Genomic DNA, 102,979 nt, shown 5'->3' with positions numbered 1-102,979 from the left:
ATAAATCACCGACCCTCCAAAGAGTCACCCACCTGGACCCATTTTCTTCAGTAAAAAAGTCCTGCAACTCCCTTTCTAAAGACATTCTACCTGTACCAAATGGTCCGCAGTAGTTCTAGAAGGCAGCTCACCACCACTTTATTCAGGGAAATTAGGGATAGGCAATAAATGCTGACCAAGCCAGTGACATCCACATCTCATGAATGAATAGAAAAAATCTGGTTCCACCACCTCTTAAGGAAGTGTATCTATATATCAAAACAATCTATTGCCTAAAAATGTCACATTATCTTACCGCTGGGCATTTTTTTTGCTGCATCCTTTAAACGTATTTCCTCTGGATACTGATTTCCCAACAATGAAAAACAGTTTCTTCTTATTTATTTTACCTAAGTACTTTATTATTTTGAATTCTTCTACTTATTGACTTTACTCTACCTTTAACACCATAATTCCAACAAAACCAATCTCCAGACTACGAGACCTAGGATTCTGCTCTTCCCTCTGCAACTGGATCCTTGATTTCCTGACCCGCAGACCGCAATCAGTATAAGGATAGGTGACAACACCTCCCCCACAACAATCCTCAATACTGGTGACCCACAAGTCTGCATACTCAGCCGCTTACTGCACTCCTTATACACTCATGACCATGTGGCCAAATTTAGCTCTAAGTCCACTTACAAATTTACTGATGACACCACCAACATGGGTTGGATCTCAAACAATGAGGAGACATGGTATAGGAAAGAGACATACATCTTAGTGGCTTGGTGTAAAGCCAACAACCTGTCCTTTGATATAAGCAAAATGAAGGAGCTGGTCATTGATTTCAGGAAGCAGAATTGAGGACATGTCCTTGGCTGCATCAACGGTACTGAGGTGGAGGTGAATGAGAGCTTTAAGTTCCTAGAGCACCTATCACCGACAATCTGTCCTAGTCTATCAACATTTATGCTACAGTCAATAAAGCACACCAATGCCTCTTTTCCTCAGAAGGCTAAGGAAATTCAGCATGTCCCTATAACTTGTACCAATTTTTATAGATGCACCATGAAAAGCTTCCTATCCAGATGCATCACAGCTAGGTATGGCAAATGCAGTGCCAAGACTGCAAGAAATTGTGGAGACTTGTGAATGTAGCCCAGTCCATCACGAAAATCAGCCTTCCTTCTATTGCCTCTATTTATACTTGCCGCTGCCTCAGGAAAGCAGATAAGCAAAGACCCTTCCCACTCTGGGTATACTTTCTTACACCCTCTTCCATCAGGCAGAAGATACAGAAGTTTGAACAACAGATTTAAGGACATCTTCTTCCATGCTGTTTTCACACTTATGACTGGACCTCTCGTATATGAAAGTTTATCTTTTTCTTCACCTTCTCTGTAGCTGCAGCACCAAATTCTGCATTCTGATCTGTTACCCTGATGTAGTAATGGAAGGTGTGATTTATAATCATACAGTCATAGAGATGTACAGCATGGAAACAGACCCTGTGGCCTAACTCATCCATGCCGACCAGATATCCCAAACTAATCTAGTCCCATTTGCCAGCACTTGGCCCATATCCCTGCAAACCCTTTCTATTATATACCATCCAGATGCCTTTTAAATGTACCAGCCTCCACCATTTTCTCTGGCAGCTCATTCCATACATGCACCACCCTCTACGTAAAAAAGTTGTGCTTAGGTCCCTTTTATATCTTGCCCCTCTCACCCTAAATCTATGCCCTCTAGTTCTGGACTCCCCCACCCCAGGGAAAAGACCTTGTCTATTTACTCTACCAATGTCCCTCATGATTTTATAAACCTCTATAAGTTATCCCTCAGCCTCCAACACTCCAGGGAAAACAACCCCAGCCTATTCAGCCTGTCCTGAAAGCTTAAACACTCCAGCCCTGGCAACATCCTTGTAAATCTTTTCTGAACCGTTTCAAGTTTCACAAAGTCTTTCCTATAGGAGGGACACCAGAATTGCACACAATATTCCAAAAGTGGCCAAAGCAATGTCCTGTACAGCAGCAACATACTTCCCAACTCCTTCACTCAATGCTCTGATCAATAAGGGAAAGCACATAAAATCCTTCTTCACTATCCTTTGTCTGGTGAGCATACAAAACAACACTTTTCACTGTATCTCAGTATGTGACAATTATAAATTTAATCCAACAATTCCATTTTCTTCAGTCTCTCAAAGTATCTGTAGTCCGTGATACCATTTGAGTAAATCTCTTCTTTACCCTTAATTAAGGCCTGAAAATCCTTCCTGTAATAACTAGAAGTGGACACAATACTCCAACTGAGCCTGAACTTCTTTTGGTATTTCTTTGCATGTGTGCACCCAGCTTGATCTCCCACCATCTCCATTGTCTTCCTGAGCCCGCACTTCTGCCCTGACCTCACTGAACCCAAACCTCACACCTGGCCTGAACCATTAAACTGCCTGAAACACTTATCCACTTGACTGACATCCTGCCCCTTCACTACCTATCACATTAACCCCTCATCAACTCTGACACCCGACTCTGCACCAACTTGCTATGATACACTCTTAGCAACTTTAACCCCTCACCAGCTTGGAATGCTACACCATTTGCTCAGCTGCCAGCCTACACCATCACCTATGTTCCACCCAACTCCTCACCAATCTGGCACACGTATCTTTCAACCTAACCCCTCATTTACCTGGCACTCGCCCACCATCTCTCAACTGGCACACTCTTCCATACCCACCTGGCACCCTGTCCCTTACCCAACTATCACACTGCCTCCTATCTGTCATGCTGCATAACAGATAGGAGGCAGTGTGACAGTTGGGTAAGGGACAGGGTGCCAGGTGGGTATGGAAGAGTGTGCCAGTTGAGAGATGGTGGGAGAGTGCCAAGTAAAAGCTCAATAGAGTCAATGTTGATCCACTCCATTGCTTGCTGCTAGCATTCCTGCATTTATAAGCACTGTTTTGTAGCAGGAGGCTCCTGACCAGGAAATGTAAGGGCGGAAACTGAACAAAGTTCGGCTTTTTTGTTGTCTGATCAGGATTGGAATCAGGCTGGAAACTCAGGGGCAGCACAGTGGCTCAGTGGTTAGCACTGCTGCCTCTCAGTGCCAGGGACCCAGGCTCAATTCCATCCTCGGGTGACTGTCTGTTTGGAGTTTTCAGATTCTCCCCATGTCTGCATGGGTTTCCTCCCACAATCCAAGGATGTGCAGGATAGGTGAATTGTTCATGCTAAATAATAATCAGGGATGTGTCAGTTAGGTGCATTATCTGGGGGAAATGTAGAGTGATAGGATAGGGGAATGGGTCCAGGTGGGATACTGTTTGGAGGGTTGATGTGGACCCATTGGCCCAAATGGGCTGCTTCCACACTGTGGCGATTCAATGAAAAGTCCTGAATAAAAAAAATTCTTGACAAAGGCTGATGATTGCTGAAAACTCAAAGCACAGCTTTAAAGTTGTTGTGGTTCTGTTCACCGAGCTGGGAATTTGTGTTGCAAACGTTTCGTCCCCTATCTAGGTGACATCCTCAGTGCTTAGGAGCCTCCTGTGACACGCTTCTGTGATGTTTCCTCCAGCATTTATAGTGGTTTGTCTCTGCCACATCCGGTTGTCAGTTCCAGCTGTCCGCTGCAGTGGTCGGTATATTGGGTCCAGGTCAATGTGTTTGTTGATAGAATCTGCGGATGAGTGCCATGCCTCTAGGAATTCCCTGGCTGTTCTTTGTTTGGCTTGCCCTATAATAGTAGTGTTTTCCCAGTCGAATTCATGTTGCTTGTCATCTGTGTGCGTGTCATCTGCATGACAAGCAACATGAATTTGACTGGGACAACACTACTATTATAGGGCAAGCCAAACAGAGAACAGCCAGGGAATTCCTAGAGGCATGGCATTCATCCACAGATTCTATCAACAAACACATTGACCTGGACCCAATATACTGGCCACTGCAGCAGACAGCTGGAACTGACAACCGGAAGCGGCAGAGACAAACCACTATAAATGCCGGAGGAAACATCACAGAAGCGCTTCATAGGAGGCTCCCAAGCACTGAGGATGTCACCTAGACAGGGGATGAAACGTTTGCAACACAAATTCCCAGCTCGGCGAACAGAACCACAACAACGAGCACCCGAGGGACAAATCTTCACCCAAACTTTGAACAGCTTTAAAGTGGTAGCCAAACAGCTGAGAGCTTGCCTTCAAAATGAAGCCAAAGCTGGGAGTTGGCTAACTGTTGGTCCAGCCTCTAGGCATGAACCTCTGTCCCATCCCTAGCTCACCAATTTCTACTCCAAATAATGCCAAGTAATCCCAGAAAAAGAATAAAGTCTATGCCCACCAAGACCGCTAATCAGCAGGGCTGCACCGGATACCAGCCTACCATGGCGATGCCAAGGCTTAAAACAAAGGCTAATCTCTACACACCTATCATGCTGAATGCCCCACAGAATTGATCTGAAGTCAGGGTGAGAAGCAGCCTGCTAATGAATTGCTTTCCCAACAACATGCATTGGCTGCTGTCACAGAGCAATTGTGTAACTAACAGTTTGGTTTGAGCTATTATAACTAAACATGCCAATCAACATTGGTGACAGCATTTCCTTCATTAATTTGAGATCTTGTCAAATGGCAGGGATTATGTTTGGGTCCAGCCCTGGCTCAGGGGAACTTTGTAGTTCATCATTTGTGCAGGTACTTTCAACACATTTCATGGGAGAATCCATGATGTTAGAAACACCATTAGCATCTTGTTTCTCAGAAGGATAGATGGTTAATTAACCACATCAGCATATGCATCATTCATATGTTCAGGAACCTAATGAGCAGGAACACTTATTTCTTCAGCTACAGTCTCATGATACAATATTTGTGCATATTCTTTAGAGACTGGAGTTGGCCAAATGTATCCATACAAACATATAAATTAGGACCAAGAGTAGGCCAATCAAGCCTGTTCTGCCATTTGAAAAGATCATGGCTGATCTGATTGTGGCCTCAGTTTATCTATCATAGCTCCTAATGTACAACAGACATGCGCGCATCCCTGGGGATGTATGTGGATGCAATGCACTGAGCTGGTCAGGTGAAGCTCAAGGGTTCTCAATCTCATTTTATGTACTCAAGAGAATACATTTTTGTGGAGTCTTCACCCCTTTCTTGGTTCTTTAACGTCAACCAGCATTCATGACTGGAATTGGCAGGAATACAGAGCTTTTCGGTGTGGAATCGCTTAGCTTTAAGTACCACTTGTTCCTAATTTTATTTGGCATACAAGTGGTCTTGTTAGTAATTGACACCTCATTTTTAGGTGCTGCTCCTGACATGCCCTCCTGGACTCTCCATTGGACCATAGTTGTTCCCCTGCTTTATGATAAGAGATATGCCTAGCTACAAATTTACAGATTGCTTTGGTGCTATTGAGCTACTGCTGATTTCTCAATGGCTTCAAAGTCTATCCCATTTAGCACAATGGTGGTGTCACACAATAAGTTAGAAGACATCTTCGATGTGAAGATGGAATTTTATTTCCACAATGACTGTGTGCTGGTCACTTTTATTTATATAGTTTTAGCAATGCATCTGTGCAGGTGAGGATGAGGCCAAGTGTACTTGTTCCCCTCACCTTGTTGGTTCTCCCACCATCTGCCACAGACCAACTTTATCTGCTACAACCTTCAGGACTCAGTCAGTAGTGATGGTGCCATACCACTCTTGTTGATGGTATTTGAACTCTCCCAAACATGGTGTATTCTGTATCGTTACCACTTCAAATGTTCCTCCAAGTTGCATTCAATATGGAGAAGCAGTGATTCATCAGCTGAAAGGGTGGTACATGGTAATCAGCAAGACATTTCTGTGTTCATGTCTGATCTGATGCCATGTATCATACATTCTTTCCATTCTTTCCATCACCTGGGCTACCTAGTCCCTGTGCCTGCCTGGTCTAGATCTTTGGAATTACGTTACCTGCCAGGTATTCCCAAGGAAGCTATCCACTCCTGCTACTATAACTGGTCCCCCGGCAATGGTCTCCTATTCTTCCACCCCAGATAAATTGGTCCAAATATTCGTGATCCTCAATAAAGAGAGGTGAATTTTCTCCCTTTAACCCACCTCCCATTTGTTTAGAACAGGATTTATAAAGGATTTCTTCCCTTGTGGATATCTTTGCTGAATCCAAACGTATTTATATTTCAAAAGTTTCAAATTTTTCAAATATTTCAAATTAACCAGGTTTTCTTGAATAAGAGGAAAGTTTATTAGTTTATTAGCTACTAAATATGAGAAAAGGTAATAAAACATGACAATATGCACACAGAAATATGAATTACATTAAAAACACAGTTAAAAAGATAAACAAATCAATCCCTGGGTTCTGTGAGAAGATGGTAGAACATAATGGCCAGGGGTGTTATGGTGAGACAGGTTTGATTCCACCTTTGTGCAATTGTCTGTGTGGAGTTTGTACATTCTCCCCATGTCTGCACTGGTTTCCTCCAGGTGCTCTGGCTTCCTCCTACAGTCCAAAGATGTGCAAGTTAGGTGGATTGGCCATGGGAAACACAGGGTTACAGGGATAGGGTAGAGGGTAAATCTGTGTGAGATGCTCTTCAGAGGGTTGGTGTGTACTCTATGGGCCAAATGGCTTGCTTCCATTTGGCCCATAGCTTCCTTGGGAATACCTGGCAGGCATCGTAGCTCCAAAGATCTAGAACAGACAGGCACAGGGACTAGGTAGGACAGGCGATGGAAAGAATGGGAAAGATCATTTGGCAGGGTGAGTTTTCCCGCATTAAAAGGGACTTACCTCGGGAGTTGGACCTCCATTTTGCCAGAGCGGCAAGGACAGAAGGAGTGGTGAAGCGAGGGCTGCCGGGAAGGGTGAGTTTCCCTGCATTAAAAGGGACTTACCTTGGGAGGTGGGCCTCCATTTTGCCAGACTGGCGAGGAAAGAAGGAGTGGCGAAGCAAGGGCTGCTGGGAAGGGTGAGTTTTCCCACATTAAAAGGGACTTACCTCAGGAGTTGGGCCTCTATTTGCCAAGAGGTGCGAAGGAAGAGCCAAGGACTTCTGGGAAGTCATATATTTGTGTGGTTGCGAGAGCGATGGGGATTTAAGGCAGAAATTCAGGTAGCAAGGATGGAATCTTAAAGCTAGGATGAACAGAGTTGTTGACTATGGTTTGTTGCCCATGCCACGTGCTCGTGAGGCAAGGAATAGAGAGAGAGAAGAGTTGAACACGTGGCTACAGGGACAGTGCAGGAGGTGGATTTTTGGATTCTTGGATAATTGGGGCTCTTTCTGGGGTAGGTGGGACCTCTACAAGCAGGATGGTCTTCATCTAAACCAGAGTGTACCAATATCCTGGGAGGGGAAATTCGCTAAGGCTATGGGGGTGGGTTTAAACTAATCCAGCAGGGGGATGGGAACTAAAATTGTAGTTCGAGTTTAGAAAGGTTGAGAGTAGGGAGGTCTGAAATCAAGTTTCAGGGATGCAAGTTGGCACTGGCAAGCAAGAAGTTGGTTTGGAGTGTGTCTACTTTAACGCCAGGAGCATCTGGAATAAGGTGGGTGAACTTGCAGCTTGGGTTGGTACCTGGGACATTGATGTTGTGGCCATTTCGGAGACATGGATAGAGCAGGGACAGGAATGGTTGTTGCAGGTTCCAGGATTTAGATGTTTCAGTAAGAACAGAGAATATGGTAAAAGAGGGGGAGGTGTGGCATTGTTGGTCAAGGACAGTTTTAGTTGCAAAAACGATGTTTGGAGACTCGTCAACTGAGGTAGTATGAGATGAAGTTAGAAACAGGAAAGGAGAGGTCACCCTGTTGAGAGTTTTCTATAGGCCTCTGAATAGTTCCAGAGATGTAGAGGAAAGGATAGCAAAGATGATTCTTGATAGGAGTGAGAGAGACAGGGTCATTGTCATGGAGGACTTCAACTTTCCAAATATTGTCTGGGAACACTATAGTATGAGTACTATAGATGGGTCAGTTTTTGTCCAGTGTGTGCAGGAGGGCTTCCTGACACAGTATGTAGACAGGCCAACAAGGGGCGAAGCCACATTAGATTTGGGACTGGGTAATGAGCCCGGCCAAGTGTTAGACTTGGAAGTAGGTGAGCACTTTGGTGATAGCGGTCACAATTCGGTTATGTTTACTTTAGTGATAGAGAGGGATAGATGTATACCACTGGGCAAGAGTTACAGCTGGAGGAAAGGCAATTATGATATGATTAGGCAAGATTTAGCAAGCGTAGGACGGGGAAGGAAACTGCAGGTGATCGGCACATTAGAAATGTGGAGCTTATTCAAGAAAGAGCTCCTGTGTGTCCTAGATAAGTATATACCTGCCAGGGAGGGAGGAAGCTGTAGAGCGAGGGAGCCGTGGTTTACGAAGGAAGTGGAATCTCTGGTCAAGAGGAAGAAGAAGGCATACGTTAGGATGAGCTGTGAAGGCTCAGTTAGGGGGCTTGAGGATTACAAGGTAGCCAGGAAAGACCTAAAGAGAATGCTCAGAAGAGCCAGGAGGAGACATGAGAAGTTGTTGGCAGATAGGATGAGGGTAAACCCTAAGGCTTTCTATAGGTATTTAAGAAATAAAAGAATGACGAGAGTAAGATTAGGGCCAATCAAGAATAATCGTGGGAAGTTGTGTGTGGAGTCAGAGGAGATAAGGAAAGCACTAAATGAATATTTTTCAACAGTATTCACTCTAGAAAATGACAATGTTGTCGAGGAAAATACTGAGATACAGACTACTAGACTAGGTGGGATTGAGGTTCACAAGGAAGAGGTATTAGAAATCCTGCAGAATGTGAAAATAGATAAGTCCCGTGGGCCAGATGGGATTTATCCTAGGATCCTTTGGGAAGCCAGGGAGGAGATTGCCAAACCTTTGGCATTGATGTTTAAATCGGCATTGTCTACAGGAATAGTGCAAGAAGACTGCAGGATAGCAAATGTGGTTCCCCTGTTCAAGAAGGGGAGTAGAGACAACCCTGGTAATTATAGACCAGTGAGCCTTACTTCAGTTGTTGGTAAAGTGTTGGAAAAGGTTATAAGAGACAGGATTTATAATCATCTAGAAAGGAATAATTTGATTAGGGATAGTCAACACTGTTTTGTGAAGGGTAGGTCGTGCCTCACAAACCTTATTAAGTCCTTTGAGAAGGTGACCAAACAGGTAGATGAGAGTAAACCAGTTGATATGGTGTATTTGGATTTCAGCAAGGCATTCGATAAGGTTCCCTCTGGTAGGCTATTATACAAAATGTGGAGGAATGAGACTGTGGGAGATATAGCAGTTTGGATCAGTAATTTGCTTGCTGAAAGAAGACAGACAATGGTGGTTGATGGGAATGTTCATCCTGGAGTCCAGTTACCAGTGGTGTATCGCAAGGGTCGGTGTTGGGTCCACCGCTGTTCATCATTTTTATAAACAATCTGGATGAGGACGTAGAAGGGTGGGTTAATAAATTTGCAGACGACACTAAGATCGGTGGAATTGTGGATAGTAACAAAGGATGTTGTAGGTGACAGAGAGACATAGATAAGCTACAGAGCTGGGCTAAGAGGTGGCAAATGGAGTTTAATGCAGATAAGTGTGAGGTGATTCACTTTGATCAGGGTAAACAGAATGCAAAGTACTGGGCTAATACTAAGATTCTTGGTAGTGTAGATGAGCAGAGAGATCTCAGTGTCCAGGTACACAGATCCTTGAAAGTTGCCACCCATGTTGACAGGGTTGTTAAGAAGGCATACAGCTTTTATTAATAGATGGATCGAGTTCTGGAACCATGAGGTTATGCTGCAGCTGTACAAAACTCTGGTGCAGCCGCACTTGGAGTATTGAGTACAGTTCTGGTCACTGCATTATAAGAAGGATGTGGAAGCTTTGGAAAGGGTGCAGAGGAGATTTACTAGGATGTTGCCTGGTATGGAGGGAAGGTCTTACGGGGAAAGGCTGAGGGACTTGAGGCTGTTTTCTCTGGAGAGAAGAAGGTTGAGAGGTGACTTAATAGAGACATATAAGATAATCAGAGGGTTAGGTAAGGTGGACAGGGAGAGCCTTTTTCCAAATATGGTGACAGCGAGCACAAGGGGGCATAGCTTTAAATTGAGAGGTGATAGATATAGAACAGATGTCAGAGGTAGTTTCTTTACTCAGAGAGTAGTAAGGGTATGGAATGCTTTGCCTGCAACGGTAGTGGATTTGCCAATTTTAAGTATATTTAAGTCGTCATTGGATAATCATATGGACGTACATGGAATAGTGTAGGTTAGATGGACTTCAGGTTGGTATGACAGGTTGGTGCAATATCGAGGGGCGAAGGGCTTGTACTGCGCTGTAAAGGTCTATGTTCTATGTTGTATCATGCTGGCAACATTAACATTGATCATGAAAAGTTGTTTTCAAGATTCTTGGCTCTGCAAGTCAGCTGACAGACATTTGTTCTTTGTTGTTCATAACAGTGACATCACTGCCTTCTAGCACTCTGGGCAAGCATAAGTCTGTCTTTACTTTCAGCGCAGGAGTGTCTAAAACTAACCTCAAGCTGTGACCTTCACAGGACACTAGTACACCTAGCACATTAGCTCAATGACGTACAGTTGAGGGTTTACACCTGGTTTTAATCTTTGTTTTGTATATTCCCAGATGGGTAACATGTCTGAAGTTTGGGGCACAATCTACAGGAGATAGCTTTCTACTGAGAAGTTATTCCCCCTCCATTATCTCCTTTTGATGAGTTGCTGTTTGAAGTTCTTTTGGCACCTTTTCAGGTATAACATTTCATTGTCCCTCTCAGGGCTTTGCCAGGCAGACACTGAATTTACAGTCCCAGTCATTTTTGGCTATATATTCTTTCTAGTACACATGTTGTAATTAAAAGTTGAATATGCTAATGTGTAATTCAGGGTTACAATGTATTGTAATGACAACTGAAGCTCAGGGACAATTCCAACTGCTACAGGGACCAAGTGGTTGGGTAGTTCCAATTGAGGGAAGCGATGGACCCGCTCACTTTTAAAGAGGCATGCTGGGACATTGTCCCTAGAAGGAAGAAAACTTTATCTTTCAAACCAAACTTCTAACAGGATGCCATCACCAAATCGTCCCAATCCATCCACTGCCAGTATTCTGCACGGGCCCATTCAATCTGTGACACCCTTCTCCACTCTTCACTCTCCAATGACACCTTTCAATGCCATTGCAGAAAGTGTAACACTTGACGGTCACCTCCTCCCTCCAAGGCCCAAAACATACCTTTCAGGTGAACCAACCACTTACATTTCTTTTAACCTTGTCGACTGCATTGTAATGACAACTGAAAATGACTACTCACAATGCAGTCTCCTTTATGATGACACCAAAAGCAGACTCAATGACTGCTTTAGAGAACACCTCTACTCTTGTCCATAAGAATGACTCCAACTTTCCACTTGTTTTTCATTTCAATAAACCACCTTGTTCCCATGCCGATGCTTCTGTGCTGGGTCTATTGCAATGTTTCAGTTACTGGCTCTGACCCCACTCCCAGCTCCACACCCACACCAGATCCTAGCTTCCAGCCCTGCCAAGTTTTCACCATCCCTCCAGATCTCCCCCTCACTGAGGACGAATGATCAGTCCTCAGCAAAGGACTCATCTTCATCTCCCTCCATCCACGCATCAATGAATTTAATACACGCCGTGACGTCGAACAATTCTTCCGTCGCCTCCGCCTCCGAGCTTACTTTCACAATCAGGATTCCCGCCCACCTTCCAAGGACCCCTACGCCCACCTCCAACACACTGCATCCACCTGGACACCCCGCGCTGGCCTATTACCTGCCCTCAACCTCTTCTTTTCCAACTGCCGCCAGGACATTAACCGCCTCAACCTGTCTATCCCCCCCCCCACTACAACCTCTCACCCTCACAACGCGCAGCCCTCCAATCCCAACCTCACCATCAAGCCAGCGGATAAAGTGGGCTCAGTGGTAATCTGGCACACTGACCTCTACATCGCTGAAGCCAAACGCCAACTCAAGGACACGTCTTCCTACTGCCCCCTCAACCATGATCCCACAACCCATCACCAAACCATCATCTCCCAGACCATATAGAACCTCATCACCTCAGGAGATCTCCCAACCACAGCTTCCAACCTCATAGTCCGGGAACACCGTACTGCCTGGTTCTACCTCCTTCCACACCAGCAACAGTTTTGCCTATGTTCTAGTGAAGCACAATGCAAGCTCAAGAAACAATGCCTCAGTTCCGCTTAGGCACTTTATAACCTCTTGGAGTAAATTTTGAACTCTGCAAGTACAGAGCCTTACTGCTTGGCATCTGTGCTCCTTTTTATAATGTGGTTGAGAGCAATATTCGAATCCAGATTTGGGTTCCCAATTTTTGTCATGGGCAAGAAGATGAGGTAAACTTAATTATTTTTACTGTCTTCTTCACTTGAAAGCGATGGGTTTGTTTCTTTATTTTGATTTTCTTCCTCTTTTTCCATTTTAAGAATAGGCAGTGGCATGTTTGCCCAAACCCTGCTTATGAAGTCAAATTTAAAATGGCCCATGGCAAAATAAAACAAAGGCGTGGGATTCATTACTGCATTGAAAACCTTGGGGGTGAATGGTTTGTGACATACATCCACATACAAATGCATTCAAGAAAGAAAGAGCAGTGAATGGAATGGGTAGAAGTTATAAATGACAAATGACTTCATGTCAAATATGTTAGGATTTCAACTAATGAATTATAGAGTCTAATACGTCATTGACCTATAGAGCTTTTGTCAGCTCACTGAGTTCTTTCATAGGAGCTCATATGCAGATGGATTACTGGTGATAGTACAATGGTTATAAGCTACGAATTTGGTTCACTCCACTGGCAAGCTTTTAGTCAACCTTGGAGCTGCTTACTCTTTCGGTGTTATAAGCACATTGGCGAATAAAAGTCAAAGCTATACAGTTAAAGATTACACAACTAACAATTTCAGTCATGTGACTAGGACTTCATGTTGAAATACTCAGTTAATGAGGTGAATTATGTCCTCTTGAACAAAACCATTGTGTTTTGAAGTAGAAAACTGTGGAGTCATTCACACCAAGTCAAATCACATGGGTTCCACAATGTGGGGAATTCTATTATTTTAATAGTTTCCTTTGTTCAGCACCAGCGAAGGTCAACATCTTGGCTACAAGTCCTTTGTATTGACTTGACTGGAATCTTTTTACAATGTCAGAAGTGTCATATTTCAAGAGATGGTGAATTTGCTTTTTTTCCTGGTAATTGCTGGTAGGTTTTGGAAGCAGTCTGCTTCTGTGCTGTATGACTCTATGACAGTCAATCTGTATTTGATAGCAGCCATTTTAAAATCTATCAAGGGTACAATTTTTTTAAATAAAAGAATTCAAATAGGTAATATGTTTCATCAAAATATCATTTATAATTTCTTCCTTCATACTATTAGGGTATTACACTCCCTGTAATATTTTTCTAGGGCTTTTCAAAACAGATGTTCCAGCCTCAAAAGGCTAACTAAACAATTGAGAATTCAGCTTCAAAATGAACACAGCAGTTGGAAATTGGCTAACTCTTTGTTACCCTACATTTGAGGCATGAAACTTAACCCCCTCTCTGAAGCTGTCATAAGCACCCAAAAATTTCCAAGAACCTAGATTGCACAACATGTTCGCGCCCTCCATCATCACTGCCACCTGCTGGCTGGGCTGTGCTGGAGCCAGCCATCAGCCACCACAATCATTGTAGGGCTTAGTGCTGGGCTGACCGCCAATATCGCATATATACAAAATTCACTCCAGGCCCAGAAGCCAAGGACAGCTGACTGCCCCAATGCAAGCACGAAGATCCATGGCAGGTATCCATTGATCCCGAACAGATGCTATCTTTTAATTGATGGTTAGCTGCAATGACAGGATTATGAACAGTAATTCAAAAAGATCAGTAGTAAAAAGGCAAAGCATTTAATGCAAATGTAAACATTCTTTGGATTTCTTACTACTTACATGTATTTTTTTTTATTTGGAATAGCTATAATCACAGTTGGAGGCAGTGACATTGAATATTGTGTAATCATCAACAAACATTCCCACTTCCCACTCTGACTTTATGACAGATCAAAGATCATTGACGAAGCAACATGAAGATGGTTGGGGCAATCCCTGAGACTCTTGTCAAAAGCTGTCCTGGGATTGAAATGATTGACTTCCATAACTGTAATCATTTTCCTTTGGACTAGGTATGACTCATACCACGAGAGAGCTTTCCCAGACTCTTTGTCTCATACTGAGTTTAAAATGTTAACTGTGTTTCTGTCCATCGTAATCCATAGTCCAAAATGAATTCTTTGAGGATAATGGTTCAACTCCCATCACTGCATCTGGTGGAATTCAAATTTAATTAATAAATCTGGAATTAAGGGAGGGGAATTCAGGGGAGGGGATGGTCTAGTGGCAATATTATTGGACTGTTAATCCAGACATCCAGGTAATGTTCTGGGAACCCAGGTTCAAATTCTGCCATGGTAGAATTTGAATCCATTAAAAATCAGGAATTAATAATTTAATAATTACTATTTAACAGGCATTTAATTAATTATTTAATAATAATAAATTATCACAAAAACACATCTGGATCCCCTTTAGTGAAGGAAACTGCCGTCCTAACTTGGTCTGCCCTTCATGTGACTCCAGACCAACGGCAATGTAGCTGTCTCCTAACTGGCCTTTTGGCAAGTAGAGATGGGCAATAAATGCTGGCCCAACCAGAGATGTCCATATCCTGAAAGTGTATAGAAAAATATTGAAAACTTGTCTCAGTAATGGTGACCATGAAATTATTATTTACTGTACTGAAACGTATTAGGTTCACTTGTGTCATTTAGGGAATTGAATCTGCTGTCCTTATTTGGTCTGCAGATTCACAGCAACATAGCTGACTTAATTGACCTCTGAAATGACCTAGCAAGCCACTCAGTTCAAGGGTAATTACATTGCAAGAAAGAATGAGGGAAAAAAACACACATTGACTGGACTACAAAGAGATGTTTCAAAGCTACGTGGTGACTTTGTGGACAGCCATTCAAGAAACTAGCATCAAAGTATAAAGAAACTGAAAGTATAGAGATGTACAAGTATAAAACATACTCAGTAAGTAAACTATCCATTATCAGGATCAATCAAAAGACAATTTAAGTCACACTGCAAATTATTGTACACAGTATATTTATTACACAAACTGTAAATTATTGTCAAGTGTACATTCCAGTGTACAATTCAGATTCACATGCATGATATATTGTAAATTTATGTAGATGATATAAATTTTCATGCACAGTTTATTTTCCAATTCACAATTTAAAGTGATACTTGCAATGTACAGTTAATCCTATGCACAACATAAACTTACATTCAATTATTGAATATACATGCAAAAACAAGATATGAATAACATACATTGTTAAAGACAATATGCATTCACAGCACCATACACCTATTGCTATGTTCTTCTGTTCTTTTTGGTCATGGAGTTGATGGACAGAAAATAGATCATGAGTGCAAAACTAAGAAATAAAGAGCTCACAGTTACATTACCACATTTCATGTATTCAGGTGATACCAAAATAACTTACAGCCAATTAAGTACTTTTGGAAATGCGGTTACTGTTGTAATTTTGGGCACCATAATCACATCTGAAATCCACCTTGAGGAATCACTTTAGGCCATTGTTGTCCCATTTAACTCTGCATTTCCAGCTGCAGCCAGCCAGGTATGTGAACTTGTTCTTGTAGGTGCATCAGAATGTTCCAGCGTTGCTCAGTCCTATTCCAGGGAGAGGATGGAAGGCATCTGCAGACATCGTTAACTGGGCATCAGAAAATAAGTGAAACAGGACACTCAGCAGCTCTCTATTATATTGTCCCTGCCTTATTGCATGGTTTCAAAGGTAAACTGTGGCACAAGACACTACCTCTGACCATTATTCTCTGAATATTATTCCTCTTACTTCACATCACTCCTACTCAAAGATGATGATCAATATAAAGTACATTATATGAGAATGTGAGTGAGCAGCAAGTGTTCCCAGATCCTAGTATCTACAACAGATATGAAGTGTTCAGTGTCGTAGACCATACTGTTCAGACCAGGACATTTTTCAAAGTCAAAAAAAAACAGAAAATGAAATTAAATAAAAAGAGAAACAAATACCTGTTTTGTGCTCTATAGATGGAGTTTGCATTTCGATTGTTGTGAGAGGCGCTTCAATTTGTTTTTCGTTCCCCCCAGCTTGTTTGCAGTCAGGTTCAGTCCTCTGAGTATATGTGTTTCTCTCAGGACAGACAGAATATCCCCATCACAGGCAGCAGTCAAATCACAGTTTTTTAAGCTGAGGGAAGCCAAACAGAAACACACAGTGACTGACCATCCAGTAAGTATTTGCTCTGGATTGCAATCTGCACTACCTTAGTTAATCTAAAGAAGGTCTAAATATTACCATATCCAGATATTGGATTATAGTCAAAACCTTAACCATGACAGAGCAGACTACAGGAATCGTCTGAATGTAGTGCAATTGATGTAGCTTATATTAATTTCAGCAAAGCCTTTGACAATGCTCCAATGGGAGACTGATAAAGAAGGAAAAAGCACACGGAATCCAAGGTAATTTGGATCCAAAACTGGATAAGTGGGAGGTGACAGGGGGTCATGATAGAAGGTTATTCGTGTGATAGAGGCCAATGTCCATGGCGTACCACAGGGTTCAGGCTGGGTTGCTTATTGTTTGTGATATATATAGACGATATAGGTAAGTAAGTTTGCACATTACACAAATATTGGCCAGGTTATTGACAGTGAGGAGAAAGGTCTTGGGTTACAGAAGGATATAAACAGATTGCTCAGATTAATGCAGATGGAATTTAACTCTGATAAATGTGAAGTGATGCAGTTTGGAAGAAGTAACAAGACAAGCGAATACTCAATGAATGTCAGAACATTCTTTGGAGCTGAGGAGGCTGAGAAGGGCATGGACAGCATGGATAGAGAGCACCTGTTTCCTTAGTTGAAAGGTCCATAACAGGAGCTATAATTTTAAGGTGAAAGGCAGGGGATTTGAGGAAATGTTTTTTTCACTCATGCTGTGGTAGAGGTTCTGGAATGCATTGACTGACTAGTTGAGACAACCTTTAAAAAGTATTTAGAGGTTTGTAGGTAGGTAATGAGCCATAGTTCTTGAAGTACCATTGGCATCTCTCTCCATTAGAGAGAGACAACAGGCTATGTACAGCTTGAGGGTAACCATTGCACAAACGTTAGGTAAGGGCAGGAACAGGCTTCATGAATGACCATAGCCAGTATGAGATTCGAACCCAAAGTGTCACCTAACCAACAGAGCTACCTAAACCTAGTACGCAGGTACACCATGTAATTAGGATAAGTAGCAGTAGATAGTTGTTGTTTATTGCACAGGAAGTTTTATACAAAATCATGGAGGCTGTGCTTCAGTTATACTGGGCATTGCTGAGACCATATCTGGAATGCAACAGTATTTAGTCACAGGCCTCTATTTAAGGAAGGACATATGTATTTTGGAAGCAGTTCAGAAAATGTTGTCTCGATTAATACCTAAAATGGGCAATTTGTCTTATGAGGAAAGGTTGAATAGGATTGTACCTGCTTGATTTTAGAATAGTGAGAGGCGACTTGATTGAAACATATAAGATTCTGGGTGGTCTTAATAGAATGGATTTGGAAAGTGTGTTTCCTCTTGTGGGCAATCTAGAACTAGGGTCACCGTTGCAAAGTAACAGGCTACTCATTTAAGACAATGGTGAGAATTATTTCTCACAGACGGTCATGAATCGTTGGCACTTTGTTCCTCAAAAGGAAGTGAAAGCAGAGTCTAAATATTTTCAAGACAGAGATAAATAAATGAGAAGGGAAAGGTTATCAAGGGTAGAATCATAGATTAATACAGTGCAGAAGCAGGCCATTCACCCATCAGATCCATATTGACCACTGAAAGAGCATTCCACCCAGGCCCACCTCCCAAAATCCTGAATTTCTCATGGCTAATCCACACATTCCTGGACACTATGGATAATTTAGTATGGCCAACCCACCAAATTTGCATATCTTTGGACTGTGGGAGGAAATGGGAACACCTGGAAGAAACCCACACAGACACAGAGACAACTGTTACCCAAGAGTGGAAATGAACCCTGTTCCCTGCTGCTGTGAGGCAGCATTGCTCATCACTGAACCGCTGTGCCACCCATGGGCGAGAATGTGGAGTATACTTACTGAGTGGGGGAGTGAGCCAAATGGTCTGCTTCTGCTCCTAATTCAAATATTCATATGTTCAAACACATTTGTTCATAATTTTAATTCTCCACCTTGTTCTCATGCTGACCTTTCTTCCATGGTCTGCTATATGTTCCAATGAGGCTTAATGCAAACTCGAGGTACGGTATTTTATCTTACACTCTACAGCCTTCCTGTCTCAACATCAAGTTCAACAACTTCTAATCATAGCCTCTAACTTCATCATATTGTGTGATTTTCCCCCCCCCCCCACCTTTTTTGTTTTGTTGGCTTGTATCCTGTCTTGTTCCTTTTCTTACTCCTTCATGTTTCATTCAGGTTTTTTTAATGCAACAAATCATGATGCATTTGAACACAACCATTGTTTCTTTATTATGGCCATTTCTATTTCTATTGCCTGTTACATTATGATATTCTTTGTCACTTAATTTTTCCTAGTCACCACTCAATCACAGAATTTTCCTTTTGTTTCTCCCTCCTTCCATTAAAAATTCAGATGTTTCCATTTTTCTTAAGATCTGATGAATGGCCATCTCAACCAAAAGTGTTAGCCCTGTTTCAGTATACAGATATTACATGTCCTGTTGAGTTTTTCTGACCTCTTTGATCTTACTTCTGTTCTCCAGCATCTTCAGTGTTTTTAAATTAATCTTAGTTTATTTTTGAAATCAGCCTTACTTTATTTCCTGTATCGTGCACTGTGGATTCCTCAGGGCTGCAAAGAGAGATTTGACTCCCGAATCTTGCAGACTGTTGCTGCTTAGGTTGAGTTCCATTAATGTGGAACTGGCAGTGAGGGCATCTGCAAGATCTGGACAGCAGGCACTTGTCAAGTTGTTGCGATACAGCCTGCAGGAAACAGAGCAATAACATCCTAATTTTTTTATTAACCCTATACATCCTAGCAAATCCATGAGACTGTAGTTCAATTGGAGTGAACCATTTAGGGAATATTAAATCAGTATGAAAGCATCTATATTTATACTGCAACTTAACATTTTTATATGGTGCTTTGAAGCCCCTTATACCCAATGTGGTATTTGCTGAAATGCTGCAACACTCGTCCAATATGCTAGGAATTGGAGCTAAGCCCTCACCACTTCTGAAATTTTGCTGAATGCACAGAAGAATTTCTGTTTACATGTGTATTTGGGGTTTCTGCTCCAATTTCATTGGAAAGTGTGAACAGCACCATGGAATTTCTCAGCCATTGGCCAAAATAAAGCAGGTAATTTCCATGTGGTGTAACCCACATATATGAATAATGTGTGAGTTAGTCTTCTGTGGTACAAAAATAGAAAATACTGGGAAAGCTCAGTAGGTCTAGCAGCATCTGTGGAGAGAAATCAGAATAAATGTTTTGTGTCCAGTGACCTGAGGACCCTTCTAAGGAAGGGTCACTGGACCCGAAGCATTAACCATGATTTCTCTCCACAGATGCTGCTAGAGCTGCTGAGCTTTTTCTGCAATTTCTGTTTTTGTTTCTGATTTCCAGCATTCGCAGTTCTTTTGTTTTTTATTTAGTTTTCAGTTGGTTTAGGGAGAAATGTTAGCCAGGGCACTGATAGAGCTTCCTGTCACTCTTCACATAGAAAAAAGAGATCAGGCCCTCTATCTTAGTGCATCCTTTGAAAGACAGCTGTCCCCAGCAATGCGGTGCTCTCTTCATACAGCATTGAAGTATCAGCCTAGGTGATCTGCTTAATCCACAAACTCCTGACTTGAAAGGACCCAACAAGCTGACCCTATTCTTAACAATTTACTGAATTACTGTACTTTCTGACAGTATGTATGGTTGTGGTTCAGCCTTACTAAGTATTTGGGAACAGCATTCACAAGTGGGAAGGAGTGAGACTGCATTATATTAGAAATGCACCAATGATATTCGCAAGAAGACATGTTCTCCTAGTCCAACAAGTATTTTGAAAAGAAAGATCACGCAAATCTTATCATTGTTGGAATGGCCTCTCAGCACTGACAGAAGCAGGATCACTATACATCATGTAAGTTATATCTATTTTTCTTTGAAGTTTGAAAACAGTCCAATGGCAGGCCAATGGTCCCCAAGTTGCACAACTAAATAGAGTGAGTTAGGTGTGGGTAATGGGTACCAATTTGTGAATTTGTTGAACATTGATTCAGGCAGTAAATTAGCACCAAAGATTCCCAACATACCTCGAACAACTAATCACAATTTTTAGATGAGAAGTGGAAAACCAACAATTGAAACTCTTCCTTAGTTTTTTTCTGTATTGTATTCGAGGTAAAGTCGCCATACTCTTAATGACTGGGGTTGGGGTTGTTCTCTCATTGGAGAAAGGTGATTGATGATAGTTTAACCCAAGGGTCACCACACCTCAGGTGAGGGAAAGGTTGAGAAGGATAGCCCTTCATGATTGTCTGGGCCCATGCAGGATTTGAATCCGTGAGTTTGGCATCACTGTGCATTGCAAATTAGCTATTCAGCCAACTGAGCTAGCCAAACCCCCACATCCAGTAGATTATGTTGTGCAGTATTATAATGATTTATAACAAATGGTAGTTCATCGTGAGATAATGCAAGCGCTAGGCTGATTGTCATTGGTAAAGAACAAAAGGAAGAAGATTACAAAAAAAAGCACATAATTAAAGAACTGCTTGTTTTTGACTTTACCGAGTTATAATACTTGGGTTTAGCATTAATGACCATTCCTTAAGTGGACCTTGTGTATCCTATGAATTAGGGTGTTCCATTATCCACAAACCCCAGAGATTAAGCAGAGAACCCGGGTCATAATAATCTGAACTAATGGAACGTATCAAGTTCTGCTCTGCAATCTTAAAAGTAAGATGGGAAGGTGAACACACTCTAACACATCAAAGCTGGGCTATACGTTATCAGGCAAATTTATTTTGCATTAAATAGGATGAAATGATGTTTCCAGCAAACTACACATTTTATGCTTACTTCTGTGAAAATACAAACTCTCAACATAAATTTGCCCTTGACAGAATGGACACTCACTCCTTTGTGTGACTACCTGTATATCTATTTTTCTAATCAACGTGCTCAGAGATGTTATTACACACCTTCGGAGCAGGTAGGACTTGAACCCTCTTAGTTTAGGGTTGGGGACACTACCACTGTATCACAGAAGGCCTCCATTATGTGACTATATTGCCAGATCTAGACTACATGTTTTACTTGGTTTAAACTGATTTGAAAATTGAGAATAGGATGTGAAACAATAAGTTGCAATTGGAAGCTCCTGGTCACAAAACAGTCCATTAAAAGGATACCTTGCACACCTGTCTCCTGTTTTCACCCTCTCACAGTGGTCAGCCAAATTAATTAACCCATAATGTCAATCACCTTCAGAGATGTTTGACTCAATTCACTGATCAGTTTCAAATATCGAGGTTTACCTGTATGATGAATCATGTGAAAACGAAAACTATACATGTCAAGTGTTTCCAGAGTACATCCCTCCATTGCACTGAGATAGGTGTGAATAATTACTAAACTGCGATGTAAATTCTCTTATTGCAAAAGTCCACTCTCAGTCCCCTATTTAGTTCAATAGGAAGGAATTTTAAAATAAAACCCCCCAAAAGTCAAAAACATGTATTTTTTTCACTGGGAAGTAGTTGATTCCCAGACAGCTTAATGTCCCAGGATACAAATGCCATAGGAAAGATAGAAAGTGAGGTAAGAGAGGAGGCAGAGTGGTATTTTTGATAAGGGATACCATTATGGCTGCAATCAGGGAGGATATTCCTGGGAATACATCCAGAGAAGTTATTTGCATGGAACTGAGAAATAAGAAAGGGATGATCACCCATTTGGGATTGTACTACAGGTTCCCCAATAGACAGTCAGAAATTGAGAAAAAAATTTTAAGGCGATCTCAGTTATCTGTAAGAATAAAAGAGTGGTTATGGTAGGGGATTTTAACTTTCCAACATAGACTGGGACTGCCATAGTGTTAAGGGTTTAGATGGAGAGGAATTTGTTACGTGTGTACAAGAACATTTTCTGATTCAGTATGTGGATGTACCTACTAGAGAAGGTTTAAAACTTGACCAACTATTGGGAAATAAGGCAGGGCAGGTGACTGAGGTGTCAGTGGGGAATCCCTTTGGGGTGTGTGACTTTAATCCAATAGCTTTAAAATTGTGATGGAAAAGGATAGACTGGTCTAAAAGGTGCTGTTATATATCGGAGTAAGCCAATTTTGACAGTATTAGGAAAGAACTTTCAAAGGTTGACTGGGGAGGGGGGTGTGGGGCAAATGTTCACAGGTAAAGGGACAGCTGGAAAATGAGAGTCCTTCAAAAATGAGATAAAAGGAGTCCAGAGATGTATGTTCCTGTTAGGGTGTTAGGCAAGGCTGGTAGGTGAGCAAATGCTGGATGACAAGAGAAATTGTGGTTTTAGTTAAGAAAATGACAGAAGAACAAGTCAGTACAGACAACAGAGATCGAGTGAATCCTTCGAACGATATAAAGGCAGCAAGAGTATACTTAAGAGGGAAATCAGGAAGGCAAAATGGTGACATGAGATAGCTTTGGCAATGAGGGATAAGGAGAATCCAAAGGGATTTTATAAATGTATTAAGGACAAAAGGATAACTAGGGAGAGAGTAGGATCCCTCAAAGATCAGTAAGGCAGCCTTTGTATGGAACCGCAGGAGACGGGGGTTATACTAAACGAGTATTTTGCATCAGTATTTATTGTGGAGAAGGACATGGAAGAAAAAGAATGTGGGGAAATAGATGGGTGACATCTTCAAAAATGTCCATGTTGCAGAGGAGCAAGTGCTGGTTCTCTTAAAATGCATAAATGTGGATAAATCCACCAGACCTGATCAGGTGTACCAAAGAACTCTGTGGGAATCTAGGGAAGTGATTGCTGGGCCCCTTGCTGACATATATGGATCATTGATAGTCACAGGTGAGATATCGTAAGACTGGAGGTTGGCTAATGTGGTGCCACTACTTAAGAAAAGTGGTAAGGAAAATCCAAAGATGTGCAGGTCAGTCGAATTGACCATGCTAAATGGCCCATAATGTTAGGTGCATTAGTCAGGGGTGAATGTAGGGTAATGGGTCTGGGTGAGTTACTCTTCGGAGAGTTAGCATGGACTTGTTGGGCCAAATGGCCTGTTTCCACACCATGGGGAATCTAATCTAATCAGAACTATAGACCAGTGAGCCTGACATCAGTGGTGGCCATGTTGTTGGAGGGAATCCTGAGGGACAGGATTTACATGTATTTCGATAGGCAAGGACTGATGAGGGAAGTTAACATGGCTTTGTGTATGTGAAATCATGTCTCACCAACCTTTTAATTTTTTTGAAGAAGTAACAAAGAGGATTGATGAGGACAGATCAGTGAATATGATCTACTTGGACTTGTAAGGTGTTCAGTGAGGTTCTTCATGGTAGCTTGGTTAGCAAGATTAGATCACATTAAATAGACAAGGTCTTTCCCCGAGGGTGGGGGAATCCTGAACTAGAGGGCACTGCTTTAGGGTGAGAGGGGAAAGATTTAAAAGTGACCTAAGAGGCAATGTTCTCACACAAAGGGTGGTGCATGTATGGAATGAGATGCCAAATTAAATGGTGGAGGCTGGTACATTGGATATATGAATGGGAAGGGCTTAGAGGGATATAGGCCAAGTGCTGGCAAATGTAACTAGATTAATTTAGGATAAATAGTCAGCATGGATGAGTTAGACTGAAAGTTCTGTCTCCATGCTGTACATCTCTATGACTTTATGACTCTATATGAGAAAGGTCAATAAACAGATTTATCCTCTCATTTGAATCTTTTAAATAAATCTTGGGCCGAAATTTATAGAAGCTCAGGTGATTCACCAACCCTGAAAGACAAGTTGGATGGAATTTGACTTGCAAATTGGAAGCCTGTAATTGACCAATTGTGAAGCTTCTACCCCTGAACTGTATCACATCGTAGGTCAGAACCCCACATTACTGTGGACATTTTTTTCAGTCTTCAATTCCAAACCTATTTCTTTCAAAAGAGAACTACTACAGAGACAACAATTTATGTGGGTCTGAATGATCTATCTTGTCGATACCTGACATATGCTTCCTTCTTTTTCTTAACCAAACTCTCAGTTTCTTTAGTCATCCAGCATTCCCTACCTACCAGCTTTTCCTTTCATCTGAACCAGAATGTACTTTCTCTGCACTCTTATTATCTCATTTCTGAAGACTTCCCATTTTCCACCCATCCCTTTACCTGTGAACATTGCCCCAATCAGCTTTTGAAAGTTCTTGCCTAAAACTTTCAAAATTCGCCTTCCACCAATTTAGAACTTCAACTTTTAGATCTGGTCTATCCTTTTCCATCACTATTTTAAAACTAATAGAATTATGGTTGCTGGCCCCAAAGTGCTCCCCCCCCACCCCCGACACCTCAGTCACCTGACCTGCCTTATTTCCAAGAATAAGTCAGGTTTTGCACCTTCTCTAGTAGGTACATCCACATATTGAATCAGAAAATTTTCATGTACACAGTTAACAAATTCCTCTCCATCTAAACCCTTAACACTATGGCAGTCCCAGTCTATGTTTGGAAAATTACAACCGCCCTATTATGCTTACACATAATTGAGATCTCTTTAAAATCTGTTTCTCAATTTCCCCCTGACTGTTAGGGGGTCTATAATACAATCCCAATAAGGTGATAATCACTCTTATTTCTCAGTTCCACCCAAATAACTTAACTGAATGTATTTCTGGGAATATCCTTCTACATTACAGCTGTAATGCTATCACTTATCAAAAACACCACTCTCCTTCCTCTCTTGCCTCCTTTTCTGTCCTTCCTGTAGCATTTGTATCCTGGAACATTAAGCTGCCAGTCCTATCCATCCCTGAGCCACATTTCAGTAATTGCTATGATATCCCAGCCCATGTTCCTAACCATGCCCTGAGTTCATCTGCCTTCCCTGTTAGGCTTCTTGCGTTGAAATAAATGCAGCTTAATTTATCAGTCCAACCTTGTTCTCTGCTTTGCTCCTGCCTGCCTGATTGTTTAACTCACTTCTTTTCTCAACTGTACCAGTCTCAGATTGATCACTTTCCTCACTATCTCCCTGGATCCCACACCCTACCTTACAAGTTTAAATCCTCCTGAGCAGCTCAAGCAAATCTCCCCACCAAAATATTAGTCCCCTTCCAATTCAGGTGCAATCCGTTCTTCTTGTACAGGTCACTTCTACCCCAGAAGAGATTCCAATGATCCAAAGGTGTGAATCCGTCTCCCATACACCAGCTCCTCGGCCATGCATTCATCAGCTCTATCTTCCTATTCCTACCCTCTCTAGCTCGCAGCACCAGGAGTAATCGAGAGAATCTCCTTGTTAACTTCCTGCCTAACTCTCTATATTCTCCCTGCAGAATCTCATCCTTTTCCCTTCCTATGTCATTAGTTCTGATATGTACAAAGACTGGTGGTCCCTCTGCACCGTGTCTGAGACATTCTGATTTTTCACTGCTGGCCACAGAAATATCTATCTGTGCCTTGGACTAGACAGCCCTCTCACACAATCAATCTCTTGGAACCCGATGTACCCCTCGTTGCATTCGAGCCAGTCTCAATACTAGAAATTTGGCTGTTTGTGCTACATTCCCTTGAGAATCCATCACTCACTACATTTTCCAAAACAGTATACATTTTTTGAGATGGGGATATCCACAGAAGAGTGCTGCACTACCTGCCTACCTCTCTTATCTTTCCTGGTGTTAACCCATCTATGTGACTGTATCTGCAACCTTTCTCCCTTCCTGTAACTGCTATCCATCACATCCCCTTGCTCTTGTACAAAGGCAGTAGGAGTATACTTAAAAGGGAAATCAGGAGGGCTAAAAGGAGACATGAGGTAGCTTTGGGAAATAGAGTTAAGGAGAATCCAAAGGGTTTTTATAAAAAAATAAGGACAAAAGGATAACTAGGGAGAGAATAGGGCCCCTCAAAGATCACAGCTGAAAATGTGTTGCTGGTCAAAGCACAGCAGGCCAGGCAGCATCTCAGGAATAGAGAATTTGACGTTTCGAGCATAAGCCCTTCATCAGGAATAAGAGAGAGTAGCCAAGCAGGCTAAGATAAAAGGTAGGGAGGAGGGACTTGGGGGAGGGGCGATGGAGGTGGGATAGGTGGAAGGAGGTCAAGGTGAGGGTGATAGGCCGGAGTGGGGTGGGGGCGGAGAGGTCAGGAAGAAGATTGCAGGTTAGGAGGGCGGTGCTGAGTTGAGGGAACCGACTGAGACAAGGTGGGGGGTGGGGAAATGAGGAAACTGGAGAAATCTGAATTCATACCTTGTGGTTGGAGGGTTCCCAGGCGGAAGATGAGGCGCTCCTCCTCCAGCCGTCGTGTTGTTATGTTCTGCCGGTGGAGGAGTCCAAGGACCTGCATGTCCTCGGTGGAGTGGGAGGGAGAGTTAAAGTGTTGAGCCACGGGGTGGTTGGGTTGGTTGGTCCGGGCGTCCCTGAGGTGTTCTCTGAAGCGTCCCGCAAGTAAGCGGCCTGTCTCACCAATATAGAGGAGGCCACATCGGGTGCAGCGGATGCAATAGATGATGTGTGTGGAGGTACAGGTGAACTTGTGGCGGATATGGAAGGATCCCTTGGGGCCTTGGAGGGAAGTGAGTGTGGAGGTGTGGGCACAAGTTTTACATTTCCTGCGGTTGCAGGGGAAGGTGCCGGGGGGGGAGGTTGGGTTGGTGGGGGGTGTGGATCTGACGAGGGAGTCACGAAGGGAGTGGTCCTTGCGGAACGCTGATAGGGGAGGGGAGGGAAATATATCCTTGGTGGTGGGGTCCGTTTGGAGGTGGCGGAAATGGCGGCGGATGATACGTTGTATGCGGAGGTTGGTGGGGTGGTAGGTGAGAACCAGTGGGGTTCTGTCTTGGTGGCGGTTGGAGGAGCGGGGCTCAAGGGCGGAGGAGCGGGAAGTGGAGGAGATGCGGTGGAGGGCATCGTCGATCACGTCTGGGGGGAATCTGCGGTCCTTGAAGAAGGAGGCCATCTGGGTTGTGCGGTGTTGGAACTGGTCCGCCTGGGAGCAGATGCGGCGGAGACGAAGGAATTGGGAATATGGGATGGCGTTTTTGCAGGGGGCAGGGTGGGAGGAGGTGTAGTCCAGGTAGCTGTGGGAGTCAGTCGGTTTATAATAGATGTCTGTGTTGAGTCGGTCGCCCGAGATAGAGATGGAAAGGTCTAGGAAGGGGAGGGAGGAGTCTGAGATAGTCCAGGTGAATTTCAGGTCGGGATGGAAGGTGTTAGTAAAGTTGATGAACTGTTCAACCTCCTCGTGGGAGCACGAGGCAGCGCCGATACAGTCATCGATGTAGCGGAGGAAAAGGTGGGGGGTGGTGCCAGTGTAGTTGCGGAAGATGGACTGTTCCACATATCCTACGAAGAGGCAGGCATAGCTGGGCACCCGCATGGGCCCCAGCTATGCCTGCCTCTTCGTAGGATATGTGGAACAGTCCATCTTCCGCAACTACACTGGCACCATTCCCCACCTTTTCCTCCGCTACATCGATGACTGTATCGGCGCTGCCTCGTGCTCCCACGAGGAGGTTGAACAGTTCATCAACTTTACTAATACATTCCATCCCGACCTGAAATTCACCTGGACTGTCTCAGACTCCCCCCTCCCCTTCCTAGACCTTTCCATCTCTATCTCGGGCGACCGACTCAACACAGACATCTATTATAAACCGACTGACTCCCACAGCTACCTGGACTACACCTCCTCCCACCCTGCCCCATGCAAAAATGCCATCCCATATTCCCAATTCCTTCGTCTCTGCCGCATCTGCTCCCAGGAGGACCAGTTCCAACACCGCACAGCCCAGATGGCCTCCTTCTTCAAGGACCGCAGATTCCCCCCAGACGTGATCGACGATGCCCTCCACCGCATCTCCTCCACTTCCCGCTCCTCCGCCCTTGAGCCCCGCTCCTCCAACCGCCACCAAGACAGAACCCCACTGGTTCTCACCTACCACCCCACCAACCTCCGCATTCAACGTATCATCCGCCGTCATTTCCGCCACCTCCAAACGGACCCCACCACCAAGGATATATTTCCCTCCCCTCCCCTATCAGCGTTCCGCAAGGACCACTCCCTTCGTGACTCCCTCGTCAGATCCACACCCCCCACCAACCCAACCTCCACCCCCGGCACCTTCCCCTGCAACCGCAGGAAATGTAAAACTTGTGCCCACACCTCCACACTCACTTCCCTCCAAGGCCCCAAGAGATCCTTCCATATCCGCCACAAGTTCACCTGTACCTCCACACACATCATCTATTGCATCCGCTGCACCCGATGTGGCCTCCTCTATATTGGTGAGACAGGCCGCTTACTTGCGGGACGCTTCAGAGAACACCTCAGGGACGCCCGGACCAACCAACCCAACCACCCCGTGGCTCAACACTTTAACTCTCCCTCCCACTCCACCGAGGACATGCAGGTCCTTGGACTCCTCCACCGGCAGAACATAACAACACGACGGCTGGAGGAGGAGCGCCTCATCTTCCGCCTGGGAACCCTCCAACCACAAGGTATGAATTCAGATTTCTCCAGTTTCCTCATTTCCCCACCCCCCACCTTGTCTCAGTCGGTTCCCTCAACTCAGCACCGCCCTCCTAACCTGCAATCTTCTTCCTGACCTCTCCGCCCCCACCCCACTCCGGCCTATCACCCTCACCTTGACCTCCTTCCACCTATCCCACCTTCATCGCCCCTCCCCCAAGTCCCTCCTCCCTACCTTTTATCTTAGCCTGCTTGGCTACTCTCTCTCATTCCTGATGAAGGGCTTATGCTCGAAACGTCAAATTCTCTATTCCTGAGATGCTGCCTGGCCTGCTGTGCTTTGACCAGCAACACATTTTCAGCTGTGATCTCCAGTATCTGCAGACCTCATTTTTTACCCCTCAAAGATCACCCATGTGCCCTTTTTTATGGAGCCACAGGAGATATGGGAGATACTAAATAAATATTTTGCATCAGTGTTTTCTGTGGAAAAGGACATGGAAGATATATAATGTAGGGAAATAAATGGTGACATCTTGAAAGAATTTCCATATTACAGAGGAGGAAGTGCTGGATGTCTTGAAACACATAAAAATGGATAAATCCCCAAGACCTGATCAGGTGTACCCTACAACTCTGTAGGAAGCTAAGGAAGTGATTGCTGGGCCCCTTGCTGAGATATTTGCATCATCAATAGTCACAGGTGAGGTGCCAGAAGACTGGAGATTGGTTAACGTGGTGCCAGTATTAGGAAAGGTAGTAAGGACAAGCCAGGGAACTATAGACCAGTGAGCCTGATACCAGTGGTGGGCAAGTTGTTGGAGGGAGTCCTGAGGGACAGGATGTACGTGTATTTGGAAAGACAAGGACTGATTAGGGATAGTCACATGGCTTTGTACGTGGAAAATCATGTCTCACAAACTTGACTGAGTTTTTTGAAGAATTAGCAAAGAGGATTGATGAGGGCACAGCAGTGGACGTGATCTATATGGACTTCAATAAGGCGTTCAACAAGGTTCCCCATGATTAGCAAGGTTTGATCTCATGGAATTCAGGGAGAACTAGCCATTTGGATACAGAACTGGCTTAAAGGTAGAAAATAGAAGGTGATAGTGGAGGGTTGATTTTCAGACTGGAGGCCAGTGACCTTCAGTCACAAGGATCGATGTGGGGTCCATTGGTTAGGCCACTTTTGGAATATTGCATACAATTCTGGTCACCTTCCTATCGGAAGGATGTCGTGAAACTTAAGAGAGTTCAGAAAAGATTTACAAGGATGTTGCCAGGGTTGGAGGATTTGAGCTATAGGGAGAGGCTGAGACTGTTTTCCCTGCAGCATCAGTGGCTGAGGGATGACCTTATAGAGGTTTATCAAATCACAAGGGGCATGGATAGGATAAATGGACAAAGTCTCTTCCCTAGGGTGGGGGAGTGCAGAACTCGAGGGCATAGGTTTCCGATGAGAGGGGAAACATATAAAAAAGACCTGAGGGGCAACGTTTTCATGCAGGGGGCAGTACGTGTATGGAATGAGCAGCCAGAGGAAGTGGCGGAGGCTAGTACAATTGTAACATTTAAAAGGCATCTGGATGGGTATATGAATAGGAAGGGTTTGGACGGATATGGGCCTGGTGCTGGCAAGTGGGACTAGATTGGATTGTGATATCTGGTCAGCATGGACAAGTTGGACTGAAGGGTCTGTTTCTGTGCTGTACATCTCTATGACTATGACCTGAAGGTGTCAAAGAAAACAGAATGGACAGTGATCTCTGGTGTCTACAAAAATGATGGGGGGCTGACAAACTCCCTCCTCAACAGCAAGTCAGTCTCTGAAAATTATGGCCCAGACTATAGATATATTTTGCAGTTTTCCCTTTGAAGAATACACAAAAGTCAGAGTTTAAAAATCAGTTTCTACTCTACTGCAGTGGAGTAGTGAGACTAAATGCTATGTATACCAAACTGGATTTGAGTGTTAGTATGTTTTGAAAGTCACAGTCAATGAACTATTCCCTAGTTCCTAAATACCTCTTTGTTGCAGGTAAAGACCTTCTGCAATTTTAAGAGAACATAAGAACCTAAGAGCTAGGAGCAGGAGTAGGCCATGTGGCCCTTTGAACCTGCTCCGCCATTCAATAAGATCATGGGTGATCTTTCAGTGGACTCCACTCCATTTACCTGCCCTCACACCATAACCCTTCATTCCTTTATTGTTCAAAAAAAATCTATCTTAGCTTTAGAAACCTTTACTGAAGGAGATCAACAACTTCACTGGGCAGGGAATTTCAGAGATTTACAACCCTCTGGGTGAAGACGTTCCTTCTCAATTCAATCCAATTGAAGTTCCTTCACATTTCCTCGAATTCAGCTTGTCAGAACTGTCAACCAGTTTTAAAGGCACCTGCTCATCAATAGATTCTTACCATGAATCTTGGAATTCAATCACAGTTGAAAAGCATCAGAACTACAGAATGTCAACCAATCTGCAAAAATAAGGACCCACCAAGCTGACTATTCACTAACTAACATCAGCACTGCTTGTAACTTACACTGCAACAGCAGCAATGTTCATTTGTCTGCTCTTCACAACAATTCAAAGACTGCTCCATATTTTTAACTTTTTTTTATTTGTTTAAACTCATTTTTTATTTCTAATCTGTTTGTACGTGTATTATATTTTCATTCGGATTTTGGAGAAAGGCATTCACGAGGAAAGGGATAATTTTAAAACTAATCTTATTGCAACGAACCAAGGGAGTGTGTGAATCGGGAAGGGGAGCCATTTCATTCTTCTTCACCTGGAGCTTAACAGATTGGGGTGTTCTGTCTGGAACCATAATGACTCAGGAACTCCAACTGGGGTCTAATCATGAAGAAGGTCCACCTTTGGGAACTGCCAGCTAATCTTGGCCAGCAAATTTAACACTTCTAGCAGGGCCAGAGCTCAGCAGTGGGCATTGACTGGATTGAGTTATGCAGACTGCATGAATTTCTGCACTGAGAATGTAAATCCTATGATTTCATGGTGAGAAGTGATCCCAGGGAAGTGGGAAAGGGGACAGGGAAGGGCCAAGACAGGCAGGAGGGGTGGAAGGAATGTGGGATAGCAGGGGTGTATTCTCTGATGTACACAAGGCAAATCAACTCCCCTCCCAATGAAACACCCCCTTGTCTTCCTGTCTTTGTTCATTTAGATGTTTGAAAACTAACTACCCACTCCTGAATATTTTGGTACGAGTGGTACGTTATCAGGATCTACTCAGCTTTTAACATGCTCAAATGATCCATCATTAGTTACTTACATGTAGTGGGTGCATTTCTGATTCTGGCATCATCCCCCCATACTTTGGAGGTGAGTTTGGGGATGGGTAGAAAGATAGTGCAAGTGACCAATATCTTATGCCTCCCAGCCAAAACACACCTAGTGGGAAAACCATCGAGCTCCAGATTGCAAAAGTTAAGCACAAATGTACTTACCCCAGAATTCGTAATTTACACTTGGGATCTTTCAGTGCTGCAGACAGTCGCTGTACACCCAAATCTCCCAGGTTGTTGTAGCCCAGCTCTAAGGCAGTCAGGCTCTGGCTTGTTCTGAGAACAGAAGTGAGATCCTCACAGCAGCCTTCTGTTAAGCCAGTCCGGTGTAATCTACAGAGGTCGAGAACAGAGATGAGAGCATGATAAAAAAATGGAGATCAGGAAGTCAAAACATAAATAACATTCAAGGTAACACCAAGGGTCTTTTACGAAATTCAAAGAAGAAATAAAACACAGCATTATAAAATGTAACATGTGTTCTTTTTTGGACAAGGATTTTCTTTCTGACAGTTGATACCTATGCAATGATCACTTGAACGTAAATATGGGAGGAACTCTTCCGTGCTTGCATTCAATATACTCATCACTCCCCCTGTCTAGAACTCATCTTCCCATACTATGTTGAATAACTAATGAAATATTTTGACTTTAAATGTCATTCATCTTTTTTTTGTGTCTATGTAGTAAAATTAACTACGTTCTGAGAACTAAACACAGTCAGGCTCTACATCATCCCATTAAATAGTCTAGGTCAGATAAAACATAACACAGCAGGATGCTCTGTAAGACACACTGCAAAGTTCACTTTTACACTTTTATGTTCGTTAAGGCATCAAAAGAACCTCCTCTACACTGTATAGCCAAACATTCCTAGGTCAAGTACAAAATTGGTCAGGTAGATAAAACTCCATTTACCATACATAACTCATACAGTACCAGATCTAGCAGTATTTAATTAGGCAAAACACCTTAACACTGTTCAATTGTGTTTCAACCCAATCTCAAAAATGTGACATGTATGTGTCATTTCCAGTTACTGGTTTGGCCAACCTGTTGTTGCTTTGACTGTGAAATTACTCTAGAGCTCTGCACAAATAGTCATAGAGATGTACAGCATGGAAACAGACCCTTCAGTCCACCTTGCCCATGCCGACCAGATATTCTAACCTTCTCTATTCAAATACCCATCCGGATGCCTTTTAAATGTTGCAATTGTACCAGCCTCCACCACTTTTTCTGGCAGCTCATCCCATATACTCACCATCCTCTGCATGAAGAAGTTATCCCAAAGGTCCCTTTAAATTTTTCCCCTCTCACCCTTAAACTATGTCCTCAAGTTCTGGACTCCTCCACCCCAGGGAAAATACTTTGTCTATTTACCTTATCCATGCCCCTCTATAAACCTCTATAAGGTCACCTCTCAGCCTCTGATGCACCAGGGAAAACAACCCCAGCCAATTCAGCCTCTCCCTGTAGCTCAAATCCTCCAATCCTGGCAACCTCCTTGTAAATCGTTTCTGAACCCTTTCATGTTTCACAACATCCATCCGAGGAGGGAGATCAGAACTGCACACAATATTCCAAAAGGGGCCTAACCAATGGCCTACACAGCTACAACATGATCTTCCAACTCCTATATTCAATGATCTGTCCAATAAAGACAAGGATACCAAACACCCTTTTCACTATCCTATCTACCTGCAAGTTCACTTTCAAGGGACTATGAAGCTGCACTCCAAGGTATTTTTGTTCAGCAACACTCCCCAGGAACTTACCATTAAGTGTATAAGTCCTGCTTTGATTTGCCTTTCCAAAATGCAGCACCTCACATTACCTAAATTAAACTCCATCTGCCATTCAGCCCATTGGTCCATCCAATCAAGATCTTGTTGTACTCTGAGGTAGCTTTGTTTGCTGTCCACCACACCTCCAATTTTGGTGTCATCTGCAAATTTACAAACTATACCTCCTATTTCACATCCAAATCATCTATATAAATGATGAAAAGCAGTGGACCCAGCCCCAATCCTGTTGCACATCACTGGTCACAAACCTCCAGTCTGGAAAGCAACACTCCACCACTGATGTCTACCTTCAAGCCACTTCTGTATCCAAATGGCTAGATCTCCCTATATTATATGAGATGTAACCTTGCCAACCAGTCTACCATAAGGAACCTTGTCGAACGCCTACTGCAGTCCATAGAGAACACATCCACCACTCTGACCCCATCAATCCTCTGCATTACTTCTTCAAAAAACAAGCTTGTGAGACATGATTTCCCATGCACAAAGCCACGTTTACTATTCCTAATCAGTCCTTGCCTTTCCAAATACATATAAAACCTGTCCCTCAGGATTCCCAACACTGATGTCAGGCTCACTGGTCTATAGTTCACTGGCTTTTCCTTACCATCTTTCTTAAATAGTGGCACCACGTTTGCCAACCTCCAATCTTCTGGTACATCACCTGTGACAATCAATGATGCAAATATCTGAGCAAAGTGCCCAGCAAAAACTTTCCTTGATTCTAAGGTATTCCTGGTCAGATCCTGGGGATTTATTCGCTTTGATACATTTTAAGACATCCCTCACCACCTCCTCTGTAATATAGACATTTTTCAAGATGTCACCATCTATTTGCCTACATGCTATACCTTCCACAGTCAACACTGATGCAAAATACTTGTTTAGTATCTCTCCCATCTCCTGCATTTCCACACATAGGCTGCCTTGCTGATCTTTGATGGGTCCTATTCTCTACCTATTTACCCTTTTGTTTTTAATAATTTATAAAATGCCTTTGGATTCTCCTGAACTCTATTTTCCAAAGTTATCTCATGCCCTCTTTTTGCCCTCCTGATTTCCCTCTTAAGTATACTCCTACTGCATTTATACTCTTTTAAGGATTCACACAATCTCTGCTGTCTTTACCTGACAGATGATTCCTTTCTTTTCTTAACCAAAACCTCAATTTCTCTAGCCATCCCTACACCTACCAGCCTTGTCTTTCACCATAACAGGCATATACTGTTATCTCATTTTTGAAGGCTTCCCATTTTCCAGCTGTCCCTTTACCTGAAAAAAAATCTGCTCTCATTCACCTTTTCAATGTTCTTGCCTGATACCGTCAAAATTGGCTTCCTCCAATTTAGAACTTCAACTTTTAGATCTGGTCTATCCTTTTCTATCACTATTTTAAAACTAGTAGAATTATGGTCACTCGCTCCAAAGTGCTCCCCCACTGATACCTCAGTCATCTGCCCTCCCTTATTTCCCAAGAGTAGGTCACATTTTGCAGCTTCTCTAGTAGGTACATCTGTGTAATGAATCACAAAATGTTCTCGTACACACACCAAATTCCTCTTCATCTAAATCCTTAACACTATGGCAGTCCTAGTCTATGTTTGGAAAGTTAAAATCCCCTACCATAACCAACCTATTATCCTTACAGATAACTGAGATTTCCTTAAAAATTTGTTCCTCAATTTCCTGCTAACTATTGGTGGGTCTACAATATAATCCAACAAGGTTATCATCTCTTTCCTATTTCTCACTTCCACCAAAATAACTTCCCTGGGTGTATTCCCAGGAATATCCTTGCTAAGGACAGCTGTAATGCTATCCCTTATCAAAAATGCTGCTCCCCTCCCTCTCTTTCCCCTCTTTCTATCCTTCTATAGTATTTGTATCCTGGAACATTAAGGTGCTAGTCCTGTCCATCCCTGAGCCACGTTTCTGTAATTGCTTTCGATATTCCAGTCCCATGTTTCTAACCATGCTGTTCTGCCTTCCCTGTTAGGCCTCTTGCATTGAAATAAATGCAGTTTAAGTTATCAGTCCTACTTACTCTATCCTCCTATTTCTGCCCTCACTAGCTCGCAGCACTGGGAGTAACGCAGATATTACATAGAACATAGAAAAATATAGTGCAGTACAGGCCCTTTGACCCTCGATGTTGCACCGATCCAAGCCCACTTAACCTACACTAGCCCACTATCCTCCATATGCCTATCCAATGCCCGTTTAAATGCCCATAAAGAGGGAGAGTTCACCACTGCTACTGGCAGGGCATTCCATGAACTCACGACTCGCTGAGTAAAGAATCTACCCCTAACATCTGTCCTATACCTACCATCCCTTAATTTAAAGCTATGCCCCCTCGTAATAGCTGACTCCATTTGTGGAACAAAGTTCTCATTGTCAACCCTATCTAAACCCCTAATCATCTTGTACACCTCTATTAAGTCACCCCAAACCTTCTTTTCTCCAATGAAAACAGCCCCAAGTGCCTCAGCCTTTCCTCATACGATCTTCCTACCATACCAGGCAACATCCTGGTAAACCTCCTCTACACCCGTTCCAGTGCCTCCACATCCTTCCTATAGTATGGTGACCAAAACTGCACACAATATTTCAGATGCGGCCGCACCAGAGACTTATACAACTGCAACATGACCTCAGGACTCCGGAACTCAATTCCTCTACCAATAAAAGCCAGTACGCCATATGCCTTCTTCACAGCACTATTTACCTGGGTGGCAACTTTCAGAGATCTGTGTACATGGACACCAAGATCCCTCTGCTCATCCACACTACCAAGTATCCGACCATTAGCCCAGTACCCCATCTTCTTGTTACTCTTACCAAAGTGAATCACTTCACACTTACCTACATTGAACTCCATTTGCCACCTATCTGCCCAGCTCTGCAGCTTATCTATATCCCGCTGTAACCTGCCACATCCTTCCTCACTGTCAACAACTCTACCGACTTTCGTATCATCTGCAAACTTGCTCACCCAACTTCTAGCCCCTCCTCCAGGTCATTTATAAAAATGACAAACAGTAATGGTCCCAAAACAGATCCTTGCGGAACACCATTAGTAACTGCCCTCGAGGACCTCTTTTTTAAATTCCTGCCTACCTCCTATGTTGTGTCTTCAGAATCTCATCTTTTTCCCTTCCTACATCACTGATTCCAATGTGTACAATGACATCCTGCTGGTCCTTCTCCCCTTTGAGAACATTCTGCACTCTTTCTGAGGTATCCTTGATCCTGGCACCAAGGAGGAAACACACCATTCTGATTTTTTGCTGCTAGCCACAGAGACGTCTGCCTGTGCCTCTGACTAGAGAGTCCCCAATCATAATCGATTGCTTAGAACCTGACGTACTCCTCATTACATTAGAAACATTCTCAGTACCAGAAATTTGGCTGTTTGTGTTACATTCCCCTCAGAATCCATCACCCCCTTACATTTTCCAAAACAGTATACTTTTTTGAGATGGGGATAGACAAAGGAGACTCCTGCACTACCTGCCTGCCTCACCTACCTTTCCTGGAGTTAACCCATCTACCTGACTGTATCTGCAGCTTTTCTTACTTCCTATAATTTCCATCCATCACACCCCCTAGCTCCTGTAAATTCCTTTTTGCCTCTAACTGTCCCTCCAACCTATCTATGCGAGATGATAGATTCACAACCAGACAATTCCTGCAGACATAATCATCAGTAACACAGAAACTCTCCCTAAACTCCCGCATCAGACAGGAAGGACACATTATTCTACTAAAGGCCATCCTTTCTCCTTAATAAGCTACAGACCCAGAAAATGCATTGTCTTATTGTTCTATAAAAACACTGCTCCAGGCTAACTTAATAGTTACAGCTTATAATTTTAAAATTTAATCAAGAGACAGATCTCAATAAAACATATAATCAAGAAAGAACCCACTCAACTCATTATTTTAAATTTACAGCTATGCACTTATCTGTTCCTGTGCTGTGATCTCTCCCACACAGATTCCTCCAAGAACAGCTGTGAATTTCATTGTTTGTCAATTTTTTCCTTGATGCGCTCCGGTATCCAGAAATATTTCAACTCAAACAGCAAAGGCAGTAACTGCAGATTCATTGCTGTGTCAGATCTCAGTATAGGTTTCTTTCTCTGACCATGTGGTCACTGCCTTTGTCTGTCTTGTTCCTTTTTAAAATATCATTGTTTTGATCTTTTGAACCCCCAGGTTCTAAAACAATGCAACAGCATATAAAACAGCAATTGCTGCTCTTGGAATTTGAGGAAATCTCCACCAACACCTAAAATACATCAAAAAAGGAGCAGCTCTTACAGCCACAACTTTTTCCCATCTTACATCTTGGATTACCCAGAATCCTTCTTAAATTGGAAAATTTTCTAAAATACTGATTTCTGAATTTTCTTTAAACCATGTTGATCACAATCATGTCTAGTTGCTTGTTGCTACATCTGGCCACTGCAGGTGCAGGGATGATCCACAGACTATTGCTGTACAGCAGATAATAACAATTACAAGGTGGAGTTACCTACCCTAATTTCTCAATTTTAGAGCCATCATCTTTCATCGATGCACAAAGTAGTTTTATTCCCAAGTCTCCAATATTATTGCAGCTGAGGTCCAGCCTTCTCAGTGACTGGTTGGTTTTTAGAGCCAGGGCTAGTTCCTCGCAGCAGCAGTGTGTGAACTCATTTCCCCACAATCTCGATAAATCATACAGACACCATTGAGTACTGCCATACAAAAAATTTAAAAACATTGTGTTACAAAGAAAAGTGTAACAATAATGGGCACCTACCCCAGGGTTTCGATCTCACAGTCAGAGTCCTGCAGCGCAACAGAAAGCTGCTTCACTCCTGCATCTTTCAATTGGTTGTATTTCAGGTCCAACTCATTTAGAATTCGATTTGTTCTTAAAATGGAAATTAGATCTCTGCCACATTGCTCAGTGAGGTTATTTGTACACAGACTGCAAAGAATTAAATTACATGAAGCATGAGAATTTTGAAAGGTGAAGTTGCCACAGTTATACCAGACTATAGGGCTGCTCTCTCATTAAAGAGTGGTGATTTAGCAATTTGTTACCACACCTCAGGTAAGGGGAGAATTGAGGAGGAGAGTTCTTCATCGTTACCTCAGCCAGTGTAGAATTTGAGCCCACACTTTGGGCATTAGACTGCATTGCAAAACAGATGTTTAGCCAACTGACCCCCATACATCTAATATAATCAACAAAAACATAAGGGACCAACTGGTTTTATGCCAGCTCCCATAAATACCATTCTATAGATATAGTAAGTTGTTTATATGAGTAGCCCAATACAGCATTCTTTGACCTTCAATCTGCCCCTTTACTTTGTTGTGGGCATCGCTGGCTGGACCAGTGTTTATTGTAATCTACATATTTAAGGTCAGAAGCAACTTCTTTTTCAAGACTTTCTTTAGTTTTAATGACATGAAAATGCTTCATGTTTTATTACAGTAGATGAAAATGGTTTTACTTGACAGAAGATTAAGAACTAAAAGTGATCTAAGCATTAAAATGTATGAAGAGGAAATTCAGATATGAAAACCTTTACAATGATGTACATTCTTATATTTACCAAATAGTCAAACCCATTTAGATAGCTTCTTAGAATATTCACTCAGAATCAAAAAGTGTGGTGCTGGAAAAGCACAGCATGTCAGGCAGCATTCAGGGAGCAGGAGAATCAATGTTTTGGCATAAGCCCACATTCCTGATGAAGGGCTTATGCCTGAAGCATCAATTCTCCTACACCTCAGATGCTGCCTGACATGCTGTGCTTTTCCAGCATCATATCTTTTGACTCTGATCTCCAGAATTTGCAGTCCTCACTTCCTCTTAGTCAATGTTAGCTCAGAGGCTGTTGAATGAAGACTAGCTTGGTTAGGACTATATCCACTGGAGTTTAGAAGAACAAATGAGAAACTCATAGAAAATCAAAAAAAAAATCTAACAGGACTAGACAGGGTAAGCTTTAGTAATGAGGACAGATTGCAGAAGTTGGAACTGTTCTCCTTGGAGAGAAGGTGACTGAAAGGAGATTTGATAGAGGTTTTCAAAATCATGAATGAGCTGGACAGAGCAGATAGGGAGAAACTGTTCCTGTTCGAGAAAGAACAAGAGGGCATAGATTTAACGTGCTGTGCAACTGAAGCAAAGGTGATGCAAGTAGGTAGAGTATAGAATATACTGCCTGAAAATGTGGTGAGGGCAGGTTCAATTGAGGCATGCACTGGATGGTTATTTGGATAGAGATGGTGTGCAAGGGTATGGGGGAAAGCACAAGATTGGCATTAGGTAATAGAACAGTGAATGGGCAATGGGCTGAATGGCCTCCTTCTGCCTGCTACCAATTCTGTAATTCTATGAACACAGGAAGCATGTTCCCAATGACCAAGGAGTCCAGAACCAGAGGTCACAGTTTAAAGATGTAGAGTATGCTGTTTAGGATTGAGATGAGGAAATTTGTTTCACCTAGAGAGTGGAATTATCTGCCACAGAGGCGAAAACATTGAATGCTTTCAAGAAGGAACAAGATATAGTTCTTAACGTTAAAGTGTATGGGGAGAAAGTGGGAACAGGGTACCGAATAGGGCGATTGATCAGGATCATACTTAATGGAAGGGCAGGTTTGAAGAGCTGAATAGCTTTGCCTGTCCCTATTTTCTATGTTTCTATGTTCAAGAGTTTTGAAAGTAGAAAAGGCTTCCTTACTGCAGTATCTCCAGTCTGCAGCTTGAGCTCATCAGTGCGGCAGCCAGATTTCTGAGGCCTGTATCTCCCAATGTGTTATTTATCAAGCTGGAACGTAAAGCATTTCACATTTATAATAAAATCATAGAACTGAAGCATATAGTCCTAGGGCCACATCATCAGCTGGCAATTCAGCCCTCAAAGTTCAACAAACTCCATTCCCAAGTCTAACACTAACACTTTTGTTTTATTATTATTTTGTTTGGACTATTGAATATAATGGACCTGAACAGTTGGAAGAGATTGTTGTTGCCACTATCGCTTGCTGATAGGTAAATGTCAAATTTCAACACTCAGGACTTGTTGGCAAAGTTCATGGGACCAGATAGTTAAACTCTATATGTTGCTTGTAATGTGCTATGCACTGATTTGGCCTCAGAATTATGATTGGACATCCACAACACAAAGGGTATAACAATATGAGTTGTAACCTTGGCCATGCTCATGATGAAGATTAGTGTCAAATTAGTAAGGGGATGGGTTTGATATCAAGTACTTGGAGATTTTCTACTGGGTCATCATCAGACAGTGATTACCATGATTAGGGAACTCTGACTTCAAGGTAATCAAGAGGAAACAGTAAAATTTTGAATCCATTCTGATGGCCTGAGTCAGACATGGCAAGAATGCCCCAGGTCCTTATTGTGTTAGTAGATCTCATCTAAAACAGGAATTGGAAAGTTCAGAATCTCACAAGCAAGAATTAAGATAAATCAGCCCCACCGATCACTAGCCAATGACCAGCTAAAGTTATGTGTGCATATCATGGTTACAATTGCCCCATTAAAATATCCTGTAAATATTAATTAACTTGGAAATTACTGTGTATGATGTTTAAGGGTCTAACATTCTTGATCCAGTCTGTGTGTTAATGAGCTTTCCACCAAAACCCAAGTACTAGTTGAACTACCGGGCCTTTGCTTAACAGATTCGTTATCCATCATTTCATTCTCCTTCCCGAAAGGACAAAATGGCCGTGGGGTCTGGCTTCCAGGGCACTGAACACTCTTCAGTATGTCAACTGAATGATCATCCTTTATATGTAGGTGTAGTCAATAAGCAGTAATAGCAGTGTATCCCAGGCAGGGGAGGAATGGTGATCTGGAGCAGGGCCCTAGTCACTGAGCTAAGATTTAAACCTGTACTACTCCACCAATTGATATGAAATGACTGAGTGTGAATTGGAAATGGGACTCAAGATATTTTGGGCCTTATAGCTCAGTGTTACTCATGGTATGAGTATAGCCCACTGAGGTAAGGGCAGAGCAGCCTAACATCATTTGTTTCACAAAATTTCAAAGTTCTTAATTCATTACTATCAGAAAGAAGATCTTATATTTATGTGGCATCTTCCTTGATATCAGTATCCTGGTATCCAAAGGGCATCATTATCAATGAAGTGCTTAATTAAAATCTTTTTCGGTGATGTGAGTTGAGAGATAAATATTGGTGATTCACCTTAACTGAACTTCCTGTTATCCTCTAATTTATATTTACATCTATCTGAGTGACCAGAAGGTTTCTCACCTGGAAGACAGCATGCGGTACTTCCTCAATATGTTACTGGAATGTCGACCTAGGTTATGTGATCATATCCTGGAATGAAGTTTCAAACGCAAAACCATCTGACCCAGAGGTGGGAATTCCAATTCTGAGCTCAGGAAGACAGCTGGCTCCAATATGCTGCTAAGAATTGTACAGAAAATGTTCTGGTACCAATTCACAACTTACCATAACTCCTTGATTTGATTTTTATTGGCAAGCAGGAGAGCGCTCATAGAGTTAACCATTTCTTCATCCATGACAGTACCTGATAGCCTACAGTTCAAACAGTAGGTCAAATAGATCAAATAAAATTTAGGCAAGTGTTGCAAAGAAACATAGAGTCATATATAAATATCACTCCTGCATTATATTACACTATTTGCTCTTGTCCTGTAGCATTGCTGATAGGCTATAGTCAAAAAGTTTAACGCTATGGTGTAGTTGCTTATTCCACTGACCCACCCAGTCCAAGAGTGCAACAGGACAGTGTCTGACCCACTGTAACAGCCATCTGACTATGATAGGACAGTATCTGACCCATTGTAACACCCACCTGACTATGACACAGGGTCTGACCCACTGTACCCACCCAGTCCCAGACTGCAAAAGTACAGTAATGTATCTACTGTGCTGTCCCAAGTTCAGTGCATGAAAGAACTGTTGACTTAAATCGACTGAGTTCAGGGCACAACTTATATGCTGAAAACCTCAATAGACTCCATATAGCTCATTAGAATAAATCAGACCAAATTATATAAGGGTGTACAAAGCATAAGAAGTTTCTGCTGTCATGTGTCCATTTCAAGAAACTAGTACATGTTTAATCATTCATGCTGTCAGGTATCCATTTAACTCTCCCCTCCACACTATCCTTGAAGCTTTCAGCCATGTGCTCAGCAATCTCTTCTAGTATCTAAATCACTTGTGCATCTTCCCCCTCCAATGTTTGAACTTAAAATAATGTCTAAAATATCTGTGTCATAGAAAAGTAAACAAGTGTACTCTTCAAATCCTTTATGGTCAAAATACTCACGTTATTTTTTCAAAGGATTTAATAACTGGTAATAGTCTTTTCAAACCATCTGGTGATATCCTGTATGTGGATAAATTAAATTCTTTTCTGTCCATATCTGATGTTTTCAGAACGTAGGCCAATGCTGAATAATCAGCGAGTGACAGTTTTTTGGAAGACAACACTCCCTGGTGGAGGGATTCATTCATTTCTCTCACTACTGATTTGTCATTCATCTCAGTTAGACAGTGAAATAGATTAATACATCTCTCTGGAGGGATGTCTGTTTGGAGCAACTTCTTCATGTAGCTTATAGTGTTCTTTAGGTCATCTGTCAGTTCCTCCACATCAGTTAGGAGACCTTGCAGGCACTTCTGTATCCTACACTTTCCTAACCCACAGAGAAATTGGAGAAACAGATCCAAGTGGCCTGTGTGACTCCGAACTACCTCACTGCAGGCACTTTTACAAACCTGAAAGAAGGTAGGCTTCGAAAAGATCTCCCAGAACCGTCCCAGTATGCTGCATGCCATCAGGTTCTGTTTCTCATTATGGTAAGCCACAAAAATATAGAGAGCTGCAAAGTACTCTTGGACTGTGGCATGAACAAACGAATAGACCCGCTTGTGGGAAAGCGGAGAGTACTCAATGTCATACTGCCGACAAAACCCACTAGAGATGGATGAGATATCAATATTAAAAGATTTAAAATCTTCCTCATAAAAGACAAAGGTGTGAGACTTAAGGTACTGGAATGCAAGCTTGCCCAGACTGAGTATTGCCGCACGGTCTGACTGGAGTAGTTGGCATATCCTATCAATTTTTTCCTTTCCATGGCCACGGTGTTCATGATGGTACGTCACCATGACAAGCAGAAAGTTGGTATAAATCTCAGTTACGGTGCTACCTCTAAATTCCTCAGCATATGATGACTTGAAGGCATGTTCTAAAACAGTGGTGAGGATCCAGCAGAAAGCAGGCACATAGCACATCATCCAAAGGCTACTTTGCTTCTTCACTAGTGCAATGATTTTCTCTGTCAGCTGTTCATCCTGGCATTTCCTCCTGAAATATTCTTCCTTTTCTTCATCTTGAAATCCTTGTATTTCTGTCACTCTGTCCACGTAGCAGGATGGAATTCGGTGTATTGTTGATGGGCGCGTTGTTATCCAGATAGATGCTGAACGAAGAAGGTTCCCTTTGATGAGATTTGTCAGTAATGATTGCAGAGGCACTGGCTTTGTTATGTCACTGCACACAGGGTTATTTTCAAAATCTAAGGAAAATCGGCTTTCATCCAGACCATCAAAAATGAACAAGGAGTGAGCAGAGTCCTTTAGGTAAGTCTCATCCAATTGTCTCATATGTGGGTAATGTTGCTGCACTAGATCCACAAGGCTGAGGCTTTCCTCTGAGATGAGATTGAGCTCACAGAATGGAAAGACAAATACAAAATCATACTCCTGGTGTGTTTTTGACATTGCCCAGTCAAGGAGGAACTTCTTTACATAAATTGTCTTTCCGATGCCTGCAATGCCACTGGTAATAACCACTCTTGCCGGCCATTGTTCACGAATGGGTCTAAAAATATCTTTGTTCTCCATATATTTAGCAACTGTCTTGTCATGTCTGAGGGAGGAGGGACCAATCTCTGTTACTTCATGTTCCTTTGCATCAGTGATCCAAATATCCGTGAATCTCTGAAGGAGACAGATACGCTCCCCTGCAATTGATGTGTAATCTGTAATATATTCAAGTTTTTCCTTCAAGATCTTCTTATGATAATTTATAACCTGCTCATAGGAATCTCCTGTAAGTAAAATAGGAAAACTTCACATTCTATTTTCATACCGGGCAGGAAATACCTGCTAATCTGAGCAACCTATATCAGCTCTTAAAATGGAGTTCTATAGAATAAAGTATCTCTAAGCCATCCTATTGCTCACAAATCCAGCACCAACTACCCATCAAACACTCCAAGGTTAGGTTTACATATCATCACAATAAACTTGAAGTCCCGTGTGTGATTTCTGTACTAAATTTACATTTTCATTTGCGACATATTCATTGTGTGATATCAACAACCAATGTTAACATATCTGAGAATGTCAAAATTGAATCTCTTTTCCAATGCTAACAAAGGCATTGCTAAAGAATGTACTGTTAAGTGGAAGGGACACAGTATTATTAATGTGCTAGCTTATTCTTGTTGAAACTGTGGCACCTGGAAACGATATGATTGCCTCTTTTCACTTACTTTAAGGAACCAAGCAGTTACAGAGTTCATTCAGATTTGAGTTATCTGACTGACTACAGCATAAATGTTTTTTATTCACTCATGGGAAGTGCATGTTGCTTGCTGGGCCATTATTTATTGTCTATCCCCACTTGCCCTTGAGAAGGTGGTGGTGAGCTGCAGTCCGTTTGCTGTAGGTAGGCCCTTAATATCATTCAGGAAGGAAATCCAGGATTCTGACCCAGTAGCACTGAGGAAAAATGATTTATTTCCAAATCAGAATAATGAGTGGCCTGGAGGGAACTTGGAGGTAGTGATCATGTTTTATGTAATGCTGTCCTTACCCTTCTAGTTGGAAGTGGTCCTGGGCATGGAAGGCGCTCTCCAATGACCCTAGGTGAATTTCCGTAATTCATTTTATGGGTAGTATACACTGCTGCTACTGAGTGTTGGTGATGGAGGGACAGGATATTTGTGGATGTGTGTCAGTCAAGCGGGCTGCTTTGTCCTGAATGGTGCCAAACTTCTTGAGTGTTGTTGGAACTGCACTCATCCAAACAAGTGAGGAGCATTCCATCACACTCCTGCCTTGTGTCTTGCAGATGGTGAGCCTGCTCTGTTGGGTCAGGAGGTGAGTTACCTTCTGCAAGATTCTAATCCACTGACTAACCAGCAGCTAATTGCCTAAAAGTCCCAACAAATCTTTCTCATGCTGTAAAAGCTGATTTTTAAAAACATCTGTTTCTTGCATTCTACTTCCTCTGAGTGCAAGTATGAAGCTTCAACTTTTAGTCTCCTTTCAGCAAAGTTTAAGCTCTGTACTACAAAGCATTTACTTATCACTTTCCTTACCAGCTGCGACAGTTGGGGGTAAAGCCATGTGGCGAAAAAATCCACCTGGAATCAAAATTGACAAGATTGGTATTAAGTTCAAATATTTCATTGGATTAATGTTGGGGAAAATTCATTATACTATGGGATAAAAGAAACTTATTAGTGACATAATTTTTTTTCAAGACATACAAAAAGTAGGAGTTGAAAAGTGTGGTGCTGGAAAAGTGCAGCAGAACAGGCAGCATCCGAGGAGCAGGAGAATCGACATTTCGGGCATAAGCCCTTCTTCTGGAATGAGGCTGGTGTGCCAAGTGGGCTGAGATAAAAGGTGGGGGGAGATTTGGGCGAGGGGCGCTGGGAATACGATAAGTGGAAGGAGGTGAGGGTGAGGGTGATAGGCCGGAGAGGGGGTGGGGGCGGAGAGGTTGGGAGGACGATTGCAGGTCAAGAGGGCGGTGCTGAATCCGGGGGTTGGGACTAAGATAAGGTAGGGGGAGGGGAAATGAGGAAGCTGGAGAAATCTTCATTCATCCCGTGTGGTTGGAGGGTTCCTAGGCAGAAGATGAGGTGCTCTTCCTCCAGACATCATGTGGCCAGAGTCTGGCGATGGAGGAGGCCAAGGACCTGCATGTCCTTGGCGGAGTGGAAGGGGGAGTTAAAGTGTTTAGCCAAGGGACGTTTGGGTTGGTTGTTGCGGGTGTCCCAGAGGTGTTCCCTGAAACGTTCCGCAAGTAGGTGGCCTGTCTCCCCAATGTAGAGGAGACCACGTCGGGTGCAGCGGATACAGTAAATGGTGTGTGTGGAGGTGCAGGTGAATTTGAGACGGATATGGAAGGATCCACTGGGGCCTTGGAGGGAGGTGAGGGGGGAGGTGTCACACCCCCCACCAACCCAACCTCCACTCCCGGCACCTTCCCCTTGCAACCGCAAAAAATGCAAAACTTGTGCCCACACCTCCCCCCTCACCTTCTGAGTTTCTCCAGCAAATTTGGTTTTTGTTCCAGATTTCCAGCATCCACAGTTTTTTGTTTTATGTTTAGGTTTGATCAGGGACAGTCAGCATGGGTTTATTCAAGGGAGGTCATGCTGAGCGACAGCTCAATATTTGGAGATGGCAGGAAACTTGGAAAGTATGACCAAAAAAGTGCAAAAGCGGTCATCAGGAGTATGTAGACATATTGATGAAATGGCCATCAATGACAGATGAAATTTAATGCTCAGAAGTCTAAAGTGGTCAATTTTGGTATGAAGACCAAAGTGAGCAATATCAATTAAGTTTTAAAGGGATGCAGAGACAGACAGACCTGGATATTTTATGCATATTTTATTAAAGTTGACAAGGTTACATTAAAAAATCCTTGATATTATTTATGGAGTCATGTACTACATAAGCAAAATCCTATGTTATACCTTGATTAAACATTAATTAAGACACAGAGAGAGTAGTGGATTTAATTCTAGACACCACACTTTGAGAAGGATGTCGAAACTTCAGAAAGGGTTTTATTTTAATGGTATCAGGTAGGATGGACTTCAGTTATCTGGAGAGACAGGAGGAACTGAACCTGTTCTTCTTATAGAGGAGACTGCAAAGGGAGCAGTTAGAGTGTTTGAAAATGGAACAGTTTTGATATTCTAAAGAAGAAGGAAAAGTGGCAGAAGAGCCGATAGCGAGAGAAAAAGAGATAAGTTAAACGACGTAGAAGTGACACAAAATCTTAATTTCCCTGCAGCAAATTTGGCATGAATTGTTTGGAAGGAAAGAAGATTCAAAAGTAAGTTTCAAAGAAAATTGGACAAACAGTTAAAGTGAAAGCATTAACAGGAGGGCTCCAGAAACAGAACTGGAGTGGAACGAATTACATAGCTCTTTCAAGGAAGAGGCATAAGCACAATAATCAACTGGTCTCATTCTGAGGTGCATCAAAGAACAGAGAACATAGAAAAGTACAGCACAGAACAGGCCCTTCGGCCCACGATGTTGTACCGAGGATTATTCCTAATCTAAAATAAAATAACCTAACCTACGCACCACTCAAGTCACTGCTGTCCATGTGCATGTCCAGCAGTCACTTAAATGTCCCTAATGACTCTGCCTCCACTACCACCGCTGACAACGCATTCCATGTGTTCACAACTCTCTGAGTAAAGAACTTACCTGTAATGTCTCCTCTATACCTTCCTCCTAATATCTTAAAACTATGACCCCTCGTGCCTGTCAAAACTGACCTGGGGAAAAGGCTCTGGCTATTGACCCTATCCATGCCTCTCATTTCCTTGTATACCTCGATCAGGTCACCTATCTTCCTCCTTCTCTCCGTCAAGAAACTTCTGAGCTTAGTAACCTCTTTGTAAGACAAGTCCTCCAGTACAGGCAGCATCCTGGAAAACCTTCTTAGCACCCTCTCTAAAGCCTCCGTACCTTTCCTATAATAGGGTGGCCAGAATTGGACACAATATTCCAAGTGTGGTCTCATCAGGGTCTTGTCGAACTGCAGCAAAACCTCACAGCTCTTAAACTCAATCCCCCTGTTAATGAAAGCCAAAACACCATATGCTTTCTTAACAACCCTATCCACTTGGGTGGCAACTTTGAGGGATCTATGCACTTGAACACCCTCTGTTCCTCCACATTGCCAACAATCCTGCCTTTAATCCTATATTCAGCATTCAAGTTCGACCTTCTAAAATGCATGACTTCACATTTATCCAGGTTAACTCCATCTGCCAATTCTCAGTCCAGCTCTACATCCTGTCTATGTCGCGCTGCAACCTGAAATAGCCCTCGATACTATCAACAGCACCTTCAACCTTTGTATCATTGGCAAATTTACTAACCCACACCTCAACCTCCTCATCCAAGTCATTTATAAAAACTACAAAGAGCAGAGGCAGAAGAACACAGCCCTGTGCGATACCACTCACCACTGACCTCCAGGCAGAATACTTTCCATCTACAATCACTCTCTACTTTCTGTCAGCCAACCAATTCTGAGTCCAGACAGCCAAATCTCCATGTATCCCATACCTCCTGACTTTATGAATTAGCCTACCATGCCTTGCTGAAGTCCACATACACCACATCCACTGCTTGACCTTCATCGGCCTGTCTCGTCACTCACTCATGACCTGCCCCTCACAAAACCATATTGACTGCCATTAATCACTCAATGCTTTTCAAAATAGTCATAAATCCTATCCCAAAACCTTGCTGACTGGTCTGTAATTGCCAGAGATTTCTCTATTCCCCTTCTTGAAAAGAGGAACAACATTCACCTCCTTCCAATCCTCTGGTACACCTCCCATGGAGAGTGAGGTAGCAAAGATCTTCACCAGTGGCTTAGCACCTGCTTTCTTGCTTTCTGGAGCAACCTAGGATAAATCTGGTCTGGCCCTGGGGGCTTATCAATCTTAATGTTTGCCAAAATTTCCAGCATATCAACTTCATCAATCTTGATCTGTTCAATCTTCTTTCCCAGCTCCTCAAAGTTCTCATTCGCAACAAGGTCCCTTTCCTTAGCGAAAACCAAAGCAAAAAACTCATTTAGGGCTTCCCCTATCTACTCAGACTCCACGCACAAGTTCCCTACTCTATTCCTGACTGGTCATACCTCCTCTCTGATCATTCTCTTATTCTTTGGGCTTTCCCTAATCCTTCCTGCCAAATCTTTTTCATGGCATCATTCAATGTTTTAATGATAAGTAGAATAGTAGAATGTTTACAACACAGAAGGAGGCCATTTGGTCTCTGCTGGCTATGCCAGCTCACTGTAAGAGCAATTGAGCAACTCTCACTTCCACAGTTTTTGTACACCTGCAAACCTTTTCTGTTTGGGTGATTACTCAATGCTCTTTGAAAGGCTTAATTGAATCTGGCTCCGTCTTACTCTCAGGCACAGTCTTCTAGTTTCTAATCACCTACTTTTTAAAAAAAATGCATTTTGTTATCTCCCATTGTCTCTTGTTGTTCATCATAAATCAAAGCCCTCTAGTTCCTGATCTTTCTTTCTTATTTCTTTGCTCCATCTAAAAACTACTGCCTTCTATACTCAGGCATTATGGTAAACACCGATTAACGTATGTAAAGAAGTGGTCTAGGACCATATAATTTCACTCTGATTTAATAATATTTAATGGGAATTATCACTTGTGGCATCATTTATAAATTGCTGTACATTACTAGTATTATTGTATTCAATAAAATTGCCGAGTTAACACATTATTTGGAATTGTCAGTCATTTCTATTATGTTCAGAGTACATCCTGAACCTAAGTGAGATTCTGCAGGGAATCTGACTCTACCCTATATTACAATTTATACACAGTTACATTGCTTTTCTTTGTTCTTTCCAGCAAAACATATCACCTCACTCTGCTCTATGTAAAATTTAGTTTGCCACATAATTACAATTCTATTAGTCTGTCCAAGTCTGCTCATACCTTCAAATATTTCCAGTTTTGTGTCAGCTGAAAGTTTTAAAATAGTGCCCTTTACACCCAATTCTGGGTCATTAATATAAATTTTAAAAAGTAATAATCCTAGCAGAACTTTGTTTTACATCTTCTTCTCGATAAAAAAATTACCATAATTTCTGTCTCTCAAACAACTTCATATTCATGCTGATACTGTATCTTTTATTCCATGGGCTTTAATTTTGCTGGCAAGCCTTTTTTTGACATTTTATCAGATAATGTTTAGAAGTCCATGTAGACAATGTCACTTACATTATTCACAGCAACCTTCACAGTTGCATCATCAAAAAACTGAATCAACTTGGTTAAAAAAGACTTGCTTCCAGTAAAATATGCTGGCTCTTGTTAATTAAACTAAATTTATCTAAGTGACTATTAATTTTGCCCTGAACTCTCATTTCTTAAAGGAGAAAAGTATGGGGCTGGAAAAGCACAGCAGGTCATGCAGTATCTGAAGAGCAGGAAAGCCGATGTTTCGGTCATAAGTGACATCACCGGAGAAGTGACGTGAATAGTGGCAGTCATGGGGGCGGAGGTGATGCATTTGGTGGCACCTGGAAGTGACGTTCTGGGTGGCGTTCGTGAAAGTGGTATCTTCGGTGGCAGCATTCTCGGCAGTGGCTCGGAGCGTCCAAAAAAGGTTTTCTAGAGCAGTATGTCAATTGTCCGACAAGGGAAGTGGCCATATTGGACCTGGTTTTGGGGAATGAGCCAGGCCAGGTTGTAGAAGTTGCAGTGGGGGATTTCTTTGGGAATAGTGACCACAATTCTGTATGTTTTAGAATACTCGTAGACAAAGATGAGAGTTGTCCTAAGGACAAGTACTAAATTGGCCAAAGCCAATTGCATCAAAATTAGGCAGGAGCTGGGAAATGTAGATTGGACACAGCTATTTGAAGGAAAGTTCACATATGATATGTGGGAGGTTTTCAAGGATAGGTTGAAGATAGTGCAGGATAGGCACGTCCCTTTGGAAACAAGGGATAGGAAAGGCAAGATTCATGAGCCGTGGATGACAGGAGAAATCGTGCAACTAGCCAAGAGGAAAAGGGAAGCGCACAAAAGGTCCAGGCAGCTAAGAACAGAACGGGCCTTGGAGGAATATCAGGGGAGTAGGGCCAATCTTAAACAAAGAATCAAGTGGGCTAAAAGTGGTCATGAAATAACTTTAGCGAGCAGATTTAAGGGGAATCCCAAGGCCTTTTATTCTTATATAAGAAGCAAGAAAAAGGGTACATCCAATAAAGGATAAAGAAAGAAGGTTCTATGTCGGACCTGAAAAAATGGGTGAGATTATCAATAATTACTTTACATTAGTGTTCACTGAGGAATGGGAGATGATGCATGCTGAGATTAGAGATAGAAGTTTGTTTACTCTGGATCACATTGATATAAGGAGGAAAGATGTGTTGGGTCAGCTAAAGGATATTAAGGTGGACAAATCTCCAGGACCAGATGGGATCTATCCCAGCTTGCTGAGGGAGGTGAGAAAGGAAATAGCTTGGGCCCTGACAGACATCTTTGTAGCATCTTTAAACACAAGTGAGGTGCCGGAGGACTGGAAGGTTGCTCATGTTGCTCCCCCTGTTCAAGAAGGGTAGTAGGGATATTCCAATTAACTACAGACCAGTGAGTTGTGGAAAAGTTGCTGGAGAGGGTACTGAGGGATAAAATGTATTTATATTTGGAAAAGAATGGGCTTATCAATAATAAGCAACATGGCTTTGTGTGCGATAGATTGTGCCTTACCAACCTAATAGAGTTCTTTGAGGAAGTGACCAAGTTGATATATGAAGGAAGGGCTGTAGATGTCATGTACATGGACTTTAATAAGGCATTTGATAAGGTTCCACATGGTAAATTAATGTAGAAAGTGAAGTCACATGGTGTGCAGGGTGTTCTACCTCGGTGCATAAAGAACTGGTTGAGCAATAGGAGACAGAAAGTAGTAGTTTAAGGCAGCTTCTCGAAATGGAGAAAGGTGACCAGTGGTGTACCACAGGGATCAGTGCTGGGGGACTGTTGTTTGTAATATACATAAATGATCTGGAAGATGGCATTGTTGGTCTGATCAGTTTGCAGATGACACAAAGATTGGTGGAGTAGCAGAAAGCATTGGGGACTGTCAAAGAATACAGGAGAATATAGATAGACTAGAGACTTGGGCGGAGAAGTAGCAGTAGCAGTGGAGTTCAATCTGGGCAAATGCGAGGTGATGCATTTTGGGAAGTCTAATTCTAGAGCAAATTATACTGTAAACGGAAAAGTCTCTCGGGAAAACTTGATGAGCAGAGAAATCTGGGAGTTCAGGTCCATTGTACCCTGAAGGTCACTGTACAGGTGGTAGAGTGGTCAAGAAGGCATGTGGTATGCTTTCCTTCATCGGACGGGGTATTGAGTATAAGAGCAGCCAGGTCATTTTAAAATTGTACAAGACTTTGATTCAGCCGCATTTAGAATAATGTGCACAATTCTGGTCACCATATTACCAAAAGGATGTGGACGCTTTGGAGAGGGAGCTGAGAAGGTTTATGAAGATGTTGACTGGTATAGAGGGTGCTAGCTATGAAGAGAGGTTGAGTAGGTTAGGATTGTTGCCATTAGAAAAAAGAAGATTGAGGAAGAACCAGATTGAGATCTATATAATCATCAAGGGATAGACAGGGTAGATAGAGATAAACTTTTTCCCAGGGTGAGGGATTCAATAACAAGAGGTCACGCATTCAAGGTGAGAGGTGAAAGGTTTAAGGAGGATATACATGGCAAGTACTTTACACAGAGGGTGGTAGATACCTGGAACCATTGCCACAGAGTAGTAGAGGCAGGGATGGCAGATTCATTTAAGGTGTGTCTGGACAGATGCACAAGTAGGTGAGCAGCAGTGGGATACAGATGCTTAGGAATTGGGCGATACGGTTAGACAGTGGATTTGGATCGGCTGAGGCATGGAGGGCCGAAGGGCCTGTTCCTGGGCTGTAAATTTTCTTTGTTCTTTGTTCTAAATTGGTTGACAGTGCTTTGGTAACTGATGTCAGCAATGGTGGAAGTGGCATGACTGCAACAGCAGTAGACTCACCAATTTTAAGGGCATTTAAATGGTCAGCGGAAAGACATATGGATGAAAATGGAATAGTGTTGGTTAGAAGGGTTTCAGATTGGTTTCACAGATTGGCGAAACATTGAGGGCCAAAGGGCCTGTCCAGTGCTGTAATGTTCTGGATTAGTGGTGCTGGAAGAGCACAGCAGTTCAGGCAGCATTCCTAATGAAGGGCTTTTGTCCGAAACATCGATTTCGCTGCTCCTTGAATGCTGCTCTTCCAGCACCACAAATCCAGAATCTGGTTTCCAGCATCTGCAGTCATTGTTTTTACCCAGTGCTGCAATGTTCTATGTTTTATAAGAGATGTCTAGGACATTGATTTAATAATATTCAAAGGAAATTATTCTACCCTTTTTTTAAAATATTTTTATTTGAAAAAAATTTTCATTACAAAACTATAAAAATACAAAAATATGAAAATATAACATTGTAACAACAAAAACAACAATAAACAATAAACCAGACAACTCCACAAAGAATTGACAAATACACCGATTACACATCAATAAATAAATAAGTAAATAAATAACGCCACTCAGCGTAACAAGGCCTCAACTCTCGAACTTCAAGAGCATCAATTATTAAACCCACGTTTGATCATTAGGACATTAGGCTTATTAAACCAAACCATCATGCCTAGACAAAAGCCCTAGTTAAAATGGCAGACAGATCTGCTTCCAAATAATTCAAGAAGGACTGCCATGTCTTAGAAAAACTGTCAATTTTCTGGTGCACCATGTTTGTCAGAAAGTTCAAAAGAATGTGTTCCATAATTAACTTATGTCACCCTGTCAGACCAGGGGATTCTCAGACACCCAGCACATCAGAATGTTCTTCCTCGCAAAAAACATGAGGATGCCAAAAAACTTTCTCTCATGTACATCCAAGGGAGATAAATTCACAAAACCCAGGAGAAGAGAAAGCAGATCCACCTTGACTTCGGTCCTCAAGACTCTCTCTATTACTCCTGCCACAGTGCTCCAGTCTGTACTGAGCCTGTGGCAAGGCCACAAACAATGAGTGAGGGCATCTGTATTTATTTTACATTTGGGGCGCATTGAAGACACACTCTGCTTAAATTTTACAAGACGATCTAGGGCCAGACGAGCCCTGTGATGAATCTTTAACTGCATAGCATTGGTCCTATTACATATCGAAATCTTCTCACAAATGTCCTCCCAAGTTTCCAGAGTGATCTCCACCCCTAACTCTCTCCCCCAGACTTCCCATAATCGCTTGATGTCACCTGAGGAACCTCCCCCCAACAAATGATAGAGAGTACTCACTGAAAGAGTGCTCTTAGCCTGAAGCACCCTCTTTTCCATATCAGATCTATAACACACAGTCAGAAATGTAGTCTCTTTTCAGATAAAATCTTCGATTGGCAAAAAAACAGAAGAGGTCCCTACTTGATAATCCATAGTGAAGTGGGAGATGGCACGGGGCAGGCTGACACTAGGCCGCCAGACCACAATATGGAGAGAGACAGCAGAGCAAACACAGATTCTGCCTGGGTCCACCTGGATGCCAGCACAATACACTCACAACCTAGTTGATTAGTTTAAGGCAGGTGGGGAAGAGAATACATATAAGTAGCATATACAGCCCACCGAAGTGTCTGGGTCCAGTCAAGACCTTTGATATAAATGCTAGCTGTTTGATATGGACTCAATACAAAGTGCTAATAGCCAGAGCTACAGTAATCATCCTCCTCAGGAAGAGTGATTAGCACCTATTACTACAGTAATGGACTTCCACCCAGATGTTGAAATTGATAATGTTTGCGCTGAAACTGACAATGACTGTGCTAAAATTAATTCAGACTGAGCTGGAACTGACAATGACTGCACCAAAGCTATCAACGATTTGCAATATTTACAATAAACAAACTATGTTACGAAGACAATAACCTCATCACTGACCTATTATATTACTAAATGCATAAAAGTAAATTATATGTCCTCTGGGTGGAGAGAAGACTCGCAGCTGACCATTGTGTTGTTGGTGTTTCTCTGTACCCAGAGTTCTGGTATTTCCTTGTACAATAAACTCTGTCGTTGAACCCAGCACTGGCTCCAAGGTTGGTGATTTTCCCCACAACAATACTTACGGGTTATTTGATCAAATGACATTAATGTTTCATCTTCAAACAGGTCACCCAATCAAGAGACTCCCCTTCCACCCAGGACTTAAACCTGGGACCCAATGTTGCTGGCTGGAAACCTGGCAATACCAACTATGAGAGTATGGAAAGATGTTTTAGACGTATTACCCTCCATCTGTCTGAATGCCCTCAATGCTCTTACAGTATTAACAACTACTGGATTGCGGCAATGTTCCACAACTATCCTGATTTTGTTCAGAAACAACAGGTTAATAAGAGGACACTTTGACTGGGAGGTGTCAACATCCAATCTCATCCTCACAGGCCCAATCACTCACAAAAGAAAAAAGGGAGCTCAAATGATATCTTCTGACATCTGAGATCCACTCCTCACAACCCCTGGGGCATTTGCAATTTCATAAGCTTGATAAGGGGCCGCTTATAGCGCCAAATAAAAGAACTAAACCAACCATTTAATTTCCAAAACATTTGTCTAGGAAAAAGCAAGGGAACCATCCTCAGAGGGTATAATAAGCAAGGAAGAACATTCATTTTAATAAGAGCAACTCAACCTTACTATGAGTAGGTCTTGTTTAATCTTGTCAAACAAATGAGCAAAACTAGCCCTGAATAACTGATCAAAGCTAGGGGTAACAGAGAAGCCCAAATAAGGAAAACCTCCCTCTGCCCACTTAAAGGGGAATCCATCTTCAACATCCAGTATTCCCCTAAGACCCGCTTTAGGCATAGCCTCCGATTTTGAAAAATTGATCTTGTACCCTGAGAAAAAGCCAAACGAATTAATACATTGCATCAAATAGGGCACCGAAACTGCTAGGTTCAAAAGAAAAATGAGAACATCATCCACATATAAATTATCTTATGCACCTTCTGTCCTACCTTTGGGGCAGCGATATTAGGGTCCCCACGAATGGCCTCTGCCAGCGGCTCAATCATCAATGTGAAGGGCAAAGGTGAGAGGGGACAACCTTGCCGACTGCCCCTACCAATATTAAAATTATCAGACCTTATATCATTAGCCAGAGGATTACTATAAAGGTCCCTTACCCATCTAGTAAACCCTTCAACCAGGCCAAATCACTCCAGGGTAATAAAAAAGATAAGGCCATTCCACCTGGTTAAATGTGTCCAAGGAAACCACCAACCCTTGAACTGACCGTTGCTGGCACACTTGAATCATGTTAAGCAGTTTCCTAACAGTATTGGAACTGTCTATATAAAGCCCGCCTGATCCTTCTTAACAATAGAGATCAACACCCTTTTCAACCTCAATGCTATAGTCTTCAATGGCATTTTAAAATCAGAATTTAAAAGCAAGATGGGAGTGTAAGTATCAGTCTTCTGAAGTCGTCCCTTTCTTGAGGAAGGGAGAAGATATTAGCCTCTCTCAAGGATAGCGGGAGGCAATCCCGACAATTTGAATAGTTATACATGTCTAGCCTCGGCCCTGACAGTATGTTTACAAATTCTTTATAAAATTCACTGGGGAAGCCATCAAGGCCAGGCGCCATACCACTTTGAAGTTGCCTCAGCACCTCCTGTATATCTTGGTCTGTTAATGGAGCAGTAAGGAGAGACGCCTGCTCAGCAGACACACCAGGAAGATCCAAATTCCTAAAAAACGACTCCATCTTATGCCATTTGTCCTCACAGCATTCAGATTGGTAAAGTTCTGGGTAAAACCTCCAAATTGCCTCATTGATCTTTTTAGCATCGTAAGTAAGAGTCCCATTCCATTCCCTATTGGAAGCAATAGACTGGGAAGCATTCTTGTTCCTGACCAAATATGCCAAGTATTTACATGGCCTATCACTATGCTCAAACAGCCTCTGCTCCGCAAACGAAGGTTCCTTCCTTTCTCTATGCATAAGCATGGAGTTTAAGGTGGATCGGAGAGCTGTGATCCACTGCAGCTTAGTCACTGATGATTTATTATAAAATGCCGTCTCAGCTGCCTTCAGTCGTGGCTCAAGCAGACAATGCTAATTTCCCTTCTGTCACTTATGGCTGGCTGAGTATGAGGTAATTATCCCTCTAAAATAGGCCTTAGCAGTCTCCCAAAGAATAGACGGATTACTAGCTGTACCTGAGTTGGTGGCCAAAAAAGCTTCAAATTCCCAAGAGAAATATTCTACAAACCTGCTGTCCTTGAAGATGAAGGGATCCATTCGCCAGTACCGTGAGCCCATTGCATCACCCTTAATCTTAACCGTTAAATACACTGCTGCATGATCAAAGATGGCAATATTCCCAATCGAACAGGATACCACCAAATCTAAAAAAGCCATGGGAGTTAGGAATTAATCAATTCTTGTGTGGTATTTATGAGGATTAGAAAAGAACGCAAAATCTCTGCCCATGAGGTGTAAACATCTCCACATGTCTACCAACCATTTCCACACTAGATCACCCAACTGCTTAGATTGTGAAGAAAGCTTTGGGAAGCCTTTGGGCATTCTATCCAGCACAGGATCCATAAGGTAATTAAAGTCCCCCCCCATAATAACACACTGCAATGCCAAGTCCATCAGCTTATATAGTACATCAATCAGAAATTTAAGAGGATGGGCTAGAGAACAGTACACATTCAAAATACCATATTCTTCCCCATAGATAAAGGCCTTAAGAATAATAAACTGACCATACTTATCTTTAAAATCTATTAAATTAAATGGGAGACCCTTCCCGACGAGTATTGCCCCTCCTCTGCTCCTATACTAAAAGACAAGAAAAATACCTGATCAAACCCACCCTGCTGCAACTGCAAGGGTTCCTTGTCATTAAGATGAGTCTCCTGCAACAGGGCAACATCCACCCTCTCCTTTCTCAGGCTCAAAAACACCTTTTTTCTTTTAATTGGTGAATAAATCCCTCTATATTCCAGGTGCTCCGTTTAAGAATGCTGCTAACCATGATCCATTACAATTACCTTTGACGTGTCGAGAGGAAGAATTCGTCTTGCAACACGCTGAGCAAACTCAAAAGGAGACTCATAGAGCCTATTTACAAAAAAAGTCAAAAAAAAACTAAATACAAAACACAAAAGGCACTTAAATGGGGACTCTACCTCCTGTCCACAGAGGGCGCTTACTTTCCCACACACACCTCCATCCCCATTTCCAGCTCGAGCTGCATCCCAAACCCAAGCAATGGAAGAAACCAAACAAAGGACATTGTAAATACAAAGATATAACAAAAACAGTGAGCACTCTGCCCACCCCCAACAATATATCAATATCACTTCAGTTCGGGCAGAAAAAATCCCATCAACAACAGCTTCTTTGGGAAAAGAGTGAAAGTACAAGAAATAAAAACAAGATAAAAAAAAAACAGACACTAATTGTCCATGGCCATAAATACATTATTTTAAAGTGTCAAAACGTTTTTGGCTTACTGCAAGAAATCAGACAGTCTCCTTGTAAGTAATACAAAGCACCGCTCGGTATCTCATCGAATATTGAATACCGAGGTCCTTTCATCTTCTCTTAACATCATCAAATGATTTCCTCTTATAGATCACTGCTACAGAAAAGTCCTGGACAAACATTATCTAAGTTCCCTGATAAGTCAGGGCCTGCAGATCTCTCCCCAACCTTCTAGAAGTTTCCATGACTCTCTGCTTATCCATGTAACATTGAAATCATATCAGAACCGGGTGGCTACACTGACTCTGACCAGATCTGCGCATTGCACCCAGTGAGCTCTGGTCTATAAACGTTTATCTGGTCCATCTCGGCATCCCAACCAAGAAACTGTGGCAACCAGTCTTCAAAAAAACTAGTTGACTGCCCACCTTCTACTCCAACCAGTAGGTCAATGACCTGGATATTTTTCTCCTACCTCTATTTTACAGGTCATTAACTTGCTCAGTCAGGGCCCAAACCTGTTTCTCAAGGGCCTGGATCCGACCCACCAAGGATTTGATCTCAGTTTCCGATGCTGTGGTCCGTCGCCAAACCTTTTCAACTCACTCCCAAGCCCTTCCAACTCTTTATCAGGATGGCTGAGATGGGCTCCAGTTGATTATAAGTCTCTTCTCTCATCTCCTGGGTCAGCTTTCAGATCGCTCCGAGTTCGTCCATGATGTTCTGCTGTGCAGGCATTTAGTTGCAGTCAAGGACCCACAGCTATTTTTGAGCGTCCCAAGTGTTGAGACTTGGCCGTTTTCTTTCCCTTAGTCATTGTCACACGCCACACAAATGGATTTAAATGGTTGTATTAACGTTTAACAATATTTCTTTTCCAAACAAAAAACTAAAATGGATGGGGTGAAAAGTATTACTACCCAGGGTTAGGGAGCAGAACTCAGCAAGGCTGATCTCTTCAGATTGCCATCATCTTGAATTCTGCTCCCCCCAGCCCGTTGTTGATGCCCATAGTTTCTGCTGATTGATACTTGTAAATTTAGTGATATCTTACCTTGGTTGCTCTTGCAAACATACTCCACATTTATTGTAATGGGCATGGATTCAACTGTAGAGTTTTCAATAACTGGTGAGATGATGCTGCTCCCAGTTTCTGCTTTTACTGTGGCAGTGGTCATTTGATGATTTCCTAGAAAAGTAGGAAGAGTTACACTGATTGGATGAACATGTGAAGGAAGGATGCAGCTCCATATACTATTCTTTCTGGCTTAAATTCCCGGACGCAAGCTGACTCCGTGTCAATATATGCCAGTCACTGTATGATACTTAATGTTATATTCCCAAGAAGGACCGAAAGGCTGAAATGTCTAACAACAGAAGGAGATTTATTTTTAAAGTGACCGTCCAACAAATACACAATATTCCTCCCCCTTTACATCAAAGGTTCCTGTAATGAAAAGAGATTCACAATATTTATAATCATATATACAATAGTCAGGAGGGGTAAGATGTTTCAGAGGACATCAATTCCTGTGCAGTTGTCAGTGCATTGCAGATGTTGTCTTGCCATTCCCTGTTCTCCAGATAACCATTTCTATTGGCTGACCTGTTCACATTCAAGAGTGGCAATTCTTTTCAGTTTTTATATTCTGTAGTTATTTGGTAAATCGGTTTACCATCTTATGTACAATGATAGTGGATCTGATTTTAGAAGTTTCTGTTTCATATGCGTACTCTTCTGACTTCTTTGTAGTGACATGATGTAACAGTTGCTAATACTCTGTATGTGTGACTCATTCTAATTCTTTTGTAATCCTTAAACTAAATAATTGGGCTGAGCGGTTTCACAGCTTGTTACAATCTCTTCTCCAACTATCGCTATCAAGTTCTCAAGTCACTTTGTGATTTCTGCTGTTCTTTTCCTTTCACCATCAATGAGAGTTTCGAGCTGAGGTTTCATGCATGAAAATTACTTCTCCAGCACTTTTGGAATTGCTTGCAATTCTGGTCTCTTTCCTATAAGAAGGGTGTTGTAAAACTTGAAAGAGTTCAGAAAAGATTTACAAGGATGTTGCCAGGGTTGGAGGATTTGAGCTGTAGGGAGAGGCTGAACAGGCTGAGGCTGTTTTCCTTTAGCTTTCATAAAAAGGTCTGCATACAAAAGATCCCTGTTTGCCTGCATTGATTTCTGTAGTCTTTAGCCATTTCATGATTCTAATATTCAAATCATGGACTAGCACTTGCAATGTTGGTGCCTATGTCACAAGTATGCAATCCAGCATCACTTTCATGTGGTTTGGTATTTAGGTCATGTCCTATAAGAGAAAGTGCTTTTCCAGCATGCAGTACTTCACATTTGTCACTTGAACAAAGAACCAAGTCATCCTTTTTCCAGATAGGATTAACTTTTGAGTTATTTTTGAAACCTCACAGTCCAGGATATCATTCCTCTTTTTTCTCCAGCAATGTCATCCAAGGATTTCATGAAAACTGCCGGGTTTTCTTTCATTTTAAGGGATGTTGTGGTCTGTTAATTTCCTGATTCAGAAGTATGTTCTCCCACATCTCATTTCAGATCGCTGATTGACAATTCAACAACAGAACCCATTTTGTACTCATCACTGGGATGAAGCACCACAGTCTGCTATCTCCACTATATGGGAGTGTTATGAAGTTGAGGGCGTGTACTGTATCATTAAGAGAAATTGAATGCTGTTCTGAACTGAGAGCTTACAAACATCTGTGTATATAACTAGATGGCTGTCCCAGCGTGTACTGGACAATTGAAAATATGTAACATTTGGCTGTGAAATGGATACCTGAGTTTTTGTTGCTATTTTGACAACAAGTTGAATTTAACAAATCAGTTTAAATTATGCCCCAGGATACTAAAACCAAATCGAGTTTGAATTTATTGTTTTGCCAACATCAAACCATGAGACAATTCAAAGTTGAGGGGTATATAAAATGCGAACCTTTTGAAAACTGGTCAGAGAGAGAAACTGCCATTGAGGCAGATAAGCCTAGAGAGCTAACATCTTGCTCTCTAAGAATTTAAGAAACACTCTTTTTCAAAGGTACCTATTCGTATGAAACATACAGTAAAAAGGATGACTGAGGGAGATCCTCAGCCAGAAGAATAAAGACACAGGAAAAGACAGCGTTGTGCAGTTATGAAATTAAGTTGATGGAATTTTAATAAGTGTCTTATTGGAACAGCATATTGTTATAGAGTTAGAGGCAGGTAGTAAGCAGTTAAGATAAAGAGGAACCTAGAGTTGTGATAAGTCATTGCTTAATGTTCACTTTTAGAGTTAAAAAATAAATCGACGTTATTTTCCTGAAATAGTGGAATTTGGAAGTTCTTTGTCACTCATAATTTAACAGATTAAGAGGCGAGGCAAGCTTTACTGAGTGTTTGGGTTTAAGTAATAGAGGAGTGCAGCTCCATGTCGTAACACTTTGGGGGCTTGGGTCTGAGATTTGGACAGGTTTAGACAGATCCAATCTGACATTTGGACAGTTCTGAACAGATTTGGGGTATGAAAGATCTGAGGAGATTTAAACACTTGCTGATAAGTGTCCTGGATCTTTAAATAAAATGCAGGTGAAAACATCTGTTTAATTTCGGTTACTTGTGGTTGGTTAAATTAAAAGTGAGGGAAATGGCTTTTAACATTGCTAAGCAAGTTCTGGGGTTTGAAGATGCTTCCCAAATTTGCCAAGAAGGTTTAGAAAGACAGAGGAAGGACACACTTTTAGAATTAGCAAATAGTTTAGAATTGAGTTTAACCAGGGACAAAAGGAAAGCTGAAATTGTAATGGAGTTGGTCAAGCACTTAGGTGAATCAGAGAAACAGCTAAGTGTACTAGAGTTAGAAAAACTCCAATTGAGGCAAATGGAGTTAGAAGATAAAGGAAGGGAATGAAAAGCCATGTTAGTAGAAAGAGTCAGAGAGAAGAAAGAGAAAGAGAGAGAGAAACAGACAGAGGAAAAAGAAAGGGAGAGAACATTCTTAGCTGAGCAAAAAGAAAGCGAGAAGAATTTGAACCTCAGAAGTTGAGAATTAGTCAGGAAAGCAAAGTTAACAGGATGGAGGGACGGTAGTGATGTATACAAATATGTTAAAACATTGCAACATTTTGATGAGAAAGATGTCGAGGACTTTTCTATTTCATTTGAAAAATTGGCTAGGCAGATAGAGTGGCCAGAGAATTTGTAGGTAATGCTATTTCAGATTAAGCTGGCATGCAGAGTTAATGAGATATTTGCAGCGCTGTCAGATGAGGTGTCAAGAGATTATGCAGATGTCAAAAAGGCTATTTTGAATGCCTATGAATTGGTACCAGAAGCGTATAGATAGCGGTTCAGAAACATAAAGAAGGAATCAGGTCAGACTTACATTGAATTCAAAAGAATTAAACATAGTAATTTTGATAGATGGGTGCAGGCCTTAAAAATAGATAAGATCTATGAGGCTCTAAGAAAGATTTTCTGCTAGAGGAGTTTAAAATTCACTTACAGAGATGATAAGAATTCATGTGGATGAACAGAAAGTTCAAGAAGTAAGACAGGCTGCAGAGATGGCAGATGAATATTCTTTGGTGCATAAGGTGAAATTTAGCTTCTGACAGGAATTTCATCTGTGAGGCATAGAAATTGGGAGAAGGGGAGATTCTTCACTACAAAACAATGAGTAGAGCACCTAATAGTTTACCACAGGTGGAAAATGAAGTGAAAGGCCTCATGTGCTTTCATTGTAATGGAGTGGGACACATAAAATTACAGTGCCGGTGGTTTAAGAAGGGCACCCTCCTTAAAACTAAAAGTGGAAACCAGTACTTGCTAACCATAATGGATGCGTCTATCAGATTTCCACAGGCAATTCCATGACCAAATATTAATGCAAAAAGGGTGTTGGAGGAGTTGGTAGCTTTCTTTACGCAGTATAGGCTACCTAGGGATATTCAGTCAGACCAAGGGTCTAATTTTACTGCTAGGCTATTTAAGGAAGTCATGGATAGCTTAGGCGTACAGGCCTTTAAATCAAGTGCATACTATCCTGAATCCCAGGGAACTTTGGAAAGGTGGCATCAGACCCTGAAGACCATGTTAAGAGCGTACTGTCAGGATTACCTGAATGATTGGGATAAAAGTATCCCATTTGCATTGGTTGCCATTATACCTGCCCCAAATGAATTTACACAGTTTACTCCATTTGAGTTAAATTTCAGACATCAAGTGAGAGGGCCTTTGAATTAATTAAAGAAAAATTGAGAGGACCGAAGTTGGAGATCTCACACCTGGATTATGTATCTGAGGTGAGGGAGATACTAAATCGGGTAGGTGAGTTAGCTAAACAGCACCTGAAAAGAGCAGAGCATAGAATGAAGAAGGTTGCAGACACAACTTCTAAAATTTGGACGTTTCCCACAGGAATGACATATTGATAATGTCACTAATGGTAGAAGATCCCTTTAACACCAGGTTTAATGGTTCCTAGTAAATTGAGAAAAAATTGAGTCAGGTAAGCTATCTGGTAAAGATGCCAAATGGGGGTATCAGGTATGTCATGTGACAATGTTGAAACCTTACTAAATAGAGACAGGGAACTGTAAAAACAGGTGGTGTTAGTTATAACCCTGCAGAGTAAGGAATCAAAACCAGTTGCTGTGGAGTTAGATGTACCTCAGAATACTTTAAATCATGAGAAAGTCCATGAGGAGTTGGATAAGTTAGTGAGCTATCTTTCTCAGCACCAAAGAACCAAGTTGAAAGGTTTGTTATACCAGTATGAGGACATATGCAGGAATAAGACAAGGATGTCTAATACTATTGTGTATTAGGTAGAGGTAGGGAATGCTGCTCTGATAAAACAATACCCCCTACAGACTTAATCCTCTCAAAACCACATAGGTACAGAAGGAAGTAGATGCAATGCTTAATGAAGATATCATTGAATCGAGTCAGAGTGAGCGGAGTTTGCCGATCGCATGGGTTCCCAAACCTGATGGGACTCAATGATTTTATGTGTACTATTGGAAGGCCACTATCGGAAGGCCATAACAAAATTGGACTCCTATCCAATACCAAGATTTCAGGACTGAAAAATGTGTTGTTGGAAAAACGCAGCAGGTCAGGCAGCATCCAAGAAGCAGGAGAATCAACGTTTCGGGCATAAGCCCATCTTCAGGAATTTCAGGTTTATGCCCGAAACATCGATTCTCCTGCTCCTTGGATGCTGCCTAACCTGCTGCGCTTTTCCAGTAACACAGTTTTCAGCTCTGATCTCCAGCATCTGCAGTCCTCACTTTCTCCTACAAGATTTCAGGACTGTATAGAGAAAGTTGGTGAAGCCACTTACATCACAAAGTTGGACTTGCTGCATGGGTTTTGGCAGGTGTCTTTATCAGACAATTTGCATCTGTGTTTGCTTCCCCAAAAGGCCTTTGGAATGAAGAATGCACCGACCACATTCCAAAGACTCAGGAACAGAGTTGTGGTGGGATTAACAAATTGTGCAGTTTATCTGGATGATGTAGTGATCTTTAGCGAGTCATCGAAAGATCACATGGTAGAGTTGCCAGAGCTCTTTGAACAATTACAAGAAGCAAAACTGGTAATAAACTTAAAGAAAACTGAATTTGCGAAGGCAAAGGTAACATTCTTGGGTCATAACATCAGTTATGGAAGGTTGACACCAAGGAACATGAAGACGAAGGCCATCTAGTAATTTTCACTACCATCCTCGAAGAAAGAGGTGCTTTGATTTTTGGGACTAAGCGGACCAAAAATTTGTTCCAAACTTCAGCAGCATTATGCCATCGCTGATGGATTTACTAAAGAAGAACACAAAGTTTCAACAGACTGAACAATGCCAAGAAGCATTTGAGAATGTAAAAGTGATATTAACCACCACACCAATTTTAGCTGCACAAACATTTTGAAACCCTTCAAAGTTGCAATGGGTACTTGCAATATAGGCGTTGAAGCTGTACCGCTAAAGGAAGATGATGATGGACTTGAATGGCCAAATGGGTATTTTTCAAAGAAATTCAAAACTCATCGGAGAACATACTCTACCATCAAAAAGGAATTATTGAGTATGATACTGGCCTTACAACATTTTAATGTAAATGTGATGAACAATGTGTCAGAGATGGTTGCGTGCGCTGACCATAATCTTCTTATATTTTTGGAAAGATTTAATGACAAAAACATGAGATTACGTTTTTGGAGTCTTATGTTACAGACTTTTAATTTACAAATTGTACGGATTGCAGGTCATAAAAATGTGACAGCCGATGCATTATTGTGGATTTTTAAAAAATGTGGATGAGATTGGACAGATTCCAAAGTCATATATATGTGCAGAAATTAATATGAAATGCATAAGTTACCTATGTATTTCATCTTAATGGGATTAAGAATTCAAAAACAAAGCTTTTTTTCATTATGATGGTCCATTTTTTTCTTAAGGTGAGATGTTATGAAGTTGAGGGCATGTACTGGGTGGGTTACTCTTTGGAGGGTCGGTGTGGACTTGTTGGACCGAAGGGCCTGTTTCCACATGGTAGGGAATCTAATCTAATTATTTACTGTACCTTTAATGCTAATCTGAATTGAGAGCTTACAAGCACATGTGTACACCTGTATATAACTAGACAGCAGTCCCAGAGTGTACTGAAAAATTTAAAATGTGTATCTTTGGCTGTGAAATGGATACCTGAGTTTTGGTTGCTGTTTTAACAACAATTCAAATTTAACCAATCAGTTTAAATTATGCCCCAGGAAACTAAAACCCAATTGAGTTTGAATTTATTGTTTATCAACATCGAACCAATGAGTCGATCCAATATTGTGGGGTATATAAAATGCGACCCTTTTGAAAGTTGGTCAGAAAGAGTATCTGCCATTAAGAGAGATAAGCCTGGAGATCTAACATCTTGCTCTCCAAGAAATTAGAAAACACTCTCTATCAAAGGTACCTTTTCATATTCTCGTGCAAAAAGAAAGAAGATGACCCAGGGAGATCCTCAGCTGGAAGACACAGGTGAAGACAGCAGCTGTGTGGTTTTGAAATTAATTGATGGAATTTTAATAAGTGTTTTATTGGAACTGCATATTGTTATAGAATTGGGGGCAGATTAGTAAGCATTTAATAGAAAGGGGACTGAGAGTTATGAATAGTTGTTGTTTAATGTTCACTTAGAGTCATAGAGTCAGAAAAGGTGTATAACACAGAAAAATACCGTTTCGTCCAATTCATCCATGCCAACCAGCTACCTAACCTAATCTAGTCCCATTTGTTAGCAATTGGCCCATATCCCTCTGAACCCTTCCTATTCATATACCCATCCATATGGCTTTTAAATGCTGTAATTGTACCAGCCTCCACTACTTCCTCTGGCAGCTCATTCCATACACACACCACCCTCTGCATGAAAAAGCTGTCCATTAGTTCCCATTTAAACCTTTCCCTTCTCGCTCGGAACCTATACTCTATAGTTCTGGACCCACCCCAGGGAAAAGACCTTGTCTATTTACCCTATCCATGCCCCTCATGATTTTACAAACCTCTATAAGGTCACTCCTCAGCCTTCAATACTCCAGGAAAAACAGCCCCAGCCAACTCAACCTCTCCCTGTAGCTCAATACCTCCAACCCTGGCAACATCTTTGTAAATCTTTACTGAACCTTTTCAAGTTTCACAACATCCTTCCAATAGGAGAGAGATCAGAACTGCACACAATATTCCAAAAGAGGCCTAACCAATGTACTGTACAGCTTCAACATGGCCTCCCAAATCCTGTACTCAATACTATGTCCAATAAAAGAAAGCACACCAGATGCCTTCTTCATTATCCTATCTACCTGTGACTTCACTTTCAAGGAACTATGAACCTGTACCCCATGGTCTCTTTGCCAACAGCACCCCCCAGGACCTTATCAATAAGTGTATAAGTCCTGCTCTGATTTACCTTTTCAAAATATATCTAAATTTTATAATTTAAACTTCATCTGCCACTCCTCAACGCATTGGAACATCTGATCAAGATCCCATTGTACTTTGAGATAACTATCTTTGCCATCCACTACTTCTCCAATTTTGGTATCATTTGCAAACTAGAGAGTTGCCTATCACAATCGTTTGCTTAAAACTCGACATATCCTTCATTACATTAAAGCTATTCTCCATACTATTGGGGAACTTGGCTATTCCCCTGAGAGTCCATCATCACCTTCATTTTCCAAAACAGCATACATGTTTGAGATGCGGATAACCACAAGAGACTTCTGTACTACCTGCCTATCCTCCTACCTTTCCTGGAGTTAACCCATCTACCTGATTGTATGTTGTGGTTCTATTCGCCGAGCTGGAAGTTTTTGCTGCAAACGTTTCGTTCCCTGGCTAGGGAACATCATCAGTGCTATTGGAGCCTCCTGTGAAGCGCTGCTTTGATGTTTCAAAGCAGTGCTTCACAGGAGGCTCCAATAGCACTGATGATGTTCCCTAGCCAGGGAACGAAACGTTTGCAGCAAAAACTTCCAGCTCGGCGAACAGAACCACAACAACGGACACCCTAGCTACAAATCTTCAACCAGACTTTAAACCTGATTGTATCTGTGACTTTTCTACATTCCTATAACTGCCAATCATCACACCCCGAGCTCCTGTAAATTCCTTATTGCCTCTAACTGACCTTCCAATTGATCCATGTGATCTGATAGGATTCGCAACCAAAGACACTTTCTGCAGATATAGTCATCAGTAACATAGAAACTCTCCCTAAACTCCCACAACTGACAGGAAGAGCACATCACTATACTCACAACTATCTTTGCTCCTTCACAATCTACAGACCTTTTAGAGTTAAAAAATAAATTGGTTATATTTTCTTTAAATAGTGGAATTTGGGAGCTCTCTGTCACTCATATTTTAACATATTACGAGGTGATGCTAGCTTTTCTGCATGTTTGGGTGTAAGTAACAGAGGGGTTCACCTCCGTGTCATAACAGGAACGTAAGGCTTAGTAAGCTCACAGCGAAAAGTGGTGGTGCTAATTTCATCAGGTTCCTTGTTCTAAAGCAGTTGTTTGAAAAGGACCAGAAAGGCATTAATTTTCAAAGAAATACTGATTAGTTGGTCTCAAATGTTGCAAGTGCATTTTCCACTATCTTCTGGTTTAAGTTTATGAATAATAAACTCAGTGGCGGATACTTTTTGATTCATTTTATATTTGGTACTACGCTGAAGTAGAGTGGATCCTTTTGTTCATTGTACTGCTTTATCTGATCTGCTAGCTTCACAATGTAGGATATCAGTATCATCCTGTTGAGCTTATTCATCCTTAAACTTTGTTTGAAAGTCACAGACAAAGCTGCAACTGCCAGGTGAGCTCTTCATTGTGCATTACCAATGTCACAGGTGTAGTGGGCATTGTCGATCTTTTTTAACAGATCAGTTATATGGTTCAATAACGTGCCATCCTGGTTCAATTCATACTTTTTGTTTGATTTGAGTTCTGTGTCAACCTTTGGTCTGATTACATAAGATACTTATTTAGCCTTGAATCACTGTTTGATTCTCTCATCCTTGATTTTCAACTTGACTGATCTTTTCCAAGCTTCCCAGACTCCTATGGAAAACAACAGCACATTTCTTTAGAGTTTGTGATAGGTCAGTTGTAGAATCTGACAAGCAACTTATTTCAGTCCAGTTGAGATCAATCCTCTACAACCAACTTCTTCCTAATAAAGCTGGAAATTTTTCTTTGACAATGTGGAAAGAAATGTCAGACTGACTATATAACTGCACATTCATCTTGATACAACCCACTAAGAACATTGCTTTACCTCTGTATGTTCTTAGTACAATTTTTGAGGGTTGCGGTGCTGCATGACTCAGCTGCTACTGATGCACACTTTCAAGTATCAATGAAACCACCCACTCTAGTGTCCACCTCCATTCTTACCTGTTTGCCATTCAGTAAGGGAGTGATCCAGTATTGGTTGGTGTCATCAGCAATAGCCGGTATGTTGAAGAACAGCTCCTGTCTAGACTGTGAGCCTAGGATTTTGTACCATGTAGACCTTTCTCAGTTTCCATATTTGTGCTGTGTATTGATCATGTTTCTTCCTCATATTTGGCCATTAAATGTTATACTTTTTTCTGCAGTTTCTGCATATAACTTCTTGAAACCAAAACAGGTAATTTATAACCTATCTTCCCTATTGTAATTTTTTCCTTAATTTTCTAATGTGAATGGATTAGCAAGTAATTCCCAATACTTTTAATGTTTTGTCATTCAAGTTGATTATTGATTTCATTGTAAAAGATTTTGAAAAAGGATTATTTCAAACTGCATGATAAAGGGAACCAATATTCATTTCAAAATAAATTTTGTACAATGTAAATGTAAACTCAGCTTATTTAATGTTACATTCATGCCATGAAAATTTTTTAAAAATTTTTAAAGAATGGGAAATAGGCAACATGATGGCTCAATGGTTAGCATTGCTGCCTCACAGTGCCAGGGATCCAGGTTTGATTCCAACCTTGGGTGACTGTATAGAGTTATGTTCTCCTTGTGTCAACTCGGTTTCCTCCAACTGCTCAGGTGTCATCCCATAGGCCAAAGATGTGCAGATTAGGTGGATCACCATACTAAATTACCCCGTGTGTCCAGGACTGCGCAGGCTTGGTGGATTAGCCTTGGCAAATGCAGGGTTGCGAGGATAGGGTGAGGCTGTGGAATGCTCTTCGGAAGGGCAGAGCAGTTTCAATGTGCTGAATGGCCTCTATCTGTACTGTAGGGATTCTTTGACTCTCAAGAAATACCAGAGACTTTAAGCAAATATTTTGCACTTGTCTTCATTGCACAATACAGAAATGTTATCCTAAAAAAGTGGAAAATCATGGGAGAAAAGTCAGGTGAAACTTTAAAAGTCATTATCACCATATAAGAAGTATGAAGAAAACTAATGGGATTAAATGTGGATACGTTCCTTAAACCTGATGACTTGCATCCTAGAGTATTAGGCTTTAGGAATAGTAGATGCATCGGTGGTATTCCTTCGAAATTCCTGAGATTCTGGACAGGTCTTAGTGGATTTGAAAATCATAAATGTAGCAAACATAAAGGAGGCAGACAGAAAGCAGGAAATCATAGCCCCCCACCGCCGCCTCCCCACCCAGCTAGCCTAATATCTACCATTGCAGAAACGTTGCAATCCATTATTAAGGAATGAGTTGCAGATTAGTTAGGAAATCATTATACAATCTAGCAGAATCAACATAGTTTTAAGAAAAGGAAACCGTATTTGCCATGTTTATTGGACTTCATTGAGGATGTAACAAGCAGGATGGATAGAGAGAACAATGCATATGGTGTATTTGGACATACAAGATATTCAGTAATATGCAACTTAAAAAGTTACTAAGTAAGATACAAGATCAAGGTATTGAGCATGATATATTTGAATAGATAGTAGTTTGGCTAAATAACAGGAAATTGAGCCATGACAAAATGACTCATTTTCAGGATGGCCACTGTTGGTTTCAAAGAGATTAGTACAAAATTCTCAGCTATTTATAATCAATTAAGTGAATTGGATTAAGGGACAGGTTAACTGTATCAAACTTTGCTATTAAACATGAATAGGATTAAAAAAATTCAGATAGGGAAGCAAGATGTGAAGAAGACAAACAAGCTGCATTTTCAAATTTGGTTTGGGATGTATGAGTTGGGTCATTTTCTAATATTGCTTTCCCAACTTTGAAAAGTCAGTTGATTCACCTAGTATTTTGAGGTTATTGTGGGCCAGATAAGAAGGAAGCATATGTCAAGTTTAGACAGGATAGATAGCATGAATCCTTAGAAGAGTAGAAAGGCAGTAGGGGTATACTTATGAGACAAATCAGGATGGCAAAAGTGGACATGAGGTAGCTTTGGCAAATAGAGTTAAGGAGAATCCAAAGGGTTTTTACAAATACATTAAGGACAAAAAGGTGACTAGAGAGAGAATAGGCCCCTCAAAGATCAGCAAGGCGGCCTTTGTGTGGAACCGCAGGAGATGGGTCAGATACTAAACGAGTAATTTGCATCAGTATTTACTGTGGAAAAGGACATGGAAAATATAGAATGTAGGGAAATAGATGGTGACATATTGAAAAATGTCCAGATTACGGAGGAGGAAGTGCTGGATGTCTTGAAACGCATAAAGTGGATAAATCCCCCGCTCCTGATCAGGTATACCCTAGAACTTTGTGGGAAGCTAGGGAAGTGATAGTTGGGCTTCTTACTGAGATATTTGTATCATCAATTGTTACAGGAGAGTTACCAGAAGACTGGAGGTTGGCTAACATAGTGCCACTGTTTAAGAAAGGTGGTAAGGACAAGCCAGAGAACTATAGAACAGTGAGCCTGACGTGGTGGGCAAGTTGTTGGAGGGAATCCTGAGGGACAGGATGTACATATATTTGGAAAGGCAAGGACTGATTAAGGATAGTCAACATGGCTTTGTGCATGGGAAATCATGTCTCACAAACTTGATTGAGTTCTTTGAAGAAGTAACAAAGAGGATTCATGAGGGTAGAGCAGTAGAAGTGATCTATATAGATTTCAGTAAGGCGTTCGACAAGGTTCCCCATGAGAGACTAGTGAGCAGGGCTAAATCTCATGGAATACAGGGAGAACTTGCCGTGTGGATACAGAACTGGCTCAAAGATAGAAGACAGAGGATGATGGTAGAGGGTTGTTTTTCAGACTGGAGGTCTGTGATCAGTGCAGTGCCACAAGGATCTGTGCTAGGTCCACTATTTTATATAAATGATTTGAACGTGAACATAAGAGGTATAGTTAGTAAGTTTGCTAATGACACCAAAATAGGAGGTATAGTGGACGGCGAAGAAGATTACCTCAGATTACAACGGGATCTTGATCAGATGGGCCAATGGGCTGAGAAGTGGCAGATGGAGTTTAAACTAGATAAGTGTGAGGCGCTGCATTTTGGGAAAGCAAATTGTAGCAGGATTTATACACTTAATGGTAAGGTCCTAGGGAGTGTTGCTGAACAAAGAGACCTTGGAGTGTAGGTTCATAGCTCCTTAAAAGTGGAGTCGCAGTTAGATAAGATAGTGAAAAAGGCGTTTGGTATGCTTTCCTTTATTGGTCAGAATATTGAGTACAGGAGTTGGGAGGTCATGTTGCGGCTGTACAGAACATTGATCAGACGACTGTTGGAATAATGCATGCAATTCTAGTCTCCTTTCTATCGGAAAGATGTTGTGAAACTTGAAAGGGTTCAGAAAAGATTTACAAGGATGTTGCCAGGGTTGGAGGATTTGAGCTATAGGGAGAAGTTGATTAGACTAGGGCTATTTTCCCTGGAGCATTGGAGGTGAGGGGTGACCTTTTAGAGGTTTATAAAATCATGAGGGGCAAGGATAAGATAAATAGACAAAGTCTTTTCCCTGGGAGAGTCCAGAACTAGAGGGCATAAGTTTAGGGTGAGGGGGGAAAGATATAAAAGAGACCTCAGAAGATGCTGCCAGAGACAGTGGTGGAGGCTAGTACAATTGCAACATTTAAAAGGCATTTGGATGGGTATATGAATAGGAAGAGTTTGGAGGGATATGGGCCAGGTGCTGGCAGGTGGGACTAGATTGGGTAGGGATATCTTTCGGCATGGACAAATTGGACCGAAGCGTCTGTTTCCATTCTGCGCAAATCTGTGACTCTATGACTCTACTGGGGAGCAGCCACCTTCTGAAGTAGGCATTAGATGGCAATAGAGGTTGGCTGTTGCCAAGGTAGGGCGAATAAAAAGCTCAGCTCCATGTTTCAGGCCATTGATTGAGCTCTATTCATAGTTGAAAAATGTGTTGCTGGAAAAGCGCAGCAGGTCAGGCAGCATCCAAACAGCAGGAGAATCAATATTTTGGGCATAAGCCCTTCTTCAGGAATCCCGAAGAAGGGCTTATGCCTGAAACTTTGATTCTCCTGCTCCTTGGATGCTGCCTGACCTGCTGCGCTTTTCCAGCAACACATTTTTCAGCCCCGATCTCCAGCATCTGCAGTCCTCACTTTCTCCTAGTTCTATTCATAGTTGTAAGACACTCGAGCCCTCACCCCTCTCATCCTCTCATAGGCTCCAGCCACCTACAGTAGCCATCCATAGCACCTTGTATCCCAGACCCTGCCGTCCTCTATTCATATACCAACATACCATTTTGCATTTCACTGTAATACACTTACCCATTGCCATCGTAATAAGCAGGTTATCCTCGGTCACCTGTTTGAGAGTTATGGTAACTTGATACAGTTGAACTCTGGAAGACAACCAAGGATCTATATAAGTTACCTCTGCTATATAAATTTAACTTGAGCATTATTTTAAAATTTGGTCTAGAAAAGCATTGTGCAGTTAATTAATGAAAAGGTTGAAGTGGTGTACATGAATTTCCAAACCAAAATTGATAAAGTTTCACTTAACAGAGTTGCCAGAAATATTAAAGTCCATGAAATAAAGAGTACTGTGACAGCATGGATAAAATAGTTGGTTTATTGGCAAGAAACCAAGAACAGTGATGAATGAATACTTGATTGTAGAAAAGCACATTGTGGGGTTGACACTTTGATTTGTGGAATTCTTTACTACAAAGGGCTGTTGAGATTGGGATATTAAGTACATTCAAGCCTGAGATAGACAAAATTTTAATCAGTAAAGGAATCAAGGGTTATTGGGAAAAGGTAAGAAAGAGAAGTCGATGATTATCAGATTAGCCATGATATCATTGAATCGCAGAAAAGACTCAATGGGCTGAATGGCCTACATCTGCTCTTATGCTTTATGGACCTCTGCTTTTATTGGCCAAAGTAAGTATAGACCCCTTAGACAATGACATTATGTGGAGCTAGAAAATGGCACAGAAGTTCAATAAATAGTTTGCTCCAGTCTTCACGGTAAAGAACATTAATGGGATTCCAAAAATATTAAAGAATCAAGAGACCCAATGTAGGGAGGCAATCATGAGAGTAAAAGTGACAGTGAAAATAATAAAGCTAAAGGCCAATAAGTTCAGTGGACCTGGTGAATGGATTACATCTAATTCTATGAAAGGAATTAACTTCAGAGGTGGTAGTTGCACTAGTAGTAATCTTCTAAGGATGTTAGATTTGAGTAAAGTCCCACTGTAACACACATATTCAAACATGGAGAGAAAGAAACGGCAGGTAACTATGGGCCAATTAGCCTAACATCTGCTATTTAGAAAATGAGACTGTTATCAAGGGTATATAAGCAGAAATACATAGAGCATTAAATAGCTTGGGCTTAAACATGCTGGAGTTCAGAAGAATGAGAATGGATCTGATTGAGGTGTATAAAAAGCTAAAGGAGATTGATAAAGTGAACATTGAATAAATGTGGGACAGTCTCAAACAAGAAGTCAGAGAAGAGGTAGGTTTAAAACTGAGATGAGGAGAAACCACTTCTCCCAGCAGGTTGTGAATCTGCGGAAATCACTGCCCCAGAGTGCAGTGAGGGCAGAATCAATTAACAGATTCAAGAAAGAAATACAGAGGAAGCTCAATTATCCAAAGGACATGCAGGGAGTATTTCATTTGGTTAATTAAATTCCAAATAATCGAATGCCGGATAACATAGTTTAGTCAAGAATTGGAACCTTGCAATCTTGCCGGATAATCCAATATTTGGATAATTGAATGTTAGATAATCAAGATTTCTCTGTAGATATGTTTCTGATGAAATGCAGGATAAAGGGTCAAGGGGGACAGGCAGGAATGTGGAGTTGAGACCAGGATAAGATCAGTCATGATCATGTTAAATGGTGGAGTGGGCTCAAAGGATTGAATTGCCCACTCGCACTGTAATTCCTATGTTCCTATTCAATCAAACAAAGTCAGGAAGACTTCATGAAAGGGAAATTATACCAGACAATTTTATTAGAGTCATTTGAGGAGGTAAAAAAAAAGGATAGATAGAGGGGTAGCAGTACATATGTTTAGATTTTGAAAAAGTGTTCACTGAGGTGCCTCACATTAAGCTACTTAATAGGATGAGTCCATTGTATTTGAAACAATATATTAGCATGAACAGAGGATTGGCTAACTAATAGAAAGTAGAAAATTGGAAAAAAGGGACATTTTTGAGATGGTAACATATAACTGGTGGAGGGCCACAGTATTATTTACAATATATGTTAATGATTTGAATGAGCAAAGTGAACGAACTATTGCCACGTTGGGAATAGTATAAAAATAGGTGGGAAGGCAAGTGGGAAAATGACATAAAGAGGCATAGAGGGATATAGACAGCTGAAGTGAATGTGCAAGAACTTGATAGAGGGTACATGATGTGGAAAATATGAGATTATATACCTTGGCAGATGAATAAAGAGCTGAATATTATTTAAATAGGGAAAGACTGCAGAAATCTGCAGCACAGAGGGATTTGGGTATGCTCATGTATGAATCACAAAAGGCTATTTTCGCTGACATCAATGCATGCCAAATGCTGCTTTAAATCGCACATTTGCAAATTTCTGGGTGAGAATTTGGTGGGGGAGTAAAGATCAGGACTGGGAAGGGAAATATCAAGACTAGAGGAAGTAAGATATTGGGACTGGTTGGGGTGAAATAGATTGAGATCAGGAATGGGAATGGGGACAAGTTTGGGACTAAGGATGTGAGGGAGAAGAGATCGGGAGTAGATGTGGTAGGGATTTGGGACAGGAGAGAACCAGATGGGAAGTTGGAGAGTGGGAAAGAGAGCTGTGCAGAGTGTGGAAGTGAGAGAGGGGGTTAAGGGCACCTAGAGCTTTTGCCCTTCTTTCGCCTCTCCCCCCCCCTCCTGGTTTTCCTTGTCAACATCACCCTTGACATCCAGGCACTCTTACCTATTCGCTCCAGGGATTCACACCCCATGTCTGGCATCCCTCTTCATTCTCCCACCATGAAAGCCCAGCTCAAAATCTTACGGGCTTCCCTGCTCATGCACACAGTGATGCATTTTTGTGTGACTTCACACATAAATTTTACATGATGATGTCTGTATTTGGATGCTCCAATGAACATGGAACATAGTTGCCCTCAGTCATTACTGCCAGCCATCATTAAATGTTAGCATCTAAGTTTAGCAAATAATAGGGAAGGCAAATAAAATATTGACCTTTATTTTAAAGGAAGTTGACTATAAAATGAGGAAGTCTTATTAAAACTATACATTAGTCTACAGCTGGAATATTGTGAAAAGTTTTGGTTCCCTTATCTAAAGGAAGATAGACTGGCATTGAAGGCAGTCCAGCGAAGTTCACGAGGTTGATTCCGGATACGGATGAGAATTTCTTATAAGGACATTTTCAGCAAGTTGAGCTTGTATTGACTAGAGTTTAAAAGAATGTAAGGCAACGTTATTCAAACATTTAAGATTCTTTGGCTGACAGGGTAGATGAGAAGAGATTTCTTCCCCTTGTGGGAGAGTCAAGGATCAGAAGGCATTATATCAGCATAAGGGGTCACCCACTTAAGGCAGAGGTCAGGATAATTTTCAAGTTGGCAGGCAGTAATTAGTGTAGCTGCACAAGGATCAGTGGTATACTTCAACTATTTATAGTCTATATTTACAATATAGACCAAGAATAATGCAACTAGTTTTTGATATTACAAAGCTAAGTGGGAATGTAAAGTGGGAGAAGAACACAGAGGCTGGAAAGAGATGCAGGCAGACTAATTGTTCGACAAAAAGGCAGAAGGTGAACAATGTGTGGTAATGTGGTTTGTAGTAAGACAAGAAAAACAGAACAATTAAAAATAAAACACAAAACAACTAAATGTAGATGTTTGGAGGCACTTGGGAGTATTCATACAAGAAACACTCAAAGCTAGCATACAGTTACAGCAAGCAAATAGGAAGGTAAAATTCATGTTGATTTTTATTGCAGCGGGATTGGAGTACAAAAATAAAGAAGTCTCACAAATAATCGTACAGGGCTTCGTTCAGGCCACAAATGAAATATTGTGTGCAGATTTTATCTATATTTAAGGACGTACTTCTATTAAGGTTGGTTCAGCAAAAGTTCACTGCATTGGTTCCTGGGATGCGAGGATCATCTTGGGATGACACAGAATAGTCTGGGTACATTATTTCTAGAGTTTTGAAGAATAAATGGTGATCTCATTAATTATGCAATCTGAAGAGGTAAACATACGAGATTGTTTCCTCTGTCTGTGGAAACTTGAACAAGGGGTCACAGCCTCAGTCAATCATTTAGGATTTCAATGAGAATGACATCTTTGGAATCTTTTACCCCAAAGGTTTGTGAATGCTCTGCCGTTGAAAATAGTTAGGCTGTGATAGACAGATTCTTCGTTGTTCCTAGAATCAAAGGATATAAGTAGTGGATGGACAGAAAATTGTATTGACTGGCACAGCAGGTTCACAGGACTATATAATCTATTCTTGTTTCTAATTCTTATGTTCCTATACTGGGACAATTTTCACTGGGGCAGAGAGGATAAAACTAATTGAAATTGATTTTTAGAATAATGAATTACCTTTGAAGAGGAAACAGGAAAGGAATTCTGAATCAGGAACAAGAGAGGTTAGGAAAGTTTCTTTCTACAGTTTTCAGATTGTGGAACACCTTTTCAGAGGGAATTGTTGGTGGTGTAACTGGTGCAGGCAGAGTAAAAAATGAGCAAGATTGCATACTTCAGAGAAAATCATTGATAAACACCATTTTAAAAAATCATAGAAAAGAGAATCAGTTAGCGAGCGAGACGGAGCTTGTACTTACATTGCTTACAGACAGTGAGAACTTCAGACAGATGAATGTAGTGGTGAGAAATTAGTTCCTTGAGCAGAAATTTAAAACTGCAATAAAGAAGATGGAGTCTTGCTGCTTTTTTCAGTGGTGTTCTAACAGTTCCTGTAATTGCCCTAAATGACAGACAGAAAGTAAGTTTGACTTCCTGTTTCCTTTATTAATCATTTAACTCAATCTTGGATACTATGTACTGAATCGAGCCGCAACTTCACACAATATATTTCTAAAATGGTGGTAACATTCAATGTATTCAGCTATTTCTTTGTACAGAATTTGCTGTACAAATTGGAAAAACTTAGTCACTGCACCCTTATTGTCTCTGTGGCCATCAGTGGATTCTTTCATGGTTGCATAAAATGACCTATATATTGCACACCTATTGTACTGATGTGCTGAATCTGAATACATGCTTCTGTATTGACAGATGTACATCTTCTCCTATTGCAAAATAATTAATTGAAATAATTTTCTCTGACCTTTTGTCCAATAATTTGATTGGATTTGATTTGTTTTTTACTGTTGTGTGTACCGTGTTGTCTTCCTTGCTTTATAGGCAGATCGCACTATATAAGTGCATCAGAGTAACAATAAGAAAACTAAAGGATAAGGTTTCACATTTAATAATTTAATTAAAATAAACATAACAGGACTTAATTACTAAGCAAATCATGGCCTATATATTAAAAAATCACACATTAAATGGCACAAAAAAGATAGGTCTCACCGAATTATAGGGCTGTTCACTCAGTATATATGGCATGAATGTCATGCCAAAATTCTTCAAAACTCTAAATGTTTTCAGGTACAATTCCAGAATGCAAGCTTCTTTTCTTTGAAGCTTTAGCCATGGTTTCTAAAGCAGCAGGAGCTTCCAACTAAGACAAATTCGAGACACTGTCCACAAGAGTTCATACTCTGCTAAATCTGTACTGCAGCACACCAAATATGAGGGAAAGATATAGAGGAAACCAATTTGCAGAGAAACTGCAATGGTGAAAAACCAATGTAGAATGGTGAAAACTTAAAGTATCTCAATACAGACTGAAATTTATTAGTCTTAGAGCAAAGAGGGGAGGGAATTCCTGAAATGTGTGTCAGAGAACTTTCTTGATACCAAACACAACTGTTGGATACGAGAGAGACTGGAGGTATAGTTACAATGGCCAACAATATTTTGTTTTAATTTGGTTAGATTATGTTTTTGATTAGTAATAAATGAATCCATTAGTCCCATTGCAAATTCCTGAGAGTATTAATGGGAAATTTGAGACTGTCAGAACTTTTGAACTAACCTAAAGAAAACTCAGAAATCCTGAAAATAATATTCAGTTTCAATTAGGGTTCTAAATTGATGGTGTTATAGACTGCCTGTTTGCTTGCAATCAAGTAAGTGGCAAAGGCAAGTATGGCAGTGGAAGACAGTTCTTACAATATTGTACAGCTGGGGGAGCTACAGTTCATGTTTTCCTCATTCTTCTTGGCCTGAATAAGAAAAGTTTAACACTTATTTTAAAAGACCTTTTTGTCATTTGAAGTCTGATTCAATAAATGGGATGTTTGTAATGTGTGCTTTCGTCAGTAGCAAGTTAAAATGCTAATGGGATTCCAATAACAACGTAGTAACCTCATATTCACGTATTAATGAATGATTGCCTGAGTCAGAAGAGTGCCTTAGCTGCCAAAACAGAGGGCACAGTTAGTGGGCAGAATTCAAGAACCATGCAGAAAAGGGAAGACGTGTTTTTAAAGGGAATTTAATTGCACGCTCATCCCATTCAAACCAACTGTAGAGGATTATGGTTGTTTCTTCTTAATTAAATATAAATGGTTGAGAACTGTTGGACAGTTGGCTAAATGCTGGGTTTAGTTGTTACTTCCTGTTTTAGGTGCTTACCTGAGTTCTATTAGCTAATTTTCTTTTATGAGGTTTGCAGGTCACATTGTGGGTTTCAAATGTTAACATAGCTAATTTTCCACTTGCAGCTTTGATGTCCTATGATACTTTATAGGTAGGAAGATTTATATTTCCTTTGTTTCAGGACCTTAGATCCTGATGACAAAATGAACTTAATTATTATCTCCCCTACTCCATACTCCCCACCACCTTCCACTCCCTTACATCAGGCACATCTTCAGAGTAGGTTCAAATTGACAAATTAGAAGCATGTTCTCGACCATTTCTATGCCCACACAACACAACAGCAAATTATTGCAACTGCTATAAATTTGAACCAAAAACAGAAAGTGTTAGAAATTCTCAAGATGTCTGGCAGCACATGTGGAGATGGAAACAGGGCTAACACTTCAGGCCAAGGGCCTTTTTTCAGAACTGAAGGAAAGTAGAAAGTGGAAAGAGGAGGTAGGAGAAAGAACAGAAGAGGTTGTGACAGGTCAGAAGATTAAAGGACTCACAACAGATTTCCTTGTATAAAACGCACAAGGATTAGATTAGATTACTTACAGTATGGAAACAGGCCCTTCGGCCCACCAAGTCCACACTGACCCGCTGAAGTGCAACCCACCCAGACCCATTTCCCTACGTTTACCCCTGCCCCTAACACTATGGGCAATTTAGCATGGTCAATTCACCTAACCTGCACATTTTTGGACTGTGGGAGGTAACCGGAGCAAACCCACGCAGACACGAGGAGAATGTGCAAACTCCACACAGTCAATCACCTGAGGTGGGAATGGAATCCAGGTCTCTGGCGCTGTGAGGCAGCAGTGCTAACCACTGTGCCACACTGCCACCCAGGATCTATAGTAAAAAAGCAAAAGATGTGTCCAGTGTGTTTGTGAATGATTTAAATTATTTAAATTAGGATCCCACATTGCAATTGATTTAAATGTTTTCTTCCTGTGTTTCTCAAAGGTCAGGAAATGCAACAGTGAGATGGAAATGGAGACTGCTGCACCATATTGCTTGAGTTTTATGGGTACAGAAAGAGCAGGAAAGTAGATGAGGATATAGATAGATATTGGTGAGATAAGGTAGTGCATGATGTATCCATTGACTTTCCATCACCGTGGCATTCTGCACCATGGCATGGTGAAGGCAGAGGAAGGCCCTTCCACACAGATACTGGCTTTCTCAGTTTAATTAAAAGCCTTGTACTTTTGGTAATAGCATTATATCTGTGGTGGATGCTTCCTTTTCAGCATGAGATGACCAACCTTTGAATCCTGGAGAATTTTTTGCAGACCGAGGTTACGTGCAATGTGGTATGAGATGGGAATTGGATAGCATAGAAAAGTTGTGTGGGCTGTGTTCAGGGAATGGGGGATATGTGTTGTGGTGAAAGGTGTGGTGTAGGGTGAATGTGTGTGGGGGTATTTGAGGTAGGGGATGTGAGATGGGTAATGGCAAAGGGTCTCCTAATCGAGGTATATTTCTGGCCTTTGTTGCGCAGCAACATCGCCAAAGTCTTTACCAATCAATTCTTACCCAAGCTGGCAACTCTTAGAGATCCTTTGAAAGGGACAAGTCATAGAGTCAAATAGTCATAGAGTCATACAGCACAGGAACAAACTCTTTGGTCCAGGTAATCCATGCCGACCAGGTTTCCTAAACTAAATTAATCCCATTTGCCTGTGTTTGGCCCATATCCCACTAAACCTTTCTTATCCATGTACCTGCCTTGTAATTGTACCTGTCTCTACCACTTCCTCTGGCAGCTTGTTCTGTATATGTGTCTTTCTGTGTGAAGAAACTGCCCCTCAGGTCCCTTTTAAATCTTTCCCCTCTCACTGTAAACCTATGCCCTCTAGTTTTGGACTCCTCTATTCTGGGGAACAGACCTTGGCTATTCATCTTATCTATGATTTTATGATTATGATTTTATCAACTTCTATAAGGTCACCCCTCAGCCTCCCATGATTCAGAGACAAAAGTCCCAGTCCCAAGAATTGTATGCAGTACTTCAAATGTGGCCTTTCAAATGTCTTGTATATTGTAACATGACATCCCAGATTCTGTACTCAATGCTCTGACTGATGAAGGTAAGAATGCCAGATGCCTTCTTCACCACCCTGTCTACTTGTTACGCCACTTTCAAGGAACTATGTACCTACACCTCTAGGTTTCTCTGTTCAACAACATTCCCCCCAGGGCCTTATCATTAACTGTGTAAGTCCTGCCCTGATTCATCTTATCAAAATGCAACATCTTGCATTTATCTAAATTAAACTCCATCTGCCATTCTTCAGCCCACTGGCCTAGTTGATTAAAATCCTGTTGTACACTTAGATGCATTCTTCACTGTCCATCATACAACCAATTCTGGTGTCATCTGCAAACATGCTAATTTATTATATTCTCATCCAAATCATTTGATAAATGACAAACAACAGTGGGACTGAGCACTGACCTTGGGGCATACTGCTGGTCACAGGCTTCCATCTGAACAACACTCTACTATCACACTATGTCTCCGACTGTCAAGCTAATTTTGTATCCAATTGGCTAGCTCTCCTTGGATCCCATATGATCAAACCATGCTAACCAGTCTACAATACAGAACCTAACTGAAGGCATTGCTAAACTCTATGTAAACAATGTCTACTGCTCTGCCTTCATCTATCTTCTTGGCCACCTCTTCAAAAAACCCAATCAAGTTAGTGACACATGACTTTGCACACACAAAGCCATGTAGATTATTCCTAATCAGTCCTTGCCTTTCCAAATTCATGGAGATACTGTCCCTCAGAATCCCCTCTAACAACTTACTCACCATTGATGTGAGGATCAACAGTCTATCGTTCACTGGCTTTTTCTTGCAGCCTTTCTTAAATAATGGCACAACATTAATCACTCTCCAGTCTTCTGGCACCTCATCCATGACTATCGATGACATAAATATCGCTGCTAGGGGCCCTGCAATTTCTTCCCTAGCTTCCCACAATGTTCTAGAATACACTTGATTAGGTCTTGGAGACTTATCTACTTTTATGCATTTTAAGACCTCCAGCACCTCCTGTTCTGTAATATAGAATTTTTTCAAGACACCATTATTTATTTCACTGAGTTCCCTAGCTTACATATATTTCTCCACCATAAATATTGACACAAAATATTTGTTTCAGATCTCACCTATGGTTGCACACAGAGATGACCATTTTGATCTTTAAGGGGCTTCATTCCTCTCCCTAGTTACTCTTTTGTACTTAATATACTTGTAGAATGTCTTTGGATTCTTCTTAACCTAATTTTCCAAAGCTATTTTTTCTGTGTCGTATATCTCTATGACTCTATGAATCTATCTCATGTCCCCTCTTTGCCCTCTTAATTTACCTATTCAGCGTAATCTTACACCCTCTATATTCCTCAAGGGATTCATTTGATCCCAGCTATTTATACCTGACATATGCCTCCTTCTTTTCCTTCACCAGAGCCTCAACATCTCTATAGTCATCCAGTGTTCCCTACTCCTGCCAGCTCTTCACACTAATACGAATATGCTGTCGCTGAACTCTCATTATCTCACTTTTGAAAGCCTCCTAATTGCCAGAATCCCTTCACTTGTGAACTACCTCCCCCCCAATCAATTTTTGAAAGTTCCTGCCTAATACAATCAAAATTGGCCTTGCTCTAATTTAGAACTTCAACTTCTAGATTAGGCATATCTTTTTCCATAACTATTTTAAAACTAATAGAATTATGGTCACTGATCTCAAAGTGCTGCCCTATTAACACCTCAATCACTTGCTTGCTTTATTTCCGAAGAGGAGGTCAAGTTTTGCCCCTTCTGAAGTAGGGTCACTTACATATTAAGAAATTTGTCTTGAACACCATTATTATAGACCAAGCCCAACCTCTCAAAACATTTTAAGCAGGTAGGCCAGACACTAACTTTGCTATTTGATTTATGCATGTGTATAGCAGATTTTCCCAGAGAGAATTAGCTGGCCAGCCGACTTAGTTTTTAAACAAAACAGAATTTATTCACAAGATTACAGAATGAAACATAAAGAACAAAAAGTAGAATACTGAAATAACTTACCCTATCTGAACATGACAGGCTATCCCGACTTAATGATGCCAATCCAAAATACTTGCAACAATCTCAACAAATAGCTCTTGGCACAAAAGGTAACAACAAACAAGGACTTACAGGCTTTAAGTTAGAAGGAGAGAAAGTCCGGCCTGAGCTCGCCCCAGCAATATGTTTTCACACACACTGCTGCTAAACTGCCAGAGTTGCTTGAACTGGCCACTCCCCTTTCATTATGCAAGTTTTTTTTATCTTGAAAGCCTTCTATCTGTGGCAGCATCCATTTGCTGTAATCAAATTGGCCTAAAATCAACTCAAACTCTCAGACTTTTCAGAGTCTGGACCATTTACATCCTCTCTGAAAAAAAATCAAGGACAACATCACCTTCCCAGGATAGGCAGCCTCATCATACCTCCCCCCCACCCCTCATTAAAAAAATGAACCATCAATATCCAAAGATGGCTTCACTTTTAAAACCCCTTAAAAAATTGGTTAGCACTCTAAAACACACATATACATTCCATTGACAATAAACATGCAAATATGCGCAACTATGTATGGATTCAGTCTGTGGCACTCCCACCACCGAATACCTCTGTTTCTCAGTCGAATGGCAACAATGATTCGGCAATCATGTTTTCTCGACCTGCCACATGCACAATTTTCAAATTGAATGGCTGTAACAAGAAGTTCCATCTAAATAGTCTGCCATTTCTGTCCTTAAATTTCTCCACAAACTTCGGTGGGTTATGATCAGTGTTTACGATTGTCTCAGATGTGTTACTGGTAACATAAATACTGAAATGTTGCAAGGCTAACACCAAGCTCAAAATCTCCTTCTCAACCCTCGAATATTTTTGATGATGAATGTTAAACTTCGTGGAGAAATACCTAATAGACCTTTCTATCTTCTCGTCGTCTTCCTGCAAGAGCACAGCACCAACACTCACATCACTTGCATCGATAACCACATTGACAGACTTTGCGTAATTAGCTGGGATAGTGGTTAACACATTTTTTAAGCTGCCAAATGCCTTCTGACAGTTTGCTGTCCACTGAAACTTCTTGCTTTTCTTTAGCAATTCAGTGAGTGGAGCAGCCACACTGCTAAACTTCGGCACAAACGTTCAATAAAATCTACATAATCCTAGAAACTGTAGTACTGCTTTTTTATCGATGTATGGGAAATTCCCCAATTGCCTTTGTTTTCACATCCCTTGGAGCCATTTTTTCGTGTCCAACAACATGGCCCAGGAAGATGACTTGGGCCTTGGCAAATTCACTATTAGCCAGGTTTATCACCAAGCCTGTCTTCCGAAGTCAATCGCACAGGTCTGATAAATGTTGTAAATGTTCCTTACAAGTGCGATTAAGAATCACCAGGTGATCTACGTACACAACACAATTGGGTAATCAGACAATGACATTATTGGTTAGTCTCTGAAATGTGATTGGCACATTTTTCATACCAAATGGCATGACTTTAAACTGATACAGTCCATTCGCCGTTACGAAAGCCGAAATTGCCTTTGCTGTTTCTTACAAAGGTACCTGCCAGCATCCTCTGAGCAAGTTCAACTTGGAAATATAAGTTGCTTGTCCCACATTTTCAACATAGTCACTGTGGAATGAGATGTGCATCAGTCTTTGTAACTGCATTGACTTTCTGATAGTCCACACATAACCGTTGGGTACCATCTGGCTTTGGCACCATTACTATAGGTGAACTCCAGTCAGTGTAACTACTTCAATTATGTCATCTTGGAGCATGCGTTCAATTTCCTTCTGAACCTGTGTGTTATGCCAAGAATGATGTTCCTTAATCGGAACAGCACTTCTTATATCTACATCATGCACAATTAGGTTAGTGCTTCCCCGTTTATTTCCACATATCTCCCCATGTGATAGTAATAACTCTTTCAGGTCATTTTGATTTTCCTCAGGAAGATAACTCAATAATTTAAACCAAATTTTGACAACGTCTTCATTGTCCAATTTAATTTGAGGAATGTCCAATTCAGAATCCTCTGGACTTGGTTACTCCTTCTGTGTTGTAATCATTAATACCTTTTCCTCTTGCTTTCCTTCCTTGTCAAAATACCTTTTCAGCATATTAACATGACACACTCAGTGAAATTTCTTCCGGTCTGGAGTCCTGATCAAGTCGTTCACCTCACTCAATTTCTTTTCAATTTGATAAGGTCCACTAAACCTTGCTTTTAAAGGTTCACCTATTACTGGAAGTAACACTAATATCTTATCCCTGATATCAAAATTGCAAATTTTTTATTTATTGTCTACTTCCTGTTTCATTATATGCCGCGATACTTGTAAATGCTGTCTAGCCAACTCCCCAGCACTATTTAATCGTTTCCTAAAATTTGACACATAGTCCAAATGAGTGGTATTTGAATTACCAACTTCTCCTTAATCAATTTTAACAGTCTTCTCACTTCATGCCCAAAGACAAATTCAAATGGACTGTATTTAGTCAATTCAGTTGGTGCATCTCTGATCACAAAAAAAGCACAAATGAAATTCCCTCATCCCAATCATTTGGATAGTCATGATTATAAGCCCTCAACATGGTATTTAATGTTTGATACCACTTTTCTAGTGCTCCCTGAGATTCTTGATGGGATGCAGGAGATTGGAATTGTTTTATTCCTAAGCTGTCCATAACTTCCTTGAGTAGTTTTGATGCAAAGTTTGACCCTTGATCTGACTATTTGTATTGGTAGTCTGTATCTCGTGAAAAATTTGAGTAATTAGCTGCGATACTGCGTACTGGAAAGGCCTCTGGAAGTTTAGTCGATTCTTCCATTATTAGAGTCAAAGAGATGTACAGCATGGAAACAGACCCTTTGGTCCTACTCGTCCATGTCAACCAGATATCCCAACTTAATCCAGTCCCATTTGCCAGCACCTGGTCCATATCCCTCCAAACCCTTCTTATTCATATACCCATCCAGATGACTTTTAAATGCTGTAATTTTACCAGCCTCCACCACTTTCTCTGGCAGCTCATTCCATACATGCACCATCCTCTGTGTGAAAAAGTTGCCCCTTAGGTCTCTTTTATATCTTTCTTCTCTCACCCTAAACCCTCTAGTTCTGGACTCACCCATCCCAGGGAAAACAGATATAGTCTATTCAACCTCTCCCTTTAGCTCAAATCCACCAACCCTGGCAACATCCTTGTAAATCTTTTCTGAACCTTTTCAAGTTTCACCAACATCCTTCTGATAGGAAGGAGACCAGAAATGCATGCAATATTTCAAAAGTGGCCTAATCAATGTCCTGTACAACTGCTAAGTGACCTCCTAATTCCTATACACAAAATTCTGATAATTAAAGGAAAGCATACCAAACGCCTTCTTCACTATTGTACTTACCTGCGACTCTACTTTCAAGGAGCTATGAACCTGCACTACAAGGTTTCTTTGTTCAGCAACACTCCCTAGGATCTTACCATTAAGTGTCTAAGTCACGCTAAGATTTACTTTCCCAAAATGCAGCAACCAAATAAATCTTTTATATTTCAAAAACTTAGTTTGCAATATACAATTTGAATGTTGAAAAACAAGAATTTCATCATCTTATATTACACAAGTGTCAACATAGCAGTAGCTTAATGGAATGCTGGATTTCAATAAAATCCCAGGTGAATTGCTAAGCTAGTGAAATCAGATTTAGCTAGTTAAAAATACTCAATTTACTCACTTCTCCAATGTATTCTACATTGCCCTTTACTTAATTCAAGGGGGTTATATGCAGAGAGACATTGGTGAAAAAGAAAAGTGGTAACTGGAGAACGAAGAACATGATATCTTTGGAACACTTGTTCGATGGAATGATTCGTGATTCTACATCGCTATGGCTTAAGCACTATAAATAAAATTCTCTAACAATACTACTGCTATAACCATGGAAGTCCATATAGAACTTTTTCAGTGGTTTAAATAGGTCATTTACTAGTTGCACAAATTATCAAAGTTAATTCTAGATATAGTTTCTACTAGACCACAACTGAAGCAACACTTCAATTTATATTCCATCTTTAAGTGTTTGACTCATTAAAATTATGTTTCACAAAAGACAAACTGGTATTTATATGATATTTTGTAGGATATCCCCAAGTGCTTAATAGCCAGTTTTGAGAAGATTTGGAGCTCATGTTGAGGTTCTGGATGTAGGTTTGCTTGCTCAGCTGGAAGGTTCATTTTTCACTGCCAGTGAGGCTGTTTATAAATGAAAGAGATACTTTTAAAGACAAATGCCAACATTGGTCCAAAACAAAATAGGTTAAGGCAGGTGCCAAAAATATGGTGCAAGAGGTGGTTTTAATGGAGAAGAGAGAGATAGAAAGAACTCTAGAAATTGGACCAATACAGCTAACAATACAGTAGTAGATGAAAGGGCAAGTCCAGAGCTAGAGAGAGAGAAATGCAGAATTTTTGGAGGAATGAGGCCAAGCAAAGATTTGAACACCAGGATGAGAATTACAAATTGAGCTAGAAGGTCAGGATTCAATACTGGCCAGAAAGCATGGGATAAGCACAATTTGGCGTAGGTTGGAGAGACAGCAATTGGAAATGGATTGGACAAACTAAATTTTGAATGTCATGGAAGCACAAATAAGGGTTTGAACAACAGAGAAGACTGACTTGAAACAGGTGATACAATACAAGTGGAAGCAAGTGATGGAGAGCTTTTAGGGTCAAATAGCAGGCATCAACTGCAGAGGTTTATTGTTTAATGATCTAACATACCAAAACCTTGGCAGACAGCAAGCTCCCAAGCATTTTCCCCCACTGCCATCCCATTTTGAAACTTAAAACTATCCCAACCTCACAGTGACAACTTGGCAGGAGAAGAAAACTACACAACTAGACAGCTCATTTTTATCTCCAGGAAGATTGCTGTCTCAGAAGTGGCAATCCCAAAATGTCAGCGGTAAACCTGTCCTGGGATCCAAACCATCATCACTATTTTTCAGCTCCTGAAAGAACTCCTCAAAACAGACAGCATGAATGTGATGCAGCAAGATAAACAAAGTATTCTCAATAGAGGTCACAGTTGCGTTATCATATCTAACATGGCTGGTTTCAGGTTCACTGTCCAGGGCATTATGTTAGCTGATTTCAACCAAATTGGGCTGCAGAGTGGCTTGGCACTGCTGCCTCACAGCACCAGGAATGCAGATTCAATTTTATCTTTGGGCGACTGTCTGTGTGGAGTATGCACATTCCCCCACTGTCTACATGGATTTTCTATGAAAAGATGTGCAGGCTAGGTGGAGTGGGCCATGCTACATCACCCAGGGATGCCTAGGTTAGATGGGTTAGCCATGGGAATGCAGGGTTATGGGGCAGAGGGGTGAGACGTTCTTTGGAGGATCAGTGTGGACTCACAAGGCAGAGTGGCCTGTTTTCACACTGTCAGGGTTCCATGATTCAGCAGCATTTCATAGTGTTCCATAAACTTGTCGAGAAGGATGGTTTCTGATCCCTTTTCAAGGACCACCACTAACTCTTCCTCCCAAACAATTTACATGTAGAAACCATGTATATAACACATTAAGAGATAATGCACCTGATTGCAGCAGATCACAAGTTCATATTGTTGATAACTGGTCAAGATCCAGGTAGAACTGATATTTTAGTTTCAAAACAGGATTTATACTTTTACATAACTCTCAAAGTTAATTTGATAATGTATTTACAACAACTTCATACTGCTTAGACATCAAAAATAATTATGTTGATTTCTACTTTCAATAAGTTTAAAGCTTCATTATTTTTCTAGCCTCTATTGTTAACAAATACTGATTCCCACTTTTTGTTTGAGGTTGGGGACCTACACAATCAATTAAGACTCTTGTAAAATGCTCCTCAAATGCTAGAATAGGTATTAAAGGTTCAGGTTTTATTACAGCTCGTAGTTTTCCAATTACCTGGCATGTATTACATGTCTGGCAAAATTCAATTACATCCTTATGCTGTCCAGGCCAGTAAAAATGTCTTTGTATTTTAGTCCGTGTTTTTCTCACTCCTAAATGACCTCCAAGTGGTAGCTCAAGCGTCACGCGCAACACCTCCTTTCTATACCCTACTGGCAATATGATTTGATGGATTTCTGTCCATTTCTCATCTGCCTAAATATGTGATGGTCTCCATTGCCTTATTAAGACATCATTTTTAAGGTAATAACATTCAAGGATACATTCAGATTCCTTCTCTGTATAAGCCTTTGATATAACTGCTTTAAATTTTCATCTTTCTGCTGTAACTCAATTAATTTAATTGAGTTAAAGATGTCTGCATGGTCATCTATTTGATTCTGTTTTGTCCCAACCATCTGATCAAAGTCTCTGCTAATGACATGTCAAGCTATCTTATTTGTACTCTTAGATCTCTCCTGTTTCAACTGCTGACTTTGTGACCTCATTACCACACAATCAGGAAAAATTCCAGGATGTATATCCCGCAATTGTTCAGTTGCCTGAGTTTCCATTGGCTTTTCAACCACAGTAGGCAGCACTCCTACTGGTGAATCAGTTATATCATTAGCAAGGACAAACTGTACTCCTGGAGCCGAGAGTTTGTCCAGTACTCCTACTACAAATTCTCCAGTCTTTTCTGGACACTCTAATCTTACTTTACATAATTGAACGCTTTTTGTCTCACCGTGAATTCCTGTTACCGGTACCTTTTCTGGTAATGAACCCTAAATGAGATTGCTTATATAGGGACTAAAAACAGAAACTATCAGAGTTTTAGAATGTTGAGAATGCTTTGCAGAAATAATTAGTCTTGTTGCTCATTGTCAAGTTGCTATCTTCTAAAATGTTCATGTGTTTGTGCAAGAGAGAGAGACAGACAGACAGACAGAGCGAGATAGACAGATAAAGATTATTCCCTGCAGCTTGCAGAAAGTTTAACCCTTTGAGACTCTGTTTGGATGCACATTTGTTTGTTGGTGAGTGAATGTTGTATTTTGTGTCAGTGTTCTGTGTTTATTTTTGGAGTTGGAGCCCCTGTAAATCAGTAGTTTTGTGAAGATTTAAAGTATGTAGGATAAATATGTGTGTAACTCTAGATAAGATGGAAGACAAATGTCCCCTAACAGAAATAATAAATCTGTATCCTAATTATAGAAACAATTAGGGAGAATGTTGGCCACAGCTGCTCAACAAAATAAGAATTGGCCTCTAGGAGGCACACATGATTTAAATCTACACATTAAAATTGAACAAGGGATTTGGGGAAAAAGAAAGGGAAGTAAACAGAAAGAAGTCATATCAGTGTGGAAAAAGCTAGCAAGGGAAAAATGGGAAAACTCCATGCAATCATCATGGAGATAAAACTGTACTAAAAGGGGAATTAGTCTATTAACTGAGGAAGGATCTGAACTAAATTGGACAAAAACTAAAACGCAAATGTGAAGCACATGATTTAGAAGCAGAATTGGAATTGGCTAGGGAGAAAATAGAAAAAAATAAAAAGGAAAGCAAAGAATCACAGCTTAAGCTGAAAAAAGAGAAACCGGTAAATAAACAACAAGCCACAGCCGCGCAGGATGAAACTGACAAAGACTGTTCCTTATACCCCACCCTCCCCTCTCCCAAAGACTCATTACTAAAGAAATCTGATCCATCTGTGGATGAGGGGGTGGGACACTGATTTGGAGGAGGAAATATTTTACGCCTCCTGTCCGGTCAGCCAACCACCTCTGGTTTCCCGCGTGAACTCTCCCCCTTACTCTGATGACAAACATGCTAAGGCCCGTACCCTTCCCCCAACTGTTCAGCTAAATAAGGATTCAGCTTATCATGACCCCATAGCCCACCGCACTCAGAGTTAATTGAAATTAAAACATGGAAGAAACACCAAAGATATTCCTTTGGTTTCCACTGTCCCTACACTAATAAATCCCAAAGACACTGATGAATTGCAATCAAAGTTTTGGGACCTTATAATCAGTCCTTGCACTCACCCTGATGTGGGAGAACCAAAGGGAAATTTCCCAAATAGAAGAGTTCCTAACCCCAGGCCCTGAATCCAAGACTAGCCCAATTTGCGGATCTTCATCAACCATGGAAACCTCATGAACTCTCAAGCATTATCAATAAGGCTCTAGATTATGGTAACTGTCCTGAGGGATTTGTTAATTACTTTAATAGGACTAGGACCATTTATAATGCTGCCTCCCAAGACCCACTTCACCTCATAGAATGCACCCTTTCCCCTGAAAAATGGGTTGAGTGCTTAGAAATTTTACAATGTAATAATCATGCACAACTTGTAGTCCGGCACCAGGCCGAACCAACAGATCAGTTTGGATTATTACCTGTCCCGCCAAGCAGTGCGTCGTGCAGATGATGTGGGTAAAGTCTTAACATGTAAACCCAGCTCTGGTAAAGATTAGATTACTTACAGTGTGGAAACAGGCTCTTCAGCCCAACAAGTCCACACCGACCCGCCGAAGCGCAACCCCCCATATCCCTACCCCTACTTTTACCCCTTACCTAATACTACGGGCAATTTAGAATGGCAATTCACCTGACCCGCACATCTTTGGACTGTGGGAGGAAACCGGAGCACCCGGAGGAAACCCACGAAGTGAGGAGTTCCTTACCCATTTTAAGGAATGCTATGGCACTTACTCTGGTGATGTTAACTTCCACAAGGGCGATCACCCCAATTTAATGCCCTATGTATGACTGTCTGACCTGAGCAGGTACAGAAAGTTATTTAAACTGACAACATCTACTGGCAAGATGCTAAGGTTGCACAATTTGGCCGAGAGGTTTGTACCTTCTGGGCCTCTTGTATCACCTCGGCATCCTGAGGGGGCTTTCAGTTACAACTTTTTCATATGGAGGCTGTTTGTCAGCTGCTGGAGCTTGCTCTGGTACGAGGTTTACTGGTGTATCGGTTTTTCCTCCGTTTCTTTGCTCATTTGTAGCATTGCAGCAATACGACAGCCCTTGCTATGTCTGGATCCATTAATTGCCAATTCTAATAAACCTGTGTGAGGAATATTAGAAACAAAACAGCTCCTCAATAATGTGAGCAGTCAGGATTAGTAGTCCGAAAAGACCACTCCATCCGTGACTCCCTCATCAGGTCCACAACCCCCACCAACCCAAACTCCACTCCCGGCGCCTTCCCCTGCAACCGCAGGAAATGCAAAACTTGCGCTCACACCTCCTCCCTTTCCTCTCTCCAAGGCCCCAAGGGATCCTTCCAAATCCGCCACAAATTCACCTGCACCTCCACACACATCATCTATTACATCCGCTGCACCCGATGTGGCCTCCTCTATATTGGAGAGACGGGCTGCCTACTTGCGGAACGCTTCAGGGAACACCTCTGGGACGTCCGAACCAACCAACCCAACCACCCCGTGGCTCAACACTTTAACTCCCCCTCCCACTCCACCAAGGACATGCAGGTCCTTGGATTCCTCCATCGCCAGAACATAACAACACAACGGTTGAAGGAAGAGCGCCTCATCTTCCGCCTGGGAACCCTCCAACCACAAGGGATGAACTCAGATTTCTCCAGTTTGCTCATTTCCCCTCCCCCCACCTTGTCTCAGTCGATTCCCTCGAACTCAGCACCGCCCTCCTAACCTGCAATCCTCTTCCTGACCTCTCCGCCCCCACCCCACTCCGGCCTATCACCCTCACCTTGACCTCCTTCCATCTATCACATCTCCATCGCCCCTCCCCCAAGTCCCTCCTCCCTACCTTTTATCTTAGCCTGCTGGGCACACTTTCCTCATTCTTGATGAAGGGCTTATGCCCGAAACGTCGAATTTCCTGTTCCTTGGATGCTGCCTGACCTGCTGCGCTTTAACCAGCAACACATTTTTAGCTCAGATCTCCAGCATCTGCAGACCTCACTTTTTACCCTGTACTGACTGCACAACAACAACTACTTGTAAATTCAACTAAGGGAAATCATACCCAGATTTGCAAGACCAGTAATGGTGTGTTCGAATAATAGACCCCCCTTCTGTCTGGAGCTAAACAAGGCACTATGTAAGAATTTTAATATGAATCAAAAATTCCATTGTGACAATCATCCCTTAGCAGCAGAAAATTATAGAAAGAGCCAATGGTACCTTAAAAGGTCAACTAAGCAAGTTGGTAGAAGATACAGGCCTTAATTACCTGCAAGTATTCCCAATTGCCCTTTATAATATGTAAACCATGATACAGAAAAAGATGGGATTCTCAGTGGCTGAACTGACATATGGAAAGCCCCTGAGGACTCCCTGGTCTGCACTATTAACTGCCCAACACCCTGTTTATGTGCATGTCATGGCAGAAGAAATGCACGGTTACCTGATTAAGCTAAGCAACGCATTGCAGTCTTATCATCAACAGGTGAAAGAAGCCTATTGAGTATCAGGGAAGGAAGAAGAAAGAGCTCCAATGTTTAAAGACATTAACCCTGGTGACTACGTACTATTAGAAAACTTCAATTGTGAAAAATTGGGCCACTGCTGGAAAGGCCCTTATCAAGTTCTTGTGACAACTGAAACTACAGTAAAGGTAGAAGGACGTTCAATATGGTCTACAAAGGACATTGCAAGCTTGTATCCCCCCCACAGTCTTAGTGTTAGTACTAATACAGACATCCAATGAAAACCCAACCCAAATACATTTTTCCAGATATAACTAACTCATCTGTGATATCTCAGACGGCTAAAACTCCAATGTGACTGTATAACTAAAACCTGTATTAATACCGTTGGAAGTCATGAATGCAGCTGCCCAGCTGAAACTCATTTATCCAAACATCACTCTTGAATTTATTGTCATCCTTACAACACTTCTGTGCCAGTCATCATAAGATGGCACAATTCCATAACCTCATCCGTTCCATCAACGGAAAACTGTTACTTTGAAATGTTTGTCTGTTCCCCTCTCAAAATGAACCGTACAAATTGCAGTATTGAGCACATAGTACCGAAATCACCAAACCTTAAGGCACCTACTGTTATGAGACTGACCATCTATACTGTCTCGACTGAATCCTCTCCTATCTGACCTATCGCCGCTAACAGAAATACCTTTACATGTTTCCTGTATTCAGTTGCTAGTATGATCAACAAGACAAGCTGGAAAAATAAATAATGACCAAAAATACTATGCATACCCGATGCTCCTTCTGTTACTAATGGTTTATTTATTCAAGCTAAACCCCCTGACCCATTTGTTATCTGCCCACTCTCCCAATTTCTGATATACAGTGTACAAACAGGACTCACCCACTTATGCAATCCCTCATTTGTGATGAAAAACCATTCATTGGAAGAAGCGCGTCACTGTATGAAGTGCACTAACAAATCTAAAGGATTCAACGTTAACGTTGTTCCGCTGTTAGAGTGGTGCACTGAAAGAGTTTCCAGTACCTATGACATGGGGCAAGTGAAACAAAAACAATGTAAAAATATCTTCAAAGACACTGTTCGTACTCCTACTCTCCATCCGTTAATACTCTTGGAGAGGAATATTGCGTGCAATTCTGGTCTCCTTTCTATCGGAAAGATGTTGTGAAACTTGAAAGGATTCAGAAAAGATTTACAAGGATGTTGCCAGGGTTGAAGGATTTGAGCTATAGGGAGAGGCTGAACAGGCTGGGGCTATTTTCCCTGGAGCGTCGGAGGTTGAAGGTGACTTTATAGGGGCTTACAAAATTATGAGGGGCATGGATAAGGTAAATAGGCAAAGTCTTTTCCCTGGGATCAGGGAGTCCAGAACTAGAGGGCATTGGTTTAGGGTGAGAGGGGAAAGATATAAAAGAGACCTACAGGGCAATTGTTTCACACAGAGGGTGGTACGTGTATGGAATGGTGGAGACTGGTACAATTGCAACATTTAAGAGGCATTTGGATGGGTATATGAATAGGAAAGGTTTGGAGGGATATGGTCCGGGTGCTGGCAGATGGGACTAGATTGGGTTGGGATATCTGGTCGACATGGACGGTTTGGACCAAAGGGTCTGTTTCCATGCTGTACATCTCTATGACTCTATGACTCTAATTGAATGTTTGACAGCACCCACTGTTTACAAGATTCTGTTCTCGCTCTGAGTGGACTAGTCATTCACTCACAGAAGTGCACCTTTGGAACTCCTTTTAGCCTTCGTGATAAAACAAAGCCTACCCATGTTTATCCAATGACCAGTACGGACGTTGTGGCCCAGTACACACTTTACCACTTTTTACGCTCCTCCATGAAGTACGTGAAGTAGATGATGAATGGAACGCCCACCAAGATGTGAAATGGTACAGAACAAAAAATAGAGGAAAACAAAAGGGACTTACACAACTTCTTTCATCAACAAACCTGGTGGTCCAGGTTGCTGGGAGGTCTTATTTCTGGCTGGGGTATTGAGATGGCCCTAGATCAGATAAGTGACCTTGTGTATCAAAAGAACATGCCAACACAACAGCCTACGCTCTGAAGCTGGTAAACAAAGAGATACAGGAGACCCAGATGGTGATGCTTCAAGATTAGCTAGTGCTAGATTTCCTCTTTGCTAAAGAAGGAGGCGCTTGTTCAGTCATTGGTCTGCAATGTTGCACCTACATCGATGATTTTTCAAAGGACATTTTGGAGAACGCAGATAATATCAACAAAGTGGGTGAAGACGCAGGGAAGATACCTGCCTTACCATTGTCCGATTCATGTGGATGGAGTGTCACTTGCTGGCTATGGTAGCTGTACGGATGGATCATGTGGGACGTACTGACAGTCCTTGGTCTCATCCTAGGAATATACATATGCATAAAATGGACCGTACATTGCTTTTTGTCTAAGCCGTAAAGGAATCTGGTTAATCAACCTTTATCTACTCCTGCACTATGTCCGAACTCCCATGCTGAAATCCAGTATCTTTCAAACTGATCCTCCGGATGGTGAATTGCCAGAGGAGGCACTTGACTTATTCAGAATACAAATCAACTAAATGGACTAATGATACTTGTACAGCTATGTAGTTGTCATGAAATGACAAAAGAAGGGAATGCGAAAGTTTATAGCCTTAAATATTGTCTTTAAACATTTAGACTAAAATATAATTTTGAATTATAGAACACGTTTGTTGCACACTAGAAAAAAAGTATAGCTAGGAAGGATAAGATATATTTAAAAAATTGCCTTAACATTAGTGAATTCGTACAAACAGGACACCAAGTGATAACATTCATGGCTATTCCTTTCTGAAATTAATAAACAATGTTTAATTCTGACCTTGGAAATTCAGTATCAATTAACTTCTCTCCTGAATTATTGTCCTTCGCAATTATCTATCTAGTTCAGAACATGCAGTGCATTCGTTAAATTTGTGTTTGTGACAGTAATGCCTTTGTAAACCTGTGTATAAAAATAGTCCGTTTTTGATAGTACGATGGAGTAGCTGGCCAGGGCTCTTGAAAGAAGAGCGATTTCTACTGTCCTGGATTAATGGAATCCAGTTAGCTTGACTTATAGGTATCAGTGTTATGTTGTAACAATGATGCTATTAGTAAATGAAGGGAATGATTAAAATTAAACTAAACTGTCTGTAAGTGCTTTTTTATTCCAGACCACCAAAGAGTATGATCTCCGGGACGAACCATGAGAGAGGCTTACAGGTCAGTAATCCACAAGGGATTCCGAGTCGTCTCAAATCTGTACTTTAACACTGCCGCCACTCCAACAAAACTCCCAGGCTTGTCCTGTTTTCCAACACGGTGATTTCATGTGACCTACTTTATTGCAATGAAAACACCAGAGCTCTTTAACTTCTTTGTCCCCTTCTTTTTTACTCTGCGGTAAGTTATCCTTATGATTTTCACCGAGATCTACCTTATCTTTCCCAAATTCTATCCCTCATGGACTGAAGTTGATTCTGGAAGCCAAACCATATTTTATGGACCAACTCATCATCATTAGTCAGTTCAGCTGCTAACTTAGCCAGATTAACTCTCTGCTCTTCCACATGAGTTCGCACTACTTCAGGAAGTGAATTTTTGAATTCCTCCAAAATGATTGTCTCTCAAACAACGACACAGGTTTGCTCTATTTTTAATGCTCTTATCCATCTATCAAAATGACTCTGCTTGATCCTTTCAAACTCAATATAGGTTTGACTAGGGTGCCTCCTTCGATTCCAGAAACGTTGTCTGTAGGCTTCTGGTACAAGCTCATACGCACTTAAGATGGCTTTCTTCACCTCCTCATATTCCCCAGATAGTGATGCGAATACCTCACTAGCTCTACCTACAAGTTTTGTTTGGATTAACAAAACCCACATGGTCACTGACCACTGAATTTGTTTAGCCACTTTTTCAAATGAGATGAAAAAGGCTTCCACATCCTTCTCATCAAATTTAGGCAATGCTTGAACATACTCAAGCAGTTTGTCACCAGGCTTTTGATTACCAGGGCTTGCTCATCCCCACTCGTCTTATCTTCAGCCTTCATCTCCATCCTTTTAAGCTGACTTTCCTTTCTTAGTGGCATTTTCTGATGTTCAAACTCTCTCCTGCTTTTAATTGTAACTCAAACTGTTTCATTTCTGCTACCCTTTTCTTATCTCTTACCTCTAGCTCAAGCTGCTTCATTTGCAATTGAATTTTAGCCATCTCTACAGATCCTGATGGTGTTTCCAGCAAATTTAAATGCTGAGTTATTGCTGTAACCATCTCATATTTCCTCTCAGAAACAGGTAGCTCCAACTCCAGCTTGTCTGCTAATTCCCGCAGCTTGGCCTTACCTACCTTTTGTTAAACACCCAAGGTCACTTCTTCCATCCCAAGAAATCTCTTGGTGACTGCAAAAACCATTGCTATCCCAATCTCTGTTTACCCAACCAAATCAACACCCAGAATAAACACATTAACACCTACTACTTGCTGCCTTCCAGTCCAACAACTGTAATCCCAAATCCCAATTTGGAATACAAACAAATCCTGCAAAAAGCCCCTGGTCTGTTCTTGACCAGGCCAGGCCCCTCAAAACATTTTCAGCAGGTAGCCCAGACACTAACTTTGCTATTTAATTTACGTAAATGTATAGCTGATTTTCCCAAAGAGAATTAGCTGGACAGCCGATTTTGTTTTTAAACAAAACAGAATTTATTGACAAGATTACAAAATGAAACACAAAGAGCAGAAAATAGAATACTGAAATAACTTATCCTATCTAAATACGACAGGCTATCCCAACTTAATGATGCTGTTCCAAAGTACATGCAACAATCCCAATAAACTACCCTTGGCACAAAATGTAAAAACAAATAAAGGCTGACAGGTTTGAAGTTAGAAGGAGAGAAAGTCCAGCCTAAGCTCACCCCAGCAACATTTCTACACACACGCTGCTGCTGAGTTACCAGAACTGCTGAACTGGCCACTCCCCTTTCATTATATAAGTGTTTTAAACTTGAAAGCCTTCTATCTGAGGCAATATCTGTTAGCTGTAAACAAATAGGCCCTAAAATCTTTCCAAACTCTCAGACTTTTCAGAATCTGGACTGTTTGCAACCTCTCTGAAAAAGTCAAGGACATCATCTTGCTAGGATGGGCTGCCTTGCCACAAAATTAACAAATTGCTCCCCCTTTATGGCAGTCCCAGTTTGTGTTTGGAAAGTTTGAATTTCTGACTCTTACAACCCTATTATTCTTACAGCTATCTGTAATCTCCCAAAATATTTACTCCTCAATTTCCTGCTGACTATTGGAGGCCTATGGTAGAATCCCATCAAAATGATCACCCATTCCTATTTCTCAGTTCCATCCATATAGCATCACTGCACAATCCCCTAGGAATATCTTAAGTACAGCCATTATGTTTTCCAGAATCAAAAACTCCATTCCTCTTCCTCTCTTGTTTCTATTTCTATCCTTCCTAGAGCATCTGTACATTGAGCCACCAGTCCCATCCTCCCTCAACCATGTTTCTGTTATAGCTATGATATCCAAGTCCTATGCTCACATCCATGCCCTGAGTTCATCTGCCTTACCTATCAGGCCTCTTGTATTGAAATAAATGCTGTTTAATTAATCAGACTTCCCTCATTCTGCCATGCTTTTTCTACCTTGTTTAATTTGCTCTCCTTAACCGGTTCCACCCCCAACCTTCTTACTAATGCTGACAGTCCCACCTCCTCACCAGACTAGTTTAAACCCTCCTGAGTAGCTCCCAAGTAGCAAATCTCCCTGCCAGGATATTGGTTTCCCTTGGGTCAAGGGCCTGGCAGCAGTTCACTAGACAAAGATGGGCATGAAATGTGGCTGATGGCCAATAAGTGGTTATCCCCAGATTTCCAACCCATTGTCCAGGTGATTATATCCTGACAAAGTCCAGCCTAGTAAGTGACTTTCTGCATGAATTTTGTGGTTCACTGCCCAAGCCTCAGAACAGGTGGCCTTCTAATAAATCTGAAAAATTTTCCCGGACCAGAAACTCCAAGACGCAATAGTAACAATCAACAATTTACTCTCAAACCAGTTAAAAGGTTCTATTAATTAGGATGATCCCTTCCAACATAACATTGGATAATATGTAGTATACCCCTATATATCCTTCAAAGAATTCAAGAGGTTTGGTCAAACTTGACATTTCCTTTTGATGTTATACAGATTATTCTTTATCATATTTTCTAATTGTACAGGTTAATCAGGACAAGATCCATATTTGCATGCAGTAGTAGTTTCTCTCCTACTAACTTCAGACCTAATCTTCTACCAGGCTCTGATTTATTACATCGAGTAATGACTAATTTATCTCTTTGTGTTCATGTCAAAGAGATCTCTGTGTTTCTTTTAGAGAGCTTCATTCTGATTAGCTTACAGAATGCTCTTTTCAGAATCTTTCTTCAGCCTGCAACTCCACCCACACTGTGGCATTTAAGCCCAGTGATTTGCAGCTCAGTGATATCATTGCATGGTTGCTACAGAGTTAGGCAACCATAAACATGACAGCCAGAACACCGTGGATAAAGTGGGGGAAAGAAATGATTCATAGGGAGCATGTCAGACAGCTTGATTCTTGAAACAGGTTGCAAAGAATGAATAAGAGTGGTTGTAAAATGTACTTCGAAGTAGTAAGGGTCCTGGTAACCAAGGTATTGAGTTGGTTCTCATACTCCAATAAAAAAAAAGTTGAATACTATGTTGCAGGGAGGCAGGGGTCTGATGAATGGGGAAAAAAACGACTTTTCTCCGTAATTATCCACAGTAGATCAGATATAGTGAAACACAATAGAGAAGTAGCAAATTGTCTGTGGTCAGCGCAAGTGGATGTTGTGAAGAAGTGTTTTCCAACCCGATTTCCCCAAATTCCGGGCATCTATCAAAGTTTCCACTCAATTCTCGGGTAATTTGAAACTTATTTTCACGTTCATTCATTTGCTCAATTGTGTACTACTTTGTTTTCACAGCATTTCACAGACTAATTTGTGGGAGTTCCTTAACTGAGAGAAAGTCGAAAACCCACTTCCTCTGACTCGGGCTGGTGGGGGAACATTTTCTTCTTGTTCTCGTCATTCCTTGCAGAAATTTAGAGTCGATTCTCAGAAGCAGCGTCGGCGTTTGCAGCGGCTGTGGTCAAGCTCAAGAGAATTCAGCACCTCG

At 41.4% G+C, this 102,979-nt stretch overlaps 1 protein-coding gene across 3 annotated transcripts; it reads right to left on the bottom strand.

Annotated features, from left to right (window-relative positions):
- Positions 1-15,415: 15,415 nt before the first annotated feature.
- On the bottom strand, positions 15,416-79,341 carry LOC132821615 (NACHT, LRR and PYD domains-containing protein 3-like). 3 transcript variants are annotated; one of them, XM_060834291.1, is made up of 13 exons: positions 79,322-79,341; positions 74,760-74,833; positions 60,552-60,686; positions 46,453-46,497; positions 43,386-45,174; positions 42,539-42,625; positions 40,769-40,855; positions 38,828-38,998; positions 38,562-38,732; positions 32,372-32,542; positions 19,021-19,191; positions 16,228-16,405; positions 15,416-15,883 (listed from the first exon to the last, which is right to left on the bottom strand). In XM_060834291.1, exons 2-12 carry the CDS (start codon positions 74,767-74,769, stop codon positions 16,240-16,242), a joined length of 3,003 nt encoding a protein of 1,000 aa, XP_060690274.1. In that variant the 5' UTR covers positions 74,770-74,833; positions 79,322-79,341; the 3' UTR covers positions 15,416-15,883; positions 16,228-16,239. The 3 variants fall into 3 exon arrangements, with proteins under 3 accessions (XP_060690274.1, XP_060690275.1, XP_060690276.1); XM_060834292.1 differs by having other exon boundaries at positions 15,416-15,867; XM_060834293.1 differs by lacking the exon at positions 38,562-38,732.
- Positions 79,342-102,979: the final 23,638 nt, after the last annotated feature.

Source organism: Hemiscyllium ocellatum, chromosome 13 (assembly GCF_020745735.1).
Source record: "Hemiscyllium ocellatum isolate sHemOce1 chromosome 13, sHemOce1.pat.X.cur, whole genome shotgun sequence".
Lineage (NCBI taxonomy): Eukaryota > Metazoa > Chordata > Chondrichthyes > Orectolobiformes > Hemiscylliidae > Hemiscyllium > Hemiscyllium ocellatum.
This window is presented reverse-complemented; position numbering and strand designations above follow the sequence as displayed.

Excerpts from the sequence above, each read along its gene's own strand:
- LOC132821615 (XM_060834291.1), bottom strand. Across the intron at positions 46,498-60,551 it reads TGTTTGCAAGAGCAACCAAG|GTGGATTTTTTCGCCACATG; the intron begins GTAAGATATCAC and ends TTTTGATTCCAG. Across the intron at positions 32,543-38,561 it reads TCTAAAATTGAGAAATTAGG|ATTACACCGGACTGGCTTAA; the intron begins GTAGGTAACTCC and ends CGACCTCTGTAG.